This window comes from Rhynchophorus ferrugineus, unplaced genomic scaffold, assembly GCF_030347505.1.
Source record: "Rhynchophorus ferrugineus isolate W39M unplaced genomic scaffold, kcgeb_rfMv2 rfM5, whole genome shotgun sequence".
Classification (NCBI taxonomy): domain Eukaryota; kingdom Metazoa; phylum Arthropoda; class Insecta; order Coleoptera; family Curculionidae; genus Rhynchophorus; species Rhynchophorus ferrugineus.
In genome coordinates, this window is record NW_027472584.1 from 9459349 (window position 1) to 9603527 (window position 144179).

Consider the following 144179-nt stretch of genomic DNA (forward strand, 5'->3'; position numbering starts at 1 on the left):
TGCTCATCAAATCAAACAAATCAAAAAATAACAAAGCGGCAATATATTATTATTTTAGCTAATAAATTTAATTACGATACTCATCCATAGCATATTAATTCTATTGAAATTTCTAATTCAACGCAGCGTATAGTGTTCTAATGAGTTAAAGCCCAAATCATCTACTAGATTTGCATTAATATCAACTTCGCTTTCAGATAATTTTTTGATGAAGTGGTGTAATCGTGTAATTGATAAATTTAATTTTTTTTCATATATGTTTTAAAGTCTCCTTTTACCAAATGTGGGTTTATTTGGACTGGGTGTATAACGTGGTCTCCGAAACACGGTCCTCAGCATTAAGCTTACCGACTAGCGAGTGACCAACTTTAGAAATCATCCCAGAAGACATCCGATCTTACCCAGCCTGGTTACTGGCGTAACTGGGATCATTTTCCTTGTCGGATTTTACACTCTTACCTAGACCATTCAATTTCATTTTGAAATAAGCTCTGTGCGAGACATTTGAGAGACTCATATGTGTATTTGTCAAATATTTGCTGTGACTTCTCACAGAATCCCTAGTGGTCCAATTTTCAATGAATCTACGGCGAATATGATTGAGTGTAATTATTTGCGTTACGTTGACTTCAAGTGATTGCCGCTTACTCTGGATGCACTACCATCTAGTAAGACATATCAGTTGCTAAAGGTGATTCCTATCCCAAAACTTGGACCATAAGATACAGTCATATTTACAAAAAGTTCATTGCATCATTGAATAATAAAAAACAGCCTAGACAATATAACATAATCGCCACACTCTGCCAGCCAGAATCAACCCGCACTTATTGAAAAATTCCTATATTATTCATAAACTATAATGTATGAAGGACATATATATTTAGCTACTTAGTGTCTCTACCGTGTGGTGTATTTACATCCACCATTATTTGCAGGTAATAGTAGATAATTTGATATTTAACAGTATTCGTATTATATAACTAGTTAGTATTCATATAAAAAAATAACGTTAATATAATGTTATATATTAAAAATGTAGGTTAAAAAATGTTAAATATAATTTGCTTGTCATTGCTCTTGCTAGAGGTAATTAAAAAGTAGTAAAAAGTAGATAGTAAAAAGTAATTTAACTTTTCGACTAATCTAGACATTTGTAGATAATCTCATGTTCAACAATATTCATACTATATAACTAAATAGTAAGTGTATTATAAAGTAACAGGAATATATTGATATACGTCAACAGCTTCAACATACTTAATATAATTTGCTCGTTTTAGGTCTTGTTAGAGGATATCAGAAACTTCACTACCACCAGTAATCATTATAAATTAATGTAAATTTTCAGCAATCAAACAAACACTTTAGAAACCTTAGAACCACCACTCGCAATAATGATAATTTCGTCTAGGTATTGTTTGAGTACGGAAAGTACGAAAAACAGAAAACCATAATTATAGGCAAGTGGGTGAGTTAAAAGTATTAGATACTTGCATGTATTTTGATTAGCCATATATATCAGTATATAGAGATGGTAATTATGGAAAGTTAAAATTTTTGACATTCATTATTTTTATCACTTCATTTGAAGATATTTGTTATATAAGTGCTATATATAAATTATAGCGATGATACAACTTTATGTTAATTATCGGTTTTTCAATGACAAAGAGATCGTTCTTTTTTATTGGAAGGCTAAACAGTTCGAAGACGATGAATTGCAAACGTTATTGGACGAAAACTCATTCCAATCTCTCTAAGAAATTTCCTACAGTTTGGAAGATAATAAATCAACTGTTCCCAGATATTTGCATCCGATTGAAAAAATCAAAAAGGAGTGAGAATAACTACATCACCAATTGACTTAAAGTGCAATTTCGAACAATTTCAATATCACTGTTTCATTGCTTACGAGGCAAAAAGCAGAAGATCGTTTTGTGGCGCATTGTAACTGGCGATGAAAAGTTGATCTACTACGATAATCCCAAGCGCAAATCTTATAACTTAATTCAGAAAAGCTATCGGCATCGACACCAAAAGCTACACATTCACGGTCATAAAGTTTCACTATGTTTCGAAGTGCTGAAAAAGCACGAAAATGGGAAAAAATGTGAAAATTATTTTAATTAATTTATAATGTATTAATGTTACTCACTAAATGCATTTTTAAATTAAATATCATTTTATTTTCAGAATAAAACTACTCGAAGTGAACAAATTCAGATATTGTTTTTGATTTCGACATCTTTACTCGCGAGTCTATTATCATATCCGCGAGTAGATGCCGAAGTCATAAATCGATCTGAAAAGCAACCAAGAAAGGAATACGGAAAATAACACAGCATAACAGGTCAATTCAAAAGTCCCCGGCGTACCATAGTTAAACATATTTTTTGGGCAAAATTAGTTTTTTTTATTCAACATAATTCCCTTCAAGGTTGATACACTGATTATACCGACCCTCCAACATTTCGATACCATTTTTGCAGTACAAAGGACATTGCTTCAAAATAGGCCTCAGTTTCTTAGTCTCTTATGCAAGTCATATATTTGTGATATTTAGGTCATCCAAACTAGGCCTCATAATAACTGCCAGAAAATTGTTATATATCCGAGTAATATTATGTAATGTTTCCTGTCAAAATCCTCCTCATTTATTGCAGTCTTTCCATCAGATCAAAGCTTTCAACGATGTTACTTATTTAAATACATTTATCAAATGATGAATTTAAACATTACTCATTATTTGTAACATGTCAGTAATAATTATGATTTTCTAATTAGTGTCACGTAGTAATTTCATTATTACTTTCATCAAAGTTTGAACTATCATACTGCGAAACCTATTCTAATAACTCATTAAAATAGAAGTACATATTTTTGGTAACTAGTCAAGGTAAGAAAATATTATTTTAATTGATCCATTTGGAATATTAACAGATCTCATTTTTAGAACAGAAAATTGGACTATTTGGGATTCATATAAAAGAAAACAGAGACAACGAATATTTGAAATGTGGTATATTGTGATTGTTGTAGAAATGGAAATCAAATCTGATTTTCCAGAGAACAAAAAAGTGTTAACATTAGAAGAAAGCACTGTATATGCAAATATTAATTAAAACTGCTATAAAGAATTTACATTTTGTATGGTTTCCACTGTAAGAATACAGGCAGTTAAAAATTGAAGACCAAAAGTTCCAAAAAGTTTCCATAGCAGTGTCAATGAATTTGTGAAGATTGAACAATTACAGGTACTATTTTTTAAATTTCATTGCTTCTGCTGTCGGGTTTAAATGATACCCGTCAGCAGGTGTCGACATTTTAAATAGGGTTGATTATCAATGGAAGACAAGAAATATAACTATAAATCCGAGTTATACCCATCGATATTTGAAGACTGAACACGTACTGATATATTTTCCGATTTGGATATCTTTGCTCGTGAGTATATGTGACAGCCGTGAGCAGATATCGGAATTTGAAATAGGTCTAATTATCAAAGCCGCAGAATAATCATCGAGAAGATAATCATATATATAGCTGCTACTTGTTTTCTAATTAAAAGTAAGTTTCTTATATGTATAATATAATAAACAAATCACAATATTTTAGACCCACTTGAAGGTGTGTAGATATTATATTCGCACTCCCATAGTCTATCAAATAGATTGTTAGTGTTGAATCGTGTTCTGTTCTGTAACACTCATACTCATATCATATATTATTGATATCCCATATATTTTTGATTTTAAAATCCTAATTGATATTATTTTCAGCAAAAAAATTACAGAAAGTGGACAGTTGCAGTTATGGTCAATTTTTTTCGACATTTACACTGGCGAGTGTATATGCCATTCACGGGTAAATGCGGACATTTCTGATTATCCTGAGAAGCAACAAATTTTGATATTAAAAGTAAGTAATTTATATACAAATTCTAGCAAAGTACTATAAGTAATTTTTATTTTTAACGATTTCCATTGTAAGAAAAGTGTCAATGAATGTGTGAAGATTGAACAATTACAGGCACTGTTTTAAAGTTCGCCGCTTTTTCTGTCAAGTGTATATAATATCCGTCAGCGGGTGCCGAAATTTGAAATAAGTCTTATTATTGACGGAAGTAAAAGAAACACAACTATAAATCCGAGTTGTACCCATCGATATTTGAAGACTGAACACGTAGAGATATTGATTCGGATTTCGATATCTTTGCTCGCGGGTACATTTGACAGCCGTGAGCGGATGTCCAAATTTGAAACAGGTCTAATTATCTGTTACTTCTTTTCTCATTAAAAGTAAGTTTTTTATTTGCAATAATCAAGTTGTCGTTCGACCTTCGTAGAGTAAAGACGTGTTTGGAGCGACGGTCAGTGTAATAAATTTGAAAGTGTACTACCTGTGCCACAAATGCGATTTTAAAAAATAAGTAAAAACCGTGACGACAATAACAGTGTTAAAACTGCGCGTTAAATGTTTAGTGAAAATGTGTTTAAAACGATGGTCACTGCAATAAAGTAACAAAGGTAAAATTTTGGGGGCTGTTAAGGGTCGGAGGTGCATCATCTGTACCACAAATGCGGCGTTATAACGGTTCTGAAACAAATACCGGTACTGAAATTTTTGTAAAAACGTGAATTAAACTATTCATTAAATAAAAATGATTAATAGAGAGAACCAGAGACTAAATGAGATGGAAACACAATCCTCAACGTCAGGTGAAGCTTATCTGGCACAACAGAATCAAATCTTTTGTCAAGAAAACCATAAGAGAACGCAAAATGAGCAAGCTCTCTATAATGCGTATATTAACGAAAAAACAGCCCGACGGAATCTGGAAATTGCACTAACAAATATGCAAAAACAATTAGATGCACTACAACTCCTAATAAAAAACCAAAACACATACAATCCAACTAGCATTCCCGTAGTGAACCAGTGCACTGAAAACAAATTGCCTGTAAACTATGAAACAGACGAGGAAGAATTGCAAAAAGAAGTAGGCTGGATAACAGTTAAAAGAAATAAGAAACGAAAAGCAAACTATACACCTGAAGCTTCACCACAACAACCAAAAACCATTAAAGCACAAGAATTGAATAAAGAAATAAAAGTGCCGAGACCACCTCCAATTATAGTAAGTAATGTCACAGACTTTGACTTGCTATATGAAACAATGAAAACAAATAATATACTATTTAGAGCAACAACATTAAACAATGGACAAATCAAATTAAACGCCGAATGTCGTAAAACTTTTACGAAAATTGCTGAGTGCTTGGAATTCCTAAAATTACAATGGCACTCGTATGAAGATAAGCAAACCAGAGACATTAAAGTAATGGCAAGAGGGCTTCCACCGACAGCTAAAACTACTAAAATAGTGGAAGAGTTAATAAAAAATGGACTTAAATGTACTGACGTCACAAATATCCTGAAAAAAGAACGAAATAAAAATAACAATGGAGAAATAGTTGTCCAGAAGAAGCCTTTACCACTGTTTATGTTATCATTCCAACATAACACGGACATAAAAGCAATTTATGAAATTAAACAAATTCTAGGAGTCGAAGTAAAAATAGAACCTCTTAGAAAGGCAAATCTTGTGCCACAGTGCAAGAGATGCCAATTACATGGACACACACAAAAATTCTGTAAAAGGGAACCAAGGTGTGTAAAATGCTCAGGAAAACACATCACGGGAGAATGCAAAAAACCCAAAGGAACAAAAGCGAAATGTGCGAATTGCAATGAAGCGCATCCAGCAAGCTACAGAGGATGCGTAGTTGCGAAAACATTCCAAGAGAGAAGAAATAAAATCAGTCAGGCTAAAGAGCAAAAAACAGTGACTCAAAATAAACAACCAAAAATGTACAACGAAGTCAACGATGAAATGACCTATGCTCAAAGCATAAACCAAACCGCTCAAAAAGAAACAAAAAAAGAAGACGTTACAACCAACGAACTGCTATTGAAACTTATAGCAAAGCTGGACAACCAGGAAAAGATTATTGAATCGTTTTCTGAAAGATTACTTAAACTCGAAAACAATAGGGCGGTGGCCTCAAGAACTAAAAATGGCAAGTAAAGACATCCGCATCGCAATTTGGAATGCTAATGGGATTCAGAAACATCACGCTGACCTACAAGTATTCCTAGAATTGCAAAAAATAGATATTTGCTTAATATCTGAAACCCATTTGACAAAGGAATCCTTTATTAAATTTAGAGGATATTACTTTTACCACACCATTCATCCAGCTAACACAGCAAGAGGAGGAAGTGCAATAATAATAAAAAATAATATATGCCATCATCAAGAACCCGGACTCAGTTTAGCAGAAAATCAGGTAACGGCAGTAACTGTTATATCTAGCAAATACAGGGTTACATTAGCTTCCATATATAGCCCTCCAAGATACAACCAAAAAAAAGAAAATTACTTGAATGTTCTAAACAACCTAGGAGAAAAATTTATAATCGGTGGTGATTTCAATGCTAAAAATACAAGATGGGGATCTAGAATGACGACAACTAAAGGTAATGAATTACATAAAGCAGCTGCTGAGCTAGGGTGCAGTTACATGTCGACAGGAAAACCAACTTATTGGCCTACCGATCCAGAGAAAACTCCAGACCTGTTAGACTTCTTTATAGCTAGAAACATAACCACTAACTACATGGAAGTTGAAGAAAATTTTGACTTAAGTTCAGATCACACACCTGTGATTTTGACGCTGAGTGAAAACATTATAAGAAAACAACAAAATCCAACATTAACCAACAAGAGGACAGACTGGGAAGGATTTGTTGAAGAAATAAACAATCGAATTCAACTAAATGTTCCCCTTAAGACAGAAGACCAATTAAATTATGAAACCGAAAAATTCGTTGCAGACATCCAACAGGCTGCTTGGAATAACACTCCAGAAATTAAAACTTCAACCAAAGGAATAAATTACCCGAAAGAAATCAAGGAAATGGTAGCTGAAAAACGAAAACTACGGAAAAAATGGCAGCAAAATAGAACACCTGAAAATAAGAATATCTTAAACAACATAACACAAAGGTTGAAGAGGGAAATTTTGGAAATTAAAAACAATTCCATAAATAACTATCTACGAAATTTAACAGACGACAAGAACACAGACTATTCGCTCTGGAAAGCCACTAAATACCTAAAACGATCCTGTCTACATAGTCCTCCGTTAAGAAACATGCATGGAAGTTGGGCACGCAGCAACCTGGAGAAAGCAGAAGCATTCGCTGACCATTTAGAGAAAACTTTCAAACCAAACGAAAGTGAAATTGAACATACTTTACCGGACATAGACGGCGAAAATTCGACAATTCAATTAACAACTCCGAAAGAAGTCACCAACGTTATTAAAACTAACATCAAGCCAAATAAATCACCAGGCTATGATTTAATAACAGGGCAATTGCTGCACAATCTGCCAAGAAAGGGTATTATAAAGCTCACTAACTTAATCAATGCAGCATTTCGACTGAAATATGTCCCAGACGTTTGGAAAATGGCTGAAATAATAATGGTTCCAAAACCTGGAAAATCACCAAATGATATAAAAGCTTATCGACCTATCTCACTGTTACCGATGATAGCTAAGGTATTTGAAAAGCTCCTCTTGAAAAGATTAAAACCAATTATAGAGAGAAAAAACCTAATACCAACACACCAGTTTGGGTTTATTACCAAACATTCAACGATTGATCAAGTGCATAGAATAACAGATGTTATTGAAAAAGCCTATGAAGATAATAAAGTATGCTCAGCTGTATTCTTAGATGTAGCACAAGCTTTCGACAAGGTATGGCACAAAGGCCTCGTCCATAAGCTACAGAAAATATTACCGAAGCAACACACCGAACTATTAAAATCTTACATCACAGCCAGAATGTTTAGAGTGAAACAAGAGGAAGCTTACTCTACAATAAAAGAAGCTAAAGCAGGTGTACCACAAGGAAGTGTACTGGGGCCAATTCTGTACCTACTTTATACATGTGATATACCACAAATCGAAAACATTACAATGGCTACATTTGCTGATGATACTGCTATTCTTGCTGTCGGAAACAATAGCGAAGAAGCAACCCGAAACCTACAACAGGCTACTGACGCTATAAATAAATGGACCCAAATCTGGAAAATACAAATTAACCAAAACAAATCTGTGCATGTTCAATTCACCTATAAACAGGCCGCGCTTACACCATTGACCATAAACCACACTGTCATACCATACAGCAATAATGCTAAGTATCTCGGAATGACACTTGATGCAAAACTACGGTGGAAGGAACATGTCAAAAAGAAAAGAAAAGAACTTGAGTTAAAATATAGAAAAATGTATTGGCTAATTGGAAGAAAATCTCAATTAACTATACATAATAAATTACTTCTATATAAACAAATATTAAAACCTATATGGACATACGGAATACAATTATGGGGATGTTCCGCAAAAAGCAACATAAATCTAATACAAGTTTTCCAGAACAAAGTCCTAAGAAGCATCGTAGGTGCACCCAGATATTACCGGACCATTTATTTACATCGAGATCTTCAGATACCGACTGTCAATCAAGAAATTAAAAGAATTGCAAAGAGACATGAGGAGAGACTTCACTCTCATGTTAATTTCGAAGTATTACAACTCTTGGACAACACCAAAACCGGACGCAGACTCAAAAGGACCAAACCATTTGAACTTGTGTAGTGTGTTGTAGTGTAGTGCAGTGAGGTGCATTAGAAAAAACTCAAAGTGTTAAAACAATTATTATTATGTTAGAGACTATGTAGGACTGATGAGTCCTATTAGATATATACCTAGATTTAAGCTATTATAAGGACAAATTGTAGGTTAGTCGGCAACGACTAGTAACAATGTATATAATTATAAAAAAAAAAAAAAAAAAAAAAAAAAATTTGCAATAATACAATTAACAAATTACAATTTATTTAGGCCAAATTTAGGATTTACACCCGTTCGAGGTTTTTTAAATAAAATAACCGCACTACCATACTTTATCAAATAGATTTTTAGTGTTGAATCGTGTTATGCAACACTCGTACACATATCATATATTATTGATATCCTCATATCATATATTATTGATATCCTATACATTTTTGATATTAAAATAATAATTGATATAATTTTCAGAATAAAAGTTACCCAAAGTGGGCAGTTGCAGTTATGGTTATTTCCTTCGACATATTCACTGGCGAGTGTATATAATATCCGCGAGTAAATGCCGAAATTTCTGATTATCGTGAGAAGAACAGATTAGATATTAAAAGTAAGTACTGTATATAAGAGATACCAGTAAAATACTATAAGTAATTTATATTTTTAATGGTTTCCATTGGAAGAACACGTGCAGCTAAAAATTAATGAATGAAAGTTCAAAAAGTGTTCCATAGCAGTGTCAATGGATCTGTGAAGATTTAACAATTGCAGACACTGTTTTGAATTTCCTCGCTTCTGCTCTCGAGTGTATGTGATAACCGTGAGCAAGCGTCGAAATTTAAAATGGGCCTGATTATCGACGGAAGTGAAACTAAAACAAGATATTCACACACATAACTGACACTTCAGTGAATATGATGTCCGCAAGCGAATGCCGTAATTTCAAACAGATGTGATAAGAAACTTGATTATGATATTTTTGCGTTAAATAACATACAATACTCATACTCATATCATATATTATTGATACAATATGTATTGTTGATTTTGAAATACTAATTGATCTTACATTCAGAATAAAAGCGATAAGAAGTGAATAATTATAGATATGGTTTTTGATTTCGATATTTTTATTCACGGGTATATATAATATTCGTGAGTGGATGCGGGATTTTCAATAAGTTCTGAAAATATCATAGTCAGATATTAGTTTAAATATATAGCGGCGTAAATATTTTTCAGTGTTTAATACTGTTAAAATACATTAGAAGTTGGACTAATACAATTTGAACAATTTTAGGATATATTCTTCTGTTATTCTAACTGCAGACACGCAACGTGGTCTATGGCATTGAATAAAGATTAAGAATATTTTTAGTCACTGCCTTTAGTCAATTCTTATCACATTTTATTTTGCAGGTATTTGCAGGTACCACCTACCATCTGATTTAACTAATCTATGAATGTATTATTTACACTAAGTTATAAAAAATTTCAAAATATATCAGACGTATTTTTTGATTATTGCTTGTGCTGCATGGTATATTAGGATCCATCAGACAATGCAATAATCAGAAAAAATCTGATTTACAGCAACTCGAATTTCGAAGTGATTGGTTTAAGGTGTATTATGTATTTTAAATCTACGCGTAATTTTTGTTATCAAATATGTTATTATAAAGTTCCTTGTATTTATAGTAAGTATATTTTTAGTAATATATAGTAATATATTTTTAATTTCTTACGTTAACATTTGCTCATCAAATCAAACAAATCAAAAAAATAACAAAAGCGGCAATATATTATTATTTTAGCCAATAATTTGAATTACGATACTCATCCATAGCATATTAATTCTATTGAAATTTCTAATTCAAAGCAGCGTATAGTGTCCTAATGAGTTAAAGCCCAAATCATCTACTAGATTTGCATTAATATCAACTTTGCTTTCAGCTATAATTTTTTGATGAAGAGGTGTAATCGTGTAATTGATAAATTTAATTTTTTTTATATATATTTTAAAGTCTCCTTTTACCAACTATGGGTTTATGGGACTGGGCGTAAAGTATAACGTGGTCTCCAAACCACGGTCCTCAGCATTAACTTACCGACTAGCGAGTTACCAACTTTTGAAATCATCCCAGAAGACATCCGATCTTACCCAGCCTGGTTACTGGCGTGACTGGGATCATTTTCCTTGCCGAATTTTACACACTTGCCTAGACCATTCACAAATTTTAAACAATTACAAACATAAATTTACGACCATGCGCCAATAGGATTCGAACCCACGGCTATCGCAACAGTAGGAGGACCGTCCCATCGCCTCTACCATTGCGTCACCAAGTCGGCTGATAAATTTAACTGATTTTACTCTTATATGCAAGACACTTCAAAGTAACCATTAGATAATAGTAGATAATTTGATTTTTGACAGTATTCGTATTATATAACTAATTAGTATTCATATAAAAAATAACGTTAATATAATGTTATATATTAAAAATGTAGCTTAAAGAATGTTAAATATAATTTGCTTATTATTGCTCTTGTTAGAGGATATTAAAAAGTAGTAAAAAGTAATTTAACTTTTCAACTAAAGTAGTCACTTGTAGATAATCTCATGTTCAACACTATTCATATTATATAACTAAATAGTAAGTGTATTATAAAGTAACAGGAATATATTGACATTGATATATATATATATATATATATATATATATATATATATATATATATATATATATATCAACAGCTTCAACATGCTTAATATAATTTGCTCGTTTTAGTTCTTGTTAGAGGATATCAGAAACTTCACTACCACCAGTAATCATTATAAATTAATGTAAATTTTCAGAAATCAAACAAACACTTTTGAAACCATAGAACCACCACTCGCAATAATGATAATTTCGTCTAGGTATTGTTTGAGTACGGAAAGTACGGAAAACAGAAAACCATAATTATAGGCAAGTGGGTGAGTTAAAAATATTAGATGCTTGCATGTATTTTAGTCAGCCATATATATTAGTATATACAGACAGTAATCATGGAAAGTTAAAATTTTTGACATTTATTACTTTTATTACTTCATTTGAAGATATTTGTTATATAAGTGCTATATATAAGTTATAGCGATGATTCAACTTTATATGTCAATTCTCGGTTTTTCAATGAAAAAGAGATCGTTCTTTTTTATTGGAAAGTTAAACAGTTCGAAGACGATTAATTGCAAACGTTATTGGACGAAAACCCATTTCAATCTCTCTAAGAACTTTCCTACAGTTTGGATGATAATAAATCAACTGTTCCCAGGTGCTTGCATCCGATTGAAATAATTAAAAAGGAGTGAGAATAACTACAGCACCAATTTTAAAGTGCAATTTCGAACAATTTCAATATCACTGTTTTATTGCTTACGAAGCAAAAAGCAGAAGATCGTTTTGTGGCGCATTGTAACTGGCGATGAAAAGTTGATCTACTACGATAATCCCAAGCGCAAATCTTATAACTTAATTCAGAAAAGCTATCGGCATCGACACCAAAAGCTGCACATTCACGGTGTTAAAGTTTCACTATGTTTCGAAGTGCTGAAAAAGCACGAAAATGGGAAAAAATGTGAAAATTATTTTAATTAATTTATAATGTATTAATGTTACTCACTAAATGCATTTTTAAATTAAATATCATTTTATTTTCAGAATAAAACTACTCGAAGTGAACAAATTCAGATATTGTTTTTGATTTCGACATCTTTACTCGCGAGTCTATTATCATATCCGCGAGTAGATGCCGAAGTCATAAATCGATCTGACAAGCAACCAAGAAAGGAATACGGAAGATATATGAATCTGCACAATCTCTTTATTAATTATTAAGATATACTCCGTAAATTATTTCTACTTAGTATTTATACCCTAATAGTGAAATAGGGATAAGTAACTTTGAGTATGAAACGAAATTAATTAATCTTTGGCAATAACACAGCATAACAGGTCAATTCAAAAGTCCCCGGCGTTCCATAGTTAAACACATTTTATTATTATTATTAGTTTTTTTTATTCAACATAATTCCCTTCACGGTTGATACACTGATTATACCAACCCTCCAACATTTCGATACCATTTTTACAGTACAAAGGATATTGCTTCAAAATAGGCCTCAGTTTCTTAGCCTCTTATGCAAGTCATATATTTGTGATATTTAGCTCATCCAAACTAGGCCTCATAATAATTGCCAGAAAATTGTTATATATCCGAGTAATATTATGTAATGTTTCCTTTCAAAATCCTCCTCATTTATTGCAATCTTTCCATCAGATCAAAGTTTTCAACGATGTTACTTATTTGAATACATTTGTAACTAGTCAAGGTAAGAAAATAGTATTTTAATTTATCCATTTGGAATATTAACATATCTCATTTTTAGAGCAGAAAATTGGACTATTTGGGATTCATATAAAAGAAAACGGAGACAACGAATATTTCAAATGTGGTATATTGTGGTTGTTGTCGAAATGGAAATCAAATCTGATTTTCCAGAGAACTAAAAAGTATTGCCATTAGAAGAAAGCACTGTATATGCAAATATTAATTAAAACTGCTATAAGGAATTTACATTTTGTATGGTTTCCACTGTAAGAATACAGGCAGTTAAAAATTGAAGACCAAAAGTTCCAAAAAGGTTCCATAGCAGTGTCAATGAATTTGTGAAGATTGAACAATTACAGGTACTATTTTTTAAATTTCATTGCTTCTGCTGGCGGGTTTAAATGATACAAGTCAGCAGGTGCCGATATTTTAAATAGGGTTGATTATCAATGGAAGACAAGAAATATAACTATAAATCCGAGTTATACCCATCGATATTTGAAGACTGAACACGTACAGATATTGATTCGGATTTCGATATCTTTGCTCGCGGGTACATTTGACAGCCGTGAGCGGATGTCGAAATTTGAAACAGGTCTGATTATCTGCTACTTGTTTTCTCATTAAAAGTAAGTTTTTTATATGCATAATATAATTAACAAATTACAATTTATTTAGGCTAAATTTAGGATTTACACACATTCGAGGTTTTTTAAATAAAATAACCGCACTACCATAATTTACCAAATAGATTTTTAGTGTTGAAACGTGTTATGCATCACTCATACATATATCATATATTATTGATATCCTATATATTTTTGATTTTGAAATACTAATTGATATAATTTTCAGAATAAAAGTTACCCAAAGTGGGCAGTTGCAGTTATGGTTATTTCCTTCGACATATTCACTGGCCGGTGTATATAATATCCGCGAGTAAATAACGAAATTTCTGATTATCGAGAGAAGAAAATAGTTTTAATATTAAAAGTAAGTACTGTATATAATAAATAATAGTAAAATACTATAAGTAAATTATATTTTCCATTGGAAGAACACATGCAGCAGCTAAAAATAAATGACTCAAAGTTCAAAAGGTTCCATACCAGTGTCAATGGATCTGTGAAGATTGGACAATTGCAGAACCTGTTTTGATTGTCGCGCTTTTGCACTCGGATATATGTGATAATCGTGAGCAAACGTCGACATTTCAAATAGGCCTGATTATCAAAGGAAGAGAAACTGAAAGAAGATAATCAGGCACACAACTGACACTTCAGTTGGCTGAATGACGTGATAAGACACTTGATTATGATATATTTATCGTTAAATAGAATTATACAATATTCATGCTCATATCGTAAATTATTGATATCCTATATATTTTTGATATTAAAATACTGATTGATATTATTTTCAGAATAAAAGTTACCCAAAGTGGGCGGTTGCATTTATGGTTATTTCCTTCGACATATCACTGGCGAGGGTATATAATATCCGCGAGTAAATGCCGAAATTTCTGATTATCGAGAGAAGAAATTAGTTTTGATATTAAAAGTAAGTACTGTATATAGTAAATACTAGTAAAATACTATAAGAAATTTATATTTTCCATTGGAAGAACACATGCAACAAAAAATGAATGACTAAAAGTTCAGAAAAGGTTCCATAACAGTGTCAATGGATCTGTGAAGATTGAACAATTGCAGAACCTGTTTTCAATGTCGCGTTTTTGCTCTCGGGTATATGTGACAATCGTGGGCAAACGTCGACATTTCAAATAGGCCTGATTATCGACGGAAGAGAAACTGAAAGAAGATAATCACACACACAACTGACACTTCAGTTGGCTGAATGATGTGATAAGAAACTTGATTATAATATTTTTAGCGTTAAATAGTATTATACAATACTCATGCAATATCATAATTATTGATATCCTATGTATTTTTCATATTAAAATACTAATTGATATTAGTTTCAGAATAAAATTTACCCATAGTGGGCAGTTGCAGTTATGGTTATTTCCTTCGACATACTCACTGGCGAGTGTATATAATATCCGCGAGTAAATGCCGAAATTTCCGATTATCGAGAGAAGAAAATAGTTTTGGTATTAAAAGTGAGTACTTTATATAATAAATACTAGTAAAATACTATAAGTACTTTATATTTTTAATGGTTTCTATTGGACACATGCAGCTAAAAATGAATGACTAAAAGTTGAAAAAAGGTTCCATAGCTGTGTCAATGGATCTGTGAAGATTGAACAATTGCAGAACCTGTTTTCAATGTCGCGTTTTTGCTCTCGGGTATATGTGACAATCGTGGGCAAACGTCGACATTTCAAATAGGCCTGATTATCGACGGAAGAGAAACTGAAAGAAGATAATCACACGCACAACTGACACTTCAATCGGCTGAATGATGTGATAAGGAACTTGATTATGATATTTTTAGCGTTAAATAGTATTATACAATACTCATGCAATATCATAATTATTGATATCCTATATATTTGTGATATTAAAATACTAATTGATATTATTTTCAGAATAAAGGTTACCCAAAGTGGGCATTTGCAGTTATGCTTATTTCCTTCGACATATTCACTGGCGAGTGTATATAATATCCTGGAGTAAATGCCGAGATTTCTGATTATCGAGAGAAGACAATAGTTTTGATATTAAAAGTAAGTACTGTATATAATAAATTCTAGTAAAATACTATAAGTAATATATATTTTAATGGTTTCCATTGGAAGAACACATGCGGCTAAAAATGAATGACTAAAAGTTCAAAAAATGTTCCATAGCAGTGTCAATGGATCTGTGAAGATTGAACAATTGCAGAACCTGTTTTGAATATCGCGCTTTTGCTCTCGGGTTTATGTGATAATTGTGAGTAAACGTCGACATTTCAAATAGGCCTGATTATCGACGGAAGAGAAACTGAAAGAAGATAATCACACACACAACTGACACTTCAATCGGCTGAATGATGTGATAAGAAACTTGATTATGATATTTTTAGCGTTAAATAGTATTATACAATACTCATGCAATATCATAATTATTGATATCCTATATATTTGTGATATTAAAATACTAATTGATATTATTTTCAGAATAAAAGTTACCCATAGTGGGCAGTTGCAGTTATGGTTATTTCCTTCGACATACTCACTGGCGAGTGTATATAATATCGGCGAGTAAATGCTGAAATTTCCGATTATCGAGAGAAGAAAATAGTTTTGGTATTAAAAGTGAGTACTTTATATAATAAATACTAGTAAAATACTATAAGTACTTTATATTTTTAATGGTTTCTATTGGACACATGCAGCTAAAAATGAATGACTAAAAGTTGAAAAAAGGTTCCATAGCTGTGTCAATGGATCTGTGAAGATTGAACAATTGCAGAACCTGTTTTCAATGTCGCGTTTTTGCTCTCGGGTATATGTGACAATCGTGGGCAAACGTCGACATTTCAAATAGGCCTGATTATCGACGGAAGAGAAACTGAAAGAAGATAATCACACGCACAACTGACACTTCAATCGGCTGAATGATGTGATAAGGAACTTGATTATGATATTTTTAGCGTTAAATAGTATTATACAATACTCATGCAATATCATAATTATTGATATCCTATATATTTGTGATATTAAAATACTAATTGATATTATTTTCAGAATAAAGGTTACCCAAAGTGGGCATTTGCAGTTATGCTTATTTCCTTCGACATATTCACTGGCGAGTGTATATAATATCCTGGAGTAAATGCCGAGATTTCTGATTATCGAGAGAAGACAATAGTTTTGATATTAAAAGTAAGTACTGTATATAATAAATTCTAGTAAAATACTATAAGTAATGTATATTTTTAATGGTTTCCATTGGAAGAACACATGCGGCTAAAAATGAATGACTAAAAGTTCAAAAAATGTTCCATAGCAGTGTCAATGGATCTGTGAAGATTGAACAATTGCAGAACCTGTTTTGAATATCGCGCTTTTGCTCTCGGGTATATGTGATAATCGTGAGCAAACGTCGACATTTCAAATAGGCCTGATTATCAACGGAAGAGAAACTGAAAGAAGATAATCACACACACAACTGACACTTCAATCGGCTGAATGATGTGATAAGAAACTTGGTTATGATATTTTTAGCGTTAAATAGTATTATACAATACTCATGCAATATCATAATTATTGATATCCTATATATTTGTGATATTAAAATACTAATTGATATTATTTTCAGAATAAAAGTTACCCATAGTGGGCAGTTGCAGTTATGGTTATTTCCTTCGACATACTCACTGGCGAGTGTATATAATATCCGCGAGTAAATGCTGAAATTTCCGATTATCGAGAGAAGAAAATAGTTTTGATATTAAAAGTAAGTACTGTATATAATAAATACTAGTAAAATACTATAAGTAATTTAAATTTTTAATGGTTTCTATTGGAAGAACACACGCAGCTAAAAATTAATGAAAGAATGTTCAAAAAATGTTCCATAGTAGTGTCAATGGATCTGTGAAGATTTAACAAATGCAGACACTGTTTTGAATTTCGCCGCTTCTGCTCTCTAGTGTACGTGATAACCGTGAGCAAGCGTCGAAATATAAAATAGGCCTGATTATCGACTGAAGTGAAACTAAAACATGATATTCGCACACATAACTGACACTTCAGTGTATATGATGTCTGCAAGCCAATGCCGGAATTTCAAACGTATGTGATAAGAAACTTGATCATGATATTTTTTGTGTTAAATAATATTATACAATACTCATACTCATATCATATATTATTGATACAATATATATTGTTGATTTTGAAATACTGGTTGATCTTATATTTAGAATAAAAGCTATAAGAAGTGAATAATTACAGATATGGTTTTTGATTTCGATATTTTTATTCACGGGTATATATAATATTCATGAGTGGATGCGGAATTTTTAAACAGATCTGTTAATATCATAGTTAGATATTAGATTAAATATATAGCGGCGTAAATATTTTTCAGTGATTAATACTATTAAAATACATTAGAAGTTTGACTAATAAAATTTTAACAATTTTAGGATATATACTTCTGTTATTCTAACTGCAGACATGCAACGTGGTCTATAGCATTGAATACAGATTTAGGATATTTTTAGTCACTGCCTTTAGTCAATTCTTATCACATCCTTGGTATTTGCATGTACCACCGACCATCTGATTTAACTAATCTATGAATGTATTATTTACACCAAGTTATTAAATATTTTAAGATATATCAGACGTATTTTTTGATTATTGCTAGTGCTGCATGGTATATTAGGATCCATCAGACAATGCTTAATTAGAAAAAAATTGATTTACAGCAACTTAATTTCGAAGTGATTTGTTTAAGGTGTATTGTGTATTTTAAATCTACGCGTAATTTTTGTCATCAAATACGTTACTATAAAGTGCCTTGTATTGAGTGATATATTTTTAATTACTTACGTTAATATTTGCTCATCAAATCAAACAAATCAATAAAATAAAAGCGGCAATATATTATTATTTTAGCCAATAAATTGAATTACGATACTCATCCATAGCATATTAATTCTATTGAAATTTCTAATTCAACGCAGCGTATAGTAATTCTAGTGAATTAAAGCCCAAATCATCTACTAGATATGCATTAATATCAACTTTGCTTTTAGCTATAATTTTTTGATGAAGAGGTGTAATCGTGCAATTGATAAATTTAATTTATATATATATATATATATATATATATATATAGCAACTATGGGTTTATCTGGACTGGGCGTAAAGTGGCGTAACGTGGTCTCCGAACCACGGTCCTCCGCATTAAGCCTACCGACCAGCGAGTGACCAACTTTAGAAATCACCCCAGAAGACATCCGATCTTACCCAGCCTGGTTACTGGCATGACTGGGATCATTTTCCTTGTCGGATTTTACACTCTTGCCTAGACCATTCACACATTTTAAACAATCACAAACATAAATTTACGACCATGCCCCAACAGGATTCGAACCCACGGCTATCGCATCAGTAGGAGGGCCGTCCCATCGCTTTTACCATTGCGCCACCAAGCCGGCTGATAAATTTAACTGATTTTACTCTTATATGAAAGATACTTCAAAATACCATTTTAATAATAAAAATTCAATTCAAGTTTTTCAATAACCGCGGGTCAATTTCATTTTGAAATAAGCTCTGTGTGAGATATTTGAGAGACTCATATGTGTATTTGTCAAATCTTTGTTGCGACTTCTCACAGAATCCCTAGTGGTCCAATTTTCAATGAATCTACGGCGAATACTACAGTGACTTCAAGTGATTGCCGCTTACTGTGGACGCACTACCATCTAGTAAAACATGTCAGTCGCTAAAGATAATTCCTGTCCCAGAACTTAGACCATAAGATACACTCATTTTTACAAAAAGTTCATTGCATCATTGAATAATAAAAAGCAGCCTAGACAAAATAACATAATCGCCACACACTGTCAGCCAGAATCAACCCGCACTTATTGAAAAATTCCTATATTATCTATAAACTATAATGTATGAAGTACATATATATTTAGCTAGTTAGTATCTCTACCGTGTGGTGTATTTGCATCCACCATTATTGCAGTTACTAGTAGATAATTTGATTTTTGACAGTATTCGTATTATATAACTAGTTAGTATTCATATAAAAAATAACGTTAATATAATGTTATATATTAAAAATGCAGCTTAAAAAATGTTAAATATAATTTGCTGGTTATTGCTCTTGCTAGAGGATATTAAAAAGTAGGCTGGCACCAGCAATGACCAGAAATGAACTTTTCAATTAATGTAGTCACTTGTAGATAATCTCATGTTCAACAATATTCATGTTACATAACTAATTGGTAAGTGTATTATAAAGTAACAGGAATATATTGATATACATCAACAGCTTCAACATACTTAATATAATTTGCTCGTTTTAGGTCTTGTTAGAGGATATCAGAAACTTCACTACCACCAGTAATCATTATAAATTAATGTAAATTTGCAGCAATCAAACAAACACTTTAGAAACCTTAGAACCACCACTCGCAATAATGATAATTTCGTCTAGGTATTGTTTGAGTACGGAAAGTACGAAAAACAGAAAACCATAATTATAGGCAAGTTGGTGAATTAGAAGTATTAGGTGCTTGCATGTATTTTGATCAGCCATATATATCAGTATATAGGGAGGGTAATCATGGAAAGTTAAAATTTTTGATATTCATTACATTTATTACTTCATTTGAAGGTATTTGTTATATAAGAGCTATATATAAGTTATAGCGATGATACAACTTTATATTTCAATTCTCGGTTTTTTAAAGACAAAGAGATCGTTCTAAGGCTAAACAGTTCGAAGACGATGAATTGCAAACGTTATTGGACGAAAACCCATCTCAATCTCTCTAAGAACTTTCCTATAGTTTTGAAGATAATAAATCAACTGTTCCCAGATGTTTGCAGCCAATTGAAGAAATCAAAAAGGAGTGAGAATAACTACAGCATGAATTGACTTAAAGTGCAATATCGAACTATTTCAATATCACTGTTTAATTGCTTATGAGGCAAAAATCAGAAGATCTTTTTGTGGTCTATTTTAACTGACGATGAAAAGTTGATCTACTACGATGATCCCAAGCGCAAATGTTAAGTCTTAATTCAGAAAAGCCATCGGCATCGACACCAAAAGTTCACATTCACGGTCATAAAGTTTCACTATGTTTCGAAATACTGAAAAAGCACGAAAATGGGAAAAAATGTGAAAATTATTTTAATTAATTTATAATGTATTAATGTTACTCACTAAATGCATTTTTAAATTAAATATCATTTTATTTTCAGAATAAAACTACTCGAAGTGAACAAATTCAGATATTGTTTTTGATTTCGACATCTTTACTCGCGAGTCTATTATCATATCCGCGAGTAGATGCCGAAGTCATAAATCGATCTGAAAAGCAACCAAGAAAGGAATACGGAAGATAACACAGCATAACAGGTCAATTCAAAAGTCCCCGGCGTACCATAGTTAAACCCATTTTTTGGGCAAAATTAGTTTTTTTTATTCAACATAATTCCCTTCAAGGTTGATACACTGATTATACCGACCCTCCAACATTTCGATACCATTTTTGCAGTACAAAGGACATTGCTTCAAAATAGGCCTCAGTTTCTTAGTCTCTTATGCAAGTCATATATTTGTGATATTTAGGTCAACCAAACTAGACCTCATAATAACTGCTAGAAAATTGTTATATATCCTAGTAATATGATGTCATGTTTCCTTTCAAAATCCTCCTCATTTATTGCAGTCTTTCCATCAGATCAAAGTTTTCAACGATGTTACTTATTTGAATACATTTATCAAATGATGAATTTAAACATTATTCAGTATTTGTAACATGTCAGTAATAATTATTATGATTTTCTAATTAGTGTCACGTTGTAATTTCACCATTTTTTTCATCAAAGTTTGAACTATCATACTGCGAGACCTATTCTAATATCTCATTATAATAGAAGTTCTTATTTTTGGCAACTTGTTGAGGTAAGAAAATAGTATTTTAATTTATCCATTTGGAATATTAACATATCTCATTTTTAGAGCAGAAAATTGGACTATTTGGGATTCATATAAAAGAAAACGGAGACAACGAATATTTCAAATGTGGTATATTGTGGTTGTTGTCGAAATGGAAATCAAATCTGATTTTCCAGAGAACTAAAAAGTATTGCCATTAGAAGAAAGCACTGTATATGCAAATATTAATTAAAACTGCTATAAGGAATTTACATTTTGTATGGTTTCCACTGTAAGAATACAGGCAGTTAAAAATTGAAGACCAAAAGTTCCAAAAAGGTTCCATAGCAGTGTCAATGAATTTGTAAAGATTGAACAATTACAGGTACTATTTTTTAAATTTCATTGCTTCTGCTGGCGGGTTTAAATGATACAAGTCAGCAGGTGCCGATATTTTAAATAGGGTTGATTATCAATGGAAGACAAGAAATATAACTATAAATCCGAGTTATACCCATCGATATTTGAAGACTGAACACGTACAGATATATTTTCCGATGATATCTTTGCTCGTGAGTATATGTGACAGCCGTGACCGAATATCGGAATTTGAAACAGGTCTGATCACCAAAGCCGCAGAATAATCATCGAGAAAATAATCATATATATAGCTGCTACTTGTTTTCTAATTAAAAGTAAGTTTCTTATATGTATAATTCAATAAAAAAATTACAATCTTTTAGACCCAATTGAAGTTGTTTAGATATTATATTCGCACTGCCATAGTTTTTTAAATAGATAGATATTATTGATATTCTATAAATTTTTGATTTTTAAATGTTAATTGAAGTTTTCAGAATAAAAACTACACAAAGTGGACTGTTGCAATTATGGTTATTTCTTTGGACATTTTTACTGGTATAGTGTATATGATACCCGCAAGTTAATTCTGAAATTTCTTGAAAAATGTTCATCTAGCCTATTGATTAATGCAGTAAACACAAAAAAACAAAAACTCATTCTCTTAAAAGACGACGACGAAAATCTCGAGATGGGTTTTCTATGGGTACCAATGCATCGATTTTATCCACAATATTCGAGGATTGAATAGTTTTATAGATACAGTTTTAGTTCTCGATATATTTGCCAACGAGTGTATGTGATTCGTTGGCGGATGTTGAAATTTGAAACCGGTCTGGTTCTCAAAGGAAGAGAAGAAACACGGTGAAGATGAAGATGGTGTCTTTATGACTAATGACTTACAGTTAGCACATAAATACTTCATTTTTTCTTGATGAAGGAGTAGTAATATTTTCCTCACGGGGATTAGAACTTTTGTTTTAAGCGCGGGAAGTGACGCTCCCGAGGACCCGAGTCCTTTCTTTCAGATAACACAGATTTGAAAGAAAGTATCTACAGGAGATGGACAAAATAATATTAACATCGGGTATATACAAAATATGTATTTATTAATAGGATGTGGAGTCACCATTTACTTTTAAAACAATGGCAATTCTTCGCGGAATAAGTGTCTGAATAGTTTCCGAGGGAATGTTGTCCCATTGTTGTACCAAAATATCGGCCAACTGCTCCAGTGATGTTGAAAATGGAAACCCACTCCTCGCTCTCTGTTCTAAAACTCTTCATAACGATTCAATTATGTTCAGGTCTAGCGACTATGCTGGTCAGAGAAGAGTTTGAGGATATTTTGATGCTTCTGAAACCAAGACTCATACTTTTATGGCTGTGTGTATATGTATTTATCATCTTCGGATATGACAGTATTCGGAAATAATATACTATTCATAATTGAGAATGTCTAGATATCCACTCGCAATAATCCGGTCAATGATATGAAAAAGGGGACCAGCTGAATACCACGATATTGCTTTACTGTAGAAAACAAGCAGTTGTAGGCTTCTTTTGGGGCTCTCCATATGTGAATCCGGACATGTGTAGGAAACAATGTAAACGATGATTCATCAAACCATACCAATTTCTTCCACTCATCAAGTATCAAGGTTTAATGATTGTTGAACCATTTCGTTTGCAGCTTAGCGTTGGCTCTCATTATATATTTTTAAATACTTCCGTTAGCTTTATGAAGTTACCGCCGTACTGTTTCCGTTAAAACAATGTTACTCAAGTGAGTGTTGAGTTCTCCTATCACTTTTACCGCGGAAATTCTATGTTGTCTGGCCACAATCGTTTTTGGTTTCTGTATTCTGGCAACAAATTTGTAAAATGCGTTACATGAATCACATGTCTACATGAATCAGAAGTAGATCTGAATTTACGAGTGGGAACAGACTCTTACAAAGGTTTTCAATGGTACAAATTAGTTATTTCAATTTATTGTTGTTATTATTATACCCTTCCCATATTTACTGCCTTTTTTCTTCTGAGACTAGGAATTCAATCAACTGCAACACTTATTGGAGGAAAACCCAGCTCAAACTCTTGAAGCTGAATCAATTGGATATACCACGACAATCTCAAGTACAAAAAGCAAAGTATTAGACCAGGAGAACCATCTACATCGACACCGAAGAGGAATATTCACAAAGGTTTTCAATGGTACAAATTAATTATTTCTACTTATTGTTATTATTATAGTCTTCCCATATTTACTGCCTTTTTTATTCCGAGTCTAGGAGTTCAATCAACTGCACGACTTACTGGACGAAGACCCAGCTTAAACTCTTAAAGCTGAAGCAATTGTATCCACCACGACAAGTCCAAGCGCAAAAAGCAAAATGTTAGTGTCAATATGATGGGATCAGTGAGGTATAGTGTATTACGAGCTGCTAAAACCGAATTAAATTGTTACTCTAGATTTCTAACGACATCAACTGAACAAATTGAACGGCGTAAAATAAAACAGTTAGCAGCTTTTGATCTGATTTTAATATAGCAACATTGTCTTTCTTGCAGATTATTATACTGCCTTATCATTACAGCCCTTCTAATTTTCCGGCTTCTTTGAAGTTTTCATATATCTTTGAAGTTTTACCGTCTGCATCAACCAGAAATATATTTACAACGACTGGGAGGGAACAAGTCGTAAATAAGGATTTCAATGGTATACATTTTATAGAGTGTATGTGATTCGTTGGCGGATATTGAAATTTGAAATTGATATTGAAATCTTAAAAGTAAGTGTTTTTATGACTAACTTTAGTTAACACATAAATACTTTATTTTTTCTTGATGAAGGAGTAGTAATATTTTCCTCACGGGGCTTAGAACTTTTGTTTTAAGCGCGGGAAGTGACGCTCCCGAGGACCCGAGTCCCCGAGTCCATTCTTTCAGATAACACAGATTTGAAAGAAAGTATCTATAGGAGATGGACAAAATAATATTAACATCGGACATATACACAATATGTATTTATTAATAAGATGTGCAGTCACCATTTACTTTTAAAACAATGGCAATTCTTCGCGGAATAAGTGTCTGAATAGTTTCCGAGGAAATATTGTCCCATTTTTGTACCAAAATATCGGCCAACTGCTCCAGTGATGTTGAAAGTGGAAACCCACTCCTCACTCTCTGTTTTAAAAATCTCCATAACGATTCAATTATATTGAGTTCTGGCGATTATACTGGCCAAGGAAGATGTTTGAGGATATTCTGATGCTCCTGAAGCCAAGATTCGACTTTTCTAGCTTTGTGTATGTGTGTATATCATCTTAGAATATGACAGTATTCGGCAACAATATACTACACATAATTGAGAATGTCGAGATATTCATTCGCAATAATCCGGCCAATTATATGAATAGCAGGACCAGCTGAATAGCACGATATTGCTTGACTGTAGGAAGCAGACAGTTGTAGGCTTTTTTTGGCGCTCTACTTTAATGTTTGTTGAATCATTTCTTTTGCAGCTTAGCTTTGACCTTCATTATATATTTTTAATTAGTTTCATTAGTTGCTTTATGAAGCTCCCGCGGTACTGTTTTCGTTAAAACAGTGTTACTTAAGTGAGTGTTGAGTTGTTAGTATCACTTTTGCCTGGCCACAATCATTTTTAAAGTTCATCTGTCTATGTCAGTTAACTTCATTGTGTATATGTTATCATTATCGTGGATACCATCGCTTGTGAAAGTTAAACAAGAAGCACTGGTAGATCACATTATTTTCATTTTATTTTATCTATCCATTATATATGCTGTTTTGTTTATGTAATTAGTAACAAAAGAAAGAAAGAAAGACCATTTTTATAGTGACTTCGACTACAGCAATTAACTCCGAAGTAATTGATTTTTTACGTATTCTCTTAAAATAATAGTAGTAATAGTCGTGAGAAATTATAGAAGCAATAGATCTATTTAATTACCAACAGAAGAATATAGGAAGAATATAGGAATATAGGAGAATATAGAAGAATATAGACAGACAATATCTTAACAATAAAAATAAAACTAAATTTATGTAGTTTAGCATGCCCGAACAATGGAAAATAATAGCTAGCAATGAACTATTCTAATTCCAATGACTATTATTATAGTTACTGATACAAAACAAGTGTGTTCAATAAGTTCTAGGACCAAAATTTAAGAAGCTTACTAATTACTGGTCGACTTTTCTTTTCCAGTATAATTTTTGTTAATTTCAATAAGAAGTCACAATACGAGTTGATCACAATCCTGTAAATAATACTAGCAAATTAAAAAAAAAAACAAAACTACTACTAACTTGGTATTTAATAATTATACATTTTTACTAATAGCGGTTAATAGTGAAATAAATTGATTTTTGGCTATGACAGTTTCGCAACGAATTGATTTAGTATTCGTTGGAAAATGTCATAGCAGAAAATCAATCTAACGATCAACATACGGTTACCTGGAGGTTAATGATTTCTTAAAAATATATCATATAAAAATAAAAATATCAAGAACTATTTATCTAAAGTCAAACTTAAAATGAAGAATTGCTTCATACGATAAGTAGAATATTATTTTGAAGCAAACAGTGTATTAAAATTGTTATTTATAATTTTTAATTATTTATAAGTTATTTTATTATTTTGTTTATATTACTAAGCCTATAAATTAATTTTAAGGTATTTTTTAATTTGAAGCTTTACTGTGAAAAACCGGTACAGTGTACTTTTCATCTACAATTTAAAGATTCCATCTCGAAAGAACGATGTCTCATTTCTTTAAGAAGTAAAGCGCTGCTCAGACAGGTCAGAAGGAGCAAGGCCTAGAGTATACTACACAGAGTATAATACGGTGGGTAGGATTGCACTTCCGAATTTAATATTTCCAAGTTTGTCTCGATGGTATTGCGACTACGTACATACTACGCGTCGCGCATTGTTATGTTAAAGAATACCATTATGTCTTTGCTCGTATTTCGGCTATTTTTCACCCAATGCTTAGCACAAACGCATCATTTGTAGTTGGTAGCAATCCCCACTGATAGTTTCGTCGAGTAATACCTTCAAATTCTCGTCTTCAATTTTTTTGACCGTTCAGAATGCTCTTTGTCTTTGGTGTCAAAATTGCCACTTTTAAAACGTCAAAACTAATATTCGCATGTTGAAATTAATGGAGTACGGTTGTTATAAGCTCACACATCCTTCAACGACCTTCTGCTGTCTTCTTAAACTTAAAATAAAGAATTAAAACTTGCCGTACAAATTCAGACATTTTCAACGCACTGAAAAACAATTTTGCTCACACTTCTACGAAATGACACATACTAAAAAGTGAAGCTTATCAGTAAGTCTTCAGTATGAAATTGGTTACAAACGTACCCGATACGATTAAAAAATAAAAGTTGTAAATCCTTTAAAATTAATTTATAGATCAGATATATTTTAAGTAATATTAATAATGTTTATTCAATTATTGTAATATTAAGTTAGGAGTCAATTCAAATAACACGAAAATCAAGGAGCTTCCAGATATTCGGATATGATTTTTGGTTCCGGCATCTTTGCTAACGGCGTAACATAAGTACGTTAGCAGGTGGCGGAACCAAGAATATATCTGTATTAACACCGAATTGGAAGAAACCGCCATGAAGAAATATATTGTTAGAGTACCATTAATGTAAGGATATAAAAACATTAATACTTTTTGAAGAAACCTATTTTTTTCTTAAATATGGGTTAAATCGTAGTATATAAAATATTTATCTTATGTTCTTTTGGACATAAATTATATTTATAGAGAAGCAAGTACCGACCAAACAAGAAATTAATAGCCTAATAAAATTAAACAGGAAAAGTAAGTCTATTAACATGTTGTACATGTTTTTTTAAGTCATGAATAATATAATATATTTCTTCTAAGGATTATTTTCAGTGGCCCTACAACATGATTAAATGAACTTGAAATTCCGCTAAGAACTAGGCAACAGGACGTTTCTTTGGGCATAACATTTGGTTTTTGGAGGATTTCGATAATTACATTTTCCTTTTTATTTTAAAGGGGGTAAGTTTTCTAAATTGTTATTAATACATGTTTAAAAAATTAATATTCAATTATGGCTCTAATCTTTGTATATATTAAAATTAAAATTTATTTCAGAAATCTAAATAACATTGAATGAAGACCAGATGATTTCAAGATAAAGCGTGAAAGAAAACATTAGAAAATAAAGGTAATAAATATTTAGTGAGATTTTTTTGTAGATATTTAGTAAACATTGAATAGATTAAGGGATTTATAATTTAGAATAAGATGAATAATAAAGGAAAATATAGTAAGAGAGATAATATAATTTATGCTGTTAGAACTGATTTTGTAGAATCGATTTGGTGAAGGTGTTTGGGCAATTAAAACACTGGATTCAACTGACTCACTCTCTATTTATTTCGACAAACATTTCGGTCAAAGCCCCAACACAGAATGAATCATGATGGTGTGATCTTCATCCTGTCCTGATGGCATTAGTACGAGCATGTGCCGTAGCGTTTATTACAATTTACAGGAAACTACTTTAATATCGACTATGCAACCATATACATCGTCAGAGGGCGTCAGATGTAGGCGCATCCACCCAATTATTTATATATCCAACATTTGGCCATCCAGACTTCGCAGCGCCCTCGCAAGACTTTACTCCGGCTGCTCTTGAAACATTCTAGTTGATGGCTTTGATCTTTCTATAACGGAAACAGTCTTTACTACATGATATTTTCTTAACTTGATGATTTCTTCCTTCATCGCTTCATTTTATACCTTCCACGCGGTTTGTTTTATAACTTCTGTGAAGTCAATTTTATACTTTTGGGCTGAACTGCCGTCAGTGCCTTCGGTGAGGTTCAACTGCTAGACTCCATTTTAACTTCTTTGAATGGCCTGGTGCATTATGTGCTTCTTCTTCTGCTATTTTTCTAACGAACCTTATAATTTATATCCTTTTGCGTTTGATATTTAGAATTTTACATCCAACAATAGTCAAAATTATTTACTTGAAATAATTACTTTGCAAATTTTCACATTGTTTAATAACTTGGCACCTTTATATTCTCAAGTTCTACTTCGATCCCCAAAACTAGATTTCTTGTTTCGTTTTTTGTTTTCCAACTAAATATTATTTTAATTACATTTACTGCAATATTTTATAACATTTTGAAACTTTATAACAATAAAACTATCCAACAACTACAATATTATCCTTTTCAATTTTCACCTCAACTGAATAATCAATCTCATGTTTGCTGTATACTTATTATTTACTTTATCCAACTATAAACTGTTTATACTTATTGTTGTTCTGCAAACCTTTGTTGTATTTTCTTTCACACTATTCTTGTCCCTGTATTTTATTACCTGATTTCTATTTTGATCATTTATTGCCTTTTAACTAAATTGTATATATCTGCCTATTTACTGGTCTGATTTCATATGACTATTGTTCTTCATCACTATGTTCTTAATAGATTTATTTTATATTCCATGTATTCATTAAAACATATACATTCTTGTATTTGCGTTTAAAAGTTAATTTCTTCTCTGATTAGTTGCTGCCTTTTAACAAAAGTTTTGTAAGTTATTGTTATGTTGCCTTCATTTTAATCATAAATGTTACAGAATCATATTGAATGTATGTATACACTACAAGTTTTAAATTTACAATTCCAAAATTTAACGTATTTCCCTAGTGTAAGCGTTTACCCATGATTATATCCATGTTTAGAGAATTATTGACGAAAGTAGGTGATTTCTCGAACAGAAAAGTTGTTAATTCAGGTTAAAATCATGTATCAGATCTTTCTTTGATACAGCCTCGAAATTGATAATAATCTCAAGCCATATCTAAATACAAAATTCATGCAGCTACAATTGATTAGAAGGTTGTTTAAGTAGAAGGTTGTTAAGTTGTTTGTGTAGATTTAAGAAGGTTGTTCTGCTATCTTTTTTTTTATGTTGACTATATAATAATCCGTTCCAGAAAATCACCAACATTAAAAGAATTCGGATTAGTTTATATTAGATGAAACCCAGGTTATAAAAAGTTTTAGTTTTGCTCTTTTTAATGCTCAAATGATTGAACTAATAAATTAAATCATAGATAACTTGACAAACGAAATGTGAGTATCTTCCTTTAGAGAAAATATTTTATTTTAATAATTTGCTATTTTATATATTTGCAACAAAATGGAAACTACACAATTACCGTATTTTCAATATTAATAGTATTACCTTCAAGCTTATTATGGAATTAGACTACCATTTCGATTTTCTTCCCAAAGTATTTTACATTTTCTGAACTAAACTATCCATTTGAACCCTTTATTTGTATTAATTTATTGAAACTATTAACACATTGATATAATCTGTTGTCAAACCTAACTTTGAATCAAAATTAATCAACTTAAAAATTTTGTCAAGAATGTTGTTACAGCAGTACAATGTTGTCTGATAATTTTATAATCTTGCACTTTATAACATTTCTTTTGTCTGAGGGTTAAAAATCTGCTGTTTGAACGTTTATTTTAAAATTCTCAGAATGTATTATACTAATTAAAATGTATTGATATTATCCAAATATACATAGTGTTTTTAAGAAATATGATCATGCTACAATTGACCTCCTATTAATTAAATTTGAACAAAAATGAAATTTACATTTAACTTGAAATATAGCAACATTATTATTTAACATAATTTATCCTATAACGTTATTACCTAATTTTGCTGAAATTATATAGCGACCAATCAGATTATCCTATTAATTATGTATTTTAATGAATTATGTTTGTTTTTAAATTGAATCGTCATAATTGGTATGTTTGTTGTTTGCAATTATTTAGATCTTGTATAAAATTACTAAAATCTATTGTTTCTAATTTTAACATGGAATTGAAAATAGTAATCTTGGATGTTAAAAAAATCCTAATTTTTTTGTTATTATATACAAATTTTGGCAGATTTAATAACAATGGTTACCTTACCCCTATCTGCATCTTACAAAGGTTAGTGTGGATTAACTTGCTGTTTACCATGAGAAGATCTTCAGAAGTATTCTTCCAATAGGTCTGCTTCTGTGTGAATGCTGTTGGTTCCTTCTTTTCTTGTGTCCATGTAGATTTTGCATAACAGCCGATGTGTTATTTCCTAACCTCTATCTGCTTTTCTATATTAATGTACTCGAAACAAAATACTAATTAGCTTTAATCCAAACTCGTGTGGATTCACTACTTGCTAACAAACCAATGTTTTCTAGTATTCTCTCACCTCACTAATTTTGTATACCTCAATAGGATGTCTATCTTACTTGCATCAATTTTGTGTACTGGTAATACTTAATGCTTGTGCTTGCTACTGACTTGATTCTAAAACCTAGCCATTGTTGACTGACCACATGATTGACTTTGTAACTACTTGATTTTGTTTCTGAACACCCTGTTTGTTTATTTCCACATTGTGGTGGCCCGTTTGTTAAATTTTTGCTTATTGATAGCTTGTGTATTGACATTCGCCATATTGGCATCATATGTAATTCTAGAGGTTTTGTTTACTATTTTTGTTACTGTTTGAGTACTACTTGATTTTCTATGATTGCGACTTTTATTGTGCTTGGCTGTTTGATGACATCCACCATATTGGCAACACGTGTATTTATTGAGGTTTCGTTTACTAATTTTGATACTGCTTAATTGCTACTTTCATCACTAATGTGATATAAATCTTATTGGCTATATATTTACTGAAATTTTGCCATTAGTTTTTCCTTGATGACTCGTTTGTTGACAACCACTTTGCTAGCGGTTTGTCTACTATTCTTCATAATCTTGATAGCTGGTTTGTTGACCTTTACCTTATTACCGCCTGGTTGTTAACATACCTTTTGGTGTACCACTTTTAGACGCTTATTTGTCAACATGGCAACCTGTTTGTGGCCAATTGTCTAGTTGGCGACAGCTACTAGTTTCCCCCTAATGATGGCAGTCTGATTGCTAACGCCCATTAGGTTGGCATGGCTGTTGCTGCTGTTGTCAATGTTAGTGGTCTAATTGCAGACAACTATCTTGTCGGCCTGGAAGTTAATACTCACTCTAATAATGCCCTGATGTCAAATGTCTATCTGATTGCCGTGCGTGCTGTTGGCCCTGTTTTCATAGCCTGACTGCAGACATTCAACTGGTTCGCTTGGCTGTGCGTGTTCGCGCTGGAGTGTCTGCTTGGCGCTTCTGTAGATGTTCGTCTTATCAACCTAGATGTTAATACTCACTGTAATTGTGGCCTGATATACTATCTGTATTGGTTGCGGATACCTCTGTGATGGTGGTCTGACTGTAGACCATCTGCTGCTGTCGGCCATGGTGAAGGCCTGATGGCAGACAAACTTCTTGTTCGTCTGACTGCACGCATCCTCTGTGATGGAGGACTGGCTGCCGACATTCATGTGAATGTCGTGACTGCTATTGTCGTCCGCAGTGGAGACCTGGCTGTAGACGTTCAACGTCTCCCTTGGTGATCACCGCTTGGTTGACCCCCTTTTGTTGACTGCTGAGTTGTAGACATTCATAGAAACGTCGCTGGCGATGGCCATCAGTTGGTTGTCCCTTCTTGCGCTGGCAGTTTGGTTGTAGACGTTCATGGAACGTCACTCGTAGTGGCAACAGGTTGGTTGACCCCCCTCTTGCAGGCAGTCTTGTTGTAGACGTTCATAGAACGTCTCTGATGATGGTGGCCGATTGGCCGGCCCCTGTTTGATTAGTACCCTTCATATTGGCGGCTAATTTGTTGTCGCTTGCATTGATGGCTCTAGTTGTTGTTCATCTCGTTGGCGTACCCCACACAGGTATGTATCTGCTGCAAGCTTTCTCAGTGTGACACCGTGCTTGGTGATTCTGTAGTGGTCTCTTGGATGGGCAGCTGGTCTGCGATGGCTCCACATGGTTGGTGGTTCGTACGTGTGGCGCCCTTGGTTGGCTGCACGTCTGCTGCGTGGCCCCTGTTTAATGGACTGCCCAGTGTGGCTCTCAAGTTGGTGGGACGCTCATTGACCTTCCTGGTTGATGGAACGCTCGTTGTGGCCCCCTCTGGTAGACGGCCAGCTCGTTGTGGATCCCCCAGTTTGGTGCGCAGCTCGTTGTGGGCCCCCAGGTTGGTAGGCAGCTCGTTGTGGGCCTCCCAGGTTGGTGGGCAGCTCGTTGTGGGCCCCCAGGTTGGTGGACAGCTCGTTGTGGACCTTCTAAGTTGAAGGAACGCTCTTTGTCGCCTCCAGGTTGGTGGATAGCTCATTGTGGACCCCCAGGTAGGTGGGCAGCTTGTTGTGGGCCTTCTAGGTTGAAGGAACGCTCGTTGTAGACCTTCTCGGTAAGAGAAACACTCGTTGTGGAGCCCAGGTTGGTGGGCGGCTCGTTGTGGACCCCTCCCAGGTTGATGGGCAGCTCGTTGTGGACCTTCTAAGTTGAAGCAACGCTCGTTGTGGTCCCCAGGTTGGTAGGCGGCTCATTGTGGATTTCTCGGGTTGACGTCACACCTGTTGCGACCGTCAGGTAGGCGGCAAGCAGGTTGCAGGGCGCTTGAATAGCCTGCACGATGATTGCGGACTCCAGGTAGACGGTACGCTGGTTGCACGCCCGTCAGGCAGGAAGCATGCATGTTGCGGGCCCCTCGAAGAGGCTGCGCGCTGATTGTGGACCCCAGGTAGGCGGTATGCTCGTCTGGTAGGCGTCATGCATATCGTGGACCCTTGGATTGGTGGTACGCATATAGCGAACTCCCCAAATTGGTTAGACTCTTTCATGGATTCCCCCAAGTGGGCGGCAGACTTGTTGTGGTCCCACAGGTTGACGGGATGGGACCCTTCGAATAGGCGGCTCGCTGTTGCGGCCGCTAAGTTGGCGGATTGTTTATCATGGCTCCCCAGATTGACGTCGATCTTGTTTACATAACTGAAACTAAGTCTGCGAACTCGTGGTGAACTTCCAGTGGCACCCCTCTCGTTGGTGTACCTTGTACTGTCTCTCATGATGCAAGCTTAGTTTTCGCCCGTCCTGTTGATGTACCCCTTCCTGCCTCTCATCGTGCAGTACTGCTAGGTGGCGTCAATCTTGTTGATATACTTGGTGTTGTCTTTCACTATAGCGAACTTGTGTAGTTCACCATATCTGTGGCCCGCTAGTTGCGAATTGTTGTATTACAGGTTATTGCTCTCTATGTAGACAGTTAATTCGCTGTTCCACATCATGCCAACTTGCTGGTGTACCTCATTGTCATGTCTATCGATTTGCATCAGAACCCTTGTGGAAAGAAACAGATGAATCAGAAAAAAAAATTTTCAAATTTATCTACTCCCTGTAATAAATGTACGTCTGTTGAATTTGAAAATGTTGTCGCTTGTAAAAAAAAATATTTTACCAGATTCGGTCCTGTGCCATTGAGCTCAGGGGCGGACAATCTATTACCTAGAACTAATTCGCCACGCCGTATTTTTATTCAACATTTCTTTTTCAGAATTTAAGGAAAGTTCCCTTTTCGTGCTGCAGTGTAATTAAAATGTTTTAAATTCATACCTGCATCCTTTGTTTACATTTCATCCATTTCGGCGCCATTTTGTGGCTTGGGTATGCGCCGATGTTTATTTACATTATGTTATTTTCGTGTTTATGGCTAATTACTAATTAATAATCAAACTGCCCTTGTGGCGATTGATCTAAAACAATCGTGTTTTAATAATATTCCTTTGTATTACCTTGTTTGCCTCATGGATTCTAGTTTGCGTCGTTTACACACTAAATACTACTTTAAACAATCACTATAAATCACTGTGCACGCGTTGTTCTTTATCCCACTTCTGATTTGTTAGAACCGATTTTGTAGAATCGATTTGGTGAAGGTGTTAGGGCAATTAAAACACTGGATTTGACTGAGTCACTCTCTATTTATTTCGACAAACATTTCATTCAAAGCCCCAATACAGAATGAATCATGATGGCGTGATCTTCATCCTGTCCGGATGGCATTAGTACGAGCATGCGCCGTAGCGTTTATTATAATTTACAGGAAACTACTTTAATATCGACATGCAACCATATACATCCGTCAGAGGGCGTCAGATGTAGGCGCATCCACCCAATTATTTTTATATCCAACAATACATAACTTCAGTTTTTAAAACAGCAGTAATCAGATTCAAAGTGAAAAGGAACAAGTGACCAATACTTTTTTTTAAAGATATTTGTCTAAAATGGAAGTACATTCCACTAAGACAAACATACCAATAGCTAAGGTAATAGTTTATTTACTTTTATATTATTTTGTTATACCTATGCATTGAATTTTTGAAATAAAGCGTGTTATTGTTTAATTGAAAGCTTATTTTAGGATTTCACCTGTTTATATATTTGGCAATGATTCTATTAATTAATCATGTTTAAATACTTAAATATCTATCTAACATAGATGAAGTATTCAATCTCGCTTTTGCCTATCTTGTGAATATATTACCAGCTAACACTTGCCTGAGTAATAATGAATCTAATTGATTTAATTGAACTTTGCACGTCACTCAGTATACGTACGAGTAAAATACGCACGTATCAGCATCTATTAGACCTATACATTAATTTTAATAGATTTAGAGCAAATAGTGTTCATGTTGAAGCCTCACTTTTCAGTACGTGTTATTTCGCCGAAGTGTGAACAAAAAAAAATTACTGAGTATTTAACATATGCGGGATGTTTTATTTTTTTATTTCAATTTGAAGAAAACACAGCTGAAAGTTATGGAATGCTGTTCCAAGCTTACGGCAACCGTCGACTTCAATATATGAATACTAATTTCAACGTTATAAAGTGGTGATTTTCTCTCCGAAGATAAAGAGCATTCTGCAAGGCAAAAAAATTGAGAATTTGAAGGCATTACTCGATAATGATCCGTGTAACGAAACGCAGGAAAAATATGTTGGGTGTAACTCGAAACTATTTCCTATCGCATGAAGAACATGAGAATGATCCAATAGCTTGGATATTTTGTGCCGTGTGAAAAGTTGTTTTAACGGTAAAATAAGAAAGTTTTTTTTGCATCGTTACGATAACTGATAGCGAAAAATATTATACGGACCACCTGGTCATGCATTAACATGTAGTGGCAAAGCCGAATACCTAGAGCTCCAAGCTAATACTCTTATTTGATGGGATAACCTTGGCGCATTAAACTATGAGTTGCTAAAACCTAATGAAACCGTCAATGGAGTTATCAACTACAACTGATGGGTTTGAGCCCAGCACTGTGTCAAAATGGCCACTTTACGCGGAAAGACACAACAATGTTATTCTTCAACATAACAATGCTCGACCACACCCATCACATTCTCCAGATCTTGCTCCTTCTGATTACTACTTGTTCCGACATATGAGTCGTCACCTGTCTTGAGTAGTGCCTTACTTTTTATGAAGATACCATATAGATACATTCGTGGACCTTAAAATATACATTGTTCCTTCAATGTAGAATCCGTAAATTGCCAGAAAAATGACAAATTAATTTTAATAAAATTAATGTATTGGTCAAATAATGTAAAGTTAGGTTACTTTCATTCTTTCATTATTAGATTATTTATTACAGTAATTGTCTTTCTTACAGATTATTATAATGGAAATCCGTCCTCCCAATTTCCCGATTTTTTTCAAATATTTTCTTGGTCACTGTATTCTCTTAACCACTTTTTAAAATTTGCGTTAACGTCTACATGAACCACAAATATCTCTGAATTTACAACTAGTGGAAACAGGCCATAACTAAGGATTTCAGAGGTACAGATTAATTATTTCTACTTATTGTTGTTATTATTATACTCTTCCCATATTTACTGTATTTTTTTTTATTCTGAGATTGGGAGTTTAATCAACTACATGACTTATTCGGCGAAAACCCAACTCAAACTCTTGAACCTGAAGCAACTGTATCTACCACGATAATCCCAAGCGCAAAAAGCAATATGTTAGACCAGGAGAATCATCCATATCGACACCGAAGAGGAATATTCATAGCCATAAAGTATTGCAGTACATATGATGGGATTAGTAAGGTACAGTGTATTACGAGGTGCTAAAACCGTATGAAATTGTTACTATATATGTCTACCGATATCAACTGAATAAATTGAACGGCGTATTGTCACAAAACACCTATCAGCTTTTGATCAGATTTTAATACAGCAACATTGTCCTTCTTGCAAATTATTATAGTGCCTTATTATTACAGCCCTTCGAATTTTCTAATTTCTTTGAAGGATTCAAATATCTTTTAGGTCTCTGTATTTTGGCAACGAATTTGTAAAATGCGCTACCGTCTACATGAATCAGAAGTACATCTGAATTTACGAATGAAAACATGCCATCACAAAGGTTTTCAATGGTACAAATTAATTATTTCTACTTATTGTTATTATTATAGTCTTCCCATATTTACTGCCTTTTTTATTCTGAGACTAGGAGTTCAATCAACTGCACGACTTATTGGACGACGACCCAGCTTAAACTCTTGAAGCTGAAGCAATTGGATCTACCACGACAAGCCCAAGTGCAAAAAGCAAAATGTTAGTGTCAATATGATGGGATCAGTGAGGTATAGTGTATTACGAGCTGCTAAAACCGAATTAAATTGTTACTCTAGATTTCTACCGATATCAACTGAACAAATTGAACGGCGTAAAATAAAACATTTAGCAGCTTTTGATCTGATTTTAATATAGCAACATTGTCTTTCTTGCAGATTATTATACTGCCTTATCATTACAGCCCTTCTAATTTTCCGGCTTCTTTGAAGTTTTCATATATCTTTTTGGTTGCTGTATTCTGGTAACGGAATTTGCAAACGTTACCGTCTACATCAACCAGAAATATATTTATAACAACTGGGAGGGAACAGGCCGTAAATAAGGATTTCAATGGTATACATTTTATAGAGTGTATGTGATTCGTTGGCGGATATTGAAATTTCAAATTGATATTGAAATCTTAAAAGTAAGTGTCTTTATGACTAATGACTTACAGTTAACAAATAAATACTTCATTTTTTCTTGATGAAGGAGTAGTAATATTTTCCTCACGGGGCTTAGAACTTTTGTTTTAAGCGCGGGAAGTGACGCTCCCGAGGACCCGAGTCCTTTCTTTCAGATAACACAGATTTGAAAGAAAGTATCTACAGGAGATGGACAAAATAATATTAACATCGGGCATATACACAATATGTTTTTTTGTTTTTTGTTGTGGCCTAAAAACCAAGTGGTGGAATGCATGACGCATACCTGGTCGCGGAGACTTGCCCTGGAGTGAAAAGTTGGACCGGGTTATGTGGAACTGTCTCTGGGCTTACCAATACACTAAGCCGAAACCGCCTCACAGTTGACCCCTGTGGATCACTACTGCTACTGCATTAAATTTGGGGATATGCCACCCGCTGATCGGGCAGCCGTTATCAGGCACGAGGGCCCGGCGATTCTATTGATTCGCAAACCTAACTAAAAACGAGTTAACACACAACTGGGTACTGTTGTATGGGGGCAAAAGTTACGAGTGTAGCGACGGATGAGGTCGTTTCAGCCTGGAAAAGGAGGGCAACTTGGCGGTGACGCGGTGCTAAGCTCCCAGCATGTCGACCAGCTCGCAAACAAGCGCGTTTTCAGAAGAACTTGAGCTGAGTTATTGTTTGTGGAATGATTGAGATATGAAGTGCTTGATTTCTGGAGTGTCAGTTTCAGTATGAATTTGATTATTTCTGACAAACCATGGAGCGTTTAATATTCTCCTGAGGAGCTTATTTTGGAAAACGTGAAGCCGTTTGACCTGGTTGGGTGTAACAAACTTGAAGTAGACATTAGATCCGTATAGGAGTACGGACCGAATTTACATCTTGTAAAATAAGCATTTGATGGAGATGGAAAGTCTGCTAGAAGGGCAGATCAGAGAAGATAGCAGGTTTGCTATCCCCGAACCTTTTTGGATTGCTTTCTGGATTTGGGAATGCCAACCGAACCTCCGGTCGAAGTGAAGACCTAGGTACGTGACGTTATCCAGCCATGGAATTATTGCGGTGTCAATCTTAAGTTGCAAGACGCGCAGTGCGTAACGCTTCTTATGGAAAATGATGGCCTGGGTTTTCAGGGGGTTGATGTGCAAACTCCAGAATTTGAACCACTTGACCGCATGATCGAGATACAAAATATGTATTTATTAATAAGATGTGGACTCACCATTTACTTTTAAAACAATGGCAATTCTTCGCGGAATAAGTGTCTGAATAGTTTCCGAGGGAATGTTGTCCCATTGTTGTACCAAAATATCGGCCAACTGCTCCAGTGATGTTGAAAATGGAAACCCACTCCTCGCTCTCTGTTCTAAAACTCTTCATAACGATTCAATTATGTTCAGGTCTAGCGACTATGCTGGTCAGAGAAGAGTTTGAGGATATTCTGATGCTTCTGAAACCAAGACTCATACTTTTATGGCTGTGTGTATGTGTATTTATCATCTTCGGATATGGCAGTATTCGGAGACAATATACTACTCTGATATTAATAAGAGGACCAGCTGAATACCACGATATTGCTTTACTGTAGAAAACAAGCAGTTGTAGGCTTCTTTTGGGGCTCTCCATATGTGAATCCGGACATTTGTAGAAAACAATGTAAACGATGATACATCGAACCATACCAATTTCTTCCACTCATCAAGTATCCAGGTTTAATGTTTGTTGAACCATTTCGTTTACAGCTTAGCGTTGGCTCTTATTACATATTTTTAAATACTTCCGATAGCTTTATGAATTTACCGCCGTACTGTTTTCGTTAAAACAATATTACTCAAGTGAGTATTGAGTTCTTCTATAACTTTTACCGCGGAAATTTTATGTTGTCTGACCACAATCGTTTTTGGTTTCTGTATTCTGGCAACAAATTTGTAAAATGCGTTACATGAATTTACGAATGGGAACATACTCTTACAAAGGTTTTCAATGGTAGAAATTAATTATTTCTATTTATTGTTGTTATTATTATATCCTTCCCATATTTACTACCTTTTTTATTCTGAGACTAGGTGTTCAATCAACTGCAAGACTTATTGGACAAAAACCCAGCTCAAACTCTTGAAGCTGATTCAATTGGATATACCACGACAATCTCAAGTGCAAAAAGCAAAGTATTAGACCAGGAGAACGATCTACATCGACACCGAAGAGGAATATTCTCAAAGGTTTTCAATGTTACAAATTGATTATTTCTACTTATTGCTATTATTATAGTCTTCCCATATTTACTGCCTTTTTTATTCTGAGACTAGGAGTCCAATCAACTGCACGACTTTATTGGACGAATACCCAGCTTAATCTCTTGAAGCTGAAGCAATTGGATCTACCACGACGAGCCCAAACTCAAAAAGCAAAATGTTAGTGTCAATATGATGGGATCAATGAGGTATAGTGTATTACAATACAATCTGCTAAAACTGAATTAAATTGTTACTCTAGATTTCTACCGACATCAACTGAACAAATTGAACGGCGTAAAATAAAACACTTAGCAGCTTTTGATCTGATTTTAATATAGAAACATTGTCTTTCTTGCAGATTATTATACTGCCTTATTATTACAGCCCTTCTAATTTTCCGGCTTGTTTGAAGTTTTCATATATCTTTTTGGTTGCTGTATTCTGGTAACGGAATTTGTAAACGTTACCGTCTGCATCAACCAGAAATATATTTACAACGACTGGGAGGGAACAGGTCGTAAATAAGGATTTCAATGGTATACATTTTATAGAGTGTATGTGATTCGTTGGCGGATATTAAAATTTGAAGTTGATATTGAAATCTTAAAAGTAAGTGTCTTTATGTCTAATGACTTACAGTTAACACATAAATACTTTATTTTTTCTTGATGAAGGAGTAGTAATATTTTCCTCACGTGGCTTAGAACTTTTGTTTTAAGCGCGGGAAGTGACGCTCCCGAGGACCCGAGTCCTTTCTTTCAGATAACACAGATTTGAAAGAAAGTATCTACAGGAGATGGACAAAATAATATTAACATCGGGCATATACATAATATGTATTTATTAATAAGATGTGGAGTCACAATTTACTTTTAAACCAATGGCAATTCTTCGCGGAATAAGTGTCTGAAAAATTTCCGAGGGAATGCTGTCCCATTCTTGTACCAAAATATCGGCCAACTGCTCCAGTGATGTTGGAAACCCACTCCTGACTCTCTGTTCTAAAACTCTCCATAACGATTCAATTATGTTCAGGTCTGGCGATTATGCTGGTCAGGGAAGATGTTTGAGGATATTCTAATGCTTCTGAAACCAAGACTCATACTTTTATGGCTGTGTGTATGTGTATTTATCATCTTCGGATATGACAGTATTCGGAAACAATATACTACTCATAGTTGAGAATGTCTAGATATCCACTCGCAATAATCCGGTCAATGATATGAATAAGAGGACCAGCTGAATACCACGATATTGCTTGACTGTAGAAAACAGGCAGTTGTAGGCTTCTTTTGGGGCTCTTCATATGTGAATCCAGACATTTGTAGAAAACAATGTAAACGGTGATTCAACAAAGCATACCAATTTCTTCCACTCATCAAGCATCCAGGTTTAATGTTTGTTGAACCATTTCGTTTGCAGCTTAGCGTTGGCCCTCATTATATATTTTTAAATACTTCCGTTAGCTTTATGAATTTACCGCCGTACTGTTTTCGTTAAAACAATATTACTCAAGTGAGTGTTGAGTTCTCCTATCACTTTTACCGCGGAAATTTTATGTTGTCTGGCCACAATCGTTTTTGGTTTCTGTATTCTGGCAACGAATTTGTAAAATGCGTTACATGAATTTACGAATGGGAACATACTCTTACAAAGGTTTTCAATGGTAGAAATTAACTATTTCTATTTATTGTTGTTATTATTATATCCTTCCCATATTTACTACCTTTTTTATTCTGAGACTAGGTGTTCAATCAACTGCAAGACTTATTGGACAAAAACCCAGCTCAAACTCTTGAAGCTGATTCAATTGGATATACCACGACAATCTCAAGTGCAAAAAGCAAAGTATTAAACCAGGAGAACGATCTACATCGACACCGAAGAGGAATATTCTCAAAGGTTTTCAATGTTACAAATTGATTATTTCTACTTATTGCTATTATTATAGTCTTCCCATATTTACTGCCTTTTTTATTCTGAGACTAGGAGTCCAATCAACTGCACGACTTTATTGGACGAATACCCAGCTTAATCTCTTGAAGCTGAAGCAATTGGATCTACCACGACGAGCCCAAACTCAAAAAGCAAAATGTTAGTGTCAATATGATGGGATCAATGAGGTATAGTGTATTACAATACAATCTGCTAAAACCGAATTAAATTGTTACTCTAGATTTCTACCGACATCAACTGAACAAATTGAACGGCGTAAAATAAAACACTTAGCAGCTTTTGATCTGATTTTAATATAGAAACATTGTCTTTCTTGCAGATTATTATACTGCCTTATTATTACAGCCCTTCTAATTTTCCGGCTTATTTGAAGTTTTCATATATCTTTTTGGTTGCTGTATTCTGGTAACGGAATTTGTAAACGTTACCGTCTGCATCAACCAGAAATATATTTACAACGACTGGGAGGGAACAGGTCGTAAATAAGGATTTCAATGGTATACATTTTATAGAGTGTATGTGATTCGTTGGCGGATATTGAAATTTGAAATTGATATTGAAATCTTAAAAGTAAGTGTCTTTATGTCTAATGACTTACAGTTAACACATAAATACTTTATTTTTTCTTGATGAAGGAGTAGTAATATTTTCCTCACGTGGCTTAGAACTTTTGTTTTAAGCGCGAGAAGTGACGCTCCCGAGGACCCGAGTCCTTTCTTTCAGATAACACAGATTTGAAAGAAAGTATCTACAGGAGAAGGACAAAATAATGTTAACATCGGCCATATACATAATATATATTTATTAATAAGATGTGGAGTCACCATTTACTTTTAAAACAATGGCAATTCTTCGCGGAATAAGTGCCTGAGTAGTTTCCGAGGGAATGTTGTCCCATTTTTGTACCAAAATATCGGCCAACTGCTCCAGTGATGTTGAAAATGGAAACCCACTCCTCACTCTCTGTTCTAAAACTCTCCATAAGGATTCAATTATGTTCAGGTCTGGCGATTATGCTGGTCAGGGAAGATGTTTGAGGATATTCTAATACTTCTGAAACCAAGACTCATACTTTTGTGGCTGTGTGTATGTGTATTTATCATCTTCGGATATGACAGTATTCGGAAACAATATACTACTCATAGTTGAGAATGTCTAGATATCCACTCGCAATAATCCGGTCAACGATATTAATAAGAGGATCAATTGAATACCACGATATTGCTTTACTGTAGAAAACAAGCAGTTGTAGGCTTCTTTTGGAGCTCTCCATATGTGAATCCGGACATTTGTAGAAAACAATGTAATCGATGATTCATCAAAGCATACCAATTTCTTCCACTCATCAAGCATCCAGGTTTAATGTTTGTTGAACCATTTCGTTTGCAGCTTAGCGTTGGCTCTCATTATATATTTTTAAATACTTCCGTTAGCTTTATGAAGTTACCGCCGTACTGTTTTCGTTAAAACAATATTATTCAAGTGAGTGTTGAGTTCTCCTATCACTTTTACCGCGGAAATTTTATGTTGCCTGGCCACAATCGTTTTTGGTTTCTGTATTCTGGCAACGAATTTATAAAATGAATCAATCGTTACATGAATCACATGTCTGCATGAATCAGAAATATGTCTGAATTTACGAATGGGAACATACTCTTACAAAGGTTTTCAATGGTACAGATTAATTATTTCTATTTATTGTTGTAATTATTATACCCTTCCCATATTTACTCCCTTTTTTCTTCTGAGACTAGGGGTTCAATCAACTGCAAGACTTATTGGACGAAACCCCAGCTCAAACCCTTGAAGCTGAATCAATTGGATATACCACGACAATCTCAAGCGCAAAAAGCTAAGTATTAGACCAGGAGAACCATCTACATCGACACTGAAGAGGAATTTTCACAAAGGTTTTCAATGTTACAAATTGATTATTTTTACTTATTGTTATTATTATAATATTCCCATATTTACTGCCTTTTTTATTCTGAGACTAGGAGTTCAATCAACTGCACGACTTATTGGACGAAGACCGAGCTTAAACTTTTGAAGCTGAAGCAATTGGATCTACCACGACAAGCCCAAGCGCAAAAAGCAAAATGTTAGTGTCAATATGATGGGATCAGTGAGGTATAGTGTATTACGAGCTGCTAAAACCGAATTAAATTGTTACTCTAGATTTCTACCGAAATCAACTGAACAAATTGAACGGCGTAAAATAAAACACTTAGCAGCTTTTGATCTGATTTTAATATAGCAACATTGTCTTTCTTGCGGATTATTATACTGCCTTATTATTACAGCCCTTCTAATTTTCCGGCTTCTTTGAAGTTTTCATATATCTTTTTGGTTGCTGTATTCTGGTAACGGGATTTGTAAGCGTTACTGTCTGCATCAACCAGAAATATATTTACAACGACTGAGGGGGGGAACAGGTCGTGAATAAGGATTTCAATGGTATACATTTTATAGAGTGTATGTGATTCGTTGGCGGATATTGAAATTTGAAATTGATATTGAAATCTTATAAGTAAATGTCTTTATGACTAATGATTTACAGTTAACACGTAAATACTTCATTTTTTCCTGATGAAGGAGTAGTAATATTTTCCTCACGGGGCTTAGAACTTTTGTTTTAAGCGCGGGAAGTGACGCTCCCGAGGACCCGAGTCCTTTCTTTCAGATAACACAGGTTTGAAAGAAAGTATCTACAGGAGATGGACAAAATAATATTAACATCGGGCATATACATAATATGTATTTATTAATAAGATGTGGAGTCACCATTTACTTTTAACACAATGGCAATTCTTCGCGGAATAAGTGTCTGAATAGTTTCCGAGGGAATGTTGTCTCATTTTTGTACCAAAATATCGGCCAACTGCTCCAGTGATGTTGAAAATGGAAACCCGCTCCTCACTATCTGTTCTAAAACTCTCCATAACGATTCAATTATGTTCAGGTCTTGCGATTATGCTTGTCAGGTAAGATGTTTGAGGATATTCTGATGCTTTTGAAACCAAGACTCATACTTCTATGGCTGTGTGTATGTGTATTTATCATCTTCGGATATGACAGTATTCGGAAACAATATACTACTCATAATTGAGAATGTCTAGATATCGCTCACCACTCGCAATAATCCGGTCAATGATATAAATAAGAGGACCAGCTGAATACCACGATATTGCTTGACTGTAGAAAATATGCAGTTGTAGGCTTTTTTTGGGGCTCTCCATATGTAAACCCGGACATTTTTAGGAAACAATGTAAACGATGATTCATCTAACCATACCAATTTTTTCCACTCATCAAGTATCCAGGTTTAATGATTGTTGAACCATTTCGTTTGCAGCTTAGCGTTGACTCTCATTATATATTTTTAAATACTTCCGTTAGCTTTATGAAGTTACCGCCGTACTGTTTTCATTAAAACAATGTTACTTAAGTGAGTGTTGAGTTCTCCTATCACTTTTGCCTGGGAAATTCTATGTTGTCTGGCCACAATCGTTTCTGGTATCTGTATTCTGGCAACGAATTTATAAAATGAATCAATCGTTACATGAATCACATGTCCGCATGAATCAGAAATATATCTGAATTTACGAATGGGAACAGACTCTTACAAAGGTTTTCAATTGTACAAATTAATTATTTCTATTTATTGTTGTTATTATTATACCCTTCCCATATTTACTGCCTTTTTTCTTCTGAGACTAGGAGTTCAATCAACTGCAAGACTTATTGGACGAAAACCCAGTTCAAACTCTTGAAGTTGAATCAATTGGATATACCACGACAATCTCAAGCGCAAAAAGCAAAGTATTAGGCCAGGAGAACCATCTACATCGACACCGACGAGGAATATTCATGGCCATAAGATCTTGCTGTATATATGATGGGATCAGTAAGATATAGTATATTACGAGCTGCTAAAATCGAATTAAATTCTTACTGTAAATTTCTGCCGACATCAACTGAACAAACTGAACGGCGCAAAATAAAACACTTATCAGCCTTCGACCAGATTTTAATATAGCAACATTTTCTTTCTTGCAGATTATTAAGATAAGTTTTCAAATGCCTTTTTATTTTCTGTATTCTGGCAACGAATTTGTAAAATGCGTTACCATCTACATCAACCAGAAATATATTGAATTTATAACTAGTGGGAACAGGTCGTAAATAAGAATTTCGATGGTATAAATTTATTGCTGTTACTTATTGTTTTTATTATACTTTTCTCATATCTGGTACCTTTATATTCTGAGACAATGAAGTCGTTTCAGAAGAAGTTTCTTCTACTAACGTATAATATTTCTCTTAGGAAAATCATTGTTAGGAAATATCATTGCGTGAACAAGCGCCATTATTAAGGATATATAGTCTGTCCAATCAAAACAGCATGCACGTCATCAATATTTAGGACGTCAGCATGTTGCAATGTGGCCGCATCAACTTAAAATTTTGATTTACAACGTTTACCGGTTTGTAACCTCTAATTATTATCACTAACTTTTTATATAATTTTGCAGACATTAGGAAACATGGCTCATAAATACAAATGTAAATTGATGAATGTATGAATGAATTTTATAGACTGATATAATCGGTTACATAATCCAAAGCATCAGAGAGCATTCTGTCTGTTTTTGACTAGGATAAAATGAGAAGAAAAAATCCGCTCGATGTCATGTATAACGTGCATTGTCTGTTTTATTGGAAAAACTATAATCTAGTTTAAAACTAATATAAGTATATAAAAATATTATACTAATAAAATATACAGTTTTACTACGTTTGTCGTTGTAACATTTTAAGTTTTGGTTTATTAAAAAGAAAATCCCTTTAAATTACTACTCGAAACCAGGTAATTAGTACCTTAATTGTACATTAAATAAACATTAAATATTTAATAATCACTAATAGCAATAATAATCAGTTCAGCATTTAATACAGAGAAGAAGAAATACAGAAATTAAAGAAAATATTCATCATATCTTGTTTTTAACACTCCTCGTATAATTTACATACCAAAAATATCGAATAGTTTTCTCTTTCTTTATATTGTAATAATTCCATTCGCTTACTATTAACTGATAAAACGATATGTGTTTTCAGACTATGCAAATTTTCAATGCAGCACATGTTTCTGATGATTCAATGAATGTAGTCCTATTAGAATGCAGAAACCCTAATGATTCCAGATAGATAATAGTAATGGTAAGTCATAAATTTCTTTATTAAATTAAATGTAAATGAATTAGACGTTTGTACAGATTAGGATTTTGAACGCGTTATCACTGTTTTATAAAAAATTACTACAATTAAAAAAAAAGACTCATGATTAAAAATATTGTCCATTGTGAGGACTATACTGGATCTATTTTTCTGACAGAACATGAATTCTATAGTAGAAAATAATATACCTCTTCAAACAATTAATAAAAATCAATCCGTTTTTGTGTATATTCATATATAAGTAGTAATATATTAGCAATAAGAAAGAAAATATTAGTGGAATATGATTTTCCATTTGCTTATGTTGCTATAACGACCATTTTTATTTCAATACTTTAATTAATATTGTTCCGTAATTTCAATATTATTATTACATTTTAAAGACATAAATATATGAACATTAATACTGACAAAACATGGTCATTGAAAGGCGCGAACAAAAATTCATCTCCGGATTGTTCTTTAAAAAAAATTTTTTCTGCCCAAAACTCGAGAGGTTTAACACAATAAGGAAAAAAACTGTTTACGCTTTAAGAACATGATAGATAGTAAATTTTAAGCTATTTCAGGCTTGCCTATATATATTATTTGCATAAATATGTGTTCAATGCCTTAATAGCTTATTAAATTAAAATATAGTAGCAAAATATTCAATAATATAACAATCATTAAACAATTTTACAACACCAAATGGCAAATCTTAATAATACAAATGAAAAGTTTAAAACCCCTGATGACTTAAGATATTTTAGTAATGAGTTTGTATTTAATATTGCTAAAGTGACCTACTCTTAAACATTGAAATAATAATTATTAATATTAAACATACAATTAAAATGTAAAAAAAAAACGTAATACCGATATGACAATAACAGCTAAACATAGAAAATGTATAAATATTCATTTACATAAATTATAAATTAAGTAATTCCGAGTAATCAATAGTATTAAAATTAAATCCTAAAATATTATCATTAATTTTCATTAAGCATGAAATCATAATCTCTTTATATTAAGCACTGAACAGTGTTAAATTGAAAGCGGTTTCGCTAAAAAATACTTGTACAAATTGAAAAGCAGCAGACTCTCGTTAATGGGAATTAATAAATGTGAACATATACGAACGTTACTCGGTGATTTAAATAATAAATGTTTTATTAAAATAAACAATTAATACATAATACATATATTTATAACTAAAACATTTCAACAGCGATACTTATTTATTAGAAGTAGAAAAATCTGAAATTTTAGTCTGCCTTAATTAGCGTTTAGACATTGTCTTCCATTGCCTGCGCTCATAATATACGAAGAAGTAAAATATCTAGGCTTGGTTAAAAACTTCTATACCTTCACAGTCACTCACTACATTTCGAACTCCAATGGGTACGTACTAATCGTCATCACATATCATCCATGTTATTATCATTCGTTTACTTATCTTCGTTCCATAAATTAATATCAACTGTAGAACAAGAAATATTAGGATTTACCATTTTATTGTTCCTTAATTATACTAAAGGAAACAGAATCATCTTCATTTATATAACCATGTAGAGTTTCATATTGGACCACAATAATTAATGTGGTTAGATACAATACTAAATAATAGAACACACCATGAAATCTTTAGATTTAATATTAACACTTAATATTATCTGAACCCCAGGTTATATATGAGTTACATAACTTAGTTTTTTGTGTAATTCCTGTCTATCAGTCCTAGAGCAGAAATAATTTTATCTGGAGTATAGAAAGATATTTGAAATTTTAGATGATAATTGATACATAAGAAATATAATGATTGGTAAATATTTCATTAATATACATATTAGTAATCATCAAACCCACTCTTTGAAAATTTTATTCAGATATTGTCCTGAAAAATCATTGATTACTTTCAATTATGTTATGGTAGCATTTTAATTTTACATGTCTTTCTCAGCTTTTACCCCCCTAATTTAACACTGGATTTAATCAAATTAATAATGTCACATTTGTCACATTCTACAAAGAGATAGATTATTCAATGTAACCATGTAGAGTTTTATATCGGACCATAATAATTAATGTGGTTAGATACAATACTAAATAATAGAGCACACCATGAAATCTTTGGATTTAATTTTTTTTATTATCTAATTAAAATATTGCTACTAGTCTTTTAATTTGTCTTTATGATAACTTAAATCTAGGTACATAACTAGCAAGACCCATCGGCCCTATCTCAGTCTCTGGTGAAATAATATTTATACATGTCACTGCTGAATTTTTTAGTATATGCACCTCACTACACAACACTACACAAGATCAGATGGTTTGATGTTTTTGAGTCTATGTCCTGTTCTGGTGGTATTCATTAGTTGCAATATTTCAATATTCTTGTGATAGTGGAGTCTTTCCTCATGTCCCCTTGCAATTCTCTTGTTTTCTTGATTGACTGTGGGTATCTGAAGGTCTCGATGTAGGTAATCAGTCCTATAGTATTTGGGTGCACCCACAATACCTCTCAGGACTTTGTTCTGAAAAATTTGTATTTTATTTATGTCACTCTTTGCATAATATCCCTATAATTGAGCTCCCTATGTCCATATAGGTTTCAGTAATTACTTATATAATAGCAATTTATTATGTACTGATAATTATGATTTTCTTCCAATTAGCCAGTACATTTTCCTATACTTCACTTCCTGTTGTTTTCTTTTCTTCTTTGTATGTTCCTTCCAGAGAAGTTTTGCATCGAGATTCATTCCGAGATATTTAGCGTTGGTGCTATAGATATTTAGCGTTGGTGCTATATGGAATGATAGTATTATTTAATGTTATGGGTGCTTGTACGGTCTGTTTATAGGTGAACTGCACATGTACAGATTTACTTTCATTAATTCTTATTTTCCAAGCTTGTGTCCAATTATTTATATTGTTACTTACGTGTTGTAATTTGCGTGAGGCTTCTTCACTATTGTCTCCGACAGCTATAATGGCAGTATCATCAGCAAATGTAGCCATCGTCATATTTTCCGTTTGTGGTATATCACAAGTGTAGAGTAGATAAAGTATTGGTCCCAGTACACTTCCTTGTGGTACACCTGCTTTAGCTTCTTTTATTGTAGAGTAAGCTTCTTCTTGTTTGATTCTAAACATTTTGGTTGTAATGTATGATTTTAATAGTTCGGTGTGTTGTTTTGGTAGCATTTTCTGTAGTTTATGAATAAGACCTTCATGCCAAACCTTATCGAAAGCTTGTGCTACATCTAAAAATATAGCTAAGCATAGTTTTTTACTTTCGTAGGCTTTTTCAATAACATCTGTTATTCTGTGGACCTGGTCAATTGTTGAGTGCTTGTTAGTAAATCCAAACTGTTGTGTTGGTATTAGGTTTTTTCTCTCTATGATCGATTTTATTCTTTTCAACAGAAGTTTTTCAAAAACCTTAGATATTACTGGCAACAGTGATATAAGTCTATAGGCTTTTATTTTGTTCACTGATTTCCTAGATTTTGGGATCATTATAATTTCCGCCATCTTCCAAATGTCTGGGACATGTTTTAGTCTAAATGCTATATTGATCAAGTTGGTGTGTTTTATAATTCCCTTTCTTGGTAGTTTTTGTAGTAATTCTTCTGTTTGCAGTAATCGTAGCCTGGTGATTTCCTGGGGTTAATGTCCGTTTTAATAACTTTGGTTAACTCGTTCGCGTGACTAATTCAATCATCGAATTTTCAGCTTCTATGTCCGGCAAATTATGTTCAATATTAGTTTCGTTTGGTTTGAAAGTTTTTTCTATATATTCAGAAAATGCTTCTGCTTTTTGGTGATTGTCGCGTGTCCGATTCCCACATAAGTCTCTTATAGGTGGACTGTGTAGACATGAGCGCTTTAAATATTTTGTGGCTTTCCAGAGTGAGTAATCAGTTTCTTTATCATCTGTTAAATTTCTCTAATTGTCATTTCTGGTTTTCTTTTTAATTTCCAGTATTTCTTTTTTCAGTCTTTGGGTTATATTGTTTAGACTATTTTTATTTTCAGGTGGTCTATTTTGTTTTTCTGCTTCAAAATTTAATTGTTCAATTTTCTCGAGGGGTACATTTAGTTGAATTCGTTTGTTCAATTCTTCAGCAAATCCTTCCCAACCTGTTCTCTTGTTTGTTAATGTTGGGTTTCTTTCTTCTCTTATTATATTTTCGCTCAACGTCAGAATCACTGGCGTATTAGCTGAACTTAGCTCAAAATTTTCTTCGATTTTTTTTATAGTTGGAAGTTATGTTTCTTACTATGAAGACCAATAAGTTGGTTTTCCATTTGACATGTAACTACATCTTAGTTCAGCAGCTGTTTTTTGCAGTTCATTACCTTTAGTAGTTGTCATTCTGGATCCCCATCTTGTATTTTTTGCATTGAAATCACCTCCAATTATAAATTATTCTCCCAGGTTGCTTAGGACATTCAGATAATTTTCCTTTTTTTGATTGTATCTTGGAGGACAATAAATTGCTGCTATTGTAACCTTGTATCTGCTTGATTTGATAGTTACTGCTTTTACCTGATTTTATTGCATTTCTTCCTCTTGCGGTGTTAGCTGGATGTATGGTATGATAAAATATATATCCTCTAAATTTTATAAAGGATTCTTTTATTAAATTGGTTTCTGATATTAGACAAATATCTATTTTCTGCATATCTAGGAATACTTGTGGGGTAGCGTGATGTTGCTGGATCCCATTAGCATTCCAAATCGCTATTCGATATCTTTATTTGTCATTTCGGGTTTTTGGGGCCACAGACCACGGGCCACACATGTTTTTCATTTATAGTTTTTCAATCCTTTCGGAAAAATATTCGATAATTTTTTCTTGTCTGTCCAGCTTTCCTGTTAGTTTAAGTAGCAATTCGTTTGGTGGTTGCTTCATCTTCTTTTGTGTCTCTTTGGTTATTTTGACCGATACTTTGGGCATAAGTCATTTCTCCATTAACGTTGTTAGATTTTTTCGATTGTTTCTTTTCACTCATTGTTTTTTGAGGTTTAACTTGAGCTAGTTTATTTCTCCTCTCTTGTATTGTGTTTTAGCAACTACACATCCTCTATAACTTACCGGATGGGCTTTATTGCAGTTTGCACATTTCGGCTTAGCTTCCTTGGGTTTTCTACACTCTGTGGTGATATGTTTACCTGAACATTTTACACATCTAGGTTCTCTTCTACATAATTTCTGTGTGTGTATGCAATTGGCATCTTTTGCATTCGATTTTAATTTGATTCGATTTTTATTTCGACCCCTAAAATTGTTTTAATACCAAAAATAGTTTTTGTGTCCATATCATCTTTAAAGGCTAACATAAATAGTAATGCTATCTTGTGGACTAAAATTTCTCCTTTGTTGTTTTTGGTCTTTTCTTTTTTTTAAATATTTGTCGCATTTAAGAATTTAAACCTATTTTGGTTTAGTTCTGCGATAATTTTTTCACTTTTAGCTGTTCATGGAAGCCCTCTTGTCATAACTTTGATGTTTCTGGTTTGCTTGTCTTCATAAGAGTACCATTGCAATTTCAGCAACACTGAACAATCTATTATTTTTGTGACTGTTGTACGGCATTCGGCGTTCAATTTTATTTGTCCATTGTTTAGTACCGTTGCTTTGAATATTATATAATTGGACCTCAGTGTTTCGTAAAGCAAGTCAAAGTCGGTAACATTACTTACGATAATTAGGGGTGACCTGAGCATTCTAATTTCTTTATTTTGTTCATTAATTTGTTTTATTTTTATTGGTTGTGATGAAGATCCTGGGGAGTTATTTGCTTTTCTTTTTCTATTTTTAACCGTTATCCAGCCTACTTCTTTCTGAAATTCTTCATGTCAAAATTGGATTGAAACTTCATTCAAAAATTGGACTGCTTTTGATGGCTTTGTTGTTTATCGTTGTTTTGTCCTTGCCCTCATAGCTCTGTTTATTTAGTTGTAGCTGGAGGGCACTTATTTGTTTTCGCATATTGGTAAATGCAATTTCAAGACTTTTCGCTTTCACTTTTTCGCTAGTCTTTAAAATGTTATTGTTAGACTTTTTTTAACGCCGCATTTGTGACACAGATGTTGCACTTTTGTTTTGTTTCACTGACCGTTTCCCCGAACACGTCTTTACTCTGCTGAGGTCAAACATCGACTAGATTTAATATTTACACTTAATATTATCTGAACCCCAGGTTACATATGAGTTACATAAATTAGTTTTTGTGTAATTCCTGTCTGTTAGTCCCAGAGCAGAAATAATTTTGTCTGGAGTATAGAAAGACATTTGAAATTTTAGATGTTAATTGATGTATAAGAAATATAATGATTGGTAAATATTTCATTAATGTACGTATTAGTAATCATTAAACCCACTTTCAAAATCTTATTCAGATATTGTCCTGATTAGATCATTATTCTCAATAATGTTATCGTAGCATTTTAGACATTGCCTACGCCCGCAATATACGATGAACTAAAATATCTAGGCTTGGTTAAAAACGTGTATAACTTGGGCGTCAATCACTACATTTCGGACTCCAATGGGAACGTCCTCGGCCTCCTCACTGTCAATATCTTCCACGTTATTATCATTTGGTTCTCTTTATTCCTTAAATTACTATCGGCTGTAGTACAAGTTATATTATGATTTACTTTTATGTTATTATTCCCTAACTATGTTATACTAGGAAGAAAATATCGTCATCTTCATTTATGGTACCTAATAGATTGTTCCAACCTTTTGGAATAGTTTCTTGATTGAAAACATTTCAGATCATATGCAAATTTAAAATAGCTTCCCGTAGTATCATCTGTTTCAAAGTTTCAGATATGTTTTCATGATTCTCTAATAAGACAAATGAAAGTATAAACTTTCGAAATTATAGTTTGGTATCTTTAAATTGTGAATAGAATATTTGCAATTACAAAATCTTCATCATAACTGGGACGGGACAAAGCGCAGAAATATACTGCCAGTCGTTCCAGCAGTTTTTAAGTGATCATAATCAACACGGATATTAAAGTTTTTAAATGAGCGAGGATTTTTTGCATTTCCGATAATCATTGGCTATATTTTGTATGGACCCTTAGCATTAGTACAATATAGAATAATTAATCGCTGTTTTTTCAGCTTCCTACCCGGAGCAGGTTTTTCAAATGATGCAGTAATGGTTTTGCATAATTTTGTCTTTATAGCTTTGTATCTGCTGTATATAGAAAAAAATTATTTTAATTAATTAAACAAAATTAAATTATAAAAAATTAAAATGAATACCTGTAATTGAAGGTTTAATCTTTCAGAGATCTGAGAATTGTTTGGAAAACATTTAACTATTTCCCATTTTCCTTATATAATAAAATAAACTAGAAGCCTTCAGCTCTAGGGAATAATTCTTCTGATATCGTTGATATTCAGGACAAGTTATTCCCCTTAGAGGGCATGTGAGCGCCCTTCCAAACTAAAGTTGAAAATGAGGATAACTAAACTTATTCGATCTATTCACCATTCTTAGATTCTGGTTTTCTAAATATTTTATTACTATTACTGTGGATATTCGACTAATTGTAATGTTTTAAAATATTAAGGAAATTAGAAATGGGTCACGTCTAAAATTATATTTCATTTGTAGTCGATTATTTATGAACGAAATCGCTTTCTGTTAGGCATTTCTGCAGTTTATTCTAAATACTGTATATTTGCCTACGGATAGAGATTTTGTAAAACAGCTTTAATTGGTATACTAATAATATATTAAGCTCTTGCGTGTATTTTGATCAACAATATCAAATCTTTAGAATGCGAGGTATTTATGTGGTATGTTGGTGATGGTGTTGTCATTTCAGTCAACAGTTCTCCGTTTAATATTATTGCGTTCTTTATTACTTTTGTTCTTGTTTGATTAGAAGAATGTCCATCAAATATTGACCCTGGATTTAATTTTTTTTTTACTCTTTGAGATTCCACAATCTGCCCTATAGGCAATAAGTATTTCTTATGTCTATATTATATTTACATGGCATGCAGAAAATCACTTCATTAAGCGATCTTCTGTATAAAATATTATCTTAATTAATTAGTCTTATTCTAAAGCTTATTCTAGAGTTTATATATGTCCAGTAATCAGATCAGGTGGTGTTAAACGTTTTAGTCTACACACTTCACTATCACATCGCATATTTAGCTGATTAGCGAGTACATTGGGATGCACCGACACTCTTTCGAAGTAGTTCACACAAACACGTTGAATTACAATGTATATGTTGTATGTTCTAGAGGAATATCGCGTTGTATCACTTTATTTGAAATATAGTACGGAGCATTAACAATGGCACGCAACACTTTATTTTGGAACCGTTGAATGATGGATATATTAGATTTGCTAGCGGTACCCCATAGTTGAATTCCATATGACCAAATAGGCTTGAGTATAGACTCATACAGCAACACTTTGTTATCTAATGATAACTTGGATTTGCGCACGATCAGCCAATACATTTGATATGATTTCAGACGAAGTTGTTTTCGTTTATAGAGTATGTGCTTCTTCCAGGTTAGGCGTCGATCTAAGTACAAACCAAGATATTTAATTTGCTCTGCTTGGGGGAGTTGACGATGATTGATATACACCGGTGGACATTTTCTTCTACGGTGGGTAAACTTTATATCAATGGATTTTGTTTCATTGGCTTTAATGTGCCTTATCTTCAACCATAATTGTATTTGCTCCAGGGGGGTTTGTAAGTTTATTGATGCTGTGACTGGATCTTCATGGCATGCTAAGATTGCTGTATCGCCTGCATATGCTGCCACAGTAGTTATTTTTGTGGTGGACAAATCAGCCGTATACAGAAGATACAGTACTGGACCCAGTACACTACCTTGCGGAACTCCTGAATATATGGGATTTAATTCGGTATGTTCATCGTCTTGATTTACAATAAAATATTTATTAGTGAGATACGATTTTAGTAACTGATAGTCCGGATGAGGGAGAAGTTTCTTTAGTTTAACTTGTAAGCCCGTATGCCATACTTTATCAAAAGCCTCAGATATATCTAGAAAAGCAGCCGAACAATATCTTTTGGCATTTAGGTCAGCGTTTATTTTGTTTACAAGCTCGTGCACTTGTTCTATAGTCCCATGCTTATTGCGAAACCCAAACTGATGTTCTGGAATAATTTTTCTTTTTTCTAGTATATAGTTTAGCTTCTTGATGTACAGTTTCTCGAAAACTTTCGAGATTGTCGGTAATAAACTTATAGGCCGGTAGGAGGTTACATCTTCTGGTATTTTCCCTGGTTTAAGAATCATTAGTATTTTAGCTACACTCCAAATGCTAGGAAAGTAATTAATTCATAGCATAGCATTAAATATGAATGTTAGTAGTTTCATACCCTTTTCTGATAGTTCTTTTAAAATTTTACCAGTAATTAAGTCATTTCCAGTCTGAGACTGGAAAGGTTTAAAAACATTTTTTAAGTGTTTTAAGAAAATGTCGGCCTTTTCTTTATTGCTTCTAGCCCAACTATTTTCGCTTGTTTTAATAGCTGGGGTCTCTTAAGCTTTCTTGTTGTTTTCCACAACGAATAGTTGTACCAACTTCAGTTGGTGTCAAATTCTCTAGGTATTCTTGACTGCCTTGGTTTTGTTCATTTTGAATTAGTTCTTTCAGCTCTTTTATTGCCTTATTAAATTTTCTCTTATTCCCTTCAGTCCTTTGCTGTTGCCAATTCCGTCGTAACTTTCTTTTTTCTGCTATCTTTTTCTGTATTGTACATGATATATATGTATTTTTTCTTGGAAATGTTTCATTGTTAGGAGTCGCGGAATATGCTGCCTCCTGTATATTTTTCGTAATGTTTATTGCTGCCATTTCTATGTCAATTACAGTTTGTAACGGTAAGTTTAGAGAGATGTTTCGTTCTAAGTTTTCTCCAAATGAGGACCAGTTAGTTCTATTATTGCACAGAGAAGGGGGTTTATCTTTGATGGAAATTTTTGAAAAAAGTGTTACTATTATTGGTGAATGATCAGAGGACAGGTCAAAACATGATTCTGCATGACACTTTTTTGTATCAATATTTTTTGTAATACAGAAATCTTTAGTATCTGGTTTTTTATTTCTGTCTGAAGGCCAATATGTTGGTTCACCAGTAGAGATATGTTGTAAGTTATCTGTCTTTATTGCTTTTAGCAGTTCTCTACCTTTTGAGGTTATTATTCTTGAACCCCATAATAAATGTTTTGCATTGTAACCTCCTCCGGCTATAAATCTATTACCTAGCCTACTGAAGAATTCTTGAAGTTGTTCTGCCTTGTTATGTTCGGGTGGGCAATAAATTGCAGACATTTTTAATGGTCCATGGACTTCCTCTATGGTTATACTGGTTGCTTGCAAGTAGTCTTTGCGGAATTTTTCTTTTTCGAAATGCTTTATATCATCTCGAATGATTATAGCTGTACCATGTGCTTTATCATCAGGGTGATTTGTATGATAAAGCTTATATTTGGGAATTTTCAAATAATGTTTGTCCGTAAAATGTGTTTCGGAAACCATCATAATGTCAATATTTTAATCAGTTACGAACATTTTTAGTTCCCTGGCGTGTTGTTGGAGCCCATTGGCATTCCAGACGGCGCTTTTGTAGCATGGTTTCAGGCATTAGGCAAGTTTGCTGACGACGGTTGTGAGTAAACCAAGCATCGTACTCATTTGATCCATTAGTTTGGCCATCATATTTCCTAATCTAGAGATGTTGTTGCTAGTTTCCGTAGGTTGTGATGTGGTTTCTCGCTTTTGTTTTGAACCATTTTCAACCATTTGCGCATAAGTTATATCTGGTTGGCTTGGTTTGGTGGATAGACTGGTAGGTGTGGATTGTTTTTGTTGCGGCTGGTGCCTTTTTTCTCTTAAGGCAGGATATAGTTTCTGCTATAGTTGCTTGTGAACTGCGCAGCCCTTGTAGTTCGCTTAATGATTTTCGTTACAGTTAGCACATTTCACTTTTCCATCGCGAACTTTACGAGTGCAATCTCCTGTTTTGTGTTATCCTGCACATTTTACTCATCTAAATGATTTGCGACAGTAAGTTTTTGTGTGCCCGTGCGCTTGACACCTCGTGCATTGTGGTATAATTCTTTTTGTGTGTGGTGGTTCGCATTTAATAATGTTGTTTTCTTATTTGGTTATTTCATACACCGCCTTATTATTTCCATTAGGTTTAATATCAATATAGAACATAGGCAGAGGTTTTTTTGTTGTGCAATGTCGTATATTGTGAACATTTACGACCTCGTGGCCTTTTTCAGCTACCTTGATGGTGTTAAAGTCCGTCCCGTGATGTAATCCTTTTAACACGAATTTAAATGTTCTCTCCGATTTTGGCCTGAATATATGGTATTGGGTGTTTCTTTCATCTAATTCTTTTACAAGAACTTTAAAGTGATCCGCTTCGAACAATTGGATTTTAATTGTTTCATAGCTCACTGTTTTAATTGTGTAATTCGTAGTAATGGTTTTCAATAGGTCATGGATGTGTTTTATTACTTCTACCTTATAGACTGTAATTGGTGTTGGTTTAAGAACAACTTTTTCAGGGCTTGGTTGTATATTCTCTTCAATTTCTTCCGACAGGTTGCTAAAGCTGTTGTTTGTCTCTATTGGTTTCTGTAACTAATAGTCATGATTCTTGTTTGTTTCCTCGCGATTTCTTCTTCTGGACTTCTCAATCGTTTTTTGTTAATGACTGTAGTCCATTCTGATGGTAGAGTTTGCGTTATTGCTGATTTTTAATCTTATAGTTTTAAGAGTTTTAGTCTTATATCAAAGTGTGCAGGTGATTTGGTTGAATCGCTGTGGTTTGCCATTTTTAGATTTTTAATATTTTATTTTATTTAATTCCAGAGGATAAAAATATAAAATAAATACATTGGTTATTTCACGCACTTCATTTTTCACTTACATTTTTTGCACTAGTTTTTTTGTTGACCAAAAGTACTATAAATTAATTTCAAAAGGACTGTTGTAAAATAAGGGGAAATAATTTTAAAACACTAATAAAAATGAGATGCAGTCTTTTTGTCTGGTCACGTAATCACGTATTCACTACACTTTAGGTCCGCTGAGAGACGAATAGCCGCATCTGTTATGCTTTTTTAACACTCAATTAAATAACCGTAATAAAATACTGGGTTTTTTTAAAGAAAGGTATCTTTCTAGAGCTTGGAGCGTATTGAAAATACGTCTTCACCCTACGAAGGTTGGAACCGAACTATACCCTGGATTTCGTGAAATTTATAACGTGATATAATTTTATGATTTGTCCTATTCTGCAAAGCCATACCAGATTATTCAATGCAACCATGTAGAAATGAAAATCTCACCACGATAATTAACGAAGTCAGATATCATTCTCAACCATAGAACACCATAAGAAGTTTGGATTTTCGCGATGATATCTGAACCCCAGGTTAGACTTGAGTTACATACAAAACTGTTATTGTTTAATTCCTGTGTATCAGTTTTTCAGCTTTTAGCCATTTAATTTGACCCTGGATTTAATGAAATTTATAATGTGATATTATTTTATGATTTGTCATATTCTGCAAAGGCATAGCAGATTATTCAATGCAACAATGTAGGAACTAAGATTTCATCACGATAATTAACGTAGTCAGATTTCATACTAAATCATAGAACACACCATAGGAAGGTTTGATTTTAGTACTTAATCATATCAAAACCTCAGGTTAGATTTGAGTTACACAAAAAAAAATTTTGAGTAACTCCTGTCTATCAGTTTTTCAGATTTTATCCCTTTACTTTGACCCTGGATTTAATGCAATTTATCATGTGATATTATTTTATGATTTGTCATATTCTGCAAAGGCATAGCAGATTATTCAATGCAAAAATATAGGAACTAAGATTTCATCACGATTATTAACGTAGTCAGATTTCATACTAAATCATAGAACACACCATAAGAGTTTTTGATTTTAGTATTTAATCATATCAAAACCCCAGGTTAGATTTGAATTACACAAAAAAGTTTTTTGAGTAACTCCTATTCATCAGTTTTTCAGATTTTACCCCTTTACTTTGTCCCTGAATTTAATGAAATTTATAATGTGATACTATTTTATGATTTGTCATATTCTGCAAAGGGATAGCAGATTATTCAATGCAACAATGTAGGAACTAAGATTTCATCACGTTTATTAACGTAGTTAGATTTCATACTAAATCATAGAACACACCATAAGAAGTTTTGATTTTAGTACTTAATCATATCAAAACCCCAGGTTAGATTTGAGTTATACAAAAAAAATTTTTTGGGTAACTCCTTTCTATCAGTTTCTCTGATTTTACCTCTTTACTTTGACCCTGGATTTAATGAAATTTATCATGTGATATTATTTTATAATTTGTCATATTCTGCAAAGGGATAGCAGATTATTCAATGCAACAATGTCGGAACTAAGATTTCATCACGATTATTAACGTAGTCAGATTTCATACTAAATCATAGAACACACCATAAGAAGCTTGGATTTTAGTACTTATTCATATCAAAGCCCCAGGTTAGATATGAGTTACATAAAAAAAAATTTGGGTAACTCCTTTCTATCAGTTTTTCAGATTTTACCTCTTTTACTTTGACCCTGGATTTAATGAAATTTATAATGTGATATTATTTTATGATTTGTCATATTCTGCAAAATCATAGCAGATTATTCAATGCAACAATGTAGGAACTAAGATTTCATCACGATTATTAACGTAGTCAGATTTCATACTAAATCATAAAACACACCATAAGAAGCTTGCATTTTAGTACTTATTCATATCAACGCCCCAGGTTAGATTTGAGTTACATAAAAAAGTTTTTTTGAGTAACCCCTGTCTATCAGTTTTTCAGATTTTACCCCTTTACTTTGACACTGGATTTAATGAAATTTATAATGTGATATTATTTTATGATTTCTGCAAAGGGATAGCAGATTATTCAATGCAACAATGGAGGAACTAAGATTTCATCACGATTATTAACGTAGTTAGATTTCATACTAAATCATAGAACACACCACAAGAAGTTTTGATTTTAGTACTTAAATTAAAACTCCAGGTTCGATATGAGTTACCCAAAAAAGTTTTTTTGAGTAACTCCTGTCTATCAGTTTTTTAGATTTTACCCTTTTGCTTTTACCCTGGATTTAATGAAATTTATAATGTGATATTATTTTATGATTTGTCATATTCTGCAAAGGGATAGCAGATTATTCAATGCAACAATGTAGGAACTAAGATTTCATCACGATTATTAACGTAGTTAGATTTCATACTAAATCATAGAACACACCATAAGGAGTTTTGATTTTAGTACTTAATAATATCAAAACACCAGGTTAGATTTGAGTTACACAAAAAAGTTTTTTTTGGGTAGTCCTTTCTATTAGTTTTTCAGATTTTACCTTTTTTACTTTGACCCTGGATTTAATGATATATATGATAGGATATAATGATAGGATATAATGTGATATTATTTTATGATTTTTCATATTCTGCAAAGGGATAGCAGTTTATTCAATGCAACAATGTAGGAACTAAGATTTCATCACGATTACTAACGTAGTCAGATTTCATACTAAATCATAGAACACGCCATAGGAAGTCTTGATTTTAGTACTTAATGATATCAACGCCCCAGGTTAGATTTGAGTTATATAAAAAAGTTTCTTTGAGTAACCCCTGTCTATCAGTTTTTCAGATTTTACCCCTTTACTTTGACACTGAATTTAATGAAATTTATAATGTGATATTATTTTATGATTTGTCATATTCTGCAAAGGGATAGCAGATTATTCAATACAACAATGTAGGAACTAAGATTTCATCACGATTACTAACGTAGTTAGATTTCAAACTAAATCATAGAACACACCATCAGAAGTTTCGATTTTAGTACTTAGTCATATCAAAACTCCAGGTTAGATTTGAGTTACACAAAAAAGTTTTTTTGAGTAACTCCTGTCAGTTTTTCAGATTTTACTCCATTACTTTGATCCTAGATTTCATGAAATTTAAAATGTGATATTATTTTATGATTTGTCATATTCTGCAAAGGGTTAGCAGATTATTCAATGCAACAATGTAGGAACTAAGATTTCATCACGTTTATTAACGTAGTTAGATTTCATACTAAATCATAGAACACACCATAAGAAGTTTTGATTTTAGTACTTAATCATATCAAAGCCCCAGGTTAGATATGAGTTACACAAAAAAAAATTTTTTTTGGGTAACTCCTTTCTATCAGTTTTTCAGATTTTACCTCTTTTACTTTGACCCTGGATTTAATGAAATTTATAATGTGATATTATTTTATGATTTGTCATATTCTGCAAAGGCATAGCAGATTATTCAATGCAACAATGTAGGAACTAAGATTTCATCACGATTATTAACGTAGTCAGATTTCATACTAAATCATAAAATACACCATAAGAAGCTTGGATTTTAGTACTTATTCATATCAACGCCCCAGGTTAGATTTGAGTTACATAAAAAAGTTTTTTTGAGTAACCCCTGTCTATCAGTTTTTCAGATTTTACCCCTTTACTTTGACACTGGATTTAATGAAATTTATAATGTGATATTATTTTATGATTTCTGCAAAGGGATAGCAGATTATTCAATGCAACAATGGAGGAACTAAGATTTCATCACGATTATTAACGTAGTTAGATTTCATACTAAATCATAGAACACACCACAAGAAGTTTTGATTTTAGTACTTAATCAAATTAAAACTCCAGGTTCGATATGAGTTACCCAAAAAAGTTTTTTTGAGTAACTCCTGTCTATCAGTTTTTCAGATTTTACCCTTTTGCTTTTACCCTGGATTTAATGAAATTTATAATGTGATATTATTTTATGATTTGTCATATTCTGCAAAGGGATAGCAGATTATTCAATGCAACAATGTAGGAACTAAGATTTCATCACGATTATTAACGTAGTTAGATTTCATACTAAATCATAGAACACACCATAAGGAGTTTTGATTTTAGTACTTAATCATATCAAAACACCAGGTTAGATTTGAGTTACACAAAAAAGTTTTTTTTTGGGTAAGTCCTTTCTATTAGTTTTTCAGATGTTACCTTTTTTACTTTGACCCTGGATTTAATGATATATATGATAGGATATAATGATAGGATATAATGTGATATTATTTTATGATTTTTCATATTCTGCAAAGGGATAGCAGTTTATTCAATGCAACAATGTAGGAACTAAGATTTCATCACGATTACTAACGTAGTCAGATTTCATACTAAATCATAGAACACGCCATAGGAAGTCTTGATTTTAGTACTTAATAATATCAACGCCCCAGGTTAGATTTGAGTTATATAAAAAAGTTTCTTTGAGTAACCCCTGTCTATCAGTTTTTCAGATTTTACCCCTTTACTTTGACACTGAATTTAATGAAATTTATAATGTGATATTATTTTATGATTTGTCATATTCTGCAAAGGGATAGCAGATTATTCAATACAACAATGTAGGAACTAAGATTTCATCACGATTACTAACGTAGTTAGATTTCAAACTAAATCATAGAACACACCATCAGAAGTTTCGATTTTAATACTTAATAATTTCAAAACCCCAGGTTAGATTTGAGTTACGCAAAAAAAAATTTTTGGGTAAGTCCTTTCTATTAGTTTTTCAGATTTTACCCCCTTTACTTTGATCCTGGATTTAATAAAATTTATAATGTGATATTATTTTATGATTTGTCATATTCTGCAAAGGGATAGCAGATTATTCAATGCAACAATGTAGGAACTAAGGTTTCATCACGATAATTAACGTAGTCAGATTTCATACTAAATCTTAGAAAACACCATAAGAAGTTTGGATTTTAATACTTAATCATTTCAAAACCCCAGGTTAGATTTGAGTTACGCAAAAAAATTTTTGGGTAAGTCCTTTCTATTAGTTTTTCAGATTTTACCCCCTTTACTTTGATCCTGGATTTAATGAAATTTATAATGTGATATTATTTTATGATTTGTCATATTCTGCAAAGGGATAGCAGATTATTCAATGTAACAATGTAGGAACTAAAATATCATCACGATTATTAACGTAATCAGATTTCATACTAAATCACAGAATACACCATAAGAAATTTGGATTTTAGTACTTAGTCATATCAAAACCCTAGGTTAGATTTAAGTTACACGAAAAAAATTTTTTTTGGGTAACTCCTTTCTATCAGTTTTTCAGATTTTACCCCTTTACTTTGATACTGGATTTAATGAAATTTATAATGTGATATTATTTTATGATTTGTCATATTCTGCAAAGGCATAGCAGATTATTGAATGCAACAATGTAGGAACTAAGATTTCATCACGATTATTAACGTAGTCAGATTTCATACTAAATCACAGAACACACCACAAGAAGTCTTGATTTTAGTACTTAATCATATCAACGCCCCAGGTTAGATTTGAGTTACATAAAAAAGTTTTCTTGAGTAACTCCAGTCTATCAGTTTTTTGGATTTTACCCACTTAAGTTTGACCCCGCATTTAATTAAATTAATAAAGTGATAATATTTTATGACTTGTCATATTCGGTAGAGATATAGCAGAGTATTCGGTGCGACCAGGTACCACGATAGTTAACGTAATCAGATATGTTAAATCATAGAATTTTGGATTTTCGCACTTAGTAATATCTGAACACCAGATTAGATTTGAGTTACACAAAAGAGTTTTCTTGAGTAACTCCAGTCTATCAGTTTTATCGGCTTTTACCCACTTAAGTTTGACCTCGGATTTAATTAAATTAATAAAGTGATAATATTTTATGACTTGTCATATTCGGTAGAGATATAGCAGAGTATTCGGTGCGATCAGGTACCACGATAATTAACGTAGTCAGATATGTTAAATCATAGAATTTTGAATTTTCGCACTTAATAATATCTGAACACCAGATTAGATTTGAGTTACACAAAAAAGTTTTCTTGAGTAACTCCAGTCTATCAGTTTTATCGGCTTTTACCCACTTAAGTTTAACCTCGGATTTAATTAAATTAATAAAGTGATAATATTTTATGATTTGTCATATTCGGTAGAGAGATAGCAGGGTATTCAGTTCGACCAGGTACCACGATAATTAATATAGTCAGATATATTATATCATAGAATTTTGGATTTTTGCACTTAATAATATCTGAACACCGGATTAGATTTGAGTTACACAAAAAAGTTTTCTTGAGTAACTCCAGTCTATCAGTTTTGCGGCTTTTCTTGAGTAACTCCAGTCTATCAGTTTTTCGGCTTTTACCCACTTAAGTTTCACCCCGGATTTCATCAAATTAATAACGTGATAATATTTTATGATTTGTCATATTCGGTAGAGAGATAGCAGGGTATTCAGTTCGACCAGGTACCACGATAATTAATATAGTCAGATATGTTATATCATAGAATTTTGGATTTTTGCACTTAATAATATCTGAACACCGGATTAGATTTGAGTTACACAAAAAAGTTTTCTTGAGTAACTCCAGTCTATCAGTTTTGCGGCTTTTCTTGAGTAACTCCAGTCTATCAGTTTTTCGGCTTTTACCCACTTAAGTTTCACCCCGGATTTCATCAAATTAATAACGTGATAATATTTTATGATTTGTCATATTCGGTAGAGGGATAGCAGAGTATTCAATGCGACCAGGTACCACGATAATTAACGTAGTCAGATATGTTAAATCATAGAATTTTGGATTTTCGCACTTAATATTATCTGAGCACCAGATTAGATTTGAGTTACACAAAAAAGTTTTCTTGAGTAACTCCAGTCTATCAGTTTTGCGGCTTTTCTTGAGTAACTCCAGTCTATCAGTTTTTCGGCTTTTACCCACTTAAGTTTCACCCCGGATTTCATCAAATTAATAACGTGATAATATTTTATGATTTGTCATATTCGGTAGAGGGATAGCAGAGTATTCAGTGCGACCAGGTACCATGATAATTAACGTAGTAAGATATGTTAAATCATAGAATTTTGGATTTTCGCACTTAATATTATCTGAGCACCAGATTAGATTTGAGTTACACAAAAAAGTTTTCTTGAGTAACTGCAGTCTATCAGTTTTTTGGCTTTTACCCACTTAAGTTTGACCCCGGATTTAATCAAATTAATAACGTGATATTATTTTATGATATCTCATATTCTGTAGAGAAATAGTAGTATATTCAACGCAACCATATGGAGATTCAGATCTCACAACAATAATTAATGTAATTAGATTTCATATTAAATTATAGAACACGCCATAAAAACTTCGCATTTTAGCAAGCAATATTATCTGAACCCCAGGTTAGATTTGAGTTACACAAATGTGTTTTATTTGAGGTAATTATTGGGGTATTATCAGTTCCAAATCAAAAGTAATTTTGTTTGACATATAGCAAGACATTTGAAATTTTGTTTAAAATTTGAATTTATGGATTATATATATATATATATATATATATATATATATATATTCATTTTCTAGGTGTGGTGTAAGTTATAATATATACATACATATTGAAATTACATAAAACGTTGTTAATATACTGCGATAGGTAAAAACTGGAAGAATTGTAAATATAGGGCGGAAATAAAAGCGAATAAAGTGGATCCAAATAGGAGTAGGAGAAGAGAATGCTATCAAAGCAATAATAGACGAAAATGTCGCAACAAATAGAATTAAAATAGTCCAGAAAGTTTCTTTAGATGATCCATTCATTCAGTGTTATGGAATATTTGAAATATATGTTGTTTCTTATATATATAATGATGTCTAGTCTATTTCAGGCAATAAGATGGGACTTTATATTGGTGTTGATTAATCAAGATAAAGAATACTTTACTTATGTATATTGAAATAAAATTGTTGAGTAATCCTTCTTTTACAGCGAAGCATTATCCATAAATTACTACATTTAACTTGCAAGAACGCTACATTTAACTCCATAATAGTAATAATTTAGGTATAATATATATGTGAGCATCGATCCTCTATCAAAACAATTAGCGATAACAACACTCTGAATTGATCTTTGTAAATAGTATGGTATTCCCCAGGAGAGCAAAGGATTATGGAATTCCCAACGCTAAAAGAGAAAACACCCAAATCCCGCCCTCAATCAAGAACCCAACAATGGAACTGGACCTATAGAAACCCCGACAAATATTTAGACGGCCTCTTCTTCTCCGGGCTCCCTCGAGTATCATAGTACCTATGTCGTCAACTGTAAATTGTCAATCACTCGAATAAACCATAAATAATCCCGTCAGTTTCTATTATTTTAGCACGGGTAGGTTAAGTTGCTGTATTGATTTCTAGTCTATTAACAGGTTGTTCATGATTTACTTAACAAGTCAATTGAAAAGTCCCTCGCCTACCACAGTAAAACAGATTTTTTGGCAAAATTAGTTTTTTTATTCAATTTTATTCCCTTCAAAGGTGATTCACTGATTATAGCGACCCTCCAACGATGCCATTTTTGTAGTACGATTTGTCCTTTGCTTCAAAATAGGCCTTGGCAAAAACTCGGGTTTATTACGCCTAATCATCTTCAACCCACTTTGCACGGAGCTTTCTCATACCCCAATATTCGTAAATGATGTACACGTTCAGTTGATATCTTTAGAGTGTCTGCTATTTCATTCAATTGCAGTTTACGGTCATTCTAAATCGTTTTATGATTTTTTTTCTTTCTTTTCGTCGGTAACAACCTCTTTTGTGTATCCACTGCGTTCACCTTCTTCGGTGCTCATTTCACCACGTTTAAACCTGATGGTTGATTTTCCTAGGGCAGTGTCCAGAAACTAGGCATCAAACCAAGTTTTTGCTTCTGTATACTGTAACTGTATTTTTTCGCTTCATAAAGTAATATTTTGTCAACACACGAAATTCCTTTTTATCCATTTTTTTTAAATAACAAAAGTTGCTTCACTCAAAATGCTATAATTCACAAACTAACGATCCGATTTTTTGAGGGTTAGACTTAACTAAAAAACACATGGATTTAATTCTAGTAGCGCCATCTATGTGTCAGGCCGGAGACTTTTCAATTGAGCTGTTATGTATACGTGATAAACGCTCCATAAATTGTACCCATCTACTACCACATAATTAAACTCTCATTGATGGCAATTAATATGATTTCTTGATGAGCTACATAATATTTGTTTGGATTGTAGTTTGGACAACATGAATACGTTGATGAATGAATGTCATTGTATAATGTAAGCACAGGGAATGAACAAAATAATATGAACACCTGACATATACATATTTTATATTTATTAATAAGAATTTGAGCCACCATTTGCTGAATAGTATTCGACTTAATTCAAATTAATTGCTTCAATGATGGAGGTGGAAATCTACTCATCACTCTCTGCTGTAAAACTCCCCATCACACAGAAATATTGATATATAATAATAATACACTATTGATTATTAAAAAAAATCATTAATATTTAAAATTAAAAGGGGAATTACTAATATTTTTCACTTAACGTTTCTTCATCATCAGTTCTGCATTCCAATATTTGAACATTTTAGCGCACTTCAATTTTATCTGGATTATGTATCTTTTATTTAAGAATAAAAAACTGGCATTGTGCAACCAACAGAAAGAAATGGTAAATGAAATAATTAAACTGAACGGAATTATCAAAGTATCTAAATTTGCCCACAATCGATTTGTCGATAATGACCGTACTGTGTCACCGTAACCGATAATAAATTTAAATTTTAAGAACCTTTACATAATTGAATGAGTACTCCAAGCAGAATAACCATGAAATGATACAAATATACTTGACTAGGCTGCCAAAATAATCATTTTACATTAGTTACTATCAACTGTAACTACAACACAAAAAAAGATTTAATTTATATACATTTGATGATGGTTTAGCGACTTTGAGGCATGTCGAATTTTACATAGTGGAATAACAGTTTACAAAATACCCAGAAATATAATCCCAAATGTTGAACATGGGTGGGGTACCAACAGCGCCAACTACAACACGATAACGAATAGCAGCTCATTCAGTGACCGACCATCGTTTGGTTTAGACGTGCCACCATCGACAGCCCAAGCCTTGCCTTCAGATAAACCCAGCGCCGAATCTTTTATCACTTGTATTTTCCACATCTTTATATTACTTCAATAATTAGCGGTCACATAATGTAAACACCACAGTTTTATTTCGTTTTACCTCCATTCACCGAAACCCTAAAGTGGTGACCCCGACGTGATCTTCGGCAAAATTTGATTTGGTCTTGTGAATGGAGGGTACTTGCAACATGGTGTATTTTACGTGATCATTATCTTTTTTTTATGCAAAATTTTCAATATTTTTAATTCGATTCTTTTTCCATATTACTGTTGTTCCTTCAACATTGCATTATTTCAAACAGTTATTCCTCATTAAATTTTATTTTAGGGCTGGAACAATGAACCTTAAATTTAATTTCATTATTTCCCTTTAATTATTTTTCCAAATTTTATTTCTCTGACAATCTTTTGAATTCTCAGAGCTTTTGACATCACGATCTAATCATCAATATTACGACTAAATATTTCTTTCGGCAATATGTTTAAATCATAATGTCTTCCTTCGCTCACCGTCACAGTCTTATTGGCAGACATTTTGTTTTGAAAGGCTTTGAGCAGCTTCGGTAGGATACCGTCGTTATTTGTTTTTTTTCTCAATTACCGTAACGTATGTGACCACGGATTAATCACAGAGCAGCTCCAGAAGCTAGGTACCGATTGCAGTCACCGTATACTCGTCATGTCTTCGCCGAGGCACCAGAATTGCCAACGTCTCGCCGTCAAAGAAAATAAGCTACCACGTCGTCGAACAATCGAACCTCCCACAGCGTCGATTACGGGAGGCCTGTCCGAAAAAAATGGCTTGTTTTTAACGTCGTCCATAGACCACGTTGAAGTGCCAAAGCGACGATGAAGCAACGGTATCTGTAGAACCGAAAGATATCAACAGCCTTACCAGATTGAAACCGTACCAACCACAACCGTTTTGATTTATCATATGTTTCAAAACTCTTTTCATGCTGTACATTTTTTTGTATTTGATATTTTATTTTTCATACCTTTTTTGTATTTTTATTTGTTTAAAATAATTGTATATAAAATTCTGGCAGGAGAGTATTGTAGCGACCTTGAGGCATGTCGAATTTTACATAGTGGAATAACGTCTACAAAATACCCAGAAATAAAGTCCCAGATGTTGAACATGGGCGGGGTACCAGCAGCGCAAACTAGAATACGATAACGAATAGCTAGTAACCCCGAGACGTTTATCTGAGAGATTATTGAAGGGTACATTGGATCATTCAGTGACCGACCATCGTTTTGTTTAGACGTGCCACCATCGACTGCCCAAGCCTCGCCTTCAGATAAACCCAGCGCCGATTCTTTTATCACTTGTATTTTCCACATTTTTATATTAGTTCAATAAATAGCGGTCACATAATGTAAACACCACTGTTTCATTTCGTTTTACCTCCGTTCGCCGAGCCATATAATCAACCCTTATGTGGATTTAATAACTGGAACAGAAAACCTCGGTTGAATAAAAACTTGTTTATTTCATGTGTTAAATACTACATATGTCCGATGGAAGGATGGATAGAATATTAGGTAAGGTTAAGAAAGTACGGATGCGCTAGGTTGATACTGTTACAAGGGATATAGAAAAAGGAGAAAATAGAAATAGATGTTTTTTTCTTGTTCCAAGATAACCAGCGAGAACCAAATAGTCTTTTGATGATGTCGCTTTGGGTTCGGAACAGTGAAGTGTTTTGCGGGCGACAGAAGCCGTGAGTTACGACTGGGATTGTCGTATTTGGTTATCTACCGAGGTTTGTGGATGCGTGGGGAATTTGTCAAAGTGTTGTCGTGTTCTAAGGCGCCTAGGAAGAACATTACACTGAGCATGTTCGTGAAACTGTTCACGAACGGGATGCCTGATTCGAGGTGAGTGTTGACATTCCTCATAAATCAAGGGGCATTGAGAAACGCGCGAACTTTTTTGGATTGGAACACTCGGAGTAGTTCAAGTTGTCTCTCAGATACATACCTGTACCACACCTGTGCTCCGTAGAGGCAGACTGGATGGACTACCATTTTATACAGAGTAGCTTTCTGAAGGATTGAGAATTTACTTTTTCTTCAGAGGAGCGGGAAGAGTAGACTATACATTTCATTGCCTTTGCAGAGAGCGTGCTGGATTTGGGCTGACTATAGGAACCTGCGGTCGAACTGGAGACTAAGGTATGATACTTTCTGGAACCAGGAGATAGGGATTTTATCAGAGGCGATAAGCGCGGAACTCCTTCTTGCGGTGGAACGGAATAGTCCGAGTTTTGCTCAGGTTTATCTGCAGCCGCAATCTGAATTTCTGCCACGCAATCGCCTGGTTCAGTTGGACTTGTTCAGTTGTTGAATAGCGTCGGGAATGTAGCCGTATGTATTGAATAGCGTAGTAGATTGTGTTATTCAGTAGTAGATTGTAGGAGACTGCGTCACCGATCCTCACTTGAACGGACCTACCGTCCAAGTATGAATCTATCAGGAAGATTAGGTCATTTGGTAGACCAAGCTTTTTAGCTTTGAAAATTAAACCGTCGTGCCAAACTTGGTCGAAAGCTTTGGAAACATCTAAAAAGATGGCTGTAGTTTTTCGACCTTTTATTATTGTCTGATCGATTGTTGCTGCGATGCGAGCAGTTTAATGAAATCTTGAGTGTTTGGCATGGAAACCGAATTGTTCTTTCCGGATTTTGTTGTGTACGTCAATGGAACTATTTAAAGCGTGTAATATCGCTTTTTCGACAAGTTTGGAAAGTGAATTAACCAGGCTGATAGGCCTATAGTCAGATGCAGCTCTAAATAAAATGCACAAATTGTAATTTAGAAATTCATTTTAATAATAGCTTTCTTATCTTATAAACATATACAACTACAATACTTAATCAAATAGTTTACAAAATCTGTATTTAGACATGCTTTAAGATATCAAGTTCTCCTATGAATTATTAAACTAGATGTTTAGTTGATTTTACTTTACTTGACTTCGATGACAATGTTTGGTTCATTCATTATCTGTAGTCAAATATTGCTCGAAATGTTTGAAACTTTTTGTCAAAACACACATACCAAACTATAAAATCAAATCGTTCAATCAAATATATGTCACTTACCCTTAACCTGGTGAAATATAGGCCATCGAACTATTTGATGTACAAAAAAAACAGACATTTGATATTGGCTTTTTGTAATTTAACCGATATGGGATTTGATTGATATATGTTCAATGCTTTAAAAAATTAATTAATATATTTCTTTGTATTTTAAGAATATATACTCATTCAGTAGTGAACAGGAGTGAATATTCAGTGAGTTCAGTTAGAAGCCCATCTTTTTCATTCTAGTTGGCATTCGAATCTTATAAAAACATATACTGGCTTCATGTATACTTGTACGACTAAGCCCATTCCGTTATATTAAATATAATTTTCCATATTATTTGGTAACTGAAAATAAAAACAAGATTTTTAAGGATTGATATACACAATAAACAAAACAAATGAGGCTTGACTTCAAATGTTATTAACAGTGTTATTTACCTCAATACTACTATACTTTAGATATAATTAAACGTACCTAAAATAGTAAATACTCACAAGAGAATGACTTATTGTTGTGAATAAATTACCTATGTTTAACCTATACTGGCTTATTCCCGCCTTGCAAGATTTAATCACATTTTTCTGCCTTGGAACGAAAATACACAACTTATTTGGAGATTTTACCAATGTATTGTTACTTTAGGAACCTTGACACTATCGATACACTGTAGTCCAATTATAAAACAAAATTATTAAAATAATGTATAAGACTTGTACCCAAACACATCGTGTGCAAAACATTACATTAATTTAAAATTTCATTATTTCAAACGTCAATTTTTCTTTTAAATCGTTTTTTGCAGACATAATTTTTATTCCTATCTAGCCTATTATGTCGAGGTCAGACGATTGTGCCAGCGAGGGAAGATGTTTGGTGATATTATGATGCTCCTCAACCAAGATTGAACTTTTGTGACTGTGTGTGTATGGGCGCAGTATCCTATTACAGTTTGTCCCAAGCATTGTTCTACCATGGACCGGTAATTTTCACACTGCCAAGACTTTTAAACTCAAGCTGGTTCAATCGGGTAAAATAATACATATTTATTAATAATACAAATGTTTTATTAATACTACATGTTTTGGTATCCCCTATTTAGCTACTAAATTTTAGTACGAAATATGGAGCTCTTGCTAATTTTTTACTAAAGAAATCCAAGTTCCAGGAAAATGATGAAAGTTTATTCTAAACTCTGGTTCAACTGGTTCAACAAGTCGGATTTTATATTTATTTTTAAGGTATCAGTGTTGAAAACCCAGCTTCACATTTATAAGTTGTGGCAAAAGGCATTAAAAAAGTTATTGCTTAATGAGCTAATTTTGTGTATTCTTGACAAGTTAACCAAAAATCTATCAAAGGACTTGTGTCAAATATATCCTTGAGTGTTTGAATGTAAATGGGTTTCTCATCCGAGCTTTGTTGCTGTCGATTGGAGGAAAATGTTCTTGAAGATTCCTGTCCAGTCCTAATAAATGTTCGTTAATTTCATTTAAGATGTCTTGTGGCAATGCAATCACGTTATTAAATTACTAAAGGCTTTGAAATTCTCTATTTTCACGCGTTGTACCCTTTTTTCTTGCAGGTTCCACCTTGTCTTGCACTGTAAACAGTGCTACACTGTTACTTTGCAGTGCCATGTTTAGATCATTTAAAAATTCAAACATATCAGATATGTAAGCCACTTTTGCCAACCAGTTAAAATCATGTAATCTGTTCTTGAATTCAAATATTACATCTCTAGCTGTTGGGAAATGTTATTATAAAAAAAACATTTACTTCTTTTAATTCAATAAGCCTTTTTAAGACATTGTCACTTGAAAGCCATCGCAACTTATAGTGTAAAAGAAGATGTTCGTGATCACTTTCCATTTCTTTACGCAAAACAGAGAATAATCTAAAATTCAGTGGACGAGATTTTATAGAGTTTTACGTCATTGCTGTGGAGGGTAAAGGCATTTTCTCGACCACCAATTAATTGTGGAATTTTATAAAAAGCCAGGACAAATTCTGAGCTTCAGATTCTTGTGAAAAAGTAGACTCCATTTTTTCCCTATTATTTAACTCCCTCTTCTTATTAGCGAAGAACCCATTTGGCTTTTCTTTGTAGTCAGTATGTTTTAGTTCCAAACTTTGAAGGTTTCATTGATTCGTTTGATAGTTCGACATTGCAAATTACACATAATGGTTTGTTATCTGTGCACTCCATAAAACCGAATTAAATATAGTCTTCAAGATATTGTCGAATCCATGACCCTTTTTTCATTTTTGAAGATTCCTTCGCCTGTTCATTGTGCGCCCATTTGATGGAATCAATATTATAACTTGTACCTGACTGTGCTAACTCACTATCACTCAACTGTTGTTGCGACCCGGTATTTTATTTTGATGGTTCGGTATCGGTCATCACCCGACAAATGGGAAACACTGTCCTGTCCTATTAGAATATGACAGTATCTGACAGCAATATGCCAGTCATAGTAACAACTTCATAACAACACGATCTAAGAATACCGAAATACTCATTCATAATAATGTGAATGAGAGGACTAATTAAATACCACGATATTTCCGCTCAAATCATAATGGACCTCCCTCATACTTGTTTCGTAGACTAGTTCTTTTGAAATTCTTCATGCATAAACCCTGCAATTTGTAGAAATAACAGGTCAATTGAAAAGTCCCCGGCCTACCAGAGTGAAACACAGTTTTTTGGTAAAATTAGTTTTTTTTTATTCAATATAATTCCCTTCAAGGGCTGAATCATCTTCAAACACTGTCCGAATTATCAACTCGTCGATGTTTTTGCTCAAAAGTGAAATATTCGTGAATGATATGATGTACGTGAATGAATTGATATCTTTAGAGTGTCTGCTATTTCATTCAGATTCAATTTACGGTCATTCAAAATCATTTTGTGGATTTTTTAATGTTTTCATCGGTAACAACCTCTTTTGGGCCTCCACTGCGTTCACCGTGTTCGGTGCTCATTTCACCACGTCTAAACTTAGCATACCAATCCTTCATAGTTGATTTTCCTGAGACAGTGTCCGGAAACTCGGCATCAAGCAAAGTTTTTGCTTCACCTGTATTTTTGCCTTTCAAAATATTTTATCCGTTTTATCGTGAAAAAAAGTTGCTTCGCTCAAAATTCTATAATTCACAAACTAGCAGCTGTTAAATATATACACGCATCTTTTGAGGCTTAAGGCTAAGTAAAAAACATATGGATTTAATTCTAATAGCGCCATCTATATGTCAGGCCGGGGACTTTTCAATTGACCTGTCAATGTAAATGATGGGCCATATCACATTCCTCCAATCATCAAGTATCTGGGTTTTATGATCGTTTTATGAATCATTTCGTAGCTTAGCGTCGACTTCCGCAATCGCAGCTCTTCCATGAATGTTTGCTTTATAAAGCTGCCGCCATATTGTTTTTGTCGAAACAATATTACTCAAGCCTTGAGTGTTGAGTTTTCCTGTCACAATCCATTTTAATGTTCGACGATCTCTGCCAAATTTTTGATTTTGCCCATTGTTCCTCTTCGTCGTTAATGTATTACCATGTTTTGTGTATGCTGTCATTATCATGGATACTCTCGCTCGTGTAACGTTAAACAACATCTGAGATATCAAATATTTCACCGGTCGTTTGTTTTAATTATTGCAGAACAAAGCTTAATTATCATATAAATCGAGCAAAACATAATGGTCGAATAGTAAATAATTCAGCAGCGGAAGCAGTGCTATCAACAAATTGTAAGCCTAAGTTAATAAAGGAATAAAGAACCACACAATCGTTCCAGTGCCGCTCTAACATTTCAATAGCACTTTTGTAGAACGACTTATCTTTTGCCTTAGAACAAGCCTCAGTTTCAGCGATAACCTCTTCATTTGAGCGAAATTTCTTACTGTTAAGCATTTTTTTTGAGGTCTGCAAACAGTCAGTAATCGCTGAAAGCGAAATCTGACGAATAATATGGTGGATGTGGGAGCAAATAGCAGTTCAATTCATGTAGTTTTGCCATTGTTTTGATTGACTTGTGACACGATGCGTTTCTTTGCAATTTCGGCCTTCAAACGCCCCATTAACTCTATATAATATTCACTGTTGATGGTATTTCCCTTCTCAAGATAGTCGATGAATACTACACCACGCACATCCCAAAAATAACGAGACCATAACCTTTCCATCCGATTGTTGTGCATTCGGGCGCTTTGGATGAGATTCACCAGTTGTTGACTCAGATGACGATCGTTTTGATTCCGATTATATGTTAAATAACTCACGCAACTTCACTTTTCGATCGTTTTGATTTTGTGGATTGTTTTGATGTTTTCTGGTGTTACCATCTCATTTAGATGTCCACTGCGTTATGTATCATCGGTGTCTCTACGACCACTTTTGAAGTCAGCAAACCAACGTTTTATTGTTGTTTCTGAAGGAGCGGAGTCCTTATAACGCTTTTCAAGCCATGCTTCGCTTCAACGGTATTTTCTCCATGAAAAAGTAGTGTAAAATTAAAACACGAAATTGTTTTTGATCCATTGTTTTGAAAATAACAAAAGTAGCGTCGCTCTTAGCACAATAATAACTCACGAACTTAGGAATAATATATATATATATATATATATATATATATATATATATATATATATATATATATATATATATATATATATATATGACTGAAATCGACTATCGACTGTTCAGTAATTGACTACTTTTTACTATCGACTATTTCAGCCGTTATTTTTGGTTTGACTGTTTTTACTAGTAACTGTTTTCAGTCGCTATTTTCGGTTCGACTGATTTTGTTACTATTTACTATCGATTGTTTCAGTCGTTTACTTTTAGTTACTATTTTCGGTTCTACTAGTTCATTCGACTGATTTTTAACGTTGTGGCTTTCCGTCCAAGCCGCGACCTAAGTAATGCGCCGAATTTATGCTCATATACATTTATATCTAATATATATGGTTTTATATTTTTTTGTAGTTTGCTTGTAAATAATTATATATTGTAAATTAATATATCAGCATTTTAGTAATAAAGCAGATAAATAGTAAGATACTTTTGCCAGTCAAATAGGTAATACTTTGGACTGGTATAATAGGTAATACTTTTTTGATAAACTTTCACGATTTTTGTCCAAGCCTCTTGTTTGTCGAAATTTTTTTCCCAAAATCTTGAAAACTAAAATTAGGTTCCAAAGGTTTCAGAAATTGCATAGATCCAAAAGATTCTAAGAATTCTTTATAGTAGCATTTGTTAATTTTTTTTTAATATTAACCGTAAAGAGGTGAATAAAGTATATTAAATATTTGTAATAAATACATTTTCTGATAGGAAAACTCTACTTTAATATTCAACAATTTATTTTGTTGGCTATTAAAAAGAGCACCACAGTTTTTATTTGTTAACGAATGGACTGTCTTAACAGAATATGTTCAACTTTTAAAGCCCATTGAAATAATGACCACCGAGTTATCTTATATAAAATATTCCTCTATACCCGCAACATATGTCCCCTGGGCACGAGTTTTTTTCAAAATCTGGGCAAATAATTAACGCTCGAAGAAATCGCCTCACGGGAAAAAAGTTGAACATGATAATATTCACAGTAATTTAAAAATATTTCCGTTCAAATCATCCAAATCCGTAAAATAAATAAAACTTTTATTTAAAAAGGGTCTGGTAGTTATTGTACGATCATTTTTAGGTTCATCATGGATTAGATTTTTTAATGATTAGGTATACGTTTACATTTTATTTAGTAGTTATGGTTATTGAAAATCTTTAGTTTTTAGGTTTTATTTAAGTTGTATTGTACAATTTATATTTATTATGCTATGTTATTTAAAAACAGCAATTAATATGTTAAAACACGATAAAACATTTGTGGTGTTATTATTCCATTCCTTTTTACACATCCACAGAACATTCAGTATAAAAGTAATCCTACTTCCTTTAAAATTATATTATTTATTACATGATAATAGAAATTAGTAATTTTGTTTTCCTTTTCTTTTTTTAAAGATATCACGTGAATGAATATATATACATCTCTGTTTCGCTTATACTACCATTAGAGAATATAAAGATATTTAAAATTAACTGCTACAAGTATTTATCTCCGTTCTTTCCTATTTCACATTTTATACAGACAAGAATGCATACATCTTCGTCTGAAATCACGAATGGAAAAAAACAGTCGAACCGTGTATTTGACTGAAAATAGTAATCACTCTACTATTACTAAAGCATTAGTAGGTGCACCCAGATACTACAGGACTGATTACTTACACCGATACCTTCAGATACCAACTGTCACTCAGGAAATCAAGTGAACTGCAAGTAGACATGAGGACACACATCATGTCAATATCGACGTAATACAACTCTTAGATAGCACCAGAACAGGACACAAATTGAAAATAATCAAACCATTTGATCTTGTGTAGTGTAGTGAGGTACATTTAATAGAAAAATAGTAATGTTATTACATAAAAATTATCACATCAAAGACTAGATAGAGCCGATGGTCCTTGTAAATATATACCTAGATCTAAGATATTGTAAAGACAATTTTAAGGTAGTCGACAACGACTAAACAATGTAATAAATAAATTTTAAAAAATATATTCTTATGGGGTGTTAATGGGTCATGACGCGAGTATATAGCCTCTCGTGACCAACTGTCAACCTCACCTTCACGTGGCACACCCTGTTTAAACGAACGAGGCTCTGACGACCGATTATGAGCGGTATAACTCTATGATCAAATGAGAAGTAAATGTCTCATTAGCTTACAGGAATACTTGAAGAGGTTTACTATCCAGATCTACTATTGCTCCACAATATATCAATGGTTATCGCTATCATCAACTTTATATGGTTACGTCTAATTTTCTGGTGAATTCAGAATGAACCCTACTTTCAAAGTTCCTATAAATGAAAACAACGTAAATACCGGTGACTATGTAATATATACAGATTATAACGTAGTTGCGTAAGTTTTACTACCACTATTTACTATTTTACATTTTGTGACTATTTGTGTTTATTTATACACTTTTATATTCTGTAACTTCCTTTACGTTTTTTTTTACATTATACCTATATCGCATTACACCAACAATACCTTATTATTTGCATTATTAACTTTCATTTGTGTCGTTTTATTATGTATTTTCTACTGTATAATTTCAATATATATTGTCTGTATAAATAAAGCTTATAAGTTTATAACTCTAATTAATATATATTTAGATCTTATAAAGCAGCATGGCGTTACAATAAATAAACTGTAATAAATATATATATATATATATATATATATATATATATATATATATATTTGATTATATATATAATTTCTGATATATATATATATATATATATATATATATACATATCGAAATACATATATCGATATATTTTCATATACCCATGTACATTAGTTCACTAATTGTAATTTTGCAATCGACAATCGATTTGTTTATATATTTAGATTGTAAATATATAATTTATATATATTTCGAAATTCAAACTGCGACAAGAATACAATAACTAAAGATAGGAATCAGTGTATAAATCAATGTCTAAATGTTTAGCTTATAAATCCAATAATTAAATGTGTTTAATCAATGTCTATGTCTATATATATATTCACACGTCTAATTGCAAACTTGTAAATACAATTAATGTACGCTTCAACCTCCGTAAAATGAAAAAAAAAATAAAAAAATAAAAAAATTTAAAAAAATCTCCCCCAAATATTCCCCGCACCCCCACCATTACTGCATCAGCGCTTACGGTGATGACGCACTATTGTGGGCCCGCGCCATTTGCACAATAATTGTATTAAACACTAACAAAATATATACATATATATATATATATATATATATATATATATATATATATATATATATATATATATATATATATTATGTAAAAAATCAAATATATCGATATTTTCTTTATATGTTATACACATATATTAATCCAATGATTAAATTTTTGTAATCAACATGTCTGTATATTTTAGAGTATAAGTGAATTAGTATAACATAGCTTTACCTTGTTAAATAAAACTTTTATCTGAATATTCTTTATACATGGCCTGTAATCATATTTCTTCATAAGGTAGATTTTATAATATCATATTTGTAAAGTAAAGTACTAACCTAATATCACTAACAAATATGTATAATCGTAGCCTTTTATAAGTTAACATCTTATTTTTAACCCCAAAAAATGTATTTATTGCAACTTGTAACATTGAGAGGACATTTGTACTATAGTATTTAAATTAATTTTTAACCCGTAAAACATTGCGAACAATTTACTACCGTTTCAAAATCATTTGCTTAACATCCTAAAAATCTAAAAATATATAAAACTGATTTTTGATTATTTAACTTTATAATTATAGAAAAAAAAGTTGTTTTTAAATAATAAAATATTAGAACAATATTGCCTATTTATTATCGGATGTGATTATAATGTTTCTAGTTATGTACCACCAACACAAAACAATCTATGTGATTTGATTTTATAACTGCCAATATTAATAATATATAAATATAAATATATTATATATACATTTGCTTTTAAAATTATCCAAAAATAAAAAATAAAAGAATATACTGCACTTTAAATTAAAATGTCATGGATTAAGTAAATATTTTATTTTCCAAAATATCTTCAATAACTGTAAAAAAATTTAATAAATTAATTGGACATTTCTTAGCATATTTTTTACAATGTGTGTTTTTTGATCCATAATTTTCTGCATTAATATACTTCTTCGGTAAATCTTTATCGATAGAAGAGGAAGGACTAAAACTCAAAACATTAACTAATTTTCTAAACCGAGCATATACTTACCTTAGGATTATATGAAATATGTCTCCAATGATATCAGTGTCTTTAGTGGAAAGAGAGGCTATTTCACACAAGATGCGTAAGAAACAATTTTTTCCGCCATATGTTTCGCTAAAACTATACTTAATTTTATTCTAATCCGTCACAGATGATTTAATTAATACTTACGAATCTAGTTTCATTTCTAAGAGTTTGTATAAAATTGGTCGTTCTAAATAATGCCTTTCACTGGATTCACCGGGTATTACAGGAGGAAATGTATATTCGCTCTCATTTTGAGGCAAAAGATAATTGGCTTCAATATTCCAAGATAAGTCAGCTTCTATTTCAGATGGAACTAATTTTACCGAAAACGCAATAATTAACTAAAAATTACGATAATATACTAAGAGTTAATGTAATTTTTTAGGTTATACAAACCCCCATAAAAGGTGTATAATAGGCAGAATACGGATATCTAACTTTATTTATAACCGTATAGCCACCATGTTCTTCAGACTGAACACATTGTAGTAAAACTATTATACTAACTACAAACACGATCCTCCAGGAATTCATTTTGGTTATTTTATTTGGGAACCCAAAGATGGAAACATAGCACACTGAATTTCTGGCCCTGACTAATGGAGTATATTTACCTTTCTCATTAGGTACATTAAATCTACAATTTATTTACTTTTTCAATTAAATAGCTACTACTACATTTTCTTTTATGGTATAACCCAATAACAATAAACCAGAAAATACTAGACCTTTTCGAAAAATCGCGTTAAGAGCTGTACAGTGGAGGCAATATTTTCAGTAACATTATATGGCTCAAAATAAAACAGCAGTAATTTTCGTACAATATGTTTATTAATCAACAACAAAATCTTACAGACACAAGTTTTAAATAAAATAAACACCAATCCATTTATTAAGGCGGCATCACTTTTATGCATTTTATGGTAACTTTTATATTGTTACAAATGAATTTAAATTTGTTATCACAGAAAATTTTCTCTAAAAAGCTACAGATAAATTTTCAAATAGTTCTGTAATATATACGACTCGTATTGCTTTTTTTCGAGTGCCTCTGCCTATAGCCAAACTAAATCTAACTTTTTTTATTACATTATAATACTGTTTTTTTTTGTATTTCAACGTAACTTTTGCTAAATTAAAATATTGATTACCTAGTGTATAATTATTACAGCAACCCAGAAAATATAGATACTTTGATATTGGTATATATCAGTAGATATCAAATATGGTAAATACTACATCTACATTATATATTGATAGCTTAACATAATGACTAGAATTTTAAGTAGGTTAGAAGGCTCACGTGCTTCTTAAACTTGGTGTCCACTTATAGCATTTATTGGCTATAAATTAAAATATACACATTAGTTTAATATATCAATAAATGTAACATAAAAAATAGAATATCCAGTAAATATTTTATTGTATTCTATTTTCTATAGCAAAATGTTAGAATAAATAAATAATAAACCTATAATGATTATAATGAAATATTAATTCATAGTATATGTTTGTACAATAAGATAATATCAAAGAAGACTTTTCCCCTAAAATATATCCAAGAATTGTAGATACCATAATTACTATTACAACTGACTCAAAAATCTGTTTACTATAAATATATATTTATTTTATTATTTAGAAAAAACAGAAAATAAAAACCGAAATAAATTTAATCAGATCATATTATGTGAAAATAACTAAATTAGCACAAAACATACGAAATAAATTGTAAGAGAAAATATTTCCATAAAAGATAACTACGAACTTACTAAAGACTTACTCTAGTATTGATTCTTGAACTAGAGGAAAAGTCATTTTCTTCAATACATAGATCAGAGTCAGAATCGCGATTTTTTAAATTTGAAGACTCCTGAAATATTTTGTGACTTAGAAGTATAATTAAATAATATTATAAAAGTACCTGGGTAAGTTGCTCAGTAGTTGTAAGAAATCGTGCCAACGGATTGCAACATACGGGCAAAGTTTCTAAAAGCGTGGGCTTCGAATGAGTCAGTAATGGTTTCATGTATTTTGTATCGAAAGAACCCCAAATTCTAGCTAAAACAGCTTTGTCATGAGTCTTAGGAGCCTCCTGCTCCCCAAATGGCTCATTCCAATCACTTCGAGGCGTGGTATTTCCCTGTAACAAAATGATTAAAATAATTCTATCTAGAAGTTATAAGTTTATTGTTATTCCATAGTAAAACAATTAAATGTATACTGAAATGTCGCTTCTTTGACTAAGGATATATTTCCCTAAAACATTAACACGAGCTACAATACAATGATGGAACATGCAAATGAAAAGAGTGTTGGATTTACCTACCACAAACCCACGTTCCATTGAATTATATACCTGTTTGGTAAAATAGCGTGATTAAAGTGTGAATGCAAAAATATAAACCAAAAACAACTTACACTGTGAAGTCCATTTTGCGAGAGAGCTTCTGTTTCTTCGTCATTGCCCAATCTAGAAACAACATTTCAAATTTAATATCTTCATCGCCTTAGGATAGGTTAATTAACTTACGGAATATTAAACCAACGCAATAAATTCATAGTTGCCCCCCCTTGAATTATCACTGTTATTATAACAATAAGAGATGTGGTCGTTAACATTGCTTGTCTAGCTTCAGAACGTGTATTTCTAATAGCTAAAGCAAATGACATTGCTCCCCTTAAACCTAAAGGATGGACAACAATAAGCAATGAATAACAAACGATATAGACTCATAAACACTAGTATTATAAAAACAATTCAAAAATCTGTTTAAATAGTTAAATATAAAAGTCATAATTAGCGTTCGTGTGTATATAATTATCTATATGAAAGTAAATACAGCATACATAATACTTAGTATAATAAATATTAATAATTTAAAAATAATTCGATTTCTACACATTATTTTAATCAGCACAGAGTTTATTTAGATTCGGACAGAATAAATGACTGAATCATCACAGTAAATAATGAGTGTATAACTTATTTTACTTACAAAAAAAACGCAAAACAAGCTGTGTATGTATATAAAAACAAGATTTCCGTAAATATAATCATCTCAGCACATTAAAAAGGGGATTGAACTAAATATCATAAAATCATATTTAATAGTTAAAATCATAAAAAAATCAAATTTAGAGTATTTAATATCTTATTAGATTCAACCTAACTTAAAAAATCTTACCAGCAAAGAACAGCATATGTTGAAAATTGAGTGGAATTTTTGGTCTCCGTCCCAAATTTAATAAGAACGATAACGGATAAATATTTGCAGCTCGTCCTATAGCAGCACATAACTACCGTTGCGTTAAGGTCATGCTTCAAAACAAAACATCCATGGATAATAAAACAATTTACAAGAATGAAATTTTGATATAGATAGCAGAAAATATTCAAACTTAATGTTTTTTTAAAAAGGATACAAATCCAGCTAATATAAACATGGGATCAAAGCGATGTTTGGGAAAAGTAAACATAGAGACACCAATATATGAAAATATAAAATTTTCAGCTAGAAAATTGAGCAATTCAAAAATTTGCTTTGTTCTTATCCTAGAGTCTTCTGATAAATTATTATAAGTATAATGTGCTTGGCATATACCACAAAACAGCACCGCTACTACTCCTGTAAAAGAAAATAATTCAAAATTATCAAATTTATGAAAATATAAAATATATACCTGTTAAGTCTGAGGCTTCCGCAATTAAAAAGGTGCTGTATGACATCAGAACAAATAAGGCAGATTCGAGTAATGGAAAATCACGAACTCGAGTATACTTTGTCATGTATTCATTATTAAGGAAAATAATATAACTTAATATTATCTAATGTTAATCTTAATGTTATCAGACACTAAAATGACAATTTTTTATCATGTAAAGATTTTTCATAGATATTCACATAACTGTATTAAAATATTAGACATCTGAGAATATACATTTAAAATAGAAAACTCATCTTTTTGTGCAAAAAAAAAACTTAAATTGTTAGTATATTAAAAGGATATCAAGGCAGTAATACAACCCATAAGGGCTCCTATAAGTAATGAAAGCATAAAAATCCCACAAAAATCTCCCACTGCTTGGAAAAATGCTTTAATCTCAAAACCACCTGTACCCAATTGGTATCTCTTGCCATAATGTTGTATAGATCTAAAATTAGTGTTAGCATTATATATCTATTCAACCACAATTATTATTAGAAAGCAAAAAGCTGCAGATAAACTTGATTATATTATTTTTTAATAAGCATTCAACTTACCCACTGAGAACAATAGCTACAGCATCATTAAGAACACTTTCACCAAATACTAAGGCATACAGGTTAACATCTACATTTAAATCATTAAATATAGCTAAGATTGTCAAAGGATCAGTAGAAGAAATTAGTGCTCCAAAGTAAAGTGTATCTAGAAATGTAAAACTATTGGCCAGCCTTGGGGGCATTAGTTGCACACAACCATACATCAATGCTCCAACAATGAAAGAAGATACTGTAGTACCAATAATTGCAAAAGTTAGTATTGCGCCAAGATTACGAAAGAAATATTTCTGAAACAAGACAAGTTAACCATGTATAAGCATTTGAACATATCATATTAATGGAGTCTAAAGCTGATATATACATACAAGTACACTTAAAAATAATATAGATAAGTATATTTATAATTTTAATATATGTCTAAAAATTTACCCTCTTTAACGAATATCCAGCATGGAAAATTATTGGTGGTAGAATAATGTTAAAAAATATCTCTGGGTCAAATGTTGCTTTTAAATCAATCTCATTTTCTTGCATGTCATCAATTTCATTACGAAATACATATTGAAATGTCATATTTTTATTGGAATAAGGCTTAGGCATATGTAAAGAAAGTGTATCTGGAGGAATACTTGAGTTATATTTAGAATCATCTACAAAAACTTGCATATTTAGTACTTGAGAAGTACTACCGGAATAACGAATGATTGCTCCAACAATAAGGCCTAAAAAAATACATAGTACACTTATTCACTCAATATAACAACGTAGTTACTTACCATATATAACAGCTAGTCCTGTTTCATGTAAGAAGCTAACTCTTCGATGTTTAAATAGCCATATAGTAAGTACAGTCAATATAAGCAAAAGAGTATAAGACAATAAATTCAAACTATCTATTCTATGAGTAGATTGAGCTTTAGCATCCAATTGAATGTCTGAGGGAGCTCCATTAACATTATTTATAAAATATTCTAATATAAGAAAGACAATTACAAGCAATTTTTTTGCCATATTGTAAATGTTAGGTTAAACTCCTCTTATCAAAAACAGTTAAATATAAAAAAATCTTAAGGCTCTGATAACTTTGTTTAAAATATTCACACAAATTTCACCAGTTTAAATATCACTTTATCACCTTATTATTGTTGTGGCTTGATAGCCTGACACATTCTGTCAAAATCATATGATTTCGTTTTTCTGGAATATTGAATTACAATGCTAATATTATGGGGGAATGCCATATCTACTTAAATTAAAATGATAACGCGTAGTTATTATCAAATTAATTTGTTAATTTCATGAGTGGCGGCAGAAAAAATATCAATAAATATGAATAGAATAAGATTTGTTAAGATGAAGATCCCGTCGCAAATAAACCCTTGCTTATTCTTATTTTAAATCTAATTCATAATTTAAAATAAATGCGAAGACTTTTTATGATATTTAAAAATATACCTTATGTAATTTAGCAATAAACTCAATTGTGATTAATTGGTTGCATATATGCTAATTCCATAATTATAAAAATTAAAACACAAATATAAATATTTATATTAGGCATCTAAATATATCATCTTATAGTATATATGGTATATACATATATGTTTTTTCTATTGAGGTAGTATTTCGGGCTTACTGTTAACTCCATAGTGTTTTCGACCACGTTTCGGCAGAATCTCATCTCCCATTTTCAGGACCTCCTTTAGTTTTCCATTTCTCGTCACACGATACACCAAACGCTTGTCGAAACCCAGGACTCTCCCTCTACATATTTACAGTACTAAGTAAAAATTAAATCAAAATCAATAAACCCCTAATATAAAAAAAACACTTTATTATGAAACATTTAATATAAATTTGATTCTTTAAAAACTTATGTAAATATGAATGTAGAAAAACTTAACATACAATAAATATATACAGAATTTGATATATATATAATACATCTAAATAAATTATAACTTTAATGGATTCAGTTGTACTACGCCTTCAGCCTTAAAAACATTTTTGGCAATTGAACTCATCTTAGTAAAATTATCTAAATTTCTTCCACTGGAAACTATTTTCAGATTTGCAGCAACTCTTTGCGTAGCCTGAAACAAATATCTTTTAGTTAACATGTTATGAGTTTATCACAACTACATACCTCTAAGGTCCATGCTTCGGCCATTTGCCTTTCATGTTGTGCTGATTCTCCACCTGCTCTAAGAGCAGCACTTGCCCTACTTAATGCTACAGCACTGGAGTAAATATCAAATGTTGCATTTGCCAATCGGTTAAGTATATATTGCTCATTTACAATGCTTTTGCCATATTTTATCAAAACCATTTCGATAGATTCCCCAAATGAATCTATGCTCTTAGCGAGTTCTGACGCAGCTTGTAATAAGTCATTATGAACATATTGGTCCATCGAAGGCGGTGAGCTTAAACCAACCTTTCTAACCACTCTTTTTGAAGCTTCCTCAAAAATGAGTCCCAAATTTGCAGTTGGATGTTTGAAGGCATTCTGCAATTCTTTTAAATGGGCACCAGCATACTGAATTCCTAAATAAAATAAATGTATACAAATTATCACATATATAATAAAGGTACCTGTCAGTGCCACAAAAAGTCTAAGTATATCATTGGTTCCTTCAAATATTCTGAAAATTCTCAAATCTCTCATAATTCTTTCAAGACCTGTTTCTTTCATAAAGCCCATTCCTCCCATTATTTGAATAGCTTCATCACAGACATACCAGGCAGCTTCTGATGCAAAACACTATTAAAAATAAATTAGAATGTATATAAAATAATAACTATCATATATACCTTTGATATAGCAGCTTCTAAATGATAGTGTTGTGAACCACTATCCATGTTACCTGATATCATATAAGCCATTGATTCAGTAACATAATGAAGCATTGCCATTTTAGCAATTTTCTCTTGAATACCACCAAAATTTGTAATGACTTGTCCAAACTGTTTCCTTTGATTTGCAAAGTCAACAGCTTTCTTAATGCAGGTTTTCATTGTACCTGATAATGCAGCAGCCATACCAAAACGTCCATTATTCAGAATATTCATAGCTACTTTAAAACCATTACCAACACCTCCCAGAACATTTTCTATGGGAATTTTTACATTATCATAATAAACCTATTAAATAAAATGAATGCTTTAGACTAATATAAAATTATAAAAGACAAATATTAAATCTACCTCTGCTGTGTTAGAACATTTAATTCCCATTTTCTTTTCTGGTGGACCATTGGTAACACCTCCAAATGCTCTTTCAACAATGAATGCAGTTACTTTATCAACCGTTTTGCCAGTTTTGGGATCTTGAACAGGTGTTTGTGCAAACACTGTCATAATTTCAGCCATTCCACCATTACTAATCCATATTTTGGATCCATTTAAAATAAAATGTTTACCATCAGGTGATAGTTCAGCTCTAGTTCTATAAATGCATAACATGTTGTTAGTATACTTAGAAAATTATTTAAACACAAATATTGTATACTTTATAGACCCCGCATCAGATCCACTTGATGGTTCTGTTAAACAAAATGCTGCAAATTCTTTATTACATACTCTGGGTAAATATTTTGCTTTTTGTTCAGGTGTTCCAAATAATAAAATTCCTTTAAAACCAATGGATTGGTGAGCACCAAGTGTAATTCCAACTCCTAAATCATTAGCACCAACAATTTCAACTAAACGTGCATATTGTGTGTTTGACAATCCTAAGCCACCCAATTCTTGAGGTACTTGCAATGAAAAAGCACCAAGCTCCCATAGTCCATTTAACGAAGGTTCATCTACTTTTTCAATTGTGTCATTTTTACTTGGATTATTTACTTCACTAAAAAATTTTTCACATGGATCAATCAACATTTGCAATGTATCTCTCTGTTCTTCATTTAGAACATTGGGGTAAGGAAAAACTTGTCGAGCTTCTATTTGTCCTCTAAATAGATTCATTACAAAAGAATAATCTTCTTGGGTTGCACCTTTTGCTCTTGGTTTTTCTGCTACTTGTGCCTGAGCAGATGCAACTGCAGACATTTTTAATGACCTAAATGAGATTAAAAAAAATGGTGTCATTATATAAATATAATAAATGCAACACTGTCATGGAAATGCATGTGATGTTAATTAAAGAAATTAATAAATCTGGTAACTTACCTTATTGGAATGGTTTCGCATTTTACCTGTTGCTGAATTACAATGCGAGCTACACGAAACATTTTACTTGTAAATTAAAGTTTTTCCGACGACCACCAAAACCCAATTAATGAAAATTTTGAAATTTACTTCTAAAGTGAGTTTATATAAATTAAAAATAGTATATACTTTGAACTAGGGAATAGACTTTGACCCTCTCCAAACAAAAATACAACCTCCGAAAACAACTGACAAATAACAAATATTAGAACCAATCTTGCATTCCTAATTTTGCCACGTGGGTAGATTTCAACCAATGGCCAATAGTAATTATTATTCTTCATAGATGTATGCCATTCTTTAAAAAGATATTTTATAATACAATTTTTCAATTAATTAATTCATAGTTTTATGTTCTAATATTATTTAAAATCATCTTAATTTAAATATCTAATTATATGATTTTTATGTTGCATACATTAAGAGTTTATATATATATATATATATATATATATATATATATATATATATATATATATATATATATATATATATATATATATGTTATAAATTGCATGCAATAAATAGGTGATATTTCATCTACACAACTGAGTGAATAAGGTTACTAAAATAATAATAAAAATGTTTAACACAAGAAAATATATTAGTATTTAACCAATGTACAAATGCGGCTATTAATAATTAATATTTAAATTTAAAATTTTATCTATTAAAACAAATATTATTTAAATTAAACTATAGTTATAGTTCAATTCTATTAATTTAAACATTTTTGTACATGTTCAAGGGAACTTTGCCGTTTGATTGCATTTGCTTTTTAAGTACTAATTAAATCACGACAAAAAGAAGAATTAAGTTAGAGTTATGAGAAATATATCTCATAAGAACAGTTTTATCACGTTGCTCTGTAGATCCCTGTCTAAACCATAGTTTCTTGGTATCTATCTACTTAAATATCAACTGATGAGTACTTTTATAAGTAAACTGACAAGTAAACTCATGAGTATCCTAATGAGTAATCTAATGAGGCTTATGAAAATCTTTGATATTGTAGCTGAATATTTATGACTAGTAAAATTGCGGTTATTGAAGAATTGTTTAGAGGGTTCTTGAGTTGGATTTTGTTTACACTGCTGATATTTTACTGTTGTTTTTGATTGATTTTTATTTAATTCCGATGCCGATTGAACTTTTTTATGAAACATTGGCAAGTGAAGTTGCAAACTTGAATTCCAAGTATCTTTTATCAATCCAAGCACCTTTTGTTTTGAATCAGTACCTACTCTTACTATCGTTTCCTTGAATTTTGCAATATAATATATAGACAAAAAGAGTTAAGTTTTTTTACTAATATTAAGCAAATAGTTGACCTATATATATATACTTTTTTTTCCATCCTTTATTTTATCATATCAGGGCTGATCATCGGTAATTTTCAGTTTAATAATTAAAATGCGAGCTACACGGAACATTTTTACTTGTAAATGGTTGATATAAGTTTTGAAATAATAGATAGGACTTAAGTTCTTTAAAGCAAAAATATAACGTTAACAAATGATAATTATCATATAAAAGACTATAACAAATAGATAAAAGTAATTTATACACAGATTTATATCATATCATATTAAAATTCACATGGTAATTAAATTTTTTTTACTAATGTATATTTTTAAATGAGGAATTTGAGTTAGTCTATAAAAATGGGACTTATTTAATAAACTTTGCCCAATGTTTTGATTTACTTTTAAAATACTTACTATATCTTGATAAAATGGGGTTTAAGAAAATGTATTTCTCAGTAAAATAATATATTATTATAAAAACACAATTGTATGTTATTACCTGCTAATTAAGATATGAAATCAGAAATTTAGCTGATAATCTTAATGTACTAATAAAATCCCAATTTTCATTATTATTACAAATGTTGTCACTGAACAACTGTTCACTAGCTTTTTGAATTGAGCCTTGTTCATTAACTTCTTGAATTGGATCTTGTTCACTAGCTTCAAGAACTGAATCTTGTACATTAGTTTCGTGAAATTGAGCTTGTTCATTTGGATCATATCGAAGTGTCTCCTTTGACTTCTTTTCCCTATCTTTGCTCATTAAAGACATATTGATCTGATGAAACATAGAAACTTGACAAAATGATTTCTTTTTCAAATGAAAAGTCTTTTTCATTGAATCAAACACCTTTTGTTCTGGACCTTAAATGTATATATACATAGATAATTGTCATATTGCTAATTTTAAGTAAACATTTTACCTATTTGTACTGTTTTTCTTATTTTATAATGTAACTTTAGAACTGGCAATTTTGAATTTACTTTCTGAATCAAAAGACGAGCACCAAGAACCATTTTTACTTGCAAATTAATATACTTCGCCAATATATACTTTAAACTACCAAATAGATTTGTACTCTTCAAAGCAAAAATATAATAGCACTCAACGACTGATAATTGATAACAATAACAAATTTACATCCTAAAGATATTTATCCTTTAAGTGCTTTAGTTATAATAAAAGTAAATACATATTTCTAGAAATATTTTTTATTACGTCTTAGAACATTGCATATATTCACATAAAAAACAATGACAGGTACAAAACGACGGAAAAATATTAACAAATAATTTTATACATATGCATCTGAAAAAGTATCTACATTTAAAATCACAGTATAATTTGTTGATTGTTAAAAATGTTCTACTTAATACGCCTTTTTTTTACAGAAGAATTTGAATTAGTCAATAAAAATGGGGCGTATCTCTCAGCTAATGGTCTATACACCCAATTGTATAGCATATACTATGTCTTTCTGACAAAGCCACTTGTTGGTGGAGGAGGCAAATTTTTTTTACTCGACATAGGATGTGTAGGGTCCATACCTACAGGTGTCCGAACTTTCAGTGCTGGTGAAGGTCGTTCTATAGTCATTGTCTGTTGTGGAATCTTATTATCAGTTTGAATATCCATTGATGAATAAATTTCTTTAAGAATCATTAATATGGTGTCTTCAGAATCCCAATAACATACATGACTAGTTAAAGCAAATATATAGTCATTGAAAAATTCAAAAGGAGCTTCTTGTAGAACATAATCTATCCTTCTTCCTTTATTCAACTGTCCCAGTGGAATATCAGTGGGTTCTTGAACTGGTTCTTGTTCACATTGATCCTCTTCTTCTAGTGTTGTCTCTAACTGAGTCTGAATGCTTTTATTCACTTCATTTTCTAATGCTGGTTGATCTTGCTTATGGAACATAGCAAGTTGATAAAATGAATTCCAAGTACTTTTCATCGAATCAAACACCTTTTGTTTTAAATCAGCGCCTACTCTTGCCATTGTCTCCTTTAACTCTACAATTTATACAAATAATATTGCCATTATTACTAATATTAAACACATATTTTACCTAAATGCATTCTTTTTCTTCCTTTATGATGTGGTATCAAAACTGGTTTTAGTACTGCTAATTTTGGATTTACCAAAGCTTCAATCCTATAAGCCACTGGATCATATGGATGAAAAATATTGAAAAATGCAGGACAAGTAGGTAATGAAAAGTGTTCACCTAATGTATCAAGACCTCTTACAGTAACAAACATACCTACAAATAAACACTATAATATCCCCATTTTCATGAGAAAAACTTACCTATAGGACTACCTAGTGCAAAAAATGCTTTGGGATTAAATGTAAGATGCGGATAAAGTATTTTAATTTGCCCAGCCCCAACGGAGCCCATCATATAACTTATCCTTCTACAAAATTTCTTTTCATTTGGGTTTTCATTAACTTCAGATATATCTAAAGATCACAAACAGGTACACATTTATAACTAGATATATAAAAGAGTATTTTACCTTCCTTAGGCAAATCATCACTAACACTTGTTTGTTCTTGAGGATGTTGATGAGATAGTAAATCAAATAAAATTAATGAACCTAAACTATGGCCGCTTAAAGACACCGCACCATTAAAAGTAGGATTTCTTTGTTTGAATAAACTATAAAGTCTATTCAATTCATCTCCTACTGTTGAAATAATTTTTTGACAAAAATGAGGACTTGTATAAAATAAAACATCCAAAATTGTGTCGTTAGTGAATGCTCTTAATCTTGGAATGCTTTCCAAAGTAATATTTTTAAGTTTATCATCTACACCAGTTTCTTCAGAGTGCAATTTTCCATGCCAGCTAACAGGTAAAACTTCAACTCTGTTGACAACTCCTTGTTCGCATGAGCTTTTATAATGAGATTGTACTAACTGTAATGCGATATTTCGAAATTCGTCAACTGCAATTTGTTTACTTTGGTTAGATAAAAAAATTAAGAAAAAACTGTAAGTAGTCTTACCAACTTCTTCTACCTTTCTGAACTTCAAGTCACAGACTGAACCAATTCCATGTACCATAAATAAAAGATGATCAACTGTAGCTGGCTCACCTTCGTCAATATCAAATTCATCCATTCCGCGCTTAACAACCATAGGTCTTGTTTGGTTCTGAGAAAATAAAAAGTAAACATTATAGGGTGTAAATAAAACATTAAAAATACCATACAGGAGTATTCGTCCAAGTATCAACATTTTGGTTTGCTGGAAAGAGAACCAAAGTCTCGGGACCGTGGAAAACAACCTTTTCTCCATTTCCTACATCAACTTCTTTGTGCCATTGGTTTGATTCAAAAGCTTGTTTAAATTCTTCTTCAAGTTTTGTAGCTATATTTTCTTCATATGGAACATATTTTCTGTCACCAGCGTTTTTGTGAAACCATGAGCAGCGACGCACTTCAGTAACATTGCCCTCCCAATAAACTGGAATTCTTTGGCGTCGTAAAATGTTTACATCAAAACGCCCCCCATCAGTAGCTAACACCTTATCCAGATCCAAGTCATCTAAAATATTTCGGTTATTTCTGAGTGGCTATATTATTAAACAACCAATTACTAACTTGACGTAAAAGCATGTTCAATGGCTAAAGAATCAACCATTGAAAATGGAATCCATGATGCTTTTCCATCCGATTCTTTATTGTAAAACCAATGATGATAGACTGGTCTGTATATTTTGCTTGTTTGGGGCTAAAATAATTTTGATTGTAACAAAAATTATTCACGTTTTAATTCAATTGACCTACATTATTTCCTACGGTAGCTTCATTCAAACTTGAACCAAAATTATCATTTTGGCCAAACATTTCACTAGGTGGAATGGCACTCATGACTGGTCCTACTTGTTCTTGCAAAATATTTTGTGAGTGTTGTGGAAACGGTATGTTAGGTTTAACTTGAGGAAAATATGGTGGATGTGGATTAATAGGTTTAAACTGATTATTAAGGGAGAATGTTGCTTCTTGGATAGATGAAGTAGAACTAGCAGGTGAAACAGAAGGCAACAACTGTGTTGGTTGCTGAGGCGGTAAAAAATTTGGTGGATTTGTTGGTAGAGCAGCTGGAGGTGGAGGGTTACTATTACTTGTAAGTCCAGGAATATGAGCGTAGGTAGGGCGTTTCAAACCAGTACGCCGAAAAGAGTTTACAGGACCTATAATATTCATCATTTTACATCATCATTATATTTGTCATTACACTAAATCAATTTACCAGTCGCTGGGGTCGGAACTTCCGTGAATTCCGAACTCTTCACTAGTGGCGTTGTGGCAATATTTATCAAAGGTACCGGAGGAGCGTCCACTACTTGTGATGTTATAAAATTATCTAAACCAGCAGGAGATGGCTGAGACTGATTTTCTTGATTTTCCTGATTCTGATTGGAATTACCACCAACTTTTAAGTAATTTGAAAATGATGATATTACGGAACTTAAATTTGAGCTGGATTGTTGATATTGGGGTCGTTGAGGTGACGTAAAATTAATATTTTCCGAATTGGATTCTTGAAAATAATTGGAAATCGAGGTCGGGCTATCAAATGACTGTATGGGCTGCAGAAAAGCTGATGTATCCGATGACGCTACACTATGATTATGTAGAATATCCTCTGAAATATGATGAAATAGACTTTTGTAATAGGTTATTAAAAACGCTTAAATGTTCAATATTTCCTAGCCTGATAATTTAACAAACAATGGTATCAGCAATGTGAAATTTCTTGGCAAACATCCGACCTAACCCATGATTTGTCATATCAATGCTACAAAAGCCCTATGCCTGTGAAGCTAGAGTTTCAGTTTCGTAAAACTTTTTCTATTAATTTAATAATGTATAGGGTACTATTCTTTGCCTTGTCAATTATTTATTGCAGTTGTATAGTAATAAACAGTGAGAGTGGTAATACAGAAATTATTGATAACTGCATAGAAAATATTACATTTTCAACAGGAAATATTACCTTATTAGTGGATAAAAACCCTGACAGTTTTAAACAAGTATTACAATTTGTTAATCAAGCTACAACGAAATTATCCCCTAATTTTTCATTAACATTTTTTAATGCATCTGGTAACTACATCATTTTATTACTAAATATGAGACTATTATATAATTACATTAATAATTTTAGGTGTTTTTACAAATTTGAAAAGTAATGTCGATACGTCATTTATAAATCAATATATCCAGTTTTTACTAAACGAATCAAAAAATGAAAATAATTACAATATTAAAGAATCATTAGTGTTTTTTGCATTATTAGAAACTACACAAATTATTCCTAAAAATAGTATTATAGTTGTTTTTGTTAATGCATTTAACAAGTCAGATATAAAATTAGCAAAATATATCTTAAATATTTTAAAAGAAAAAAAAATTCAAGTAAGTACCAACAATATAGTAGTACTTTGAGTTGTCCCTTACATTACAAAAACAATTTTTAGTTATATGCTGTTATTAATAATGAAGAGTCTACTGGGTATAAAATTTTAAAAGACCTTGTTTTAAATTCTGGTGGAAGACTTCTCAAAAATACAACATTTTCAAATTTTATTACTTATCCCAAAGAAATTCAAGGTAAGAAATGTATTTATGATAATTTATTCTAACCTTTTTTAATGAATATGTGATTTAAGGTAGTTTTTAAGTAAATACTTACTATTAATATAACTCGGAGTGTTAGCACATATAATGAGAAACGTTCGTTAAAATAACTGTGGACTTACAGGTTTAAATAAATTATTAATATTGATAAAGTAGACTTTGGTCAAAGTTGATCAGAGATGCGTCATTAACTGTAGTGATGTAAAACCTTAATGTCTATAGAAAAATGCTTGACCTTGGGGCAGATACATTCATACATTTCTCTCTCTTGTACAAAATAAACCATGTTTGTGTTATTTCAGATATGTTGTTTATTGTTGATTATTTGGATATTTGTTAGTATGACGCAATAATTAGTTAAAAATATTATAAATACGCATATGAAACAACTACGTGCCTTTTTAAAAATAGTTTTTACATCTTTAAACATTGAATCGTTTGGTGCATTACCAATAAACTATTTATGTATACTGCCAAAAACTGAAGATGCGTCACTATGGCATATTAGTTCCAAACTCAAAGTGTCAAAGTCTTAATAATCGGAAATCTTGATATTTAAATATCTGATTTAAGTTAAAAACTCCCATATCTTGTGACAACAAAACAATTGAAGGCAAAATAATTATTTCTTGAACATAATACAACAAAAAATTTAATACAATAATGTATAAGCAAAAAGTATAAAAAAACCAGATAAAAATCTGTACATTTTAGTAATAATAATAATTTATTGGCTATCTATTTACTACCAACGTAATTATTACTTTTTAAATTAATAACATTTTTTTGTTAAAAAATTGGATGCAGTTTTAACTTAATTAACTTCATTATATTATAATTATGAACATAAAGAACAACATTACTGCAAATTAGATATATTTTATTGGTGAAATTTATTGATTAATGAAATAATAAACTATGTAAATATTGGTATCAATCATTTACAAATTATTTACATTGGTATATATCAAAATACTGTATTGGCTATAGCTGTTTGGCTTTTTCAATTTTAGATACTAAACTATCTGACGTTATTAAATCCGATAGAAATAATAACTCCGCAAATACGTTATTGGATATTATCGAGAAGTTTAAAAACAATAAAAAATATGGAATGTACGAAATCGATAACACATCAAACGCCACAGGTAAAAGATACAGTGATCAAATAACACCACCTAGTTCTGGGAGATTACGTGATTTTAAAATAGGTAGATAATAAATTTTAATAACAGTACCTATTTATATTTTCAACTGAATCATATTTTAGAAAATATCATAAGTAACATTTTTGGGAACAAATTTGGAAATACAAATCCAGCAGAAACTATAACAATTGAGGTAGGGTTGGGTTCCGAACTTATAACATCGGCATTGAAGATATCGGAAGTATATTTTGAAGTCAGGAATACTGGAATCAGTGCACAAACAGTTTCTTTCTCCTGTACAGATGATAAACAAATTTTAAGCAGTCTATCAGAATACAGGTAATACATAGTAATTTATATCACCCATTACTCATGCATATATTGCTTTAGGAGAGATTTACAACCAGAAGAAATAACAACAGTGGTTTTGTATTTGAGTACAAAAGCTGGAATATATCAAGATGAAATTATATTTTGGGTAAAAACTCGTACTCAGAGTTATCAGAAGAAAGTACTAGTTGATGTGGGTACTCAAATTGTAGATCAAACAAGTCCTGAATTAACTTACAAGTATACTAGTGATTGTACAGGTTTAATTTTTTCAAAATGCTCAAAAGGTACATGGACAATGGAGATCAATGCAAAAGATTCTGAATCAGGTAGATATGTTATATTCTAAAACAATACATTTTTAAGCTATTATGTATTTACAGGATTAATGTCTGTAAATTCATTACCAAAAGGAATATATTTTCCTGAAATATATAGTGCTGGAACAACAGATACTGTTACTGGCTATTACAGTGATTCATGTTGTAAACCAGATATTCAAATATCAGCTGTTGATCGCATGAATAACAAAATTAGTTATACCCTTAATGCATACAGTAAGTGAAATAGATATTGAAGAAAACCATTAATAATATTTTTTAATATTATTTTAGATACTATTTGGAGCCCAGGAGCAATAGCAGCACTTGTGCTAGGAATTTTGTTGTTTCTAATTTTAATAGCCCTTATAATATATTTTGTTATTAAGAAAAGAAAGCAAAAAGAGTCATACAATTTGCCAAGGTATAAAGGCAGAGGTGGTATATGACAACTAATGCATGCTATTATTAATGAACAAAATACACTACATCTTTGGTCAACTTTATCAGTTACATCAAGCAATTCAAGAACATCCTCTTCTTAGTTATTAATTTATATATGTTATATCATTCAAATACATTTACGCAATATCTTATAAGTATTTTTATTACAACTATTAGAAACAGTGTTAGTATAAATAAAAATAAAAATCAACTAAATAATAAAGATGCATTACCAGGCTTAATGTTAATTACAGGTGGAGAAGGTTTTTCCATGGCAGGTAGTAAAACAGCATTTTGCGAAAAATCTTCGAATGTGCTACCAGTAACGGCTGGGTTAAAAAGGGTATTTTTTACAAATCTTTTATTATCCATCATTGAGTTCTTTTAAAAAGTTTTATAAGAACACTACATTTATGTAGCTCGAACAGATGTTCGTCATTAGACGTGGAATTTGTCAAAACTGACAACCAGACATTGACATCACAGAAAACAGAGACAGTTTTCTGCATTCTATGATTCGATATCTTAATTACAGGTTCCGTTATGCTGATTTCTCGAGTAAGATATGGTATATATATATATATATATATATATATATATATATATATATATATATATATATATATATATATATACATTTTTTTTATCACATATATAGTTAAAATATCAAAATCTTTGTCTAAAGCATAAATCCATAAAAATTACTGAAAAAAATTAATTAATTTAATGTGTTTAATAACTTTTAATGAAATATTAATAAATAAGAGACATTGACATATCCTAATTAAAGATTTCTTTATGCGGACGCTGGAGTAGAACATACTACATTCTACATCAGATGACAGAACTATCGTCTGTTTTATAAGTTGCCTAATATGAGCTAAAATACAAATATCAATATTCAACTTATATTAAAAAACAAAAAAGTAAAACATGTACATAACAAAATAAATGGATATAGACTTTATCTTATATATACTAATATAATTAAAAAAATTAAATATTTTTGTGAAGTACAATTCTATAAAACTTACTGCGTTAAATAATTTAATTATTAAGTTTTGAATATATAGGATTTAATAACTCTTGTTAGAATATTAAGATATAATAAATAACAAATGGGCTAATAATATTAAATGAGGAAATCAAAATGCATTTTGGACGACAGATTTCAGGTTTGTTAAATAGTATATAATTCAGAAACATAGAAATATCCTTATTGTTGACCTGAAAATTCAATATTAAAACAGGAATCATCTATGACAAACAAAATAGTAGTATATTAAGGTGAAGTGAATGGAAACAAACGTTTTTAAAAATCCAGCATAACAATTCGGTACTATTGACGTCCAATCTTTATGTATTATTATAAAATATTCCAGAAATAATATTGTATTAAATACATTGACATATTAAAAATTTGTCTAGACAACAGATGATTTACACCCACCTAATTAAACTAAACGCAAATACGTTTAATAACTATTAATTAAGGCCACTGAATATCACCTCTAATTTTTGTTTTCGAAGAATGCATGGACAAAATTGGATTCATTTCATTATTCTAGAAAACGTTTTATTAGTTAATTGAAGCGATTATATCGTTTATGAGGAGATGATAAAATCATATGATAAATATTGATTTTTAAATGTAACCCATAACATACGAATATGGTAATAATACTTCTATTATGAGGATAAGTAATAATAACGTGATGATCTCTAGTTTTGTATATATAGGGGTTTCCAATAAAGGCTAGTTGATATAGCTACAGGGTGGACTATTCGAGTCATTAATTTATTTGTTGATTTGTCTGTGTTTGTTGGGTTTGGGAATGGGTTTTGGAATGGTGATATTATTAACCAAATAAAAATTATAACAGTATTACAGTATATGTACTAATATAGGCAGGAAGATACAATTAATTTTGGATTTTAAACTTACGTGGGTTTTGTACTTACTAGATAGAACAAGACACGTAAAAAATCATTTAATTCCCAGAATTGTAAGATAATTTTTGGGAAAAGGTTACTTAAGTTGAGTTTTACTATTCATTTTTTTTATTAATCTCCTAGAACGAATCTGCCCGTTGGTCAATAAGTATTATTATATGATTTCAGTTATATAATGTAACTATCCTGACATGTAGTAGATCACTTCAGTAAGTGATCTACTGTACAACTTATATTTTAAATCTTATTCTACATACTACTCTAACTTATTTTAAAGTCTATCCTAACTTCTAAAAACTATTCTAGCTTATTCTCGAGATTATTAAATCTCATTTAATGTGTCTATTAATCAGTTTGTATGGCAGTTTGCGTTTGAGTTTATGAACTTCACTGTCTTCGTGCACATTTAACTGTTTGGCGAGTACATTCGGATGCACTAAGAGTCTTTCAGAGTACTTCGCACTAACACTCCGAATCACACTCGTTATGGGTTCTATGGGGATATCACGCTGAATCAGTTTGTTGGACACGTAATATGGGGTACTATTCATAATAGAAAAGAGTGCCTAATATTTTCCAAAACCGCTTTACTCATATCTCTCAAATATGTATATTCATGACTGGTCACATATATCATCGATTTAGTAATAATATAACATTTGATTTTTACTAGTTAGAATTTAACTTGGGTAATAAATTATATTGTGTTTTTTGGTTTCATATGTGACAACACGTTGTGCATCAGTAAGATTTAATTTTTCTAATTATTTTCACTGAAGTTATAAGGCTTTATTGATTGATTTCAGACTTTTCCATTATATTTTGTAAACACATGCTTGCAAAATGCATTTTCGCAATTGCCTTAAATAAAATGAATTAGTAAGTAAAACAATTTTTTTCAAAGTTATTTATGGAAGTTATATTTGTGTGACCAATTATATTAATTAATAAAAATATTTAAAGTATCCAAAAAAATTAAAATGATTAATTATATTTTTTGAAGAATTCGGCACTTACTAGTGTTCAATGAATTAAATATTCCATGGAATAACCTGTACAGAATAGTTTCCCAGTTTTGGTGCCTCCAACTTAACTTAACTAGGTTAATTTACAGTAACTTGAACCCAACTTTGGTGACCTTGAATCCTGCACTGTGATACTTATGCCAGGAACCCACGAGCTACAGGGTGTTTTTCAAAAAATGTGTTTCCTAATTCCAATAGCTCATGGCTAGGGGATTTTGAGTAACTTCAATTCACTTTTGGGGATCTTTAAGCTCAACTGCGATGTATCTGTTCATATTCTACTTAACCATGTCAAGACTTTATTAGAATTAATTTAAAAGAGAACAGCCTTATGATTTCCCGACTACTGCCGGAAAACTGCGAACTTTACGGAAAAGAGTAACTTGAACATTGTTCTTCTGTATTATTTAGATATTTAGCTATTTAGATAAATGCACTCACATATACAGAGTACTTGATTAATAGCGTATAAGAACTTCACATATACTCATCACATCACTTCACTCACATTACTTCGAATATTTTTTTTTATTATTCTCATAGCATTCCACAATTTGCCCAATGGGTAATTAGTATTTCATGAGATTTATATTACACAATAACATGTAGAAGATCGCTTCAATAAGTGGTCTCCTGTACAAACTTATAAATTAGTATTATACTTATTTTAATTACTATTCTATGTTATACTTCGAATATGACAACGAAATCGATGTCGAAATGTTTCAGTACCTCTCACCCTAATTTCGATATTGTGTCTAGTGTGAGACGCGCGGTACGAGGGCGCGCGTTATCCTGGAGAATAATGGCACTTCGAACTGGAATGCTCCTCCGTTTCGAGCGATAAACGGGTTTCACGTGTGTTTTCAGAAGGTTAGAATAGTATGCAGCATTAATGTTACGTTAGGTGTGCAGGAAATCGACGTATAGCACGCCCCGCCGGTCCCAGAACACCGTACACAGAACCTTACCCGCGGACCTGGTTGTCTTCGCTTTGACTGGCGCCCCTTCCTCCTTCTTCCATCACTCTTTAGACGATATCTTGCTTTCAGGAGTGTAATAGTGTACCCATGTCTCGCCTGTAGTGAAGATTCACGTTAACCGTCCCCCTCCGCCTCGTATCGCGTCAGCAAGCGACGATAAACTTTCAACCGCGTAAATTTTTGCTCGAAGTTCAACAGTTTAGAAACTCATCGCGCCGTTATTTTGCGATATTGAAGGTGTTCGTGGATGATAGACTCTACACTACCAATACTGATGCCGATTTCAGCCGAAATGTCTCGAATATTCAATTCTACGGTCTTCCAAAATTAGTTGTTCTACGTGGCGAATGTTGTCTGGTGTGATGCTGGTTCACGGTAGACGATCATGCGGCTCATTCTCAACGGTTTCGCGGCCAACCTTGAATGCTTTGGCCTATTTAAACACGGCAGCCCTACTCAAGCACTCACTACCGAACTGATTTCGCAAACGCAGACACTACGGCGGTCGGCACTTGACGTTCACTCATGGTCGTAGCACGCGTGTGAAACATGCGCTCCCGTTGAAAACTATGCCATATTGCTCGCAAGGGACCTAGCTATCATATACACAAGCCACGGCCTTCAAAACACACATGCGCGCCATCTGCAGTGTTTCTCTCCATCATATTTGAACCACCCTCGTAAATGTCAGATTTCAGACGCTAAGATATAACGTAGTGCAGATGATACAAGGCTATTATCATTTTTAAAATATCCATTGATATTTTAGAAAGGAGAATATGGATACTATTTAAACATTAAATAAAGAAATCCAGTGACAGGTACAACATACACATTATTTTAATTATTTATTTTTTGTTCAAATGCACGGTTTGACTATTTTATTCAATTCGTAATGTCAGACGAAGATTTACAAACCCTTTCCTGTATAAATTGTGAGAAAGGAAAGGACGGAGATCATTGCTCGGACTAGTTAATTTTATATGTGCTTATATTTTCCAACGTTAGTATAAGAGAGACGGAGATGTATATATTCCTTCACGTACTAACTTTAAAAAATAAAAAAATAATTAGTGAATACTATTAACATGCAATTAATAATTACATTTTAAACGAAGTAATGGAATAATACCCCACATATGTTTATCGTATTTTAATCTGTTAATTGATATTTTCAAATAATATACTATAATAAATATAGACAATACAGTAGAACTTAAACAAAACCTAAAAACTAAAGATGTACAATAAGCATTAATAGTAAATAAAAATTAAACATATACCTAATCTTAGAAAATAGACTAATACATGACATAATTAAAAATGATCACATAATAACTACTAGAGTTTTTAAAAATAAAGTAAATGCTTTATTTATTATTGAACGGAAATATTTTTTAACAAAAATCAAGAGAGTAATCGAAGTATTACCGTTATTGTCGTAAAAACAGTCAAAACTATTTTACTATTTATTATTCACAATCTTAATCTTTTTACCCTATTACATTAACAATCTTGAAAAATATCTTTCCAAAATGCTGCTATATTAATATACAATATATTGTTATTTACAAGCAAACTACCAAGAAAATCATAAAACTATATATTATTTATAAATCTATGTAAGCATAAGTTGAGTACATTTTCGTCAAGGTCGCGACTAGGACGACAGAGACAGAACGTTAAAAATAAGTCGAACAAAACTAGTGGAACTAAAGATAGTAACTCAAAGTACATGACTAAAACAATCGATAGTAAGTAGTAACAAAATCAGTCGGACCGAAAATAGCGACTTAAAACAGTCGACTGAAACAGTCACTGGTAAAAAGTAGTAAAATCAGTCGAACCAAAAATAACGACTGAAACAGTCGATAGTCAAAAGTAGTTAATTACTAAATAATCGATTTCAGTCGATAGTTTCCAACACTAGTTATCATCATATACTGGTAGTTCGCGTCATATACAAGAATATATTCAAGATGCTATGATATACAATCTAAATAATGGAATTAAAATGTTGTGGTTGCCAGGTCAAACATTAATACATCGCCATGATATCACTGCACGTGTGTTCAAACAAAATTTAAAATCGTTGATAATCTTGATTACCCATTCATCGGAATGAAAAGTGATGTGTGAACAGGACAACGTCTGTCGGCTTTGCTGGTAATGTTGTAAAAGAAATCAGTAGTGATGGAAAATCTTCTGAATGATATAATTTTACGACTTTTAAACAAGAGTATTTTTTGATCGCAAATTTGGAGAATTTCAAGGTTCTAACATATTCGTACGCCCTGTATATACTTTACCACGTGTAACCCTCAATAAAAATTATTTCCAAAGATTCTTAGAAATGTAATTGAGTGATAAACTCGCGAAACTAGAACATACATTTAATGGACCGTGTCGTAGATAAGCAACAAATTTGCTATTCGCTAAATTATTTTATTACATAATTGTGTTTCACAAAACCGAATTTCTTTGTTACTTATTTGATAACAACAACATATTCTGTAATAAGTCATGCGTTAATTGTTTAATATACAAGTATTTCAAACCTTTTTTTTTTCGTTTTTCAAGTAATCAGTCCTCCATATAATTAATTTCATATTTCAGTAAAAACTAATTACTTAAGAATGTTTCCTTTTGATAATAAAAATTATTGCGAAATACAAAAATTATTGTTATGTTTAATTTAGGTTGAATTCGTTATAAAGAAAATATTTCAGAGCTTTATTACTCAGCAAAAATATTAATTACATATTTTTAATAAATCTTTGATTAAATAAATTCTGTAATAACAAAATATCTAACATACTTTTTTATTTTTCAAGTGTTTTTTTGGTTACTGTTCCGAATCATGGACTTTAATAACATTTAATATTTGGTAATTAGGCTTACCCACTTAACCAGTCGGAACTTGGAGACATTCAAAAAGACAAATGGTCTTTGACAGCATAGTTATTTACGTGATTGAGATAATTTATTCATTTGAAAATTTTATACTCTTAACTATAAACATATTCATGTATTCAAATCATTGAATATTGAACAAGTGAACCATTTAACCAAGTGCCTCCAATAACCAATAAATGAATATTAGAATAATACCTACAATTTGTATAAAGATTTTTTGATGTTTCTTTTTTGTAATTTGAAAAGTTATTGAGAGAAATGGGTGTTATGTAATAAGTAACCAAAATAATTCTCCATTATCAGCTACAACGTGTCTTCTTCATACAGGCAACTTGAAATACATTCTGGTCGTTTAGGCATTGAGCCATCAATTGGAATAAATGGAGTCTGAAGGAGAAGATTTATGAGATCCTATAAAGGTGCCTCCTAAATTTCCTTAGCGACTTTTTGAATATATGTTCCAACCGAATGTTGCTGCAAGAAGATACTTAAGTTTCAATACTTGACTAGTTGCATCAACTGTGGTCGGTAATGTTTCTCATTGATAGTTTTGTTAGGCTAGAGCACAGTATTAATTTGTTGTCTGAATATTCCAGTTTGTCAGTTGAATTTAATCGCTACGGTTTTGGATTGTTGCAGTTGTGATTCGCCATCATTAGTTGATAAAAAATTGCAGGCATCTCTTGACATGAATTTATACGGAACTCAGTTCCCTTATTTCTGCACCATACCCATAGTCTTGATCATATGGTAAATATCATTGGCGAAGAGAAATGGTGGGCACAATCCAAAGTTTACTGACAGAGATCGACGAGTATTGAAAAGGGTTGTGACCACACAATATAAAACTATCGCGACAAAAATGAAAGCTGATCTCAACACTTACTTGAGTAATACTGTTTCGACAGAAACAGTACGGCGACAGTTCCACAAAGAGAGATTATTAAAAATACATTTATTTTAAAATTAAAAGTGGGATTAAGATTTTATTAGATATAAAAACACAAAATTTTAAAATTCGCCATGTTAACTCAAACACCAATCAGAAGCCCTACGAAACATTGGCGACACTTACCGTTTCCTGCGTGGCGTCTCGGACCGGTTTTTCCGTCGTCTAGGCGCGCTATCATGTACCTATTGCTTATTAGTCGTCGATATATAACTATATCGTCGTCTTACGCACACTTTTTTTTATCAAAAGTGAAACTTATAAAATAAACTGTGTCTATGTTTGTTTTATCTGCTTCGTACCAATAAAATAATAAGAACGGTGACCTTCAGATACCCATAGTCAGTCAAGAAATCAAGAGAATTGCAAGGGGGCATGAGGAAAGACTCCATTCTCATACGAATATTGAAATATTGCATCTTTTGGATACCACCAGAACAGGACACAGGCTCAAAAGTATCAAACCATCTGATCTTGTGTAGTGAGGTGCATATATTAAAAATTTCAGCAGTGACATATATAAACATTATTTCACCAGAGACTGAGATAGGGCTGATGGGTCCTCCTAGTTATATACCTAGATTTAAGTTATCATAAAGACAAATTGTAGGTTAGACGGAAACGACTAGTAACAATATATTAATTAAATAGTAAAAACCTTATTAGGAAACTTACTGTTTCCTAACCACCATTTCTGCCAATTCAATATTTTTTACTATCAGTATAATACTTGCCAAGAATATTAAGAAATGTAAGTAATAACTCCAAAGAGCACCCAATAATAGCGCAATCACCACATGGAAACTGTGAGAATAGTATTATTGAAACCAAATGTATATTTGCTAAGATAAGTCAAAATTGTATCAATGGTAAACACACTAAAAAATGTTATGATAATAATTTAAAGATACAGATGCAAATGTATTTGACAGGAATTCCAAATTATTCATTTTACATAGTTGATCGTAAGTACAACATAAAAAAGGTTTAATTATATAAACATTTTTAGTTTTAAATTATGTACAATTAATGATTGATGTTTGATTTTGTTAAAGTTTTAGTAGCTCTGTTAAACGAAAAGCTGCATCCAGTATTGTATCAAATTAATTTGTAATATTTGTATGCGCAAATCGTAATTTTAAATTTCATGTTAATAATAGCTTTACACGTTTCGCTACTTAAGATCGACACCGCAATAATTCCATGGCTGGATAACGTCACGTAACTAGCTCTCCACTTCGACCGACGATTCGGTTGGCATTCCCAACCAGAATGGTTCGGGGATAGCAAACCTGCTATCTTCTATGATCTGCCCTTCTAGCAGACTTCCCATCTCCATCAAATGCTTATTTTACAAGACACAAACAACAACTCAGCTCAAGTTCTTCTGAAAATGCGCTTGTTCGCGAGCTGGTCGACATGCTGGGAGCTTAGCATCGCGTCACCGCTAACCTCCCTTCCCATTTTCCAGACTGAAACGATCTCATCCATCGCTGTAGTCATAACTTTTGCCCCCATACGACAGTATCCAGTCGGGTGTTAACTCAAGTTCGAGAATTAATAAAATCGCCGGGTCCTCGTGCCCAATAACGGCTGCCGGATCAGCGGGTGCCATAACCCCAAATTTAATGCAAGTAGCTGTAGCGATCCACAGGGGTCAACTGTGAGGCGGTTTCGGTTAAGTGTATTGGTAAGGCCAGAGGCAGTCCCATATAACCCGGTCCAACTTGTCTCCGCGACCAGGTATGCGTCATGCATTCGACCGCCTGATTTTAGACCAGAACAAAAAAATAGCTTTACAATCTTACAAGCATGTGCAACTGAAATACTTTATAGAGTACTTTACAAAATCTGTGTTTAAACATGGTTCTCCTATAATTTTTTAGGGTAAATGATGTGGCTCGGTGAATGGAGATAAAACGAAATGAAACACTGGTGTTTACATTATGTGACCGTTATTTATTGACAATATAAAAAAATGTGAAAAATACGAATAATAAAACGAATGGCAGCGGTGTTACCTGGTGACGAGGCTTGGGCAGTCGATGGTGGCACGCCTAAACCAAACGAGGGTTGAGCACTTAATGAATCGAAATACCCTTCAATAACATCCCAGATAAACGTCTCGGGGTTGCCGCCAGCTATTCGTTATCGGGTTCTAGTCGGCGCTGCTGGCACCCCGCCAGTGTTCGACATCTGGGATTATATTTCTGGGTATTTTGTAGACCGTTATTCCACGATGTAAAAATCGACATGCCTCAGGGTCGCTACAATTTCTTAGATTGGGTCTCCGCTTAGTTTCTTTACTTTACTTGACTTCAGTGACAATATTTGAGTTCATACATTATTTGTACGTAAGTATTGTTCGAAATCGAATCAGGCTGTAAAAACTTGATAAAATCACATTGTTAAATCAAAACAATACCTGTTAAATCAATTACGCCTAACCTGGTGAAGTATAACCCATCGAACTATTTGATGCCCAAGAAACTAGATATTTGATATTTGCTTTTCGTAATCTGATCATGATGGGATTTGATTTGTTGAGAGCTTGGATTTAATTAATATTTTTCTTTGTATTTTGAGAATACATGGAGTTCAGTTAGAAGCCGATTTTTCGCTGTCTAGTTGGTATTCGAATATTGCAAACACATAAACTGATTTCATGCACACTTGTCAGACTAAACCAGACACATTATAAATTAAATATAATTTTCTAAATTATTTGTTAACTAAAAAAAGAACAACATTATTAGGGACTTATATACATAATAAATAAAACAAATGCGACCTAACCTCAAATGTTCTCAACAGTGTTATTTACACCATCGATATGCATTAGAATATCTAATTATACATACAAACCGTCCAGTGCGACCCAAACAACTATATCACGCGCAGATTTGGTGCATTTTAGGGCGTATTTAAAATTTCTCTATTTCAAACGACAATTTTTTTTTCAATTTTCATTTTTTTGAAGAAATAACTTTTATTTCGGGTGAAGTAAATATGTAGAATTGTCATAGTATATTAGTCAAGTAGTTTTTCAAAAACAGTCATCAAACCTATTGGCGGATGATTTGGTACAAGAATGAGACAACAGATAAAAATGTAGCGACCTTGAGGCTGTCGAATTTTACATCGTGGAATAACGGTTTACAAAATACCCAGAAATATAATCCCAGATGTTGAACACGGGCGGGGTGTCAGCAGCGCCAGCTAGAACCCGATAACGAATAGCTGGCAACTCCGAGACGTTTATCTGGGATGTTGTTGAAGGAGATTTCCATTCATTCAGTACTCGACCATCGTTTGGTTTAGACGTGCCACCATCGACTGCCCAAGCCTTGTCTCCAGGTAACACCGCTACCATCCGTTTAATCTATTTTGTATTTTCCACATTTTTATATTACTTCGATAAATAACGGTCACATAATGTAAACATCACTGTTTACAAACATTTGGTTTTACCTCCATTCACCGAGCCATATCAATTTACCCTAAAGTGGTGACCCGTGATCTTTCGCAAAATTGGGTTTGGACTCGTGAATGGAGGGTACGTGCAACACGGTGTATTTTACGTCGCCGTTATATTTTTTGTTTCAACATTTTCAATATTTTTAAAAATATTTTTCTTCGATTTTATTTTTGTTGGTTCAGCATTACACTCATTCAAACATTTGTTCCTCATTAAATTTTATTTTAGTGCTGGAACAATGGACCTTAAATTTCATTTCATTATTTACATTTAATTTTATTTCTTTCACAATCTTTTGAACTCTTAGAGACATTAACATCACTATTTAATCACGGCACTATGTTTAAATCATAATGTCTTCCCTCGCTTGCCGTCTCTGCCATATTGGCAGACGTTTTGATTTGAAAGGCTTTGGGCAGCTTCGGTCGGATACCGTCGTTATTTGTTTTTTCTCAATTACCGTATGGGACTACCGATTAGTCACAGAGCAGCTCCAGAAACTTGGTAGCGATTGCAGTCACCGTAGACTCGTCATGTCTTCGCCGAGGTACCAGAATTGCTATCGTCTCGTCGTTGAAGAAAATGAGCTACCACGTCGTCGAACAATCGATCCTCCCACAGCGTCGATTACGGGAGCCGTGTCCGAAAAATAGCAACGGTATCTCTAGGACCGAAAGATATTAACAGCCGTACCAGATCGCAACCGTACCAACTACAACCGTTTTGATTTATCATATGTTTCAAAGCCCTTTTCATGCAGCACATTTTGTTTGGTGTATCAGTATTTTGTAATTGATTTTTTTTATACATTTTTGTATTTTTATTGGTTTAAAATAATTGTAACACCGCTGCCATCCGTTTTATCTATTTTGTATTTTCTACATTTTTTTATATTACTTCAATATATAACGGTCATATAATGTAAACACCACTGTTTTATTTTGTTTTACCTCCATTCACCGAGCCATATAAAATTTACCCTAAAAATATATTATTATAATAACTTATTAATAAATAAATATTGTGTATATGTCCATCTCCTGTAAATATATATTCTAGTGTTGGGAACTATCGACTGAAATCGACTAGCAACTATTAAGTAATTGACTACTTTTTACTATCGACTGTTTCAGTCGCTACTTTTGGCTCGTCTGATTTTACAACTTTTTATAAGTGACTGTTTTGATTTTGTTACTATTTACTATCGACTGTTTCAGTCGTGTTCTTTTAGTTACTATTTTTGGTTCTACTAGTTTCATTCGACTGATTTTTAACGTTCTGGCTCTGTCGTCCTAGCCGCGACCTTAACAAAAATTTACTCAATTTTTGCTTACATAGATTTATATGTAATATATAGTTTTATGATTTCTTTGGTATTTTGCTTGTAAATAACAATATATTGTATATTAATATACCAGCACTTTGGAATGATATTTTTCAAGATTGTTAATGTAATAAGGTAAAAAGATAAAAATTGTGAATGATAAATAGTAAATACTTTTGACGGCTTTATGGCAATAATGGGTAATATTTCGGTTACTCTCTCGATTCTTGTTAAAAAATATTTCCGTTAAATAATAAATAAAGCATTTACTTTATTTAAAAAAGCCCTAGTAGTTATTGTGCGATCATTTTTAATTATATCATGATTTAGTTTTTTATTTATTGTATATCGTTAGTTTTTAGGTTTTGTTTAAGTTGTATTGTATTGTCTATATTTATTATAGTATATTATCTGAAAATGGCAATTAACATATTAAAATACAATCAAACATTTGTGGGGTATTATTCCATTCCATAGAAAAATTCCATTCCTTTTGCCAGATCCACAGAACATTCAAATATAAAGTTCATTATAAAATGAAGTAATTCTACGTCGTTTAAAATGAAATAATTAATTGCATATTAATAGTATTCAGTAATTATTTTCTTCCTTTTTTATTTAAAGTTAGAACGTGAAGGAATATATACATCTCCTTCTCGCTTATACTACCTTTAGAAAATATAGGCACATGTAAAATTAACTCTCTCACAATTCATACAGGAAAGGGTTCTTACATCTTCGTCTGGCATCACGAATTGAACACAATAGTCGAACCGTGCATTTGCTAGTTTTTTAACTATCGACTGTTTTACGACTATCGACTGTTTCGGCTGTTTTCAGTCGATAGTTCCCAATGCTAATATATTCATATATATAAATTCATATTTGAACAAAAAATAATGAGAATTTAATTTAAATCAATATGTTTCGATATTTAAAAATTAATATAAATATAACAAGATAAAGGAAGGCATTATAATCGCATTTATGGTGCTATAATCTCACTGATTCCTTATAACAACGTAGTTATATCACATATTTAATTAGCTGTTACTATTCTCATTTATTTGGCTTCAAATAAAATACGAAATTGTTATAAAAAATGATTAGTTTTAATGTAAAAATATAATGATTACTCATGCGATAACATAAACAAAGTAAATTATCAGATTACTTTTAATAAGTAAACGAAACAAATATGTTTTTAGCAGAGTGCGAATTAAGGATATTACATAACATAAAAAAAAACAATTTTGTTAGGAGGTGGTTTTGTTTCGGAAATTGAGACCGAGTACAACATTTATCTCGTTTAGATTTATATATGGGTCATCGTGTTACATTTAAACACATTACATTTAATTTATGACTTAATTAAGTTCCGTTTAATTTGATTTAGAAATGGTGACCGTCTGAATTTCATGCCGGCCAAGATAAAATTTCGTTATCTGGTTTGTATTTGGCAAGAAAAAAATGAACTCGGGAATTGTGACATAACCATGTCCGCGGTAAACTGAACTATTTGTACATGAAATGAGAAAAGAATGAATAATGCTCGTGCATTAATTTCATGGAAAGGTGATGTGATTACGGATGTTGAATGGTATATTATTACCCCATTACTTCCCAATAATAAAAAACATCAAATATTTAAACTAAATGATTTAAATTAAATTCAAAATGAGAGAAAAATCCAATTAAGAAAAAATCATATAAATAAAATATTTCGGTTGTTCAGTCAGCATTTCCTATAAATATTTTTCATTATTATTTTTTATAGCTATTTAGGAATTAAAACTAATAAGTTAATTGTTTTTATCCTAATTTGCCGCAGATTTAAATCTACAAAGTACTTATTATACGATAGACGCTTTAAACTTAACATCTATGTCACTGTTTTTAACACGCACTGTCACTGTTCACTGAACTAGATCAAATCCCTTTACTTTTCAGACTCGACTATCATTATCTAGGAACTGGAGAACCTCAACATTGATGTGTTGATTAAACCTCCGTTCATGTCTTTGGGTCTTGATAACGTTATCGACAGTTTCTACTTTCTAAAATGTTTGAATATTGGCCAGGGAGAAGCATTTTAAGCTTATGCTTTAAATCTTCATGACCATCTAAACTATTGCAGAACAAACTTTATTTACTTCTACTGATTTTTCTACGACATTGGCATTTCTGTGAACCTGATCAATCGTGGAATGTTGTTTCCTGAAACCAAATTGATAGCCGAAATAAGACACTTTTCCTCCATGATCGGTTGTATACTTTTCAATAAAAAAATTTCAAATAATTTGGACATTGTCGGAAATAGTAATGCCGGTCGGTATGGCGCTGTTTCATGAGGTGGCTTTTCTGGTTTAGGAATCATAATTACTTCTGCGTCACTTCATTTTACCTCCATTCACCGAGCCCCTATAACATACCCTAAAGACTTACCACAGTTGTGGTACATATTGCAGTCTGAATGAAGAATTTATTAGGTTGATTAGCACTTTTCTTGGAAGTTTCTTTAATATTTCCTAATAATAAGTAAGGTAATAAGGTCAAACCCAGGATCCTTTTTTGCTCTAATACTATTTTTTATTTCTTTGTTACCTCGATAAAAGTGACAAATGGAATTTTCATCGTTTTCTATACAATAGCGCAAGGTAGTGATTTAACGTTATCCGATGTACGGAGTTGAAATATTATCTCGAGGTGGTCGGCAAATTTTGTAGCCTTCTCCTGATTTTCTCTGGCCTAGCTCCGATCCTATTTTTTATCGCACGATAGGTTCTTTTAAGTTTCTGGCGGTTCTCCATAACGAATACTCAGCACTATCATTACTAGCAAGTTCACGTAGAAATTCACTCATGGTGTCATCTTTCAATTGCTTAGTTTCACGTCTCAGCTAGAATGTAAGAGAGTTCAACTTAATTTCACCCCTGGAAGCCCTGGAAATATTCTTCCTCGCTCTTATTGGTTCTTATATTAGTTCTAGGATTTATTTAGGGTAGTTGATTGGTTTGTTGGTCAAATATCAACATCAAACCAAGTAGTGATCCAACGATGCCAAAACAATATTCTTCGATTGATTACCAATGTTAATTACTAGGTAATCAACGAAGAACTATACGATGACCTCTAAATTATAACAGATTTATGAAAATTTCACCTTAAGACATGAAACAAGGCTATTAAATCACAGCCACGTAGAAGCAATACAGTTACTGCACCACATGCAGGAAATCAGAAGAATTGAGATAATGAATTGAGAGAATCAAAAGATTTAAGCGAACCAAACCAACGTTTAATACTAACTTTAGTAGTACTAATTTTAATCATCATTATAAAATGTATTCATTCCAATGTGATAATATAATCTAGGCCCATTAAAGTTACTGTTCTATAAAATTGTACCGCTTATTCAGAAAAAAGTTAAACAATTGAACAACAAATAAAAACAAGAACGGAGAATTATCTGGACTATTTGGTGGATGCGTTAATATCTCCCATGCTATAATATTTTTTCATGTGATTTTTAATAAGTATTTAGTGAACTGATTTAGTTGTGTCATCCAGAATTTTAGCTTGGAAGGTGGGATTGATTCGATACCGACTTGTGTGTTAATAATTATTTATTTAAGATGATTAAGTTGGCTCATTGTGAGGTAGATTCTTTTTAGATATTGTTCTTGAAAATATTGACCACAATTACATATTGTTCAAAACTTCTACAGTTAGTTATTATAATTAGTTCGTTTTCATGGTATTTAATTAATTATAATATATTAGCGCTCTGAGATTTTTTTTCGAGTTACTTAATGGATTTAAATGACATTGTGATACTTTCATGTATACATCTTTATGCATAGAATAATATATTTTTATGTGATTTTAAGATACGCAATTGTATCGTAGCATTAGTTAAATGAAACACTTTTTTCCAAGAAAAAATCTGGCGTACAGAGTAGCTAATTTTTACACTACAATTTTGGAGTTTAAAAAAATCCTATTGCAATAAACTAACTATTACAATAATTACTACTATTACAATAAATTACTATTACAACATATTTTCTACAAAATTACTAGGCTGCCACAGATAACGTATCTGAAAAGTTACAATTAATTTGAAGTCAATGTAATGATAAATGAATAAATTAAGTGATAAGTGAATATAACAATTTGAAAACTTTGCTTTGATTTCTTATTTTCAAAATAATGTATACTATACGAAAAAGAAGAATTATTGTTAATTCAGAATCTATGATTGTTAATTGTTTTGATTTAACTCCGCAAACTCGGCATTGAATTCTTCCAAGAACATATTTTTATGTTCAGCTTTTTTTTTGATATATCAGTAATATATAAAGTATGAAAATAATTGGTAAATGGGAAGTGATAACCAAAACTTTGGGATATATAAACACCCTTTTGGTATGATTAGTGTAAGAGTTGATTATTGGTAAAAAACTATGTTGACTGAGGGACAAAAATGATTTTGTTTAGCTACTAAGTCTAAATTATTAAACAGTATATGTACAATGATCTAAGAATAATAGACATAATATAATAATAGATTTATTTTTCCAAATGTATTTCATCTCTTTCCCATTAAGTCTTCAACACACTAGTCGAATTTAAGGCTTTAACTTCTTCAGTTTGATTTTAATATATTCTATTGACTTTTCGAAGGTCGACTGAGTTAATGTAATAAATTAGAACAGGGCATTTATGGAGCGATATGAGTTGAAATTAAAAAAAAACAAATGTTTAATTACAATGTAGTTCGGTTCCACCTTCGTGGGGTGAAGACGTATTTTCAATACGCTCCAAGCTCTAGAAAGATACCTTTCTTTAAAAAAAACGAGTGTTTTATTGCGGTTATTTAATTGAGTGTTAAAAACGCATAACAGGTGCGGCTATTCATCTCTCAGCAGACCTAAAGTGTAGTGAATACGTGTTTACGTGACCAGACAAAAAGTCTGCATCTCATTTTTATTAGTGTTTTAAAATTATTTCCCCTTATTTTACAATAGTCCTTTTGAAATTCATTTATAGCATTTTTGGCCAAGAAATTGTGCAAAAAATAATACGCAAGTGAAAAATGAAGTGCGTGAAATAAACAATGTATTTATTTTATTTTTTTATCCTCTGGAAGTAAATAAAATAAAGTATTAAAAATCTAAAAATGGCAAACCACAGCTCCACCATCAGAATGGACTACAGTCATTGAAAAAACGATTGAGCGGCCCAGAAGAAGAAATAGTGAAGAAACAAACAAGAATCAGTGACTAAAGAACAACTTCAGCAATTTGTCGGAAGAAATTGAAGAGAACATACAACCAAGCTCTGAAAAAGTTGTTCCCAAATCACCACCAATAACCGTCTATAAGGCAGGAGTAATAAAACACATCCATGACCTATTGAAAACCATTACTACGAACTACACAATTAAAACAGTGAGCAATGAAACAATAAAAATCCAATTGTTCGAAGTGGAGCACTTTAAAATTCTTGTAAAAGAATTAGATCAAAGAAACACCCAATACCATACTTTCAGGTCGAAATCCGAGAGAACATTTAAATTCGTGTTAAAAGGATTACATCACGGGACGGACTTCAACACCATCAAGGTAGCCCTAGCTAAAAAAGGCCGTAAATGTTCACAATATACGACATAGCACGACAAAAAACCTCTGCCTATGTTTTATATTAATTTAGAACCTAATGGAAATAATAAGGCGGTGTATGCAATCACCAAATTGGAAAATAATATTATTAAATGCGAACCACCACATACAAAAATAAATATATCACAATGCACGAGGTGTCAAGCGTACGGGCACACAAAGACTTACTGTCGCAAATCATATAGATGCGTAAAATGTGCAGGAGAACACAAAACAGGAGATTGTACTCGTAAAGTTCGCGATGAAAACGTGAAATGTGCTAACTATAACGGAAATACAAGGGTTGCGCAGTTCACAAGAAAAAAGGCATCAACACCATCAAAAACAATCCACACCTAACAGTCTACCCACCAGACCAAGTCAACCAGACATAACTTATGCCCAAATGGTTGAAAATGGTTCAGCACAAAATAGAGAAACCACATCACAATTTACTGAAACTAGCAGCAATATTTCTAGATTAGAAAACATGATGCCCAAAGTAAGGGATCAAATGAGGTCGATGCTTGGTTTATTCACAACCGTCGTCAGCAAACTTGCATAATGCCTGAAACCATTAGCTATAAAATCGCCAGAACGCCAAGGGGCGCCAACAACACGCTAGGGAACTAAAAATGTTCATAACTGAACAAAATATTGACGTTATGATGGTTTTCGAAACACATTTTACGGACAAATATTATTTGAAAATTCCCAAATATAAACTTTATCATACAAATCACCTTGAAGGTAAAGCACATGGAGGTACAGCCATAATCATTCGAGATGATATAAAGCATTTCGAAAAAGAAAAATTCCGGAAAGACTACCTGCAAGCTACCTAGTATAACCATAGAGGAAGTCCATGGACCATTAACAATGTCTGCGATTTATTACCCACCCAAACATAACAACAAGGCAGAACACTTTCAAGAATTCTTCAGTACGCTAGGTAATAAATTTATAGCCGGAGGAGATTACAATGCAAAACATATAATGTGGGGTTCAAGAATAATAACCTCAAAAGGTAGAGAACGACTGAAAGCAATAAACACTGATAATTTACATATCTGTTACATACTTACATATTTATATATAATAATATATCTCTACTGGTGAACCATGCAGAATCATGTTTTGACCTATCTTCTGATCATTTACCGATAATAGTAACGCTTTTTTTAAAAATTACCATCAAAGACAAACCCCCTTCTATGTGCAATAATAGAACTAACTGGTCCTCATTTAGAGAAAACTTAGACCGAAACATCTCTCCTCCTCTAAACTTACCGCTACAAACTGAAATTGACTTAGAAATGGCAGCAATAAACATTACAAAAAATATACAGCATATTCCACTAACTATTAAAGAAAAAAAAAGAAGAAATACACATATATCATGTACAATACAGAAAAAGGTAGCAGAAAAAAGAAAGTTACGACGGAATTGGCAACAGCAAAGGGTTGAAGAGAATAAAAGAAAATTTAATAGCGGAATAAAAGAGCTGAAAGAACTAATTCAAAATGAATAAAACCAAGGCATTCAAGTATACCTTGACTTGAGAATTTGATACCAACTGAGGCTACAGACTATTTGTTGTGGAAAGCAACAAGAAAGTTTAAGAGACCCCATCAGCATAACCCACCTATTAAAACAAGCGAAAATAATTGGGCTAGAAGCAATAAAGAGAAGGCCGACATTTTCTCAAAACACTTAAAAATGTTTTTAAACCTTTCCAGTCTCAGCTATATAAGGATGACGAAAATAAAATTACTAGCTTTCTGGATTCGCCATTTCAAATGGACTTACCGCACGAGAAATTAATGGTCAAAAAAGTTAAATTAAAAAGGCTCCTGGTTATGACTTAATTACTGGTAAAATTTTAAAAGAACTATCAGAAAAGGGTATGAAACTATTAACATTTAATTTTATGCTATGAATTAATTACTTCCATAGCATCTGGAAAGTAGCTAAAATACTAATAATTCTTAAACCAGCAAAAATACCAGAAGATGTGACCTTCTACCGGCCTATAAATTTATTACCGATAAACTCGAAAGTTTTTGAGAGACTATACAACAAGAAGCTAAACTATATAATAGAAAAAAGAAAAATATTCCAGAACATCAGTTTGGGTTTCGCAATAAGCATGGGACTATAGAACAAGTGCACAGACTTGTACACAAAATAAGCACTGACCTAAATGCCAAAAGATATATAGAAATATAAATATCTCAGGCTTTTGACGAAGTATGGCATACGGGCTTGTAGGTTAAACTAAATAAACTTCTCCCTCATGCGGACTATCAGTTACTAAAATCGTATCTGCCTGATAGACATTTTATTGTAAATCAATGCGATGAACATACCGAATTAAATCCCATATATTCAGGAGTTCCGCAAGGTAGTGTACTGGGTCCAGTACTGTATCTTCTGTATACGGCTAATCTGCCAACCACAAAAATAACTACTGTGGCAACATACGCAGACGACACAGCAATCTTGGCATCTCATGAAGATACAGTCACAGAAGACATGCCGCATTAAAGTTAATGAAACAAAATCCACCCATATAACGTTTACCCTGCGTAGAAGAACATGTCCACCAGTTAATATTAATCATCGTCAACTCCCCCAAGAAGAGCAAGTTAAATATCTTGGTATGCACTTAGATCGACGCCTAACCTGGAAGAAGTACATACTCCCTAAACGAAACAACAACTCCGACTGAAATTATATTAAATGTATTGGCTCATCGGGCGCAAATCCAAGTTATCATTAGATAACAAGGTGTTGCTGTATGAGTCTATACTCAAGCCTATTTGGTCATATGGAATCCAATTATGGGGTATCGCTAGCAAATCTAATATATCCATCATTCAACGGTTCCAAAATAAGGTGTTGCGTGCCATTGTTGATGCTCCGTACTATATTTCAAATAAAGTGATACAACGCGATATTGCTCTTGAACCTATAACGAGTTTAATTCAACGTGTTTGTGTGTAGTACTTCGAAAGAGTGTCGGTGCATCCCAATGTACTCGCTAATCAGCTAAATATGCGACGTGATAGTGAAGTGCGTAGACTAGAACGTTTAACACCACCTGATCTGATTACTGGACATATGCAGACTTTAGAATAAGCTTTAGAATAAGACTAATTAATTAAGATAATATTTTATACAGAAGATCGCTTAATGAAGTGATTGCATGTCATGTAAATATAATATAGGCATAAGAAATACTTATTGCCTATAGGGCAGATTGTGGAATCACAAAGAGTAAAAAAAAATTACAATGTAACAAGAGGTTTTAACTCCACTTAATAATCCTATTAATACACCGGGATTTTTACTACTTTTATTTTACTACTATTATTTCTTACTATTATTTTATCAATTCGGAATTGTTCAATTTTTGACCAATTGTGCAATAATATAATTTACCTACCAAGTACTGACAACAGAGTTCATATATACAAATTCTATGACATAGGGTTACATTAACTGCAATTTATTGCCCTTCAAAATACAATCAGAAGAAGAAAAAAGAAAGTTCTAAATAACCTAGGTGAAATTTATAATTGGTGGTGATTTCATTGCAATAAATATAAGATGGAGATCTACAATGATGATAACTATACGCAATGGACTTCATAAAGCAGCTACTGAGCTAAGATGTAGTTACATATTAAATGGATAACCAACTGATTGGTTGATTGATCCAAAAAAATTCCCAGACCTGTTAGATTTCTTCATAATTAGAAACATAACATCCAACTATATGGAAGTCGTAGAAACCTTGAGCTACGTTCGGATCACATACAAGTGATTCGGACACTGAGTGAAAATATAATAAGGAAAGAACAAAATTCAACGTTAACAAAAAAGACAACAGACTGGAAAGGATACCCTTAAGACAGCCGAATAATTAAATTTTAAAGCAGAAACATCCAACAAGCTATTTGGAATAATACTACAGAAATTAAGAGTACAATTGCAATTTTCCGAGAAATCAAGAACATGATAGCTGAAGAACAAAACTACGAAAAAAATGGCAACAAAATAGAACGTCTGAAAATAAAAATAATTTAAATAATATAAACCAAATGTTGAAAAGGGAAATACTGCAAATTAAAAACAAATCCATAAATAATTACCTGAGAAATCTAACACACGATAACGATCATATTTACACAATCCACCTATAATATACCTATGTGGAAATTGGACACGTAGTAATCAAAAAAAGCGGACGCATCTGTTGAGCATTTAGAAAAAACCTTCAAAAGGTATTTGAAAAATTCCTGTTGAAAAGAATAAAATCGATTATAGAGAGAAAAAAACTAACCCCTACACATTACTTCAGATTTTTTAATAAACATCAATTCCTGATTCCATCGATTCCAGATTTTTTAATAAACATCAACAATTGGCCAGCTTCATAGAACAACAGGTATAATTGAAAAATATATGAAGCTAAAAAAAGTACGTTCAGCTATATTCTTGGATGTAGCACAAGCTTTCGATAAGGTATGGCATGACGGCCTTGTTAATAAGCTAAAGAAAAAGGGTCTCGGATTGAATATTGATGCAAAACTTCATTGGAAGGAACATTTGTTTAAAATATAGGAAAATGTATTGGTGAATTGAAAGAAAATCATAATTATCAGTACATAATAAATTACTATTATACAAACAAGTGTTGAAATCTAGATCGACATACGGAAATCAGTTATTTTCTGCGAAAATTAGTATAAATACAATACAAGTTTTCCAGAACAAGTCCTGAGAAGTATTGAAGGTGCACCCAGATATAGCAGAACTGATTACTTACACCGATACCTTCAGATACCGATTGTCATTCAGGAAATGAAGATAATTGCAAGGGGACATGAGAACTTCATTCTCATGTCAATATTGAAGCAATACAACTTTTGGTTAACACCACAACAGGGCACAGACAGGACGCAATAGGACTCAACTAACACATAAATATTATTACCACTAGAGACTAACATAGGGCCTATGGATCTTCCTAGATATATATCTAGATTTAAGTTATTGTAAAGACAAAATGTAGGTTAGTCGGCAACGACTAGTAGCAATGTAATAAATTTAAAAAATAATGCGTAATAGAATTAATCGATTATAACGTAGTTTAATTAACTGTGAAATATTGCTAATTAATTACAAGAAATAATAAGGCTCTAATATTTGTTTAGGATCATCACGCGTTTTTTGTTCAAATTATAACTCTCGGTCAACTCCTGACAATTACATCAGAAAGAATTAAGGTTTAGAAATTGTATGTTTAAGAGATTCTTAAAAGAGTCAATTTATTTTCGTGCTATTTTCGTATGTTTAGTATATTAAAGCAACCGCAAGACTGGTTTAGTTCGAATGGTGGAGTTTATTTCAGGAAAATTATCAGTAAGGAATCTATATATAGATTACTATAACAGTGAAACTAACGTATTCACCTTCTTCTTTTTTTCGTCTGATTTCCATTATATAATTATAAAAGTGCATTTAATTATGCTGAGCATTTTTATGTAATGTTTTTTGTTGTCATCAAGTTGTTATCATCCTTATTGAATGTTTAAATTAGAATAACTATGAAATGTTTTAGAAACTTTCTCAGTTATGCCTTACTTGGCTGTTTTCCATGTTTCTTAACTATTGTGACAAGCAGTATATATCGAGTGTAATCAGAGCTTGGCTAAATACATGATTTGCTTTAATTAAAATACAAAATACAAAATACAGTATAGGTTATGTAAATAAAATAGAATTAATCCAGCCGGGCTTATTAATCAGTAAAAGAAGAATTTCCTTACATGAACAAGAGTTTTTTAAATATACTACCATACAAGCAGTCTCTTATTATTGAATAAATAAATCCTGATAAATAAAACAATCCATCTACAGGTCCTAGTGATCACAAACTTGTGTTGTGTTATATAAACATATTTTATATATTAAGATAGCGTTCAAGGATGGTATGCTTTTTGCTTTTACTCTCTAGGAAGCCGACTAACTCTAATTCCATTTTTGATGTTTGTGGTTGAGCACTGTCCCTATTCGCAAAAACGATAAAATGAACTTCTTAACTGGTACTGCTACTCCTGTTACTCCCATTATTTTATGGTATTTTATTTTTCCAGGTATTATTTTATGTTTTTAATTTTTAATAATTTGTTCCTAAGGCATGCATTGAAACATTTTGATTCTTCTCATTATCTTCTCATTAACTAAAATGCCACCAATCGCAATCCTGCAACCTAGCCAACCAATTTAATCTAGTTCTTACAGATATTATAGTAGGCAGAAGTTTACCATAATAACAATTGTCGCTCTGACTAGTAATAATTCTCGTACTAATAAATTTAATTAACACACAGAAGTTTCATGAAAATAAATATAATTTGCTTCAATGGAAACGTATTCATAGTATTATTTTGAATAATTAAAAAAATTTAAATAGTTATTTAAAATGAAGCTGTTTATTGAAATAATATACCTATAAGTATTCCTTGTTAACATTCTTATCAATCTTCATAAGTCCCATTGATCCACCTGAGTGTTTCCAAATATTCTTTCAGCATTTTAGTGTTGAAAAATGATTTTGCCGTATATTTTGGAACATATTAGTACTTTTCTCAATATAACGTTCATTTTTATCATTTGTAGTTACACGAAATAAAAGTCTATAGACCTATATCACTGCTGCCAGTAATATCTAACGTTTCTGAAAAACTTTTGAAAAGAATAAAATCGATCATAGAGAGAAAAAACCTAATACCAACACACCAGTTTGGGTTTATTAACAAGCACTCAACAATTGACCAGCTCCATAGAATAACAGATGTTATTGAAAAAGCTTACGAAAGTGAAAAAGTATGCTGAGCTATACTTTTAGACGTAGCACAAGCTTTCGATAAGATTTGACATGAAGGCCTTATTCATATACTACAGAAAATGCTACTAAAACAACACATCGAACTATTAAAATCATACATTACAACCAGAATGTTTAGAGTCAAACAACAAGAAGCTTGTTCTACAATAAAAGAATCTAAAGCAGGTGTACCACAAGGAAGTGTACTGGGACCAAAGCTTTATCTACTCTACACTTGTGGTATACCACAAACGGAAAATATTACGATGGCTACATTTGCTGATGATACTGCGAGAGACAATATTGAAGAAGCCTCACGAAAATTACACCAGCCAAGTGACAATATAAATAATTGGTCACAAACTTGGAAAATAAGAATTAATGAAAGTAAATCTGTACATGTGCAGTTCACCTATAAACAGACCGTACAACCACCCATAACATTAAATAATACTATCATTCAACTATCAATACTATCAGCAACAACGTTAAATATCCCGGAAAGAATCTCGATGCAAAACTTCGCTGGAAGGAACATATGAAGAAGAAAAGAAAAGAACTTGAATTGAAATATAGGAAAATGTACTGGCTAATTGGAAGGAAATCACAATTATCAGTACATAATACATTTCTATTATATAAGCAAATATTGAAACCTATATGGACATACGGAGTTCAATTATGGAGATGTTCTGCAAAGAGTAACATAAATAAAATACAAATTTTTCAGAACAAAGTCCTGAGATGTATTGTGGGTGCACCCAAATACTAGAGGACTGATTATCTACATCGAGACGAGAATATAAATATAATCTGTAAAAATAAATAAATATAAATATAATATAAAAATATATATATCTATAAAATATAAATAGTATATACATATATATAAAACCATAAGTAAAAAACTTTGGTGCATTACAAATCAAAATTATCTCTTCCGTTTTTTCCTTTTCCATATTTGTTTAGTACCATCAATTTAATAGAATCTATCAGAGTTCTGTCTTTTTGTTTTCTTATACTGAAAGCAAACTTTGAGTCTTTCCCTCTTAATATTCTGTTCACCTGCTTTACTAAAAAGTATATAACACACCTTGTTAGTACTTTTAATATTTATCCGAAAGATAATTATGGAATGTACAATTGAAGGGTTTTAAATTTACTTTTTTTTAAACATTTGACAAAAATTTTGTTATATTATCGATGTAGCACAATCGCAGTATAAAATAAAAGACATAGCTGAAAGACCTACTGACAGTATAATAAAACAATTTTGTTGGTCTCATTTTGTTGGGGGCACGAGATATTGTCTTGCGTCTATAGAGTCTAGAGATTTATAATTGAATGTAAACAAAAATCACACTTAATTTCTTTTTTCAAAAGTTTTACTAAATAACCTTAGATATCAACTACGGTACATCGTAAAACTTTGTTTGCTCTTCTAGGAAAATCTGGACTGAAATTATGGAGTCAAGTAAATAACGGTAAGAATGAGTAGAAAGGGAGATACTGACTGAATGAATACAAACTTTACCATTATCTTATGGAGTTTATTCAAATGTCGATGACACTTGCTTCGAACACTTAAATGTTAGGTCTGGTTATGGGTCTGGAACAATGGAAATAGGCACTACAAGTATAGTTAGACAGTTTAGAAATTAATGGTAACAATTTTATGAACAGGAATGTGACTGACTCCTTCAATTAACCCTTTATATCATTTTGATTTTGATCCACTTCCATTTGTATATATTTTGGGCTCGTGGTATTATTTTCACCATCACTAAACTGTTCATAAGTACTTAAAGAAACATTATAAAAAGTTAACCACACTGTTCTCTATATAAGGCACATTGAAAATGGCGTAACAAATAAACAAACCATAGAACGAAATGAACCAATCAGATTTCATCGCGGCTCTTAGTATAGCGAATAAAACAAGTAATATGTTAAAAGTAGTAACATCTACATGTTGGATGTCGCGAAACATTTCATCAAAATTTCCTATGAAGTTTAATCTCTGTTTCTCTATGACTATATTTAATATTTATACTAATTCTTATACTTACTTATATTCTTCTTTAATATTCAAAAATTAATTTTTTTGGCTGTTAAAAGATACAAGAAAATAATGATGGTCGCGACACTTTTTGGTTAAGATTTATCAGCAGGTAATCTTTTTTGCAATCCGTTTTTATTATTTTATAACTTTTCAACAGAATGATGCATTCAGCGAAACGTTCTATGATTTGATAATATTTTAAAAGAGAATCCTCAACTTCTGTTATCTGCATTCCTCGATTTAAAGAATCAGTATTTGGTAATGCAATATTACAACTCGAAATTAAAAATCTAGCTAGAATGAAAGAAATAATTACACCAGGTACTACAACAACTTTACAAATTAAATAGTGTTTGGAAATGCCTCTTATTGGGCGTTTAGAAAACCCATTAGATTCTTGGCTCATAGTAGAAGACGTCATTTTAATCGCACTAAATCTAGAAATTGTAATTGATGTTGGTGGTTCTCTAGGTATACCCAAGTTGGATTTCCATTGGGACTGTTGTAGTAGATAATTTAACTTAACATAACTTAAAATAATTTAGATAGTATTTGAAGCGTTTCTAACTAATTCATCAAAAAATTCCTTCAATTATTCATTATTCAAAGAATTCTGTCGACCTTTTTAAAGAAATGAACCATTTTTGAATATTATATTTTATAATATTATACTTTAATATCATGACTTTTGGTAGCATTTTATTCTTGCTAAAATAGTGAAGTAAAAATGTACACAAAACATATTTTTTTAAAAATATATTTTAAAGTCTCCTTTTAGCAAGTATGGGTTTATCTGGACTGGGCCTAAAGTTTAACGTGGGCTCCGAACCACGGTCCTCAGCATTACGCCTACCGACTGGCGAGTGACCAACTTTAGAAATCATCCCAGAAGACATCCGGTCTTGCCCAGCCTGGTTACTGGCGTGACTGGGATCATTTTCCTTGACGGATTTTACACTCTTGCCTAGAACATTCACAAATTTTAAACAATCACAAACATAAATTTACAACCATGCCCCAGCAGGATTCGAACTCACCGTTACCACTGCGCCACCAAGCCGGTACAAACCATTTTATTTGGTAAATATCTCCATATATTTAAGAGAAAATAAATTACTGTTATTTGTAATTCTTTAATACAATAAAATGTGAAAAACTGAAATTGACGCAATTGCAACAGTTATTTTGGGAATTAAAGGAACAACGAAATGATGTATTACATATCACATATTTTGTAAAAGGTTAGAAATTAATAAATCTATTGAAGTATTCAGAAAATATAATTTTGTCCTAATAAATGTGATACTTGAAACAATTATAAATTTTATTTCTATTTAGTGAATTTCTGTGAGTGGTTATGTGAGTGGCATCTCTTACATCATTTAAATAAGATGCATTTTGCTTATTGAGATAACAGACAATATTTGTTGAGTGATTAATGATTAAAAAACCGCAATTCCGATACATTAATATGATATTTCAATATAAGATATACAAATATAACAAATTATTTTGGTTTTGGCGTGATAATTTAAGATAAGTACTTATTTAACTCAAAGTTATGTTCGTCATATGTACCAAAGTATGATATAAATTTCTGAATCATTTGTGGAAGTTCGGCTTCATTAAATTATAAATGACGCTATACACGCTTAAAGAAGAAAGTAAACTTCAAATTTGGGCAAATATATTGATTACTTGGATGTAATTATGGGTTATTATTGCAGTATTTCAGAACAGTGCGAGTACGCTGTGGTATATCTCAAATAAAGACATCCATTACGAACTGAATGCGAGATTTTCACGGAAAAGCATGCGAGCAAGGTTACCATCGTGACTTGAAATAAGCTATAGAACGTGTTTCTACTGGAGGCTTTTTTATTCTCCTAAGATTGCCCTGTGGGCAATAAGTATCTTATGTGATTTACATTATATAATGTCAAGATATTAATACTAAAACTAGAGCTAAAATTTAGTTACTATTCTATCTTATTCTAAAGACTCTACTCTAGAAACTGTTTGGCAAGTGAATTGATTGCAATGAGATTTACTTGGTATGGATTCCAGGCGATATCACGCCGATTTAATTTGTTAGAGATGTAATATGGAGCGTCGAACATGACAAGTAGTACATTATATGTTGTATTTGCTAGTAGTACCCCACAATTCTATACCATATGTCTAAATACGCCTAAGAATTGACTATACATAAGATGTTTAAGCTTTATTAATATATATTTAAGATAAGATATTTAACATTCTCCGCCTACAGGAGTCCATAATTCTTAGTATTTATTGGAGGACAAGTCCTTCTACACAGGGTGAGTGTACTTCACTTCACTTAATTTGTTCTACTTCAGGTGAGTAGCTTTTGTCTTACTGGCCTATATACGTCATATTTTCAATCAAAATTAGAAAATGCGAAAACCATATTCTAAGAAAATTATTTTCACAGTTAATCGAGTCATTTTTCACGAATTTTTGCATAAAAACGGCCCAAAAGATTACAATAATAACTGAATTTATTATTTAACTAGTATAGAGGTAATTCAAGAACAAAATTCCTTTTGCACCTCCAAAAACTGACTTTTCGAGTTGGAGAGCTAGGTTCACATCAGTCCTTGTCCATTTTTTTGTGGCCTCATGCCTAGTGATGAAGTAATACATAAAATGCTTTCAATTTTGTTACTCTGCAAACTCGCACTAAATTGTGTTTTTGTTCCATTGTTAGTTAATATGCCACCCATTGTATGTTTTTAAAATTGTGGCCTTAAAATGTTCAAATAAAGCTTAGGTTTCATTATTACTGTTGTAATTATCACAATGGCGAATTTCTGGAACAAAAGAGTATTATATAAAGATATATAAATGTTTTTTTTGATATTAAACACATTTCAGACTCAAATGTCAAATGCGTTATTACTCGTAACAGGAAAACCAAATAAACTGCAGCAGACATTTTCCGGAAGTCAGCGACCAACCATCGATCTTTCAGTGTATGCCGATATTCATTTTATGAACAGAAAATATGATGAATGCACCGAAATATTAAATGTAAGGCCAATTCTATGAATCTAAAATGGAAAAAACAATGAATCATTCAAGAACGTTTTACATAGCGTCAAAAATAACTGAATGCATTTTCTAGTATATGGTAAATCTGTAAATGGGTTTAATTTTTAAAGTAAATGTGCACACTATGTACCATACTAAGTTTTAAATGGTTAATTAAATATAAATATATATATAATAATATTACTATTTTCTACTTTTACTACTTCTACTAGTTTCGTTCGACCGATTTTTAAAATTCTGGCTCTGTTGTCCTAGCCACGTCTTTGACAAAAATATGCCGAATTTAGGCTTACATATATCATAGGCATATATATCTATGTAATATATATAGTTTTATGGTTGTGTTGGTAGTTTGCTTGTAAATAACAGTATATTGTATATTAATATAGCAGCATATTGGAAGGCTATTTTTAAAGATTATTAATATAATAAGGCAAACAGATTAAAATTGTGAATGATAAATAGTAAAATATTTTTGACTGTTTTTGAGTTTTATGTTTCGATCTATCTCTTTCGATTTTTGTTCAAGTCTCTTGGTTGTCAAAACTTTTTCGATTTGTAGAAGAAGATTTGAAGAAGTTCTTATAGTAGCAGTTAAATATTAACCCTAATGAGGTGATAAACTATATTCAATATTTATACTAAATGTTTCTAATAAATAAATTTTTTGATTGAAAAATTCTTGTTTAATATTCAATAATTTATTTCTTTGGCTGTTAAAAGATAGAGAAAAATAATAATGGTCGCGACACTTTTTGGCTAAGATTTATTTTATCAGCAGGTAAGACAGTGAACTATTTTTTGCAATCTATCTTTATTATTTTATAACTTTTCAGTAGAATGATGCATTCAGCGAAACGTTCCATGGTTTGAGAATATTTTGTAAGAGAATCCTCAACTTCTCCTATCTGCTATCCTCGATTTAAAAAATCAGTATTTGGTATGTAGCGACCGCTACGACCCTTTAAACCACCACGAATTCACCTACAGCAAGTTCAAAGGTTAGCAACGCTGGTGGATTGGTACCATGCGGTTCCCGGCTATAAAAGACCACCACGACGACGTCACGTTGTCTTATCCCCCAGAAACCGATTCTGTATAAAATACTAGTCCGTCCAGTCTGTCTCTACGGAGCACAGGTGTGGTACAAGTATGTCTCTGAGAGACAACTTGAACTACTCCAAGTGTTCCAATCCAAAAAGTCTGCGCGTTGCTCAATGCTCCATGGTTTATGAGGAACGGCTACACTCACCTTGAATCAGGCATCCCGCTTGTGAAGAATTTCACGAATATGATCAGTGTAAGGTTCTCCATAGGCACCTTAGAACACGACAACACCTTGATTAAATCCCTATCCATCCACAAACCCCGGTAGTAAATCAACTACGACGATCCCAGTCGTAACCCAGGGTCTCTGTTGCCAGCACAACTCCACTACTCCGAACCCGAAGCGAAATCAGCAAAAGATCGTTTGGTTTTAGCTGGTCACCACGGAAAAATAAAAAAACGTCATGTTCTCTTTTCTTTTCTCTGCCGCCTTGTAACAGTACCACTTCCACAGTGCTACCGTACTTCCTTTACTTAACCTAATATCCTGTCCATTCTCCCGTCGACCACATGTATCATTTAATATCGCAATAAACAAGTTTTTATTCAACCAGTGTTTTCAGTTCCCGTGCGAATTTCTTCCTTAAAATAGTAGTGAGTGTTTGGACGAACAATCGCATCGACAGCCACACATTACGACCGACCGACCAGCCGAACATTCCTACAGTTGCAATGTTCCTACAATGCTGAGGCGATACAAGAAATTATCACAAAAGAGATATTTTCCATTCTAACTTTAAAAAATATACACAGTACTACAACTTCAAATTCGAGATACAAATACTGATGAAGAATGTATTACATCTGAAGACGTTTTGATAAAACACTAACTAGAATGAAAAAAATAATTACACCAGGCACTACAACAACTTTACAAATTAAGCAGTATTAGGAAATGCCACTTATTGGGCGTTTAGACAACCCATTAGATTCTTGGCAAATTCACCCAATTTGAGCTTACATAGATTTATATGTAATATATGTAGTTTTATGCTTTTTTTGGTACTTTGTTTGTAAATAACAATTATATTATTAATATTGCATTTTGATACGATATTTTTCAAGATTGTAAATGTAATAGGGAATGATATGTAGTAAAATATGTTGACTGTTTTTACGGCAATAATAAGTATTTCGATTACTTTCTCGACTAAAAAAATATTTCCGTTCATATAAATAAAGCATTTATATCATTTTATTCAGATTGTTTATATCCTTTCATTCAGATCATTTTTATTATGTCATTAACGTTACGTAGCAATACTTACAATAAAAAAATAAATCGAAAGGTGCGCTAGGAAACACGAAGCCGGCCAGATTTTCATAGAAAATCTAGAGGCTCTACAGCTAGTACCTGGACGTTTCATCTGAGTCTGGACGCAGACTGAAGAAGACCATATCATGGAAATTTGTTTATTAATGTACGAAAAAAACGAATATGCGCTGGTCATTGGATAACTTATAGTGTGTGTGTGTGTGTGTATGTGTGTGTGAACAATAATTGTTAGAAGTAAATAATGACTGCTCTAGGAGAGCAATTTTAATATAAAATTAAATTAAAACAATCTATAGACATGTGTTAAAATTAGGCAAGGAACAATCATCCTAGTTTCGCCAGCAACCATGATGCATAAAATCTATCATAGGTTCAGCTTTAAGTTTATATAAATCTTAGTGGGTAAAATTACAGGGTACAAAACATATTATACCATATATATGGATAACAAGCCTAGAGACGGCAGTGGAACAATAGTTCGAATAAAGTCAACTAAACAAAAAATAAGAATTGGAGTAGCTTACTGTCCATTTAAATATAATAAAAAGAAACATTTTCAAGAATTCTTAACCCCCTGGGAGAAATATTTATTGTTGGAGGAGACTTCTAAAAATTTTAAACATATAGACTGGGGTTCAAGATTAACAACAACTAAAGACAAAGAGCTGAGACAAGCAATTCAAAAAAGTAGCTATAATTATCACTCAACACGTAAGCATACTGACATTGGCAAAATTCCTGATCTGCTACATTTTTTAATAACAAGAATTATCTCTCAATTTTATAGAAATAGAAGAGAACTTTGACCTCAATTCTGATCATTCAGCCATTGTGTTAAGCCTAAGCGAAAATATAATAAATAGGACATCAAGTGACACTCTTACTAACAAAACCACTGATTGGAAAATTTTTAGAATTGACCTCCAGTGTAACATCAACCTGAAAACCAGTCTTAAAACAATAGAGCAACTAGAAGAAGAAGCTGAAAACATTACGAGGGTTATTTAAAGAGCAGCATACCGAAATATTACACACATAACTAAAAGTGTAAACTACCCATCAGAATTTCGAGAACTATTTAAAGAAAAAAAAAGTCAGTGGAAGGTAGCAATAAATTAGGGATCCTACAGATAAGACAATACTTAATAATAAAACTCAAAGACTCAAATAGGCGAGAGACCGAGCAAAAACTAGAGGAAGATTCAATAACTACCTATATTCAAGAACTATCAGCGTATAAAGAGGTCGATTACTCACGTTGGAGAGCAATCAAGAAGACTAAAAGGCATATAACGTCTAGAGCACCTATAAGAAGCAACAATGGACCATGGAGACAATAGAGACAATAGAGACAAGAGACGATAAACAAAAAGCGAAGATTTTTGCTGAACATCTAGCAATCGCAAACAGACCAACCACGTCATAACTAGTAGTTATAATTTAAAATCACAAATTATCACACCTACAACCCCAAGTGAACTAATTAATGAGATAAGAATAAATCTGAACCCAAAAAAGACACCACGATTTTATTTAATCACTGGAAAAATCCTAAAACAACTGAATAGAAAAGCCATAGTAAAGCTTACTAATATTTTTAACGCAACTTTTAGACTAACACTGTATGACATTGTATTTTGTAGACAAAATGTAAAACACATTAGAACCAAAATAAAACAACTATACTGGTTAGTCGGAAAATACTCTCAACTTGATCTAAAATCAATGATGGAGATTGATTTATGAGTCAATCATAAAGCCAATGAGACGGACGCCAATAGGACCTATTAGGTGCAAATATGGGACTGCACTAAAAATTCAAATCAACTAGTCATTTAACTCTGCAAAACAAAATTCTTCCATTAATTACCAATGCTTATCGCTACGTAACCAACGAAGAACTGCACGATGACCTGGAAAATGGATTTGCGAAGTTGTCTAAGATTTCGCCTTAAAACACGAAACAAGATCACCAAACCATACCAAACCATACTAACGGGGAAGCAATACTGTAAAATACACAGGAAATCAGAAGATTGAAGCGAACCAAATCATACGAACTTATATAAAGGAAGAATACTTATTAATATATTTATCTAGCACTCGTCTTGTTTGCGAATTAATCCAAGTACAAATGAAATGTAGTAATAAATTAATTTATAATTAAGATTGTACTAAGCATATCTAATAAAGATGATAGATGAAGACTTTTAGACTGAAATGTGTGCCTGCATATTGGAAATTGGCGGAAGCAATTATGATACCAAAGCCTGGTAAACAACCTAATGTTGTCAAATCGTATTTCTCCTAAGTCTCTAAGACCTATTTCTCCGCTAACATTTGTTTCGAAACTTTTCGAGAAAATATTACACAAGAGAATAAGTCCAATAATAAAACAAAGCAACCTAATTCCGGACTATCAGTTTGGATTTCGACAAAAACATTCAACAATCGACCAGGTTCATAGAATAACGAATGTCACTGAGCGTTCTTTGGAAGGAAACAAATATGCTCTACAGTTTTCTTGACGTAGCACAAGTCCCCGATGAAATTTAGCACCAGGTCTTGATATATAATTTAAACAAAATGCTGTCAAAGCAATATGCAGATATATTAACATCATATATTCATCTCCAATATATTCTTCAGAATTCACAAGAATATTCTGAACTAAAAGAATTACAAGCAGGAGTGCCTTAAGGCAGAGTCCTAGGACTGTATCTGCTTTATACTAGTGACATACCAAAATTCGAGGGAATTACGATAGCAACATTTGCGGATGATACAGCACTGTTAGCAGTGGGCAAAAACCAAGAAGCATCCGTAAAGAGATTACAGGCAGCTAGCAATAAACTAATAGACTGAACCAAGCAATGAAGAATAACAAGAAACTAAACACCCCATTAGTTTTGAAATTGAATGATGCTGTAGTACCATATGTAAATAGTGCTAAATATTTAGACATGACACTAGATGTCAAATTAAAATGGAAGGAGTATGTCAAAAAGTAATTAGCCGAACTCAAAATAAAAGGTAAATAGCTAGATTGGAAGAAAAACCAATTCACAATAAAATGCCAATTCACAATAAGATACTGATCTACATTCAGGTGTTCAAACCAATATAGCTATTTGGTATAGAGCTGTGGGGCTGTATCCGGGTTTCGATAATATTTCGATAGCTCAACTCAAAAATCTTCCCTACAAGCAGCTCGCCGAACTGAGTAATATCATCAACGCCATTCTGAGGCTGCAACACTTTCCATCCACATGGAAACATGCATTCATCGCAGTTATCCCCAAAAAAGGAGCTAAGTCATCACCTTCTGACTACAGACCTATCAACCTACTAAGTTCCATTTCCAAACTTGCTGAAAGAGCAATTATCTATGCTCTTAATGATTTTACGAAGACAAACAATATCATTTCAGATGAGCAATTCGGGTTGCGCGCCAAACACTCAGCCGTTCATCAAGCCCTTCGGTTGGCCGTAAAAATCAACTGTGCTTTTAACCGACGTGAAAGACTTGGAGCGGTCTTCTTGGACCTAACCAAAGTCTTTGACAAGGTTTGGCACAAAGGCTTAGTGGCGAAATGCATCCGATTAGGTCTACCTGATGACCTAACAGCTCTTATCAAATCAATTCTGTCAGGACGATCGTTCCAGGTGAAGATTAAAGATATTCTCTCTAGCCGGAAAACCATCGGCGCAGGAGTTCCATAAGGCTCCCCCCTGACACCCGCTCTATTTAATATTTTTCTTTCAGATATCCCTAGGAGACCACAAGTTGAGGCTGCTTTTTATGCAGACGACACTGCTTATTTTGCTACTTCAAGAGTAGCACCGCACATCCGAAGCAGACTCCAAAAACAACTCGATGAGACGGTCCAGTGGTTACATTTCTGGAGGTTGCAGGTCAACCCACAGAAAACCCAGGCCATCTTCTTCCACAAGAAGCGTTTTGCACCGAGTATTTCGCGTCTTAAAATCGAGAACGCCGAAATCACATGGTCAGAAGAAGCCACCTATCTCGGTCTTGTCTTCGATCGCAAAATTAGGTGGAATTCCCACATTCAAAAGTCCCTCCATAAAGGTCAAGGTATTGTTAATTTGCTGTTCCCGCTTGTCAACCGGGCCAGCAGGCTTCCTCTCTCTATAAAATCTCTCCTGTATAAGATGCTGGTTCGATCAGTCGTTCTATACGGCTCCAGTGTCTATCTAAAATACGTCTCACCTAGCCAGGTGGAACGTCTTCAAGTTTTTCAAAACAAAATTCTCAGGAGAATAATCAATGCCCCCTGGTTCGTCAGGAACAATCAAATTCATAGAGAAACAGACGTCCCCCAAGTTCACGATTTTATATCCGAGGTTTACTCGAGATATTTCTCCACTCTTCGTCCTCGGACAATAGATGTATATACCGAGCTGGCCGATATTTTAGGCCAATAACTCATTCGGCTCTTCGTAGCCTTATTTTATCACAGCCGACACTACCCCGTCGTGCTCTAACTCCAAATTGTCTAGATCTTCTCCGGTGAGCGATTAACTCACGTACCGCAAGCTGCGTGGTGTGATAACGACGCCACGTCCTTGCCTGGTCCTTGAGCCTCTTAACGGTGTTACCGGTTATGGGCACCCTCCTTACTAACAGTAAGAAGTATCAGTTAGGGTCATTGGATCAGCTGATAGGGTGGGGTTTAGTGGGTAGCCCAGAGGCAGTCTCCACCTAACCAGTCCAACTCGCTATTCCTGCGGGTCTTCCCGACCAAAAAAAAGGGCTCTACCCGGGATAGCAATGTAAAAAAAATTCAAGTGTTGCCAGCTACTTGCCAGAGGTGCTTCAGCTACTGCATGGACGACTCTCTGTTCGCAGACTGAAGAAGAAAACGGAACTATAGAATTGTTGGCCATAAATTAAAGATTGGCTTAGCATACTAATTTTAACAATAAATAAATTTTAAAAAATAGTTAAAAGGGACTTATAATTTATAGGTTTTCTATCTTTAGCGTTAACATATAAAATAATATAAATATATTGTGCATGACCAACATCAAAATGGTAAAATCAAATAATTAATTATATAATTTATTATATATGGTATAAATAAAAAGTCGATTGCATTGATCTACTTATTTTTATTACCTTGATAACATTCATAAAGCTGCCATCTAGAACGTTATTATCATTAGTTTGTGTCAATCTATTCTGAGATAAAGATTCTTTATGAAAACTAAGATAGATAATCTGTTATAAACTGGAACTGTTTCACTGTTTGTATTTTATAAATATCAAGGTGTTAAATAAGTGCGAGGAAATAAAAATGAGCTTTCCGGAAATGGAAATGAAAAAATGGGTGTAAAGTTGTATAAATAACTTTGTTCTACAATAAACTTTCCTTTAATTGTAACATACTCATTTGAACGATCCTCTAAATGATGGCTGTATGTTATGGTAGCTATTACCTGTTACTTTGATGATAATTGTTTTCCTGAATGCCGAAAACATTCATATTTTAAATAATTGGTTTTCCGGCTTGAAGTCGCGTTTATTGACTAAAACTGACCGAAGTTTTGTTATTGTTACACAGTGCATCTTCAAAGTGATATTGATGTGATATTCTCTGATATTGACTTAATCGGGTTATCCTATTTGAACAAGTAGCTCTTATGGCTGAGTGATCATTTTGTAAAGATTCCATGGTCCATTGAATAATTAAAAAACATTTTAGTTGAGAGTATTTTTAGTAGAGCCCTTTTAGTTTTAGAGTTTGGAAACGCCTGATAAATATTCCGGTGAGGTTTTGAACATTATTTTGATGTTAGGTTTTTCATTATCATTCCAATGCGGTCTGTTGTTGCCGGCAGAAAGGGCTTTTAATAGTAGATGCTCATTTGGTGAATCTTGCGTTGCGTTGCAATATTCCAATAATCTATAAGTTGAGCAAATTATTAACGCGAAACTATTACCAATTGCTGAAATCCTATATTTCCGAAATAATTGGAGTCCCACAGGAAGAGGCATTTTCAACATTTAAAACTATTTCGGCGGGATGTCTAGGGCTATAGAAAGTGTACAAGATAAGCGCAAAAGTACTAGATAATGGAAAATAAAGCTTAAAAGCTTAAAATCTGTCCACGTTAATTTTGCGTTTCAAATACTGGAAAATCACTTAGATAAATTAAATTAAGAAGGTTATTTAAAATGGAGCTGTTTATTGAAATAATATACCTATAAGTATTCCTTGTTAACATCCTTATCAATCTTCATAAGTCCCATTGATCCACCTGAGTGTTTCCAAATATTCTTTCAGCATTTTAGTGTTGAAAAATGATTTTGCCGTGTATTTTGGAACATATTAGTACTTTTTCTCAATATAACGTTCATTTTTATCATTTGTAGTTATACGAAATAAAAGCCTATAGACCTATATCACTGCTACCAGTAATATCTAAGGTATTGGAGTAATCTCTGTTGAAAAGAATAAAACCGATTATAGAAAGGAAAAAAACTTAACCCCTACACACTAATTTGGGTTTCTTAATAAACATTCAACAAGTGAGCAGGTGCATATAATAAGAGATGTTATTAAAAAATACTGTGAAGGTAAAAATATATGTTTAGCTATATTCTTAGATATAGAACAAGCCTTCGATAATTTGTGGCATGCGGGCCTTGTTCACATTACCGAAGCAACACACTCAATATTAAAAGCTTACGTTAAAGCCAGAATGTTTAAAGTTAATCAAGAGGAAGTCTACTCTACAAGGAAGGAAGCTAAAGCAAGTGTACCATAAAGAAGTGTATTGAAGCCAAATCATTACCTAATCTACACATGTGATATACCTCAAATAGAAAATATCACGTTGGCAACATAGCAAATGATGACACTGCGATTCTTGCTGTCGGAGACAGTAGCGAAGAAGCTACATGAAAATTATAAGAGACAAGTGACAATATAAATATTTGGACTCAAACCTAGGAAATAAAAATTAACGAAAATAAATCTGTGGATGTGTAAGTCACGTATATTAGAACGCACAAGCACCAATAACAATAAATAATACTATATTTCCATATAGTAACAACGATAAGTAACAAGTCAATTGAAAAGTCCCCGGCCTACCATAGTAAGACACATTTTTTTGCAAAATTATTTATTTTTTTTTATTTCACATAATTCCCTTCAAGGGTGATACATTTATTATAGCGACTCTCCAACTTTTGGATGCCATTTTTGAAGTACGATTTGTCCTTTGCTTCAAAATGGGCCTCAGTTTCAGCGCTCACCTCCTCATTCGACGAAAAATTCTTCCCCGCGAGACATCTTATGAGATCTGAGAACAGGAAATAGTCCCTAGGGGCCAGATCTGGAAAATACGGTGGATGAGGAAGCAATTCGAAGCCCAATTCATGGATTCTTTCCATTATTTTCACTGACTTGTGACACGGTGCATTGTCTCGGTGAAGTAGCACTTTCTTTTTCTTCAAATGTGGCGGTTTTTAGGCGATTTCGTCCTTCACACGGTCCAATTACGGTATGTAATAGTCGCTGTTGATGGTCCTTCCTTTTTTAAGGTAGTCAATGAAAATTATTCCATGTGCATCCCAAAATACAGACGCCATAACCTTGCCAGCCGTCTGTTGTGTTTTCCCACGTTTTAGAGCGGGTTCATCGTGTGCAGTCCACTTGGATGACTGTCGATTGGACTTCGGAGTGAAATGATGGAGCCATGTTTCATCCATTGTCACATATCGATGCAACTCGGGTTTATTACGCTTGATCATCTTCAAATACTGTTTCGAATCATCAACTCGTCGTTGTTTTTGGTCAAAAGTGAGCTCGCGCGGCACCTACTTTGCACAGAACTTTCTCATACCCAAATATTCGTGAATGATATGATGTACACGTTCAGTTTTCTTTAGAGTGTCTGCTATCTCATTCAATTTGAATTTACGGTCATTCAAAACCATTTTGTGTATTTTTTCAAAAAGCAATATTTTATCAACAGGCGAAACTCCTTTTTATCCATTTTCTTCACAATAACAAAAGTTGCTTCACTCAAAATGCTATAATTTACAAACTAATGATCCGACATCTGTCAAGTTTATACACGCATCTTTTGAGGGTTAGGGCTAACTAAAAAGCATATGGATATTATTCTAGTAGTGCCATCTATATGCCAGGCCGGGGACTTTTCAATTGACCTGTTATCTCGAAATTAATCTTGATGCAAAAACATGTAAAAGAGAAAACGAGATAGCTAGAGTTCAAATAAGGAAAATGGGTTGGATAAAATCACAATTACCAGTGCATAATAAATTGCTATTATACAAGCCTTGATATAAGTCTTGATACTTATATGGACATACAGAATTACAAATATTCAGAATAATAAATACAATAAATACAATACAAGTTTTCCAGAGCGAAATCCTGAGAAATATTGTAGGTGCATCCAGATATTATGACTGATTACTTACACCTTCAGATACTGACTCTCACTCAGAAATCAAAGAGAATTGCAATTAGATATGAGGAGAGACTCCATTCTCATGTCAATGTCGAAGTAATGCAAGTCTTAGATAGAATCAAACCATTTGATCTTGTGGAGTGTGGTATGGTGAAGTGAATTTAATAGAAAACAACAGTGTTAATACAAAAAATTAAATAGAGACTAAGAGATTAAGATAGAGCTGATGAGTCCTCCTGTATAATGGATTTAAATTGTTATAAAGATAAACTGTAGATTAGTCAACAACGACCAGTGACAATGTAATAAATAATTGAAAAAAATCACTTGAAGGATGCCCGATTTCTCAAGAAATTTTGAGTAGGGACACGTCTGGGGTGACTAAGTGCATACTCTAAAAAATCTGATTCGGACGTGTTTATTGAATTTAGCTGATTGTGTAAACCGGTGCGTTATTTTGATGGAATTTTTTTTTTCTTGTGTAAATTTCTTTTTTCATGATTTTCCTTCATTCGGTTAGTTCAAACAATTACAATAACATTAATAGATAGTCTATGATACTATAAAATTCCCTTTGCACCCCAAAAAACAGATGCTAACACCTTCTAAGGACGAACTTGTTTCAGCGTTAAAGCCTTTTGTTTTGAGATAGGGAAATAATGTATAAAATCATTTAAAACTTTTTTCCACATAGTAAGCTGATTATGTTCATATGATTGATTACATGATTAATGTTCTTATATTAGATGCTTGCATGTATTTTGATCATTTCTTGACTTTAAAAAGGCAATTGTTGAGAAAAACTGGTATAATATATATTAATCAAAATATTATTTTCTATAACCTCTTATCGTCTTTTTGGCAACATGGCGATACTGTACCGGAAGAACAATGCTGGTATATTTTGTGAATACCTTAGTTGTGACAGACTTCTTATTCGACCTGCAACAGTGTATTTTTCACAACCTGGCGTATAGTTCGGTTCCAACCTTTGTAGGGTGAAGACGTATTTTCAATACGCTCCAAGCTCCAGAAAGATACCTTTCTTTAAAAAAAACAGTATTTTATTTCGGTTATTTAATTGAGTGTTAAAAACGCATAACAGATGCGGCTATCCGTCTCAGCACACCTAAAGTTTAGTGAATACGTGTTTAGGACCAGACAATAAGACTGCATCTCATTTTTATTAGTGTTTTAAAATTATTTCCACTTATTTTAAAATAGTCTTTTTGAAATTCGTTTATAGTATTTTTGGCCAAAAACTAGTGCAAAAAATAACGTAAGTGAAAAATGAAGTGCGTGAAATAAACAATGTATTTATTGTATTTTTTTATCCTCTGGAAGTAAATAAAATAAAATATTAAAAATCTAAAAATGGCAAGCCACAGCGATTCAATCAAATCATTTTCACACTATGGGCAACAGTGAATTACAGTCATTAACAAAATACGATTGAGAAGCCCAGAAGAAGAAATCGCGAGGAAACAAATAAGAATCAGTGACTATTGGTTACAGAAACCAATAGAGACAAAAAACAGCTTAGAAACCTGTCGGAAGAAATTGAAGAGAATATACAACCAAGCCCTGAAAAAGTTGTTCCCAAACCAGCACCAATAACAGTCTATAAGGTAGGAGTAATAAAACATATCCATGACCTATTGAAAACCATTACTACGAACTATACAATTAAAACAGTGAGCTATGAAACAATAAAAATCCAATTGTTCGAAGAGGAGCACTTTAAAGTTCTAGTAAAAGAATTAGATGAAAGAAACACCCAATACCATACATTCAGGCCAAAATCCGAGAGAACATTTAAATTCGTGTTAAAAGGATTACATCACGGGACGGACTTCAACACCATCAAAGTAGCACTAGCTGAAAAAGGCCACGAGGTCGTAAATGTTCACAATATACGACATCGCATGACTAAAAAACCTCTGCCTATGTTCTATATTGATTTAAAACCTAATAAAGAAATAATAAAGCGGTGTATGAAATCACCAAATTGGAAAATAATATTATTAAATGCGAAACACCACATATAAAAAGAATTATACCACAATGCACGATGTGTCAAGCGCACGGACAGACAAAGACATACTGTCGTAAATCATATAGATACATAGATATAGATAAAGTACGGGCTGAAAAAGTGAAATGTGCTAACTGTAACGGAAATCATCCAGCGAACTACAAGGGTTGCGCAGTTCACAAACAACTACAGCAGAAACTATATCCTGCCTTAAGGGAAAAAAGGCACCAAAAGCAACAAAAACAATCCACACCAACCAGTCTACCCACCAGACCAAATCAACCAGACATAACTTATGCTCAAATGGTTGAAAATGGTTCAGCACAAAATCGAGAAACGACATCTCAACCTACTGAAACTAGCAACATCTCTAGATTAGAAAACATGATGGCCAAACTAATGGATCAAATGAGTACCATGCTTGGTTTACTCACACCCATCGTCAGCAAACTTGCCTAATATCTGAAACCAATAGCTACAAAATCGCCGTTTGGAATGCCAATGGGCTCTAACAACACGCCAGGGAACTAAAAATGTTCGTAACTGAACAAAATATTGACGTTATGATGGTTTCCGAAACACATTTTACGGACAAACATTATTTGAAAATTCCTAAATATAAACTTTATCATACAAATAACGCTGATGATAAAGCACATGGAGGTACAGCCATAATAATTCGGGATGATATAAAGCATTTCGAAAAAGAAAAATTCCGCAAAGACTAACTGCAAGCTACCAGTATATCCATAGAGGAAGTGCATGGACCATTAACCCATTAGCAATGTCTGCGATTTATTGCCCACCCAAATATAACAACAAGGCAGAACATTTTCAAGAATACTTCAGTACGCTAGGTAATAGATTTATAGCCGGAGGAGATTATAATGCAAAACATTTAATGTGCGGTTCAAGAATAATAATCTCAAAAGGTAGAGAACTGCTAAAAACAATAAAGATAGATAACTTACAACATATCTCTACTGGTGAACTAACATATTGGCCTTCAGACAGAATTAAAAAACCAAATACAATAGATTTCTGTATTACAAAAAATATTGTTACAAAAAAGTGTCAGGCTCAGTGTCATAAAAAAGCTGAAAGAACTAATCCAAATTGAACAAAACCAAGGCATTCAAGAATACCTAGAAAATTTGACATCAACTGAGGCCACAGACTATTCGTTGTGGAAAGCAACAAAAAAGCTTAGGAGATCCTAGCAGCATAACCCACCTATTAAAACAAACGAAACTATTCTCAAAACACTTAAAAACTGTTTTTAAACCTTTCCAGTTTCAGCTACATAAGGATGAGGAAAATAAAATTACTAACTTTCTAGATACCGCACAAGAAATTAACGGTCAAAAAAGTTAAACAAACTATAATGAGAGAGATTAATATTAAAAAAGCTCCTGGTTAACGCTATGCTATGAATTAATTACTTCTCTGGTATCTGGAAAGTAGC

The 144179-nt window shown here is 32.4% G+C and overlaps 6 protein-coding genes and 3 long non-coding RNA genes across 15 annotated transcripts; 3 read left to right on the forward strand and 6 right to left on the reverse strand.

Annotated features, from left to right (window-relative positions):
• Positions 1-30991: 30991 nt before the first annotated feature.
• On the reverse strand, positions 30992-35086 carry LOC143197785 (uncharacterized). The gene is made up of 2 exons (XM_076406537.1): positions 34522-35086; positions 30992-34458 (listed from the first exon to the last, which is right to left on the reverse strand). The coding sequence occupies exon 2, from the start codon at positions 34130-34132 to the stop codon at positions 33653-33655; it is 480 nt and encodes a 159-aa protein (XP_076262652.1). The 5' UTR covers positions 34133-34458; positions 34522-35086; the 3' UTR covers positions 30992-33652.
• On the reverse strand, positions 32233-32557 carry LOC143197786 (uncharacterized). Its single transcript, XR_013006072.1, has 2 exons — positions 32427-32557; positions 32233-32365 (listed from the first exon to the last, which is right to left on the reverse strand). It is a non-coding gene; the product is annotated as an uncharacterized LOC143197786 (long non-coding RNA).
• Positions 35087-47422: 12336 nt separating the features above from the next.
• On the forward strand, positions 47423-67944 carry LOC143197212 (uncharacterized). Its single transcript, XR_013005955.1, has 2 exons — positions 47423-47553; positions 67738-67944. It is a non-coding gene; the product is annotated as an uncharacterized LOC143197212 (long non-coding RNA).
• On the forward strand, positions 63183-67713 carry LOC143197213 (uncharacterized). The gene is made up of 5 exons (XR_013005956.1): positions 63183-63398; positions 63451-63677; positions 63732-63982; positions 64035-64261; positions 64314-67713. It is a non-coding gene; the product is annotated as an uncharacterized LOC143197213 (long non-coding RNA).
• A 13446-nt stretch (positions 67945-81390) lies between the features above and the next one.
• LOC143197211 (uncharacterized) lies at positions 81391-82453 on the reverse strand. The gene is made up of 4 exons (XM_076405458.1): positions 82201-82453; positions 81949-82145; positions 81784-81897; positions 81391-81735 (listed from the first exon to the last, which is right to left on the reverse strand). The coding sequence occupies exons 1-4, from the start codon at positions 82336-82338 to the stop codon at positions 81570-81572; spliced, it is 615 nt and encodes a 204-aa protein (XP_076261573.1). The 5' UTR covers positions 82339-82453; the 3' UTR covers positions 81391-81569.
• Positions 82454-82616: 163 nt separating this feature from the next.
• Positions 82617-87397, reverse strand: Nhe3 (Na[+]/H[+] hydrogen exchanger 3). 7 transcript variants are annotated; one of them, XM_076405451.1, is made up of 13 exons: positions 86849-87397; positions 86502-86794; positions 86070-86359; positions 85811-85960; positions 85489-85589; positions 85231-85433; positions 84993-85104; positions 84338-84491; positions 84226-84277; positions 84134-84163; positions 83729-83947; positions 83588-83677; positions 82617-83147 (listed from the first exon to the last, which is right to left on the reverse strand). In XM_076405451.1, exons 1-13 carry the CDS (start codon positions 87081-87083, stop codon positions 83115-83117), a joined length of 1962 nt encoding a protein of 653 aa, XP_076261566.1. In that variant the 5' UTR covers positions 87084-87397; the 3' UTR covers positions 82617-83114. The 7 variants fall into 7 exon arrangements, with proteins under 7 accessions (XP_076261566.1, XP_076261565.1, XP_076261567.1 ...); XM_076405450.1 differs by having other exon boundaries at positions 85489-85594; positions 85816-85960; positions 86849-87396; XM_076405452.1 differs by having other exon boundaries at positions 83577-83677; positions 85489-85594; positions 85816-85960; positions 86849-87395.
• Positions 87398-87893: 496 nt separating this feature from the next.
• Acadvl (Acyl-CoA dehydrogenase very long chain) lies at positions 87894-90537 on the reverse strand. The gene is made up of 7 exons (XM_076405457.1): positions 90249-90537; positions 89584-90138; positions 89280-89520; positions 88887-89216; positions 88668-88836; positions 88219-88619; positions 87894-88165 (listed from the first exon to the last, which is right to left on the reverse strand). Exons 1-7 carry the CDS (start codon positions 90308-90310, stop codon positions 88028-88030), a joined length of 1896 nt encoding a protein of 631 aa, XP_076261572.1. The 5' UTR covers positions 90311-90537; the 3' UTR covers positions 87894-88027.
• A 2256-nt stretch (positions 90538-92793) lies between these two features.
• PAPLA1 (Phosphatidic Acid Phospholipase A1) lies at positions 92794-99968 on the reverse strand. Its single transcript, XM_076405460.1, has 10 exons — positions 99731-99968; positions 95865-96260; positions 95399-95805; positions 95213-95342; positions 94822-95156; positions 94616-94763; positions 94124-94555; positions 93915-94067; positions 93673-93867; positions 92794-93616 (listed from the first exon to the last, which is right to left on the reverse strand). Exons 1-10 carry the CDS (start codon positions 99870-99872, stop codon positions 93066-93068), a joined length of 2889 nt encoding a protein of 962 aa, XP_076261575.1. The 5' UTR covers positions 99873-99968; the 3' UTR covers positions 92794-93065.
• On the forward strand, positions 96441-99647 carry LOC143197215 (uncharacterized). The gene is made up of 8 exons (XM_076405461.1): positions 96441-96721; positions 96783-97033; positions 97096-97228; positions 98269-98466; positions 98526-98742; positions 98794-99062; positions 99117-99290; positions 99348-99647. The coding sequence occupies exons 1-8, from the start codon at positions 96481-96483 to the stop codon at positions 99500-99502; spliced, it is 1638 nt and encodes a 545-aa protein (XP_076261576.1). The 5' UTR covers positions 96441-96480; the 3' UTR covers positions 99503-99647.
• Positions 99969-144179: the final 44211 nt, after the last annotated feature.

Bases quoted from the DNA above. Each gene is read 5' to 3' on its own strand.
- LOC143197785 (XM_076406537.1), bottom strand. From the start codon at position 34,132: ATGAGAGACAGTACAAGGTACACCAACGAGAGGGGTGCCACTGGAAGT.
- Acadvl (XM_076405457.1), bottom strand. From the start codon at position 90,310: ATGTTTCGTGTAGCTCGCATTGTAATTCAGCAACAGGTAAAATGCGAA. The intron at 89,521-89,583 runs GTATACAATATT...ATGCATTTATAG, and splicing joins TCTGATGCGGGGTCTATAAA to AACTAGAGCTGAACTATCAC. The intron at 88,620-88,667 runs GTACCTTTATTA...TATTTTATTTAG, and splicing joins ACTTTTTGTGGCACTGACAG to GAATTCAGTATGCTGGTGCC.
- LOC143197211 (XM_076405458.1), bottom strand. From the start codon at position 82,338: ATGAATTCCTGGAGGATCGTGTTTGTAGTTAGTATAATAGTTTTACTA. The intron at 82,146-82,200 runs GTTTGTATAACC...CGTAATTTTTAG, and splicing joins ATTATACACCTTTTATGGGG to TTAATTATTGCGTTTTCGGT. The intron at 81,736-81,783 runs GTAAGTATATGC...TTTGAGTTTTAG, and splicing joins ATATTTCATATAATCCTAAG to TCCTTCCTCTTCTATCGATA.
- Nhe3 (XM_076405451.1), bottom strand. From the start codon at position 87,083: ATGGCAAAAAAATTGCTTGTAATTGTCTTTCTTATATTAGAATATTTT. The intron at 84,278-84,337 runs GTAAGTTAATTA...TGTTGTTTCTAG, and splicing joins TTGCGTTGGTTTAATATTCC to ATTGGGCAATGACGAAGAAA. The intron at 83,948-84,133 runs GTAGGTAAATCC...ATTTTGTTACAG, and splicing joins CAATGGAACGTGGGTTTGTG to GGAAATACCACGCCTCGAAG.
- LOC143197215 (XM_076405461.1), top strand. From the start codon at position 96,481: ATGTATAGGGTACTATTCTTTGCCTTGTCAATTATTTATTGCAGTTGT. The intron at 98,743-98,793 runs GTAATACATAGT...ATATTGCTTTAG, and splicing joins AGCAGTCTATCAGAATACAG to GAGAGATTTACAACCAGAAG. The intron at 99,291-99,347 runs GTAAGTGAAATA...ATATTATTTTAG, and splicing joins TTATACCCTTAATGCATACA to ATACTATTTGGAGCCCAGGA.
- PAPLA1 (XM_076405460.1), bottom strand. From the start codon at position 99,872: ATGATGGATAATAAAAGATTTGTAAAAAATACCCTTTTTAACCCAGCC. The intron at 95,157-95,212 runs GTTAGTAATTGG...GAAATATTTTAG, and splicing joins TGAACATGCTTTTACGTCAA to ATGACTTGGATCTGGATAAG. The intron at 94,556-94,615 runs GTAAGACTACTT...AACAAATTGCAG, and splicing joins CAGAAAGGTAGAAGAAGTTG to TTGACGAATTTCGAAATATC.